General features: G+C 40.2%; 3 protein-coding genes and 1 long non-coding RNA gene across 5 annotated transcripts; 3 read left to right on the top strand and 1 right to left on the bottom strand.

Moving 5' to 3' along the window:
• Positions 1-7997: 7997 nt before the first annotated feature.
• LOC141444715 (uncharacterized) lies at positions 7998-69123 on the top strand. Its single transcript, XM_074110320.1, is given in 18 exon segments — positions 7998-8258; positions 8502-8598; positions 26706-27267; positions 35860-35932; positions 35935-36075; positions 44308-44378; positions 44988-45085; positions 45693-45803; positions 46972-47051; positions 49118-49209; positions 51285-51375; positions 53546-53657; positions 54797-54932; positions 55545-55663; positions 57595-57722; positions 64111-64187; positions 65366-65460; positions 67035-69123. Coding segments are annotated over 16 exon segments (2055 nt in total). The 5' UTR covers positions 7998-8258; positions 8502-8598; positions 26706-26742; the 3' UTR covers positions 67141-69123.
• A 91-nt stretch (positions 69124-69214) lies between these two features.
• LOC141444761 (uncharacterized) lies at positions 69215-70999 on the bottom strand. Its single transcript, XR_012453206.1, has 2 exons — positions 69483-70999; positions 69215-69384 (listed from the first exon to the last, which is right to left on the bottom strand). It is a non-coding gene; the product is annotated as an uncharacterized lncRNA (long non-coding RNA).
• A 693-nt stretch (positions 71000-71692) lies between these two features.
• Positions 71693-100413, top strand: LOC141444713 (uncharacterized). 2 transcript variants are annotated; one of them, XM_074110317.1, is made up of 12 exons: positions 71693-71927; positions 74379-74510; positions 77631-78320; positions 79219-79349; positions 81655-81729; positions 86472-86610; positions 91743-91855; positions 92776-92869; positions 93685-93843; positions 95661-95762; positions 97039-97137; positions 98899-100413. In XM_074110317.1, the coding sequence occupies exons 1-12, from the start codon at positions 71793-71795 to the stop codon at positions 99037-99039; spliced, it is 2010 nt and encodes a 669-aa protein (XP_073966418.1). In that variant the 5' UTR covers positions 71693-71792; the 3' UTR covers positions 99040-100413. The 2 variants fall into 2 exon arrangements, with proteins under 2 accessions (XP_073966418.1, XP_073966417.1); XM_074110316.1 differs by having other exon boundaries at positions 95648-95762.
• A 7005-nt stretch (positions 100414-107418) lies between these two features.
• Positions 107419-113156, top strand: LOC141444505 (zinc finger Y-chromosomal protein 1-like). Its single transcript, XM_074110053.1, has 5 exons — positions 107419-107465; positions 108495-108624; positions 109142-109216; positions 111867-112005; positions 113046-113156. The coding sequence occupies exons 3-5, from the start codon at positions 109146-109148 to the stop codon at positions 113154-113156; spliced, it is 321 nt and encodes a 106-aa protein (XP_073966154.1). The 5' UTR covers positions 107419-107465; positions 108495-108624; positions 109142-109145.
• Positions 113157-113903: the final 747 nt, after the last annotated feature.

Below are 113903 nucleotides of genomic sequence, written 5' to 3'. Positions count from 1 at the left end.
CAATGTTACAACAAATTACACAAGTAACTATAGGTACATTAATCACGCTACTTTTCTGTAACAATGCACAAGTCATGCATGTCTGAAAAATAAAAAATCAGCTGCAGGTAGCTTACGTGGAAGTTTTTTTGACAACGTACATTAAACGCCAGAAATTTACGTTGCAGGAACATCATCGTTATAATGTTTTTAAATGTTTCAATTTAAAGCTTAGGGCAACTTAACATGAATAATGTAACAAAACTAACTTTGCAGCAAAGTTGCATATGTAAATTTCACTAACCATTTGGCGGTAGGTTACTGTAACTTTTAAATATAACATTATATTTCAAAGGTTGCTGCATGATTGCGGTTGGAACTTTCAAAATATTTAACATGCAAAGTTACAACAATATTGCGCAAGTAACTTATAGGTACATTTGTCACGCTAACATTGCAAAAAACATTGCTCAAGTAATGTTCGAAAACGTTACAATTTTAAGTTATGATAGCTTACGTGGAAGTTTTTTTGGCACCGTACATTAAACGCCAGAGTTTCGCGTTGCAGGAACATCATCGTTGTAACGTTTTAAAAAGGTTGCAATTTAAAGCTTAGGGCAACTTAACATGAATAATGTAACAAAACTAACTTTGCAGCAAAGTTGATATGGTTTAAATTTAACTAACATTTGGCGGTTGGTAGGTTACTTGTAACTTTTAATATAACATTATATTTCAAAGGTTGCTGCATGATTGCGGTTGGAACTTTCAAAATATTTAACATGCAAAGTTACAACAATATGCGCAAGTAACTTATAGGTACATTTGTCACGCTACTTTGCAAAAAACATTGCTCAAGTAATGTTCAAAAACGTTACAATTTTAAGTTGTGGTAGCTTACTTGGAAGTTCCTTGCAACGTTGATTAACGACAGAATGTAAGCTGCAGGAACTTTACCGTTGTAACGTTTAAAATGTTTCATTTTAAAGCTTTAGACAACTTAACAGAAGTAATGTAGTAAAAACTAACCTTGTAGCAAGTTCACATATATATTAAGTAAACTATGATGTGAAACGTTACAAAAAACGTTCTATTATAACGTTACGCTTGAAACATTGCAGTAAGATTGCGTTTGCAACTTTCAAATTGTTAAGCATGCAAAGTTACAATAACGTTATAAAAATAACTTACAGTAAGTTTGATATGGCACTTTTAGGCAACATTTATTTTGTAACGTTTTATTTGCAAGGTTGCTGCAAGATGCGGCAACATTGCATATGTGGCATTCAAACTCCTTGATAATGTATGTTTTGGCAACTTTCTGGCAAGGTTCGTTGGCAACGTTGATATTGTGAGCTAGATCAACATTGCAGCGATGTTTCGGTAAGTTTTGTGCTTAGTGGGGTGTAGCCCTTCCTTCCGGAAACTCACACAAACTTAACTATCACCACCACCACACTACGCTGACCCATTCTCAGAGCAACATAACCGTCCATCATGCTACCAGATGTTAGACTAGGTCCTATGTCCTATGCTCCGTTTAATTTAAGATTTTAATTAACGGTCAAATTGTAACACGTTTGTCGGTCGGTCCAAAACACAATTTTAAATAGTTTCATTTCATTTAAAAACATGTGCGTTTCAAATGTTAAATGGGGGGGGGGGGGGGGCAGTTGATATGGAGAATGAGAAATGAATTGTCCGTAAAGTCGAGAACACTGAAGCTTTTCACTTTTACGAGCCTTACATCCACGGCGATTGTAATAACTTTGGCAGCTGTATTTATAACTATGAAACGTATTTTTAACTCAATATAAAATGAAATTCACCGCCACGAAAAGGAAAAAAAAACTAAAGGCGTTTTTCAGCAAAATTTAACTTTTCAATATAGTTGTTCCGGTTTGAATCGAAGTAATATCTATTTAATTTTATTTTTCTCAAAATGTCCGTAAAAGTTGACATTATTCTTTACATATCAGAAGGTGAAGTGCATAGTTTATGGTCAGCGAAAAATTAAAAAGTTAAAACGATTGCAGGCGCGCTAGCTCGACAATAATGAATTAGCGCGCCTGCAATCAGTCACATTTTTTTTAAAGTTAAAAAGGCCATGGCAATATTGGCACAAGTCGTATACATACAGCCAAGTCTAATGGCCGGTATCAGATATTTTGTTGGAACTCCGGACTTTTTCTATTGGGTCTGAAATAGCTTGTGGTGTTTTCGGTGGAAAAATACACCTGCAGTTTATTTTTTAATGAAAGAAGGCGGGAAAGCATAAGAAAAATATTGGAATAAAATTAAATTTTACAATATATTTTGAGAAAAAGTTTATTCTATTTCAAAATTATTCACCATTTTTGAGAAAAGCTTTATATTAGTCTCGGCTGGAATAGCAATTGCTGGCCTCGTATTAGTTAAACGGACTCGCAAGCTCGTCCGTTTAATACTCATACTCAGCCAGCAATTGCCTACTTCCAGGCCACGACAATAATCTACTATTAAATCTTGTATTTTTTTTATTGTATAGATGTTATTTTAATCAACCAGTGACTATTTTGCTAGTTATAACAAAAAAAAGCACTAGACATCTGAGTGAATACCTACCTGCTGAAAAACGCCCTAACCGCAGTTCATCGATTTGACGTAACATAGTAAACACAGAGTACAATGAACTCTTTCAAATTCGCGATAAAAATGACTAAAACAGTGCTAATTGTGAATTAAAAGTGTCTTATACAGTGCCCTTTTGTTGTTTAATTACTATTCTAGTAAATATCCAGCCTTACTTAGTGTTGTTTTAGTGCTTGTTAAAGTGGGCGTGAAATGTCTAAGTTAGGAGCTATTTTTACACATTTCTGTAAGTAAATAAAAGAAAAAAGACCTAGAAGTTGCTTAGAGTTGCTTTAGTCATCTGCGCTGAGCTACTTCAAAGCTTTGTGCAGTTTTGAGGTGCTTTTTGTAAAATTAATGTTCAATATACTGGCTAGAAAAAAAAAAATATCATGTTTAAATCGTAAGTAAAAAAAAATGTTGCCAGCAGTATTGAAATCGCGAACTATTATAAAATTTATTTTTAAACAACTTCCAACTAGTTTACAGGCTGATGGCAAATGAGAAAAATAGAATAATGATTTTCTTGTTACAGAATAATGTTAGGTCCATAATAAAATAATGCAGATGCAACGAAGAAGCATGGAGGCCAGCAGTGACACCAGTTATTGTAAGTTATCCGCTTTTGTTGACTTTTTAAAAATATTTTCTGTTGGCTTAGGATTCGGGTTGTAATATTTGTTTTTATTTTCTCAGATGACCGAGAAGCCTATGATGACTGGGGCAGCAGGTCATCCCTCAGCCAGCAGGAGGAGGTACTCCAATATTGAAATTATTCAAGACAATAGGAATTTCTTGAACTTATTTTACCATTTTTCTTCACTGTAGTTACAAAATATTTTATAATTATCATATTGGAGTGTTAGCGATAATTCTAAGATGCTATACTCAAATGGGCCATTGGGCGCCCTTTTTTCTCGCTTATCTATTCATCATCTTTCGCCGAAATGTCCTTCTGTCACAGCGCGGGCTGTAACAGCGCAGGCTGTAAGAGCCAAAATTTTCAAAGTCATATTACTATATATATAGTAATATGTAACAAATACCAATTTGAGTCATAGTAATTCAAAACGCGTTAGCATTTTGTGCAGTGTTTGTCATAGTTGGGCCTGTGGGATATATTGAGATTCAGATGTACTTTACATGTAGTTTTTGGTTGGTACCTAGCATAGAAACAAAGTAAAAATATTACAGATCATTCTCTTAATTAGTACCTGGGCGACCGAGCTTCGCTCGGGCTAAAACTCAATAACAAGCTTTTTCCCAGAGATAAGACTAAGCTGATTCGGTTTTTCATCCCCGAGAACCAAACTGCATACCAAATTTCATTGAAATCATTTTAACCATTTCTGAAATTCTGATTATCATTATACTGCTTGTTTAAAAGTATTAGATTCGGTGTACTTTATCATGGATGATTGTATAGTTTCCGTGGGATAGTAAAGAAACATATTTTGTAGGTATAAAAGGGAAGGCGGGTAACAGCTAGTAATAAAATAATGTTTAATTATGCAGGCAGTACCTTGATGAGGATTTTCTAATTTTCCCTTATTACATGAAGCGTTCTTTTGGCGTTTGTATTTCGATCTATATAACGTGTGAGTCCGACTCGCACTTGACCGGTTTTATTTCTAGAATGCCCTTAGAGAACGTCAAACTGACACACACCCACACCGCGGCACTTAGCGCGCCAAGATCCAAATGAACGTGGCAAAAAACGAAATTATAATGCAGCTATCTTCTAAAACGTCTCTCATTCGCCAGAATGTTGTAGATGAATTTGTTGACGAGGAGATAACACAAAATCGGTGTCTTATCGCCCTCTTCTGGTAAGTTGCAGAAGCCGTATAGAATACTGTTTTTAAACAAATAAGTTGCGAGAATAAAGAGAATAGAATAGCAGGATTTAGTAGATAAAAGGCTTTTAAAGTACATTGAATTATCTCAGCTTTCAAGGCGACGTGTTAATTTCGTGTCTAATCAATAGATGGCATTGTCGGTTGTCCGCGGGAACTTAGTGCTTTTTGCCGTAAACTATTGAGGCCCAACTCTAAAGCAGAGTTTGAAGTTGCAAGAAAAATCGTGCAATTACATTGCGACGCTCGATTGACCACTACAAACTCGGCTTAAGATTATAAATGTTTCTTGTGAAGGTATTGCTAACGCGGGAAAAGCTGCGGGCTAAAACTAGTGTCACAGTATTAATTTCAGTATATCTGGGTCACAGCTAAATTATAAACTTATTCTTTACAAGTATAAAAAAAGTTGCCCAAACTTTCTTCCATAAACTTTTTCTGAACAAATAAAAAATAATGGCATCATAAATTAATGAGCTACATCAAAGCTATATCGGTTCAGGAAGTCGCATTATTTTTTTTTCCACTCGGCATGCTTCGCGCATCGTCGGCTATTTTCGGCCGTTAGTTTCCTTTGCCTATTTTGAAGTTTAGGGTTGCCACAGTAGAAAATGCATTAATATATAACATCCTAAATAATAAATAAATAATTATTATTTTCGACAGAGGTTTTCGAACCGGTGCTATTGAATTTTTGATGTTCATACAGTGCGTAAAAAATCTAAGGCCGTCTTGCAGGAAAAAAAATCGAAATTTCAGTTCCATACAATGTGACACTACTAAACTGAGCTTAACGCTAACTCGAGATTTACGTGTTTCCAGCAAGTAGCCATTAATGGCGAAATATGTGGCTAAAAACTGAACTGATGCGGTTATCTCGTAAAACTTTCGCTGTTTGTAGCATTTAATTTTGATTTTTAGTTTACTTATGTATTTTGAGATTAAAGCACTAATAATTATAATTAACTATCCGTTACCCGCGACTCTGTCCGCGCAGGATTCGTTTATCGCTATCCCGCGGGAACTATGCGATTTTGCGGGATAAAAACTATCCTATGTCCTTCTACGGGACTCAAATTATCTGTATACCGAATTTCGTCTCAATCAGTTCAGTGGTTTAGACGTGATGAAGTAACAAACGGGATGCAAAAATGAAAATAAAAGGCGTAGAGACGTGATGACCCCGCCGCGCACTGGTGTTGTGGTTTGTGGTGTCACCAGTGCAGTCAGTCATCGCAGGGCGGTTTTTTTTTTATTCTACTGGATGTCAAACGAGCAAATGGTTTCCTGATGGTAAGAGATCACCACCGCCCATAAACATCTGCAGCACCAGGGGTATTGCAGACGCGTTGCCAACCTAGAGGCCTAAGATGGGATACCTCACGTGCCAGTAATTTCACCGGCTGTCTTACTCTCCACGCCGAAACACAACAGTGCAAGCACTGCTGCTTCACGGCAGGATTAGATGGTGGTGCAATCCAGGCGGACCTTGCACAAGGTCCTACCACCTGCAATGTATCGAGTTGTTGGTGCATAGCGACACCACGAACCTGGGACCTCCAGGGGTACACATATACACATACGCTTACAGCCTCATACACAGCTACACACACACACACCATCACTGTTTCGCCTTTGTTGGTCTGTAATGCTCTATTCTAATTTCAAACTATCAGTTCCACGAGACTTCGTCTGAAAATAATTCGCTTATAGCGATCCCGATTTTATAAAAGGGGAAAACGAGCATACGGGTCATCTGATGGGAAGCAATTACCGCCGCCCATGGATACCCACAAGACGAAGTCATCACAGGTGCCTTGACGGCCCTTTCAGAGACTGATAGGCACGTTTTTAAAGATCTCTAGGTTGTGCCGCTCCGGATCAAACAACAAGATGCGATGTCCTTCCCAGGGTGTTAAACTATCTCCGTAACCGTCAAAACGTAGCAAATAGACATAATAACATTCGCATTTATAAAATTAGTTAGGATTAGTAACATCGTTCAATGATTATTTATTTGCACAAACTATTTGACCTGCTACCTCCGTCATGGCCCTTGCCCCCGTTTAAATATAAAGGCGAAACAAAAATGGCGCCCGTATTAAGTATTTAGCTCTCGCTCACTCAATAATTCCGTGGCACGCGTAGCAACCCTGAGGCTTGCGGTACTGATGGAACTCGATCGCTAGTCACGTTTGTTTTGACGCGGACATCAAGCTCGTTCAGCCTCTGCGGACTGCAATAAAGTCTATGTAGGTAAGTAAGACAGGTCGCAGTTTTAATGCTAGATTTAAGGAGCATGTTTCGGCATATAGGAATGAGCATCCGGACAGATCAAATTATGCCAAATATTTGTTAGAATCAAATATTTTTTATTAGACTCGGATTCTTAAAGTGTTACATTATTGCGGCAAAGGGTTTTGTCTAGATTTTCTGGAATGCGTGGAAATAATTAGGTACAACAGTATGGGGGTCTATTATTAATGAACAGGTAAATTTAGTATCTTCTCCCTTACTACGGCGTGGGTCTAATTTCAACAATAACAGTTAGGATTATTAAAACACGCCTTAACAGTAAATAAATAAAAATTCAAGGTAGTTTTATAGGACGATTAAAATTTATTAATATGTTGTGGGTAGTTTCGTTTGAGAAAAAATATAGGTGGGTAGGTACTTAGGGAGTTACAGTGACAAATTAAAACGGTTATTGTGTTTTGTTAGTCTAACATCTGGTAGCATGCATGGTGTACGATTGCGTTGCTCTGAAGATGAGCTCTGGTTGAGTTCGAAACGCGTCGGTATGGTGGTGGTGATAGATGGGTTGTTCTTACAGTGTGGAGGTGGAGGGATTGTATGACCATGCGAATCTTGCATAAACTTAGCTATCATAAGGTCGCGGGTGAGCAAAGAAATTCTTTTAGTTCATTGATATGGACCTCCGCAAAGTAATGCCTGATTCAATAAATTATATAAGAGGTACCTAGTTTAGTTAGAGTTTCGTTCGAGAGAGGTCGGAACACATGGTAGCGCTGTACGCGTAATTTGACAGCTCCTACAAAGTGTTGCCACATAAGATAAAAATACTACATTGTAGGGTAAAACTGAATGTCAGGTATTCAAGAATAAAGAAGAAGTGCATAATCATGCAATTACTTTCAAATGTTGTATGACTATTAAGTATTCTAGTGAAATATTTTTATAAGTTATTAAGGTTTTAGTGATTGACAAAGACTATGAGTAATACGAGCATAATGGGATGAACTAAAATTTCAATTAAAATTGTTTTTGTATAATAATTTTTACTTTATAATGCCTTGTGACGATGCGTAATTTATTTGGCTAAACGAACAAATGGAGCACCGGATGCGGGGAAATTAATTAACCTATCAACAATTTTGATGGATTATTTAATTATATAAATTTATAAATATACGTCGTTAATTCGATATACACAAATAAACATTTGTACCGCTAAATACACATAAATTCACCTCAAAAGGGGGTAAACTATTTTTCTAGCGCTGGCAACCCCTCAAACCGGAATGCGCCACAAGCACAACCGCGCCGCGCCGTCCGCCGCGCAGTTCTACGTCATCAAAACAAATACAACAGTTACAGTGAAAAAACGCCTCAAACGCGCACGTTAATCAAAATAATAAGAAAAACACTCGCGATATGAAAATTAAAAAATAAACGTTTCATTTGTTTTTATAAATGGCCGTTTGGACTTTCCTAAATTTTTGTGGTCCTTATACAGTGCTTTGATATACGTTTGTGACCTAGTTTTATTTGTGCATCGTGTGACGTCATTTGGTGATTTTTACAAGCTTTTGTAAACTATTAGTTACTTAATTAATTTAGTCACTTCGCGAAATTGACAATTGTTAAATTAAAAGTATCTCTATTGATTCCAATTAACTTTCTTTTGGATTCAAATTTTAATTCTGATGATCATCTGTTTCGTAAATTTTTCTTTTGATTTGTAAGTTTTTTGAAGCGTAGTGATTTAAAAAGCTTGTCAAGTAAACACCGTTGTTTTTCAAATTCTGGATGCAGTGAAAGTGGGTGAAGTGCTATGTGAATTTTACGAAGGATCTAGGGTTTTTTTTTAGAATTATTGTAATCACTAACTGATTGTAATTATGTGATTCAGGTAAAATTAAAATATATCACTTAAGTGGTCGTCACTGCATTATTGAGGCGATGAGATGCTGAAACTGAAATAACCATATCATATTCCTTTACTATCTTGTACTATCTAACATTATCCACTTATCAAAAAAATACATGCCCCACTTCTGGGCACAAACCTCACATAACAGGGACTAGAAAATAACCTTCATGCAGGCTTAATGCAAATCACAGATGTTTTATATACTTTCTACTTTGTGGTAGTCCATATCAATGGTCTGTGGTCTATAACCTTGCTTAGAACTCCACAACCAAAGCAAGTTTTCTTTTTAAAACCGTTATTTAACTACACACATGTATTTATTATGTTTGTGTATTGTCTGGAAATCTGCAACCATTATGCAACCAATCCTGGTGTCTGATTGCTGAAATTTGGCATACTTATCATAGTCTGGTGACAATACAATAATCTTGTAGTGGTGGTTGGCATGGATGGGTGTCACCAGGTCTGGTAGGATGGGGGAGGGCTATGTCCATGATGATTTTAATAGTATCGATAGAGGTGTGTATAAGGAATATACGGTATAAAGATCATAATCTAACACAACATTATTCTTGAGAAAAAAAAACAAAAGTGACAAAATTGGTATTATTTTGTAAACCATTCCCATTAGAGAGTCCAAAAATGGTCAGAATATTCGTCATTAAGAGTGTAAATATAATAACTAATAGAATTTCAATAAAGTAGCTTGGTTTGTTTTTTATGACTATATTTGTGATTCTAGTGACCTTTTATCCAGCTAACTCCTTTTTTTTTTGTTGTCAATATCTACATGTCGTATTGATGGAGGAGTTTTAGTCTAGTGCTTAGAATATTATAAGGAAGCGATTTTTACAATAAAAAGTGGTTGCAACAAAATTGGGGTTCATAACACACTATGTGTAGCTCTATTAGCCTAAACAATTTTTTTTTAAAGTATACTTATCATTTTTATCCTTCTGTACCACAGTTAGCAGAAACAGAACCTGTATAGGATCACTTTGTGTTATTTTTCAGAAAATGTGGTGGTAGGTACATATTATATAAAGCTAATATTAATATTGAATTGTGGTGGTACTGATATAACCAAAACAAATCTCTCTCTTTCTTTCTTTCAAATAATTTTTGGTCTGCTACTCCTTGAAAAAGTGAAAACCTTAACCCACTGGATCCCTCGGTCCTCTCTAGAAAACATACTAATTGTAATTTCCCTCATTAAGAAACACATATTAGTTTGATTCTTTGAAGAAATACCAGTTTCGGAAAAATCACCTTCAGCATCCAGGAGGCTAACTCAACGCTATCAAAAGATAGTCATTAAAAAAGGTGTTTCCATACAAATTACTGGGGAATCTGAACCTAGTTCCAGTTTCTCTAGAAACATACAATTTTTGCTATACTTATCCACTCAATTTGCTTTTAGTAACAATAGCTACCTGCCAACAGTCTTATTTTGTTATATGTTATAGCATAACGCACAACCAATAAGAAAAATCTGAGCATCTGAATTTTTGGTGTTTGTATACCTACCTAATGGTTGATTACTGAACCATAAATGTCGCCACATTGCGTACATTTTGGTTAAGGCTGCGTTTTCACCAGAGATGTGCGAGCATGTCAAATTAAAATTCAAAAATTCAAATCATTTTTTCAGTAAATAGGCCGCAATGGGCACTTTTACACGTAATTTTTTAAACTACCAGCGCTTTCGGAAAGACCATCATTGCCAAGAAGAATGCGCCGCAAGAAACTTGTGAAGAAACGTGTGTTGAGAGGAATGTTCTTCATGAACCAATAAAAACCAGGGATGTAACGGATGTGGTTTTATCGTAACCGAAAGAGGAACCAGATGTTTTCAATTTAGTTTATCGGAACCAGAAATGAATCGGAACCGAAAACGGAACCGGAACCAGAATCGGAGCCTGGGTGATAGATACGGACGAGATGTTAAGGGTAGGTCTACTAAACCTGAGGGTCTATCGCGTAACGTTTCTGACACTCGCGATCACAATCAAATTATGGTTTTCGCATACAAAAACTGTCATTAGATTGTGATAGCAAGTGTCAGAATAGTACATTGTGTCTTAAGGGCGGTAAATAAGGAATTACGAACGAGAGTCTATTAGAAGCCCGAAGTCGAAGACTGAGGGCTTTAATGAGTCGATGTTCGTAATTCTAGTACCGCCCGTGCGACATACAATGTTTTTCATCACATTTGCAAGTATAATATTGGCGATACCTTAGGCTGCGCTGTTGGCAGCGCCGCCCTCCCCCCCCCCCTCCCTCAGCATGTGCCTGAGCCGCGTGTGCATGTGGTCCTGCTGCTACACCATGCGCAGCACCATCAGTACGGGCACGGACTCATTTACCGACCTTGGGCTTCATGACAAGAAAATTTGTACGCGCAATGACTCATTTACCGACCACGGGTTTCATAAGAAGCACATTAAGGTAGAGGGTTTTATTTGGGGGTTGCAACCAAGGTAGCCTTCATGTTTTGACACTGTTTACGAGCAAGTATGATGAAAACGTTACATAATTAGCCTTCTGTTTGTCTAAGCATTGACATCCGATATAACTTCCGTTTCAAAAGTAACGGGACCGGAGCCGAAACGGAAGTTCCGACTTGACGGAAACGGAATCGGAGCTCCGTAACATCCCTGATAGAAACGCTTCATTAAACTATCCTCGCACCGCACAGCACAGCTCTAGTGGAAATTGCTGAGTGGAGCAAACAGGTAATGAAGTACCTATTTCTATTGGTTCATGAGAAACACATTCTTCGTAACACATACTCGCGCATCTCTGGTGGAAACGGAGCCTAACGCGAGGCTTTGCTAAGCTAACATTGGATTTTTAAAGATACCTACAAAGTGTGGAGCCCTTATATTAATCAAAAATTTCAAATGCAGTTTGGGACATCTAATAAAGACATTTTGAAATGAGTATTCCGCACAACATAAATGATTAAAACCGTGATAAATTGTCGGGAATTAAAATAAATAAATATATCGGGACAATTCACACCAATTGACCTAGTCCCAAAGTAAGCTTAGCAAGGCTTGTGTTATGGGTACTAAGCAACGGATAAATATAATTATATAGATAGATACATACTTAAATACATATTAAACACCCAAGACCCGAGAACGAACATTCGTATTTTTCATACAAATATCTGCGGGAATCGAACCCGGGACCTCAAACTTCGTAGTCAGGTACTCTAACCACTAGGCCATCTGGTCGTCAATTACATGATAATTTTGTAAAAATCCCAGTATTTTAATTCTACTGCCAGACCCAGGGGCTGCATTGCCTAACACGCAGACCCGTGATCTAATTCACCGTCTCTTTCCATTAATGCACGTGCCTGTACAGTCAACTACAAAAAGATCGATGCGGCCAAAACTATAAAAATATATCTACGCGACTTTAGACTTTACATTTAGGTTGTGTATACATATTATTCTAACTTTGACCATATAGAATCTTTGTAGCTGACTTAACATACGAAGGACTTTTATTCATGACTCCTGAGCCACCCATCGTGGAACTATTTCACAGTAAATGTCATAGTGACATCGCATTAATTAACGACGAAAATCAAATTCAAATATTTTTGTTTGCAATTTTAATCGCAATGACTTGTCCTTTGAAAAGGTTCCATGGTGGCTCATCTATTAAAATCCTTGACCGTACGACAACAAAGCACGCATGTCTGTACAACAAAGCCAACAATACGTGCGTCACCCCTGAACGTACATCAAAGTTTACGGCGGCAGACGAGCAAATTGATCCGCTATACAGGCTGCTCTTCGAATAAAACCTCATCATCATCATCATCATAAAATATCACCGCATCATATTGACAAGTACCCATAATGTGTTACTAACTTTGCTTACTTTGGGACTAGGTCAATAGGTGTCGTCAAGGTGTCCCGTGATATTTATTTATTTATTATTTTATATCAGCCATAGGACACCCACTGGTGAACATAGGCCCCCCATGGACTTCCAGTTGCTTTGGTTGGAAGCGGCCTGCATCCACCGTGAACCCGCGGCTTTAACTAGGTCGTCCGTCCATCTCGTTGGTGGACGTCCTACGTTGCGCATGCCACGCGGCCTCTATTCGAGAACTCATCCCCAACGGCCGTTTTCTGTGCTAGCTATATGACCTGCCCGTTGCCACTTCAAAGAGCTAATTCGCTTGGCTATGTCGGTTACCCTCTTTCTCTACGTATCTCCTGATCTGATTCCATCGATTTTTTGGACATTCCCATAGAAATTTAGTAAAATCCTACCTATCCTGCGAGCACTTCATTCAGCCGTTTTTAGTTTTCTGTAGCATATTTTATACCTACTGAGGAAATGAGTGACAGTCACCATGGAATATTAAGAACACCCATTGGGGACTAAGAATCTGATTTTTTGGCAAAATCACAATTAGTTGATTAATTTGGTAAGCCCCCCAGTAGAATACAGTAATTCCGTAATTAGACCCCTGAAGAACCGCCATACTAGTACAAATCATCTCAAATTCTGTGTCACCATCTCCCGGTCTATTAGCTCGAATATTACAACCGGCACCACCTGCGCGCCGCACCGCGTCAGTGTGTTTCTAGCTTAAAACACTCTCGTAGAACTACGCAAATTACAAGAGGGGGCTTAAAAGTATACCTTGACTAGTTTGTACACGAGGAAGCCTCTGCTGCCTTTATCATGTTTTATTGATGCGGCAAAAGCTGTCTGCGATAGGGTTCTTCCGAGTGTCACAGAACTTGTCAATAGTCAAATAGTTTTCAGACAGACAGTAGTGGATCGCTCGAAGTAAAATTAAAATCACCGGTGTTTTGAAACATCCTGTGTGCGGTGACAATGGCTGGCAGACAAAGCTTTGGCGAGCCCCTTATTTGTATTGACAAGTGACCGGCTTGTTTGAAATTATTTGATCACGAAGTTACAACCCCACTATATCGCTGATCTATCGTCAGATCTATTGTCAAGAAGACAAATATCTAAGGCGTAAAAGGTAATGTGGTGGCCTAGTGGTTTGACCTATCGCCTCTCAAAGAGAAGGTCGTGGGTTCAGACCCCGGCTCGCACCTCTGAGTTTTTCGAAATTCATGTGCGGAATTACATTTGAAATTTACCACGAGCTTTGCGGTGAAGGAAAACATCGTGAGGAAACCTGCACTAACCTGCGAAGCAATTCAATGGTGCGTGTGAAGTTCCCAATCCGCACTGGGCCCGCGTGGGAACTATGGCCCAAGCCCTCTTGTTCTGAAAGGAGGCCTGTGCCCAGCAGTGGGACGTATATAGGCTGGGATGATGAAAAGGTAATGATTATATCATGGACAGGGATATTCGGAAATAATTCTGATTCGCATTGGCGCTCCCTCACTTCAAATACTTGTGATGTATAGATATCCATACTTTACTAATATTATAAAAGCGAAAGTGTGTTTGTGTGTTTGTCCGTCTTTCACGCCGTAACGGAGCGACGGATCGACGTGTTTTTTGGCATAGAGATAGTTTATGGGCCCGAGAGTGACATAGGCTACTTTTATCCCGGAAAAATGCACAGTTCCCGAGGGAACAGCGCGCGATAACCGAAACCACGCGGGCGGAGCCGCGGGCAAAAGCTAGCCGTTTAATAATATATTGTAAATCTGTATACAATAAAATATATACGTCATTGAGTTTCTTGCCGGATTCTTCTCAACAGAGGTTTTTCCGAACCGGTGGTAGTTTTTTTTTACATTCATAAGGTGCTTGTCTATAGCCTAAATTTCATAAAACGTATGTGGGTACTTGGGGAGTTACAGTGACAAGTTAAAACGGTGGTTGTGGTTCGTTAGTCTAACAACTGGTAGCATGGTGTACGGTTGTGTCACTCTGAAGATGAGCTCTGGTTGAGTTCGAAACGCATCAGTGTAGTGTGGTGGTGGTGATAGATGGGTTTGTGTGATTTGTGTGTGTTCTTACAGTGTGGAGGTGGAGGAACTGCATGAACACGCATATTTTGCATAAGCTTAGCTATCGTAAGGTCGCGGGTGAGCAAGGACATTATTTTAGTTCATTGAATAAAGATATTTTGACTTTGACTTTAAACCGATTTAGATGAAATTCGGTATACAGTTAGTTTGGAGTCCCGGGGAAGAACATAGGATAGCTTTTATCCCGGAAAATTATATAGGTTCCGCGGGATAGCTATAGACGAATCCTACGCGGACGGAGTCGCAGGCAACAGCTAGTAACGTCAACATGGGAAAATTAATTGCAAGCAAGGCTCGGATACCGGTTAAATTTCCAAACCGTTATCATGTACTTGGCGCAAAAACCTTTTCATTTTGGTTTTGCTCGCGAAACCGTTATTTTAAAACCGGTTTTTAAGGGAACATTTCCATAAAGTTCTTGTCAGATTAACCAGTTTAGAACAATAAAAACCGGTTTATTCCGGCGCAGGATAAACGTCGCCGCCCGCCGCCGGCCGGCCAGCTGTCACTCGGCGAATAAACCGGTTAAACTATAACGTTCGCGTTCTTATGAACGTTCGGAGTTAAACCGAAATAAACCGGTATTTACCGCTATTTTATAAACCGGTCCCGAGCCTTGATTGCAAGCCATCAAGAACTGCTTTTTTTTTTAAATGAAATGAAATATTTATTTGCTGGAATACGTTTGCATAAGGTCTTACAAGTAGATATCATCAGGAACAGTATTCATTCGATATACAAAATCAACATGCAAATTTAAAATTACAATGATTATGATTTAAAATTCAAAAAGTTCTTAACATTATAGAAGCAGTGATCATGTAGCCATTCAATTTGCCAAAAAAACAGCTATCTACACACCAAATTTCATCTAAATCCGTCCAGCTGATTTATCTTGTCTTGAAGGAGTTACAAACATACTTTCGCATTTATATAATATTAGTAGGAAGGATAAAACCCTTTCATGATGATGATAATGATTAGTTATGCGAGAGCGTCCATTTTTAACCGACTTCAAAAAGGAGGGGTTCTATGTTCGACTGTATTTTTCAATGGCGAAATCTCATTCGGATTCATCTTCCCACGCACTCTTACCAGCTTTATGTGCCGTAATGTTTGATCATAATGTCTTTGATGATTTACGATCGATATAGTCATAAATCAAAGCTGTGTCTCAATTAGCTTGCTCTATCAAAGATTTTGCCAGCAGATGGCGCAATCAATCATCTAGCTAGGCTTATATACATCCCACTGCATGGCACAGGCCTCTTCACAGAATGAGTCTCGGCCGTAGTTCCCACGAAGACCCAGTGCAGATTGGGAACTTTACGGCTGCGGCTCCACTGAGGCGGAGACGAGCGGAGCGGAGGAGACGCGTATGGATCGACCAATCCCTACACGTCTGATGATAACTAATTCGGGAGAAGTTTCCCTGCCGGCCGCGCGGCCGCGTTAGGTATTCGTTTGGGATATTGCTGTCTTTATCGCTTCTGACATAAGCGCTCGCAGCCGTCCCCCCATGCCTTCCGCAACGACGTCCTAATTGTATCGAGATAGCTGTAGGCTTTTCAAGATTTGGGCGGTTGTATTTTGGGTTTTGTTGTCCTCATATTATACGAAAAGTATAGCACAAAAATCAATGATATTTTACAATCAAGATATTCATTATATTTTCCTCTATGCCTGTGGTTTTTCGATTTTTGTAAAAATGCTTTCATCATCATCCCAGCCTATATACGTCCCACTGCTGGGCACAGGCCTCCTCTCAGAACAAGAGGGATTGGCCCATAGTTCCCACGCGGGCCCAGTGCGGATTGGGAACTTCGCACGCACCATTGAATCGCTTCGCAGGTTTGTGCAGGTTTCCTCACGATGTTTTCCTTCACCGCAAAGCTCGTGGTAAATTTCAAATGTTATTCCGCACATGAATTTCGAAAAACTCAGAGGTGCGAGCCGGGGTTCGAACCCACGACCCTCTGCTTGAGAGGCGACAGGTCAAACCACTAGGACATCACGGCTTCTAAAAAAAAAAAATGCTTTATTCGTCTGTAATTCTCGTGCAAAGTTGACATCTTTTTTTTGTCGAATTTTGAGCTCCCGTCATTCTGATATTACACATTTATATGAAAATCTGAAAAACCACAGGCATAGATAATTACGTCTAGTCCATACTTACAAAATTTAATCTATTTCTGTTGCCTAGTTTTCAAATGAGACCGGGACTACGTGTGTATGGAGAATGGAACGAAGAGACTTCTCTTAATTGTACCACGTTAACGAGCACGACTTCCCCCACAAGTAACATTTGGAACCCCCCTGATAAGTTTACAAGACGAGCGCTAGGGTTCGCTTCATATGGCCTTGACGTGACTTGACGTGACGTATTATAATCTAACGGTGACCTCAGTGAGCCGTGTTTAAGAAAGTGAATCACTTACGTGGTTAGAACATTTGCACTGTTATATGTTAATGTCATGTTGGCAAAGTATGTAATCATCATGAAATTGATTGGAAGAAGAGACGAGATTCAGATTTCAGATGCTTTGACTACAATAGAGTGGTTGCCCAGCCCACTACTTTAACCGATACCGGCACGTCCCGGGTAGTTTTTCCCCAATCAGACCTCAACCAGACCGAGTTCCTTGTCGTTTCTTCTCAGTCAGGACTTTAGTCTTTCTGAAACGATGTAGTATAAAAATTTCGATTGCTTGCATAACTCTCCCCTAGCGTCCAAAGTCCGAGGTCGGCTCCATAGAAGCCCTCTTTATGCTATAAAATTCCCACTTCCTGAGCGGCCCGTCTGGCTGCTCGCCCTCTCTCCGGTAAGCTGTAAAAGCTAAAAGCCGTCTGAGGCAAACAGCAACAGTCCGACCGAAAAAAAACATAACTAATAAGTACATTAGTATTTTAAGTCAAGTGCAAAGATATCTTTTTTTAAGGAAACAGGTACCCTGCCGTCGCTTTATGTTTTTGAAATAATCATCTATGTAAGGAAGAACATATGTGATTTTCCCACTAACGTCGATAAGCCAAAGGCTACGAGAAACACAGGGAAGCTTAAAGTTCCATCTTACAGACTGACTAAAACCAAAAAGTCGTTTCTGGGAAATTGCATACGGTTTTATAATAAAATTCCAAAAAATAATATAAATGAAAAACAGATACAAAATTCAGATCTATTGTCAAGAAGACATTAATATCTAAGGCGTATTATAAAGTTAATGATTATATCATGGACAGGGATATTTGGAAATAATTCCGAGCCGCATTAGCGATACCTTCAAATAGCGAGCCTACTGTGTCAAAAATAAAGTTGTGTTAAGTAAATACTTGTGATGTATAGATATCATTTAATAATATTGTAAATCTGTTTTAAAAAAATATACCTCGTTGAGGTTCTTGCCGGACTCTTCTCAACAGAGGTTTTCGAACCGGTGGTAGATTTTTTTTGACATTCATAAGTGCTTGTTATAGCCTAAATTGAATAAACATATTTTGACTTTTTTTGATCGATGCGAATACGGCCAACTCTTGTAACTTTGGCCTTTGTAAGTTAACAGACACGTTCTATTGGCATTATTGTTTTGTGACATGCAAACGATTATGAACTTTAGGGTGGGTACAACCACATATTTGGCTGATGGTTTGGGTTTTGGCTGAATTTGCCAAAAAAAGCGAAAAACTGCGAAGAAACTATTGAGAATAATCCAACTTATTTTGTGCGAGATGTAATGATTTTTAACGCGTCGTCATAGAATGGCATGAAGTCTATATTTAGAACAAAGAGCCTCATTACAGCCAAGGCTTAGTCGGCTAGACTAGATCTCACTTTGTTACATACATACTTACTAGACTAGAGGCTAACTATCGGTCTTGAACATGAAACTACCGAGACTCAATCCTACCAGTCATATTAAAACTAGCCTATTTGCCCGCGACTTCGTCCGCTTGTAATTAGGTTATCGCGCGCTGTTCCCTCGGGAACTGTGCATTTTTCCGGGATAAAAAGTAGCCTATGTCACTCTAAATGCGTCCAGCTGATGTAACATTGCAATCAATAGGCTCAGCGCTATAAAAAAACTACACTTCCAAGTAAAACCTACTGAAATACCAAGTGCTAAAAGACGCGACGTATCTGGTACAGAATTCACACTGGCCGCTGGAAAATCTCCTTTAACACCACCTCGTAACACTTATTATTGCGTGGCAGCCGGTCTAATCGATGTTCTGCTATTTATTTGGGAATAGGATAGGACTCGATTATTGTTTTATTTCACACTTCTTTGTGAAAATGGTATATTTTAACTTTTATATAACCCATATATTTTTAGAATGGGCTAACTATTAGCTTTCATTTGATACCCCACTTGATAGGTTTGAACAAGAAACATTTTTTGAAATTTGCAATTTGGCGCCAAAAATCCGCCATTTTGATTTTTTAAGAATTAAATGTACCCAATGTCACTCGCGTCATTAAGCCGTTGAGTAGTTACGAGAGGACATAGGAATAGATATACATACATACTTACATACGCGTCAAACACAACCCTCCTTCTTCGCAGTCGGGTAAAAAAAACAAACAAACAAACAAGTGCGCGTGTTGCAGCAGCCGCTGAGTCGCGTTGCTCCGAAGACGAAGGGCTACGGATTAGCCCGAAACATGTCGAGCTAAACTCGATTTAAGACGTGAGTTATCCGGGTCATATTTAATAAAAAAAAACAATCATTGACATCTATCATCTATGTATGAGTTGAGCGGGGCGAGTAACCTGTAATCATTGCAGACAAAAGAAAAGTCAACAGCTAAACAAACGTTTAAGAATAAGGCTCGACACAGATATTTCTCCTCTTACCAAACAGCTGACTTCGTGAAATACTGAAACTGAACCCCCACTCGCCTCCCCCCGCGACCTTGACCTCGCAACCGAGACAGGGGGGTAGCTAAGTATACCTAGTAGCTACGTGCGCTTGTATTGACGGTGCCTGATAAAGTCTATTCGTGATGAAGTTTTTTCGTGATAAAGTCATTCGTGAAAAAGTTTTTCGTGATTAAGTAGGTACTGACACGCGGTTAAAATACGGCCTGTAATCGTACTAATTTACAGCCTCTTTCAAAAAAGTTAGAGCCTCCTTGAAGGCTCCTTGAAGGCCCGATGCTAAAAAACATGATTCATAAACGTCTGTTAGCGCTAATCAGTCGATCAAGGCTCTGCTAAAGTTAGAGGACCGTAGACCCTCCTTTCTCCCTGCTAAGTCACAAAATGGCCGCGAATTTATTTTCAGGAATTTGTATTTAAAAATCCTCTAAATTAGGTATTTATAACTGCTACTTTACTAACAATAAATATGAAAAAAAAAAATAGGATGATTAACATAATTAGGGCTTTTTGCACACATAAACATGCGGATCGGAAAATGGCGGGAAAACAAACATCTCGCTTTTTATTTTTTTCCCTTTTTTCCTGCTAATTTGCTGTCACTGCTGTCAATTTTTTTTTTAATTATCTATGAGGCCATTTTTTGTCTTTGATTTCTCAAGGTGGCCAACATAACGCGTCTAATCCGTCTATCAGCAGCTCAACAACTAGCTGACTGCTAGCAAGCGTTATGAATCTTACTTCCTGACAGCCGTCTAACAAGCTTAATCTGTCATCTCCCAGGATAACAGGATCAAAGGAATTTGGCACAAATTTGTGCCTCTGGGAGAGGACAGGTTAATCAGTCTTCTAAGTAACAGACCGATCAAACCTCAATTAAGGATTTTTTATGAATAAGGCTGTTAGTGTTTTTATTTTATTTTATTTGAAAGCAAGTTTTCTAGCGATGGTTCTTAGACATGTTTTTATACGAACAAAGATCTAAAAACAATTACTTTCAACTTAGTGCAACACGGGCTTCGATCAACAATACAATTTGAATATAATTTATAAAATATTGATATTGTAGCCTATGTCACTCTCTGGCCCATAAACCATCTCTATGCCAAAAATTACGTTTCGTCGTGAAAGACAGACAAACATACAAACACACTAACACACACACTTACGCATTTATAATATTAGTATGTTGTTTTTCGACGCATGCGGTCGGATCATTTGATTGAACTAGAAAAGAGCTGTGGCTTTAAACGGCTAAAAAGGGGCTACAAGAATTGCCTAGGGGCTTCGACAATTGACATGGCTATTCCGGCCCTGGATGGGGACGTTCTCTCCGCCCATTTATTGGACCACAACCACCCCCTAGGGGGGAACGTGAAGATTTTATTAACTTGTGGAGGGGGGGTAATCAGGCCCCATTCATGGATAAACTTCCATGGTTAGTGATAGATCGGAGACGTACTTACGCACCGTTTACTTTGGTACCGTACCGTCAGCCAAATTAGTGGGTCAAGTCAAAAGTCAAAATATGTTTATTCAATTTGAGCTATAACAAGCACTTATGAATGTCAAAAAAAAACTACCACCGGTTCGGAAAAACCTCTGTTGAGAATAATCCGGCAAGAAACTCAACGAGGTATATTTTTTTAAACAGATTTACAATATTATTAAATGATATGTATACATCACAAGTATTTAACACAACTTTATTTTTAACGCAGTAGGTTCGCTATTTGAAGGGATCGCTAATGCGGATCGGAATTATTTCCAAATATCCCTGTCCTGTCCATGATATAATCATTAACTTTATAATACGCCTTAGATATTAATGTCTTCTTGACAATAGATCTGACTGAATTTTGTATCTGTTTCATTTATAATATTTTTTGGTATTTTATTATAAAAACGTATGCAATTTCCCAGAAACGACTTTTTGGTTTTAGCCAGTCTGTAAAATGAAACTTTAAGCTTCCCTGTGTTTCTAGTAGCCTTTGGCTTATCGACGTTAGTGGGAAAATCACATATGTTCTTCCTTTCATACATGATTATTTCAAAAACATAAAGCGACGGCAGGGTTAGGATACCTGTTTCCTTAAAAAAATTAAACAAGTTCCTAAAGTGGCGTAGCGTTGTTGGGCGGGGGTAGGGTTGCCAGATACATGCATTTCATTCCGGGACAATTCGAGGGTTACAAATTGGGTCGTTAAATATCAATACTAGCACAAAACCAGCTATTTTCTTCAAATTGACAAAATCGTTACAATTGGTCGTTTTAAAAAAGTGAGCCCAGATTTTGTCATTTGGCAAGTCTTTTGGAAGGACCTCAAAAACAGTTCTCGGGCCTGTGCATTCTGTATACAGGCCGGCAATGTTAACCGCAGCTTCGATTTTTAATATGGAAGGCAATGCTGCAGGGCTACTCCGAAACTCGAAACTCGAAGTTCGTGTCGTGCGGTCCCTCTCGCACTCGTATTAAATAGTGTAAGTGTCAGAGGGACCGCACGACACGAACTTCGAGTTCCGAGTTTCGTAGTAGCCCTGCTGCTCTCGTAGTCGAAATCCGGGACATTAAAGTGTAATTCCTGGACACGGGACCAGGCACGTAATTCCGGGACAATCCCGGATGTCCCGGCCATCTGGCAACCCTAGCTTGGCTGCCCCGGGCGGCAAAACACCATAAAAATTTAATGGTATGTGTGAAGTTCCCAATCCGCACTGGGCCCGCGTGGGAGCTACGGCCCAAGTGGTCTCATTCTGAGAGGAGGACTGTGCCCAGCAGTGAGACGTTTATAGGCTGGAATGATGATTGATGATAATACCATATAAAACAAAAATAGTCGCACATACGTTAATAGCATTACGTACGTACCTATAATATGATATCCAATCATAATAACGTCAAATGTTCTGTTTACCACGAAGTTAATCGGGTCATAAACAGATATCAAACATCGGCGAAGCTGTTAAGTCTTACGTCACAGGGTAGAAGGTCGCTCGGTAGAGGCTCAAGCCTGCAGGGCTACTACGAAACTCGAAGTTCGTGTCGTACCGTCCCTATCGCTCTCGTATTAAATAGTATAAGTGTCAGGGGACCGCACGACACGAACTTCGAAATTCGTGTTTCGTAGTAGCCCTGCTGGCCCTATTGTAAAGTGCAAAATTTGAACTTCGTATCTTGCCGTCCCGCTGACGTTAATGTTATTTTATACAAGAGTGAGAGGGACGGCACGATACCAACTTCGAATTTCGTAGTAGCCCCGCTGACTGTCCAGCCTGTAAAACTAGAGACGACATGGCCTTTGAGAAGTCCGCCTAGGCTGTTTCCGCCAGAGCTGTGCGAGGGTGCGTTGCAAGGAATTTGTTCGCTTCATTTACCTATCCACCATCTTGCTCGCTAATCCTGCCGTGAAGCAGCAGTGCTTGCACTGTTGTGTTTCGGCGTGGAGAGTAAGACAGCCGGTGAAATTACTGGCACTTGAGGTATCCCATCTTAGGCCTCTAGGTTGGCAACGCGTCTGCAATACCCCTGGTGTTGCAAGATGTTTATGGGCGGTGGTGATCTGTTACCATCAGGAGACCGACTTGCTCGTTTGCTAACCAGTCGAATAAAAAAAAATTACCTATCCTCGCACAGCAGCTCCGCTCAGCAGTGGAAACAGCTGAGCGATGCGAGGTTAGATAAATGAAGGTGTTTCTATTGGTTCATGAAAAACATTCCTCGGAACACATCTTCGCACATCTCTGGTAGAAACGGAGGCTAACGGGCTGCTGGGTGTCCAATAATTTCTAATAATCTCACTGTCGAACTAATTAGATCTATTATGACACTGGCTTATTACTGCCATCGACATCTACCGGGTATGGCCTGTAACACAGACAAATAATTAAAACATAGATATCGTACAGTCAACGTCATAAATAAGTGATCATTTCTGTACCAAGTCGCTTTCAGTCGTTACACAATTTCGTATAGCTTTTCAAACATGACGTTAAAGTTAAGAGGTACAAAAGTGATCACTTATTTATGACGTTGACTGTACTCGTCAAACTGAACAACATTAGTTCAGCGACTTTTAAAAATAATTAGTTTTTTAAAGTTTTTATTTTATTTATTTTTCTTTATTGAGGAAACAAACAGCAATACAATCATACATGAAGCTAGTATACATGCAGGTAAATCATGAGCCAGTAAAGTTTTCACTGATATGACTACACTTATTAGGAAAATATTATGCACAAAGTAAACAAAGTAGGTAAGTTAAACAACAAACGAAAGGAATGATGACAATATCTAATACGGTTTCACGGGATACCCGTAAAAGTAACAAATTTGGAGTTGAAATAAAAAATACGAAAAGACTCCAAAAAACCAATCATAACAATATACATATATTTTTTTTTTCCAATCATGACAATCATGAGTTTAATTCAAGAAGCAATGTAAAGCAAAATGTCTGATATTTGTAGCGTGACAGGCGACGTCAGTTGGGTTCTAGGATGGCGTACATTGAATTTACGATTAAGTTTGTTAGAAAAAAAAAAAAAAGTTTAGTTTTTATTTTAATTAAGTGGGGCCATGATGATCCAAATACCGGTGTACTCGTATAGTATGGAGCCTCTGTTTTTTAATATTATCCCCGGTTCTGGGCCACACACTGTATGTACCTTGCATTGATAATGTCAATGATTTCGCCCGGAATGGCCCGACAAGGGCCCGACGTTGGGCCATCATTAGAAACATAGACAGCTTGCGCGATGCGTCGTGACTTAACGTTCGTTTTCTACTTTCTCTTTCACTCGTATCAGTCGTGACAAACGATGTCTTTAATTGACAATCTAATATTGGGTTACCTAATGATTCGCGACTATTTTTAGGCAGATTATTGATTGGCAGACAACGTTTCGCCGAGTAACGGTACGCCGATGAATTTGTACGCAGATGTATTGTTTCGCAGACTAACGTTTCGTAACTCAACCTTTAGCAGACTATTTACTTGGCATATGAGTCAGTAAGCGGAACAACTATTCACAGAAATTCGTTTAGCCTATTAATCACTACACATTTTGCACATTTGGTCGAACAACCTTTCGGTTTTGTAACGGTTGAACTATTATTCAGTGCGCATATCAACTTTTCGCATCTTTTCGTTTCGCATGGGGAATGGCATTCAATACCGCGAATATGTGTGGATTACACTATGGCCTTATTGGCATTTATACACGTCGTGCTGACCGCGCATTCTTTATTATTTTTTTATATACCCTCACAAGTTTCAAAAGTATAACGCAAGTAATAAACGTATTTTTGACCATCATTTGTATTTGTTTAACTCCAATGAGTTTAAACAAACCAAGTCGCGATGCTAGCAGTTTGGTTCTGGCACTTCGCCGGCCGCTACCGCGGCACGCTCGCTTCGCTCGCTCGGCTCGTGCGTTGTTAGTCGCAATTCTACCTAACACTCCTCCTCGCTGACGCTCGTCGTCGCACCTAACTTCATTTTGATAAAAGCTAGTATATTTATATAGTCAACTCAGTAAAATCCTACCTGTCGTTTGGCCGATTTTATCTACGCAGATTACGAAACAAAAATCGACTGAACATTAAATCTACTTAACAATATGAATGCCATGTGATAACTCTGCTTATCGTGTCTCGGCGAACAGTTGTTCGGTTAACTGAAACAATTACGAACAAACAATCTACTAAACGTAAATCTGCTTATCGCTATTCTTCTACCGACTACTCGGCGAAACGAATAATAGGCGTAACGAAATTATACAAACGTTGCTCGGCCAAAAGAAAAATCTGCCATAGTTGTCTGCGAAACGAAACTCTGCGTAATGAAACTCGGCAAAACGACAGGTCACCCTAATATTGATTGACGTACTTTGTCGGCGAAAACAATAAAATTAGTCAATTAATGGCATTTCAGCATTTCATAGCTTTTTTAGATATTCGTAGAAGCCCCCCGAGGCCCCCCGCTAGTCTTACAATGCCCCAGACTCACCAAGTGCTCAACTAAATTACTTAATTAATTCCAGAACTCGCAGTCGCGTAATTCCGCTTAAAACTTGTGGGAACGAGATACTTTGCTAAGTATCCGGACTTGTCGTGGCTTCTGTTTGTGTTTGCATTAAGGTGCGGCCACATGCAGTCGCTCGTCGCTCGTTTGCAGCGATAACTCTGGTCACGTGACCCCATTTTGAATGTGATTTTGAATTTCCCGCGGCATGTCCGCGACTCAAAAAAGTAGCGTCAAGTCGCCGCGTCGAGCAGCAGCGACAAGATGGCTTCTTGCATAAATGATCTCGGCCGTGGAAGCTGCTTTCTTAATCTCACTTAGATTCAGATGGCCTAGTGGTTAGAGAGCCTGACTACGAAGCTTGAGGTCCAGGGTTCGATTTCCGTGTCGGGGCAGATATTTGTATGAAAAATACGTATGTTTGTTCTCGGGTCTTGGGTGTTAATATGTATTTAAGTATGTATCTATCTATATAATTATATTTATCCGTTGCATAGTACCCATAACACAAGCTTTGCTAAGCTTACTTTGGGACTAGGTCAATTGGTGTGAATTGTCCTGTGATATTTATTTTTTTATTTATTTAGACAAATAAAAGAAATTGGAGTGAATGAAAAAAAAACAGTGTTGTTGCCGAAATTAAAGAGGTTTTTTTTCCAACGATAAAGCTCAAAATTTTCAGCTTTATCGCTATGTGTCACGTGACCAGATTTTACGTTGGAAACGAGCGTTGAGCGATTTCATGTGGCCGCGCCTTTACGCTGCTGCAAAGTTACGTAACGTTGCGTTTCCACCAGCGATATGAGAGATTGCGTTGCGAGGAATGTGTTTGTCATGAACCAATAGAAACGTCTCATTTAACTATCCTCGCTCCGCTCAGCTGTTTCCACTAGAGCTGTGCTGAGTGAGGATTAGAGATGGGCCGAACATGGGTTTCACCGAATACAAATATTCGGCTGAATACGAATATTCGGTAAACCTGCCGAATATAAAACGAATATTCGGCCCATCCCTAGTGAGCATAGGTAAATGAAGCATTTCTTTTTGCAAAACAGAAAGATTTAATTTATTTTTCTACGACTTGCAGCTTCCGATGATTGAGAAGCATGTGTACATAAGTCTTTATTTCAATAAAATACAACTAACCTTCGTAAAATTCACACCACCAACTTACTTAACCAATCTCAAAACAGGCTAAAATGTGACCAACATCTTTAAAAAGTGCCAAAAATGACGCTAAACCCGACTGGGATGCAAACTGAACCACCGCGTTCTACAGCATACTATTATGCCGACATCGAACGCTTAAAACGCAAGAACCAGAACGGAACACCTCACATCCCTGATGAGGAAGCCAGAAACCCGGACGAGCTTAGCGAATACGTCGAGTCCAATGAAGTCGTCAACGAAGGCGCGAAAGTTGAAGTGCCGCCATTAAGGGATCGACAATATAGTCTACCTGAATATACTACCCCGGAAGCATGCAGAGTGCCAGAGGAAACGTATTCCACTGCTGGTACGTTCCCCATGCCGGAGCCGAAGGAAAAAGAACCGCTGCTAGCCGAATTAGAGCTGGTGGGAAGGTTGCCCTTGAATCAGTTGGAATCCAACAGTGGGGTGAGGAGAAGTAGGAGCTGGTATCTGTGCTGTCCCAATGTGCCTGATGAAGAAGTGTCCAGGGAGTCGTCCTGGAGATATTCCAGTTTGCGGCCAGTGACTGCGCCACCTATCGGTCGAAATGGAATGAGCTTTGTGGTAGGAGTTCACATTTTTCTTCACGATTTTTATACTAATTTTTTAATGCGTTAAATATAAATCTACATCAAGTCTCCAATATTCTTTTCGAACTTTCCGTAATTTGATAGTGATAGATACCCGTCTGTAGGTATGATCAGCTATGCGCAAGTGCAAACTAGTACCATGCACCCACACATAGGCTCAATGTCAAAGATACTTCAACACAATCAAGGGCGATGCCCACTCGTGGGTTGCGACACTTTACCATAACAGTTTTTATAGTTATCCGTCCTCATTCTGCAAACAGTCAACTTGTATGTAAGGCTCCATTTATTGGAGCATGCTGCCACAGAATCAAAAACAGCTATCGAATACTTCCTGACAAAGAATATTTTTAAAGCTAGTCTTATTTTCAATAATTACAATGGAAATTGTGACGAATTTTTAAATTAATAAGGTTTTTTTTTTTTTTTTTTTTTTTTTTTTTTAAACAGTATAGGCTTGCGTTTGGCCACAATCACGCCTGATGGAAAGCGAGGATGAGGCCTACGATGGAGCACGCTTGCCTAGTAAATGCTCATTCACCCTAGACTTGAAGGCGGCCAAATTGTAGTGTTCAGGAAACACAGTCGCAGGCAGGGAATTCCACTCTTTTGCTGTGCGATTGATGAAGAAGAGCGAAAACGCTTTGTGCGGATTTTTGAATACTGACAACGTTAGGGTGGAGACCCCGCCTACTTCTGGTCGACCTGTGGAAGAAAGGAGCAGGTGGAATAAGGTCGTGCAATTCCGAAGCACATTCTCCGAAATGTAGCCTGTAGAATACCGACAGGGAAGCCACTCTTCTGCGATGACGAAGGCTCTGACGACAAAAATCCGCATCGCAGGTGACGCCGATGAGCCTCTTCGCTCGCTGTTCTACCGAATCCAAAGCAGCTAGCTGATATTCAGCAGAACCGTCCCAAAGGTGGCAGCAATACTCCATGCAGGATCGGACTTGGGCTCGGTAAAGACCAATGAGCTGGTCCGTAGTGAAGTATCGCCTAACCTTGGATAGGATACCAAGCTTTTTCGCAGCGGTTTTTGCCAAGGATTCGATGTAACTCCCAAAGTTCAGTTTAGCTGAGAGTTCTAAACCAAGGAGCTGAAGGTGGTCAGATATTGGTACAGGCAGACCTCGAAAGGTTGGAGTTAGATTAAATGCACTACGTTTTGCCGAAAATAAACACGCCTGGGTTTTAGAGGCATTGAAACCGACTAAATTGGCTTCGCCCCAATCGGACACTGCCTGAAGAGTTCGGTTCAAATTACCTATCATAGCCTCTCTGAGAACGTTGGTATCCGAACCACTCGCTGGAGCATCGGACAAATATCTTTCCGACACTGTGCTGTCATCGGCATATCCAAAAATACCGGGATATACCAACAGGTCATTTATGTGCAGCAAGAAAAGAGTGGCAGAAAGCACTGATCCCTGAGAACACCAGCATTAATGTCCATAGGATCGGACGAACAGCCATCGATCACAACCCTAAAGACCTACCCCGCAGGAAGTCAGCTATCCAGGTGCACAAGCCAGCAGGAATCCATAAGAAGGGAGTTTACCCACAAGACCATCGTGCCAAACCCTGTCGAAAGCCTTCGAGACGTCCAGAGAGACAGCAAGAGCCTCTCCGTGCTTCTCAATGGCCTGTCCCAAAATGTGTTGCGTAAATTAGAAGGTCACCAGTGGATCTACCCCGACGAAAACCATATTGATGGTCACTAAGGAGATCACTGGCTTCCAGGTACGCAAGGAGACGGTTGTTTAATACACGCTCCATGGTCTTGCAGAGAATAGAGGTGATAGCAATTGGTCTATAATCGGCAGGGTTGGCACGACTACCTTTCTTCGGTACGGGCTGGACATTCGCAACCTTCCAGGACTCGGGGACTCTACCTTGGTTCAGAGAGAGGCGATACAGGCGTGTTAGGTTCGTTTCCATCTCAATGCAAGTGGTCGCTAAATCGCCTCTACCTGGATGTTATTAAGGGTTAAATTTATAGGGCATGATAACAAAAAAAGATCTAGATACCACAGGAGACCGAAGAGCTGGCAGTTTCCTCGCTCAACGCATCAGTCTTGCGATCCAGCGGGGAAATGCTGCCAGCATGGTCCATTTTTAGATTTATTATAGTTTTAGTTTATTTAATTTTATTGTACCTAATATACCTTTTTTATAGTTGGACCTGTATTGTTCTGGAAATAAAGTACTACTTATACCTGGGTAAATATACAGCGTAAATAAAAAAATCTTACAAGTAAACGCAAAAGCAGTTATATTGAGCAATGAGCAAGCAAAAACAGACCTTAAGGGATCCCATGCCCTTTGGTAGGCTGGTGAAGTACTCAGCACTTACGTGGATATCGTGCGGGTCGCGGCGAATGTAAACAAGAACACTGTTTAACAGTTTATTTTAAAGCGACGTTTACACACAGATGAAAAGTCAAGCACAGTCTTAGAAGGAGAAAATGGAAGAGATAGGAACAAGCACAGCGATTGATATTAGGCGCATACGTAATTAAAAAAGCGGATCGTAAGCGAAAGCGGCGGAGCAGAGCGACATGCGTCTCGCGTCGTATCATCAAGCTCACTGTCCGGCGGCGGTCGCGCACACGCAACTCCGGAGGAGGCGAGCGCGCTAACCGGTTATGCCGTGACGTAGGCGGTTGCAATGCGGATTCCTAACTACTAATAAAAACGGTGCGCTTGTCCGCTTCAACATACAAAATATATATTATAAAGTTTATATAATGCAAAGTGACATTTATGATTTAACGTAAATGAATGCATTATGCAATTTTAAATTATTATTAGTATTATTACATTATTATTATTATTAGATTAACATTATTATATTTGTTTTATTATTAACATTATTTAATTAGATTATTAAGACTAGATTATTAAGTTAGTATTAAGATTAAGTTAATATGATTTATAATTAAGATTAGATTATTATGATTGGTTTTATTATTTGTAATTATTTATAATACTTTATTTGATTGTACTATTATAAACATGCTAATGTAAATTTTCGTAATTATTTACCATTAATAACATTCAGTAATAAATTATAATGTACTAAATTTAACTATTTTAAATTAAGATTTAGTGACATACACTGAATGCACGCCACATCACCCCCTTCCAGAGACCATCATGGGCGATAATAGTTGGGAAACCGGACAACGCGGCCTGATCGCGTCCGCCTGATGTCATTATCTCCGGTTCCAGTTGTAGATGTGGTGGTGTTTGCTGGAACTGGTGGCGTTGATGAAGTGTTTGTGACGTTTTTTGTGTTGTGAGTGTGTGTTTGTGTATCCGGTTGAGTACTAGTGGTGTGTGTGTCATGCAGTATGTAAGCCGGCTTTAAGCGATCTACAGATACTGTCATTTCCTTACCATTGACTGATAACCGATACACCTTGGGATCTCTCTTCAAAACTTTATGTGGGCCAGTGTATGCTGGCTTTAACGACCCACCGACTGTGTCGTCCCTAAGGAAAACATGAGTTGCTGTTGCCAGGTCTTTGAAGACGAAAGTTGGCCGTCGTCCCACGTGGCGAGTACCTGGTACTGGTTTCAGATTCCCAGCGAACATACGAAGTCGGGACAGGTAATCTGTGACATCCGTGGTGGCGTGAGTGTCGTGGTCGAAGAAATCACCGGGCAACCTAAGCGTCTCACCGTATACCAATTCTGCCGCAGAGGCCTGAAGGTCTTCCTTGTATGCGGCTCTGATTCCTAGTAGGACTAGAGGGAGAGCTTCAACCCAACTACTGTCGGCGTGGCACTTTATGGCTGCCTTCAGCTGCCTGTGGAAACGTTCCACGAGTCCGTTGCAGGCAGGATGATACGCAGTAGTGCGCTTGCGCCGAAATCCTACTAGCCTTGCCAGCTGCTGGAATAGCGTTGACTCAAATTGCTGACCTCTGTCGGTGACAATGTCGATTGGGCATCCAAAACGAGCAATCCAACCATGTAACAGCGCTTTAGCGACGGTCTCGGCTGATATGTCTTGTAGTGGTACTGCTTCAGGCCAACGTGTGAAACGGTCGATGGCTGTGAGGCAGTACTTGAACCCTTGACAAGGTGGTAGTGGTCCTATGAGGTCGATATGGATGTTGAGGAATCTGGTATGCGGTAGCTTGAATGAGCTTAAGGGTGATGAGACGTGACGAGTGACCTTAGAGCGCTGGCAAGCCAGACAACTACGGGTCCATTCTCGACAGTCTTTGCGTACCCCTGGCCAAACGTACCTCTCCGCAACCAACCTGGCAGTGGCGTTTGCTCCTGGATGGCTTAGGGAGTGAAGGGTCTCGCAAATCTGCTGCCTGAGCTCCTTAGGTACATAAGGTCTTACCTTACCCTCTCTCTCGTCGCAGTAAAGGTCGACACTAGTTCCGGGCACATTCACTTTCTTCAGGCACAGTGAGCTGCTAGTGTTCAAAAGAAGGCGTAGTTCAGAGTCGGTATTCTGTGCCGTAGCTAACTTACTGTAGTCGACAGGCTGCGTGATTTCCTCGACTCGTGACAGAGTGTCAGCTACGACATTGTCTTTGCCTGAGATGTGCCTGATGTCCGTCGTGAATTGTGACACGAAATCTAAGTGTCGAAACTGCCTTGGGGAACAGTTATCCTTACGAGAGCTATATGCGAAGCATAAAGGTTTATGGTCGGTATAGACAATGAAGTCTCGTGCTTCTACCATGTGCCTAAAGTACTTTATAGCTTCGTATATGGCTAAAAGTTCCCTGTCGTATGGAGAGTACTTACGCTGTGGTGGCGTCAGTTTTCGCGAGAAAAATGAGAGAGGCTCCCAGGCGCCGTCCTTCAGTTGCTGCAGCACAGCGCCCATAGCCACGTCTGATGCATCAGTGACTATGCACAATTTTGCCTGAGCGTCAGGGTGAGCCAGTAGTGCCGCATCGCACAAACCTGTCTTGCACCTTTCGAAGGCAACGCGTTCTACTTGGGTAAAGTTGACTGGGTGAGAACCTTTAAAAGAGCCTGTGAGTAGGGAATTCAGGGGAGCCTGGTGTACAGCTGCGTTAGGGATGAACCGTCTGTAAAAATTAAGCATACCCAAGAATCTCCTGAGTTCTCTCACGTTCCTCGGCGTTGGAAAGTCCTGGATGGCTGCTACCTTTTCAGGCAGTGGTTTGGTACCGTTTGCAGATATACGGTATCCTAAAAAAGTTACCTCTTCCACTCCAAAGTGGCACTTGGAGGTGTTGATCACCATCCCATACTCCTGCAACCTGGTGAACAGTCGCCGTAAATGTGATTCATGCGTCTGGTGGTCCTTTGAAAAGACCAAGAAATCGTCAAGGTAACTGTAACAGAAATCCAGTCCCCGCAGCATCTCATCCACGAAGCGCTGGAATGTCTGCCCGGCGTTACGAAGTCCGAACGTCATGAACGGGAATTCGTAGAGCCCGAAGGGCGTTGTAATGGCGGTTTTCGGGATATCTTCGGGGCTGACGGGGATCTGATTGTAGGCCTTGACGAGATCTATGGTTGAAAAGACGGTGCAACCAGTTATGCTGTGCGAGAAATCCTGGATATGACGAATCGGATATTTATCCGGAATGGTTCTCGCATTTAGCAACCTGTAGTCACCGCACGGTCTCCAACCGTTATCCTTTTTAAGGGCCAGATGTAAGGGAGATGCCCAAGGTGACTCGGAGGGTCTGGCTATGCCACTCGAAAGCATAGAGGCAAACTCCTCTTTTGCTACCTTTAATTTATCGGGTGCCAGTCGTCTTGGTTTACTAGATACGGGCGGGCCGGGTGTGGTGCGAATGTGGTGTACTGTTGAGTGCTTAGGTGTACGATGTATGCTAGATGGGCGAGTGATGTCAGGGTATTCGCGTAGTATGTTGTGATATGTAGACTCACCAGTTACAACCTTTACCGAAGAAATGACATCAGACGGCTGCGTAGGCAAAGCAGGGGCGGTGAGCCTTGTATTGTTGTCGGTAAGGCGATGGTTCCTGCAATCAACTAAAAGATTATAATGGGCAAGAAAATCTACACCTATTATTGCCCTGGTGACATCCGCTACAACAAATCGCCAAGCATAGTCGCGGCGCAACCCTATGTTAAGAACTAAGTGTGCATACCCGTAAGTATTAATATTTGTACCGTTAGCTGCACACAAAGTATAATTGGTTTTATTTCGCCGTTCTTTTAATAAATTACGGGGAAACACACACAAATCACTTCCGGTATCTACTAAAAATTGTATTTTAGATTTAGTGTCCATTACAAATAAGCGACCGGAATTCGGACAGCCGCCAGTCGCCATCATCGACTGCCCTATGCATTTCCCGCTGTATAGTCACACGGTTTCACACAGCACCGCGCCTGGCTTCCAAACTTGTGATGGTACCAGCAGGTGGGAAATTTGCGGTAGTTGGAGTTTGACCTCGTTGAGTTCTGGCGGTGTCGGCTCCGGCTTCGGCTTCGGTTACTCTTCTGCGGTCGTGACTGGCGGGGCTCCCGGGACATTCTGTCCATTCTGGTGGTCAAAGCCTCCATCTGCTTGCTGAGTGCCGCGATCTGGAAGACCAGCGGGTCCGTTGGAGGGGCTACAGCTGGTTGTACCGCTGCGACTTGTGGAGCAGAAGCAATGGCATCATGAACCTTGTCCGCCAATTCCGCCAATTCTTCCAAGGTACACTTGGTTTGTGACGCGAGGATGACCTGGATGTTCTGGGGAAGCCTGTTGGTCCACATCGTACGCATCAGATCTTCAGGTACCCCAGGACCGGCTAAATGCTGCATGCGACGAAGCAACTGGGAAGGTTTCCTGTCCCCCAACTCCTCGTGAGACAAGAGCTGCTGAATATCTCGCTCCCGTGTGGCTGATAAACGTTTCACCAGCTCGTTTTTGAGCTTGCCGTATTTATTCGTAGCTGGTGGGTTCGTTATTATGTCCTCTACTTCTGACGCATATTGAGGATCCAGCTGGGCCATGGTGTAATAAAATTTGGTAGTGTCCGAAGTAATATTGGACAGCATAAATTGGGCTTCCAGCTGGGCAAACCATAGTGCTGGTTTTTCTTTGTAGAATGGGGGTATCCGCACACCTACTCTACACAACTCTGCGGCATTCTGCGCAGCGCCATCATTTGTCCCTTGTTCAGATGCTTCCTTGGCTTCCATATCGTCGTGCACAGTTCGGGGTCACCAATTTGGTAGGCTGGTGAAGTACTCAGCACTTACGTGGATATCGTGCGGGTCGCGGCGAATGTAAACAAGAACACTGTTTAACAGTTTATTTTAAAGCGACGTTTACACACAGATGAAAAGTCAAGCACAGTCTTAGAAGGAGAAAATGGAAGAGATAGGAACAAGCACAGCGATTGATATTAGGCGCATACGTAATTAAAAAAGCGGATCGTAAGCGAAAGCGGCGGAGCAGAGCGACATGCGTCTCGCGTCGTATCATCAAGCTCACTGTCCGGCGGCGGTCGCGCACACGCAACTCCGGAGGAGGCGAGCGCGCTAACCGGTTATGCCGTGACGTAGGCGGTTGCAATGCGGATTCCTAACTACTAATAAAAACGGTGCGCTTGTCCGCTTCAACATACAAAATATATATTATAAAGTTTATATAATGCAAAGTGACATTTATGATTTAACGTAAATGAATGCATTATGCAATTTTAAATTATTATTAGTATTATTACATTATTATTATTATTATTAGATTAACATTATTATATTTGTTTTATTATTAACATTATTTAATTAGATTATTAAGTTAGTATTAAGATTAAATTAATATGATTTATAATTAAGATTAGATTATTATGATTGATTTTATTATTTGTAATTATTTATAATACTTTATTTGATTGTACTATTATAAACATGCTAATGTAAATTTTCGTAATTATTTGCCATTACTAACATTCAGTAATAAATTATAATGCACTAAATTTAACTATTTTAAATTAAGATTTAGTGACATACACTGAATGCACGCCACACCCCAATGACTTTTCGATCTGATCTTTTGATCTTTTTTGTAGCTTATTATATTACCAACAACGGCTTTAAGAAGTATAATATCCCATATTTACTTCAAAGTTCATTGTCTTCGAGATATTTGGCATCAAAGTTGAACAATTTTAGGCCAAAAAACTGGTTTTCTGGCCATAACTTTTGTGTTTATTAGTTTCAAATGAAAACCCTAGACACGTTTTTAGAGACTTCATAGACGAACCCAAATATGTAGATTTCGAATATGTTAGATCTTTCACGTCAATAGAGATACGAAAGTTTTTTTAGACAATATTTAAAAAAAACGTACAAAATAAAGTATTTATTTTTTTCAAAATCCGGTAGACAAAAATGGAGATAAAAGATTGAAGAACCGATAGCTGTTTGACTTATAATTCTATCTGTAGTGCAAAAGTAGGAGATACGATTTAAAACTTGTCAAAAATCGATGAAAACCTCGGGTAGCCTCTTAAGGTGGTGAACCTTTTCGTTACGCGACGGTATTACTTTAGTCGCTGAAGTGGAAAAATATCCTAGATTAATCTTGTTGCAGGTGACGACACAAAGCAGCGGCGCGCACGACGCCGCGTCCCTCCGCTGCGAGCGCGACGCCTTGGCGCGTGCGCTGGCGCGGAGCGCGCGCGTGCGGCCGCCGCGGCGCGCGCGCACGATGCCCGGCTGGCCGAGCTGCATGGGGTCATCGCTGAGCTGGTCAGGAGGAGGGCGGCGGACAAACAGGCGAGGGCTATACCGGAGGAGGAAGGGTCTGGTGAGTGCCGCATATTGATGAAACTTGTTAGATCAATTTACCAGAATCGATATTTCCTTGTAGCGAAATTTCCAATTATGGTTTTTTACTAAAGCTTATTTTCACAGTAGCATTTTTTCCCCAATTTGAGTTGACACAGACACACTGTGTCGACGGAGCTCCGCTTGCGCGGAGCTCCTACTTCTATGTTTTTTTGGCCTTTCGGGCGGGCCGAAGCAAACTTAACGGTTTACTAATGTTTCGGCAAAAATTATTAAGCAAATTATTAGCTATTTATCCCATATTTTTATTTAGGCGAAATGTTATTTCCCAACTCAACATTTCTCACTGATATCATTTCCCAACTAATCATTTGATAAATTATTATTATGCAAATTATTATATGAGATTTTTTAAGATGTCATTTATTTTTTTGGTCAAATGTATTGATTGGCATAAGTAGGTAGGTACATACCTTAAGAGTCCGCAGCAAGTAGCGCTCAACTCCGCGTTGAGATCACGCGCTAACGCTTTAAAATGTTGTTGTTTCACTAGAGTAAGACAGGGCGCTAGAAAGAAAGCAAGAGCGCGCTAGCGGAAGGCGGAGCTAGAGACATGTCACAGTAACAATATTGCAGTAAAATATCTTCATACAATGGTGAAATTATTGCAGTATCTAAGTAGAATATAACAGTAGAACATCTCCAGACCAAGATTATAATATATACAGCGCGGGAGGGCAGCTACCGGCTAGGATATTATTTGGCGTTCCAAAAACGTAAATGTACATTACACTACACATTACGCTGTAAAACTTTTTTACTGCCCATGGTGAGTACACAATTTTACGTCTTCACCTTGCCAGAAAGTGGGTTTTACCATACGCATAGCGGGCGGTAAAACTCACATTATGGCCAGGTGTGGCGTAATAGTACATTATGTCTTAAGGGCGGTTAATAAGAAATTACGAACGAGAGTATTAGAAGCTCAAAGTCAAAGACTGAGGACTAGGTCGATGTTCATAATTATAGTACCGCCCGTGCGACTTACAATGTTTTCATCACATTTGCGAGTAAAATTGTATATGTGTAAAAGAAAAATATTATTGTTACAAAAATTGCCGATACCGCTGGTGCAGTTCTTGGCAGCGCCAGCTACCAGCCGCCCTCCGCCTCCCGCAGCATGTGCCTGACATGCGTGCACGAGGTCCTCCTGCTAGTCGTGCAGAACCTGCGCGCGCAGCAGTATTAGTACGCGCAACAACTCATAACGCCAAAAAAAGGCCCTTAGGTTTTATTAAGGACTGCAACCAAGTTAGCCTGCAGCTTACGACACTGTTTACGAGCAAGTGTGATGAAATAGTATATTGTACAACAAAAGCATAAAACGAGCAATTTTACCCGAGACGTTCATATAGCCACCCGAGCCACGGCGAGGGTGGATAGAAACGTCGAGGGGAAAATGGGCTCAATGCTAGAGTTTTACACTCTGCTTTTCACTTCGCTTGCGAAGAAATGAAATAGCAATAGTAAAAATAAATGTTCACTTATTTTGTACCTTTTATTTTTCATGCTTTACTATATTAGTTTTATTGATTTATTTTCATCGATTTGATTGATTTTTAGGTGTAAAAAATAAAAAAATATGTAGAAACTCTTTTGTTTGTGGTTTCACACCTTGATTGCCTTGACCTTAGACGAAGATTCTACTTTATGCACTAGAGCATAAAAAGTTATTGTATGTTGCCTAGATGCAGCATGAACACGCACTTTACGAGCATGAGAAGTGAAATAGTCGATTGTACAACAAGAGCATAAAACGAGCCATTTTACGACGTTTACGATTTTAAGACGTTCGTTCCGGTACGGCGAGGGTGGATAGACACGTCGAGGGAAAAATGGGTTTAATGCTCGAGTTTTACACTGCTTTTTACTTCGATTAATTCGAGGAAATAGCAACAGTGGAAACAATGGTTCACTTACTATGTTTCTTTTATTTTTCATGAATTACTATATACATAATTCTATTTTTTTATTTTATTGATTTATTTTGATTGATTTGGTTAATTTTTAGTTTTATATAAATAAATAAAAAAGTTAAAAACTTTCTGTTTGTGGCTGGTTGACACCTGATTAGCTTGGTCTTAGACAAAGATTTTATTTTATGCACTAGAGCATAAAAAGTCATTTTATGTCGCTTAATCTCAGCATAAAAACGAACTTTACGAGCATGAGAAGTGAAAAGTATAATATCTATAGACTACAACATCAACTTGATTGGACACATTGAAGATTGGGTGTATTGAATAAAATAAAAAAAGTCATACAATATTGTGTTTATTTTTTAATACATACAAGTATGAAAATTCGCTTATTTTTAAGAACTCTCTCGTATCGGTAACTTTCTAGGTAGACGCGGATCTATAATTTCAGGTAGTATGCATTCCATGTAAAATTTTCTCAATTTATTTAATATGCTCTCCCAGAATCCTGTATCCTTTTCGATTTTTTCGAATAATATGCCTTTTGGAGTCCACACCACGAAGATACAGTATCTTTTTTTTGTAATATTTAACTGACCTTGTACTTGATAAAAGTAGTTGTGATTTTGCTTCAGTTTTATTTTCTGAGGATCACTTTCGTCCAACACACAGAAAGTAATTTTTTTCTTTAAAATAGCTTCTGTTGGCGTCATATTTGCCGCCGAAGCTGGGCATTTGATCTCCACAATTGTTTCTTCGTCTATGACTCCGTCGGGACTCGCGCCTAAATACTGGTGTTCCTCGAGGATGTATAACCCACAAGGTGATACTTGCACTCCTAGTGCAGCTTCAGTCTCTTTTAAAGCGATGGGCTCATTCTCATTGCCGTATCTAGTAGCATCGCTACCTTTAAAATTGCTATATAAGAGTGTTTTTATAATATTTTTACACGACGTGGCAGCTCTTCTCTTACATATTTGACCAAACACTGACGCAGTAAGGCGTATTTTTCGTTGTTTGATCCATTCAGGGTTCGTTGCCTGCCCAACGGTATCTTTTTGGATATTTTCAAGTTCTATTTTACTTTTTGAAAAGTCTGCTAAGAGTGCTTGTTTTCTTTTTCGTAGTGCTCAACTTCCATATCTGGTTCTTTTTCGATATCACCGTAATGTTCATCGGGTCCTGCGATACGTTTTCTTCGTTTTGATTTTTTGTCTTGGCTTGATTTTCTTTTCGCCTTTTCTGCCTGCCTCTTCTCATACTTCTGCGTGTAAGTCCCCAGTTCTTCATTTTTTGTTAATACTTTACTCATGGTTGCTACAAGACTCCCGGTGTTTCTTTTTGTAGCAGCTGCGTAGCAACGGGACTCATAAGATCCACGAAGGGAGTAATTTATTCGTTTGCCTCCTATAAATTTTGCGATTAGTGCATTAAACTGCTCAACAATATTGTTTGTTTGCCCCATAAGGAGACTTTCGGCATTGTTTAAAATAGGACTTATAGCGGTGTATATGTCATACCACAAGCCACAATCTTTCATTTGGCCTATGAAGTTTTCTTCGCCTGGTTTCGGGCCATTACAAAATATGTTTTGCAGTTGGCATGCTCACCAAAAACGTGGCAAGGCCCGTTTCGTAGGTCTTTTTTTAATTCATTTACTTTCTCAGTAAAAGTTTTCCCTTCCATTTTCGAAGAAAAGTCTATTGCTCCTTTAATTGCCTTTCGTAGTCGCAATATGTTATCATTTAGGCATTTCCTCATGATAATAGGGACAGGTCCTTGTTTATTTTCAGTTTTTTTTGTCAAATTTCTCAATTTAGTGCAATAATTTCGTAATAAATGATTACTGCATTCTATTTTGTGTATAGCAGTGGAGTGGCCATATGGCAATGCTTCGTTTAAAGCACTCATGACACTGCTATCGCCATCACCAATAAGTTTGGTGTATTTCAAGCCATGCATATTTATGCTGCATTTAAAACCTTCTACTACACCGTCGGCTTCCATTGCTGTGGAGCTACCAGACCAGTTTTTAAAACATTTATGTTTCTTGACCTCAATCTTTTTATTACTTGCAACAGCGCATACAGAGCAATAAGAATTCCGTATTCCTAAAAAGAGAACCTTTTTAGTTTCATACCCAATAATGCACGCTACCCCGGATAATGAATTATAATTGCTGGTACGATATGATCTTTTTCCCCACGATGCGTCCGCTACTACTGTGATGTAGGGAACGCCATCAGCGTCTACGTTTCCTTTTTCAATTGCCATTTGTTTTTCTTCGAGTCCTGCCTCAAACATGCTCTTCAAAGAGATATCTTTTAAAACATCCCCAAGCAACAAATTCTCTTTCCCAAATGTTTTCTCCGCTATACATGGCATATCTAAATGAGCGCAAAGCTCATCTAATTGGGAAAAGCCACTACCCGAACATACGACTGCTTGAACAACATTTTTATTAATTTTAGACTCTAGTTTTTCATTATTAAATGCTTCTTTTTTGCCACACATTTTGCATTTGAAAAGAAAAGTTGACTGGAATCCGATTCTCGACTCCTTCACAAAATCCATATCTTTAAAGCTGCAATTAAATGGACTATGATCCACAGCCTTCATTTGTTCAAATAAATATTGAACATTGAAAATTCGTCGACCTGTCATTTTACGTACGACTTCCTCATTGCTATCATGATCAAGTTCAATTTGTAATGATGGTGTCGAGGACGGAGTACTCGGACTCAAATTTCTGAAAGGAAAAAAAAAGTTACGTTATATTTATACCATGCAAGGTTAAATCAGAGTATACGGTGAAATAAAAATATTTGATACTGCATTATGAGGCGTACACTACTACAGAAAACTTCTAACGCCGGTGACGCTATGCAAAAAATACGTTTCGATTTTCGGTGCCATATTGTGCGCGCGACTACATTTTTAATACAAGCTTTTTGCTGACTGTACTTGCATTTTCATCCAAACTACTTTTCCGTACCAAATGTGGAAGAAGTGGGTCAAATTCAACTCGCAAGATTTTACCTGCACATACATTCATAGGTACATACATTGCAACTATTGCAAGGTAAAAGCTTGTAAAAATAATAATAAAAACACCAACCTGCTAAAATTTTGAAATTGAGGCGGAGGATCGGTATTGTTATCACTATCAGACTGCTCACTGGCATGCTCTCCGGTGCCAAGCGTACTGCACATGTAAAAAATACATACATAGTGAAATGACGTCAGTCGCCATTAGTCAAAGTAATAACAGAGACTACCAGAGGTAATACTTCGTTCGTAATACCTTACTTATCGCCCTTAATGAACAATGGGATATTATAGTGCTATGACCTGTATAAGTGAAATAACAGAAGTGCGGTGTACATCGATCAAGATAATAAACTGAAATCATCTTTAATAGCCGTGTCAATATAGGTACGAGTAGGTACTAGTCTCAGTGCAGTTGCAGTCAAGAGCGAAAATAAAACTACAAGTGAAAAACGTAAGTAGCTGTGAAATAAGTTTTTGGTAAAAAAAAAAATCTGTTCAAGCTTTTTTTTTTGCTGACTGTACTTTTTGTCGACTTTACTAGCATTGTTACCTATTAAACTACATCATACGAAATTTCAAGTCGATGCCATTAACCGTTGAAGAATTCCGTCCTGCGGAGACGATCCTGGCCGGACTACCAGGATGTCAGCTACCAGATTATTGTATTGTCACGCAATTCACATAAGTATACCAAATTTCAAGTCAATTCGACCACTGAAACTGAGTCAAATTCAACTCGCAGGATTTGAGCCTCACATACATACATACGAGTACATAGGTACATACATTGCAAGTTAAATAAAAGATTGTAAACTAGTAAAAATAATAATAAAAACACTAACCTGCTTAAATTTAGAGGTTGAGGTGGAGGATCGGTATTGTTATCACTATCAGACTGCTCACTGGCATGCTCTCCGGTGCCAAGCGTACTGCACATGTGAAAAATACATACATGGTGAAATGACGTCAGTCGCCATTAGTCAAAGTAATAACAGAGACTACCAGAGGTAATACTTCGTTCGTAATACCTTACTTACCGCCCTAATACACAATGTGCTATTACAGTGCTATGACCTGTATAAGTGAAATAACAAGTTTGTGTGGTGTACCTACGTCGTACAAAAATAATAAATAAAGGTACGAGTACGAAAATTCATTTTTAATACAAGCTTTTTTGCTGACTGTACTTTTTGTCGACTTTACTAGCATTGTTACCCAAACTACATTTATTTTGTACCTATACCAAAAACAAGTCGATAACATTGTAACAGTTGAAGAGTTCCGTCCTTCGGAGACGATTCTGGCCGGACTACCAGGATGTCAGCTACCAGATTATTGTATTGTCACGCAATTTACATAATTATGCAAAATTTCAAGTCAATCCGACTGCTAGAAGTTGGTCGAATGCAAGATTTGATTACAGACAAATATCGGGACAGGTGAAACTAAATAAAAGCTTGTAATAGAGGACAAGGAAGAAAAATCTTACGCTACTGTCCTAGTTATAACTTACCTATTAGGATTAATGTTTTCTTTTTATGACGAGCCGGTCCTTTTTTTTCCTACGAGCCGATAACCATAATCTTGTCTTCGATGATCTTTTCACTTCTGGAAACAAGAACATTAATAATTATTTTTTATGGGAGCGCCATAGTTCGCATAGGTACTCTTTTCTCTTTTCTAGTAAAACCATAATTATTTTTTGTCCAAATCATCGTTTGTCAGTATGCGAGCCGATATATGGACCCATTTTTATAAGTACTTGGTAATATTGACTAAAATGCATCTAGGTAGGTACTTACCCTGTTTATCCATTTTTGTAACATAAAAATGCAAAGTCCATATAAGAAAGCCAAGGTCGTCGAACAGTATGTGCACACACACCACCAGTATCACCAAGAAATATCAAATCCGTTATCAGTCCAAGTCGTAAGTAGTTAGATCGCGTTTATGATACGAAGAGAATTCACCAAAATAATATTACGTAACTCTCGCGCACAGCTGACGAGTCACTACTAACGAGCGACGCACGCACACGCAGGGCCAGCGTAAACCAAGGACAAAGGGCGGCGCGTACCGCCCTCCCCCGTACCGTTCCCCGCGCTAGAGTGATTCGCTGCAGATTCGCATAAAAAATGTATAGTTTTTTTACTGATTTTCGTAGTTTCGTTCTCATTTGAAAACCACAAAATCATTTCGGAAAAATGCTTTTTCTTATGAAACTACATAGTTTAGTCGATGCCGGAAATAGGTTTTGACTTCAATCTGAACTATATTTTGGCCGTAGTATTTAACCGAACTGCACAGGGTTTTTGGCTCTTAAAATGCAAAACTTGTACTCGTTCTATTTTCTTTGTAATACCATTTCAAGAGTCATAAACTAATTTCAGGCCTAGATATGCCTTATCTCATTGTATTTACAAAAAATCATGATGATGCTACTTGTTATTTTAAAATAAGGACGTAACTACGATTTGTATGGAGAATCAAGCTTGCTGCGGACTCTTAACTTAGCAACATATTGGCTGCAATTAAAAAAAAACCTAACATCGAAGGCTAAGGCGGGAGCTTACCGTGTTGTGAAAAACGCTTATTTCGAGGATTAAAGACTCGAACCCTAAAGACTCTCGAAGTTTAACGACTCGAAGGCCGCAAAGACGGTTTCTTGCATCCATGCGCATAAAATAAGCCAATTTAATCCTCAAATATAGTCGAGTCTTTAAGACTCTGGAGTCTTAAGAGTTCGAGTCTTTAAGCTTCGAGTCTTCGCTCCCGCCTTCGCCTTCTGAACTTAAACTATCTAAGTCGCTTTTGCTCCGAACCGTCTTGCTCGCTCGCTTCGCTCGCTTGCACAAATTTTAAAGTAAAACTTTGCAATATTAAAATTGGGCAAAATGTTATTTGACAATTTGTTATTTGTCTTAGCCAATCATTTGCTACCTAATTATTTGCCACATAAAAGTGTGATGAAGTAAAATTTTGCAATATAAAAACGTTGCGAAATAAGAAAAAGGCGTAGTAAAGTTATACCAACGATTGGTTTGCCAAATGAAACTTCGGCGAAAGATTGGTTGCTAAGTGAAATTTGGCGAAGCATATTTCGCCGAAAAGGCAGTACATCAAACTTAACATAACCTAAATCAACCTATGATTCGGAGTCGCAATTTTGAAAATAAGCTTCAGTTAAAAACCATACTAACCATATAATTTGGCTGTTCCAGACGAATGTGAATCCACAACGCAGCCGGCGGGTGAACTGGAAAACGACGCTGACCGGTCTAGGACTGATCAGGTATTGAGTTGCTCCAATACTGCTTTTGAAATAGTACATTGTGTCTTAAGGGCGGTAAATAAGACTGAGGGCTTTAATGAGTCTATGTTCGTAATTCTAGTACCGCCCGTGTGACATGCAATGTTTTTCATCACATTTGCGAGTAAAATTTTATATTTGTAAAAGAAATAAATAAAATTCTTCCAAATTGTTATTTTTAATTAAGTGTGACCATGATGATCCAATTACCCGTGACCTATAGAGCCTCTGTTTTTGATATTATCGTTACCGCCTTATTTTTAACCCCCGACGCAAAAAGAGGGGTGTTATAAGTTTGACCGCTATGTGTGTCTGTCTGTCTGTCTGTGGCACCGTAGCTCTTAAACGGGTGGACCGATTTGCATGCGGTTTTTTTTATTTGAAAGCAAGTTTCATCAAAATCTATGCAGCCGTTTTTGAGATGTTGAACTTTGAAGCGACAAAGTCGGGGGTTTTCCAACTTTATTGGGTAGGTTATCTGGTCCCACTTTTTACGAATTGGCTGTAGATTTTATCGTTTTCGATTATTTGTTAGAGTTCCTGTATTTCTACCAGGGGTGTAACGCTACAGCAGTATAAAATTGGTTCCAGAACGACAGTTCTTCGATCGTGAGCCCGGCCGAGCTGCCGACTCCTCAGGAGCCGAAGGTGGAGCCGGCGCCCGACTTCCAGCACGAGGTCAAAGTCAGGTAACACCTACCACGCACAAAATTAATTATTTTACTAGATTTTGCCCGCGGCTTCGGCATTTGCATGTGCATTTTTCCGAGATAAAAAGTAGCCTATGTCACTCTCGGGCCCATAAACTATTTCTATGCCAAAAATCACGTCGATCCGTCGCTCCGTTTCGACGTGAAAGACGGACAAACATACAAACACACATACTTTCGCATTTATAATATATGGTGTAAGAATTTACGATAAATAGCGCTTGTGGGTTTAATTCGTCAAAACATTATTAACATTACAATTATGACTTGCGAAATCATTTATATCGTTTACCTTTACTTGCCCGAATTTCATTTGCCCGAATTTCACTTGCCATACCAACGTTTGCCATAAAATATATAGAACCGCGCTGTTTTCAGGATTTTTTTAAATCTCATCATATAGAATGCAGTAGGTTAGGTTAGGTTAGTTTAATATCAACTCCGAAGAAATTACTATTTCAGTAATAAATAACTTTATGGCAAATGAAAATTCTAGGAAGCTATACATTCGGGCATATGAAATTCGGGCAAACGATAGAGAACCCATTTATATAGTACGTCAAATGCGGATTATATACTATTGCAGGTTAGAGAAACCGCTGGAGCTGAGTGCGAGCGAGACGCACCCGGCAGACAACTGCGACACCAGCCTGGACTTGTCGGCGCGGGACTCCGAACTATGCCTCAGCACGGCCAGGTCAGCTCTGGACTGTACTTCTGAATGCATGTTCATTTTCATCACACTTGCTCGTAAACAGTGTCGTAACATGCAGGCTACCTTGGTTGCAACCCCCCAAATAAAACCCTCGACCTTAATGTGCTTGTCATGAAACCCGTGGTCGGTAATGAGTTTGTTTCTGCATGGCGTGCTGGTCGGACAATCTGGGGGGGGGGGGGAGGAGCTGGCACTGCCAAGAGCGTAGTCAGTGGTATTGGCATGATGAAAACCATTGTATGTCGCACGGGCGGTACTAGAATTACGAACATCGACTCATTAGAGCCCTCAGTCTTCGACTCCGGGCTTCTAATAGACTCTCGTTCGTAATACCTTATTTACCGCCCTTAAGACACAATGTACTATTAAGCCCAGCACACACCGACGGCGGGCCAGCGGCAACGGGCGGTGTTTGCATCGCGCTGCTCTGACACGAGCAGCCTCTTGTCAAAGGATGCCGGGAGCGAGGGACTTTACACATCCCCTTGCTATATTTATTACTAGCGTGTACTCGCCGCTTCGCACGCGTAAATCATTAAATACAGCAGTTGAATTAAAATTCCGGGATTTTATTAAATTCTCGTGGGAATTCCCTAAAATTACATCGTAGTTTTCATTGATCTTAAATTAAAAACAATCATATCAAATTTCATGACTCTAAGCCCAGCGGTTGTTATTTCGAGATTTTATCCCTATCCCGTGGGAATATCGGGATAAAAAGTAGCCTATGTGTTATTCCAGATGTCCATCTATCTACATATACCAAATTTCATGACTCTAAGCCCAGCAGTTATTAGTTCGAGATTTTATCCCTATCCCGTGGGAACATCGGGATAAAAAGTAGCGTGTGTTATTTCAGACGTCCAGCTACCTACATACCAAATTTCATGACTAAGCCCAGCGGTTGTTATTTAGAGATTTTATCCCTATCCCGTGGGAATATCGGGATAAAAAGTATCCCATGTTTTAATCCAGGTTATAAACTAACTTTTTGCCAAATTTCATCCAAATCCGTTCAGCCGTTTCAGCGTGAAGAAGTAACAAACATACTCACTCACTCACTCACAAACTTTCACATTTATAATATTAGTAGGATTGTACCTCCACCAGCAGCAGCAGCAGCTATACTTCGTGTGTTTTCATTCTTCAGGTGCTGTCAATCCGTCCGGCACAGCAGCTGTGAGAGGCACCACGGCTCTGCTGAAGGCAGGGTGTATACTGCTGAGACAGGTAAATAAAACGGTTGGACTCGCGCGCTGACGGTTCCTTGCGTCTCTGAAATAAACAGTTCCGTTTCGTTTATTTATTGCATATCATGATTGGTTTTTTGGAGTCTTTTTGTATTTTTTATTTCAACTCCAAATTTGTTACTTTTACGGGTATCCCGTGAAACCATATCGAAAATACAAACTGAGACATGGATGCACAGAAAAACTAGGAAAAGAGACCAGCGCTGGGAATCGAACCCAGGTCCTCAGCAATCCGTGCTGCGTGCTATAACCCCTACACCACCGCTGGACAGGAATCTAGACACGAATTTTTCCTATGCATACATATCTCAGGTTGCTTATTTCTACTACGCTACTTATGCAGCAGCACTAGCGCCATCTATGTTCCGCTCTCATCGAGAGACGTCACACTCTTTCGGAACCAACCGCTCACCCAGACAAGAGATGTCGCTACTAAGCAATCAAATTATGATTGGTTTTTTGGAGTCGTTTTGTATTTTTTATTTCAACTCCAAATTTGTTACTTTTACGGGTATCCCGCTAGTGCTGCTGCATAAGTAGCGTAGTAGAAATAAGCAACCTGAGATATGTATGCATAGGAAAAATTCGTGTCTAGATTCCTGTCCAGCGGTGGTGTAGGGGTTATAGCACGCAGCACGGATTGCTGAGGACCTGGGTTCGATTCCCAGCGCTGGTCTCTTTTTCTGGTTTTTCTGTGCATCCATGTCTCAGTTTGTATTTTCGATATTGCATATCATACAAACATGGATGGAATTATAAATAGGCAGGTATATTCTGCAGGTGGTAGGACCTTGTGCAAGGTCCGCCCGGATTGCTACCACCATCTTGCTCGCTAATCCTGTCGTGAAGCAGCAGTGCTTGCACTGTTGTCTTTCGGCGTGGAGAGTAAGACAGCCGGTGAAATTACTGGCACTTGAGGTATCCCATCTTAGGCCTCTTGGTTGGCAACGCGTCTGCAATACCCCTGGTGTTGCAGATGTTTATGGGCGGTGGTGGTTTTACCATCGGGAGATCCACTTGCTCGTTCGCCATCCAGTCGAATATGAGGTAGGTTGTTGAAGTGGCAATGAGCAGGCCATATAGCGCGGAGAACAGATGGCGGTTGGCGCCGAAAGGTTCTCGAGTGGAGACCGCGCGGTAAGCGCAGCGTAGGACGTCCACCAACGAGATGGACGGCTGACCTGGTTAAAGCCGCGGGTTCACGGTGGATGCAGGCCGCTGCCAACTGAAGCAACTGGAGGTATATGGGGAAGACCTATTTCCAACAATTTACTAGTTTCAGTGGTAGTAAGAATTTAATCGCAGTTGTAACCGATTGCAATGGAACTGCAATTGTGTGGGCAGGCCTCGGCAGTTTTTTTTTTTTTTATTAAGATTTAAGATTTAAGATTGATTTATGTGCCAACATGAACAATACAGGATAGGCACACAGAATACAAATAAACAATAAACTAATATAAAATGCGTTTGCCAGTCCCTTGCACTGTGTGGCAAAAGGAACAGGCTCAGCTTATGCTGCGCTTGCTCAGAAGCTGCCAACGCTGGTTTCCAGCCTGCCCCCGCTGACTCAGGCTAGCTAGAATGGCTTACATAGCAGGTAGATTGGCACGCAAAGTAATAAAAAATGAAGAATTAAATAAAATAAAAAACAATAAAAACTAAAATATCAACACATAAGGATTAGGAAGGATTAGGTGGCAAACGAGCAAGTGGGTCTCCTGATGATAAGAAATCACCACCGCCCACAAACATGTGCAACACCAGGGTTTTTGCAGATGCGTTGCCAACCTAGAGGCCTAAGATGGTATGCCTCAAGTGCCAGTAATTTCACCGGCTGTCTTACTCTCCACGCCGAAACACAATAGTGCAAGCACTGCTGCTTCACGGCAGGATTAGCGAGCAAGATGGTGGTAGCAATCCGGGCGGACCTTGCACAAGGTCCTGCCACCTGCATAGCGATCCAGGCGGACCGTTACGTTCCAGTTGGATCGCAGTACCTCTGTACTGATCCTAAAGCTGGTTAAAGCATTTTGTCTATGGTTCCAGGACGCTGCGACTCTCGCCAGGCCAAGATCGCGTCGCGCGTGCGTCTCCGGAAGACTGAGGACAGCGATCACAACCACAGCAGCAATGATGAGGTATGAACATCATCATCATCAGAGAGCGGATTTGAAGTAGCGATTACAAGTTTAAGATGTCAAAAAGGTGCGTAATAAATAGGATCACTTATATTTGAGCTGTATAAAACTCCTTTTCTCAAAAATGTCCGTAAAAGTTGACATTATTCTTTACATATCAGAAGGTGAAGTGCATAGTTTATGGTCAGCGAAAAATTTTAAAGTTGGCCATGGAAATGTTGGCACAAGTCGTATACAGCCTAGTCTAATGGCCGGTATCAGATATTTTGTTGGAACTCCGGACTTTTTCTATTGGGTCCGAAAAAGCTTGTGGTGTTTTCGGTGGGAAAATACACCTGCAGTTTATTTTTAATGAAAAAAGGCGAGAAAGCATAAGAAATATATATTTTGAGAAAAAGTTTATTCTATTTCAGAATTATTCGCCATTTTTGAGAAAAGCTTTATATTAGTCTCGGCTGGAATAGCAATTGCTGGCTTCGTATTAGTTAAACGGACTCGCAAGCTTGTCCGTTTAATACTCATACTCAGCCAGCAATTGCCTACTTCCAGGCCACGACAATAATCTACTATTAATAAGAATAGAATATTTTTCTTTACATAATTTAATTATCTATAAGATTGCATTGCGGTAAGTAAATAAGTAAGTAATAAAATAACTGTAAGGCAATTAAACAACATGATATCTAATGAATATCTATCTAACCTCTAATCGCACTAGTCATATCCACATTAAACTTGTAATCGCTACTTCAAATCCGCTCTCTAATCATCATCATCATCAGCATCGTCATCATCTTGACGACCGGGTAGCCAAGAGGTCAAAAAACAAAAACTACTTTAGGTAGTGCCACTAGAGTTTTTGTGCAATCAGTTCTTTTTGTAGCTGTGTGTGTAATCATTCACTTCAGCTCTCATGGCACTATCTATACTTCTGGTAAAAAAGTCTGGGCACAGATCTTTCAGAATGAGAGGGCTTTGGCCGTAGTTCCCGCGCGGGCCCGGTGCGGATTGGGAACTTCATACACACCCACATTTCCTCGCAGATGTCCAAACCTTCGCAGGTTTCTTTAAGATTGCACTTAGCGCCATTTTTGATGTTCAGTTGGTGGTGTCTTTTTACGACGTTCGCTACGCTCACATCGTAACTCACGCCACTCGCCTTTTTTACCCGTTATACAACTGTTGCATAAAATACTATACTATTTAAAGTTTGCAGCTTTTATAGACCCGTGTTTTGCTGGCCATACATCATTCTTCCTATCGTCCAATCGGGCAGGCATAATCCAAACTGCAGTTGGTCCATATACACCACACACAATCAGTTTGAACTGTCCTGTGATGTTGGAGGAGAACGGGGTGAACAGAAACACACGAAGGTTGGGTAAATTCTGTCTGTATGAGTATCATCATCATCATCCTAGCCAATATACGTCCCACTGCTGGGCACAGGTCTCCTCTCAGAACAAGAGGACTTGGGCCATAGTTCCCACGCGGGCCCAGTGCGGATTGGGAACTTTACACGCACCATTGAATTGCTTCGCAGGTTTGTGCAGGTTTCCTCACGATGTTTTCCTTCACCACTTCACTGTATGAGTATATTATAGGTTTAACATATGAGTTATAATGATGGGTGGTCTTCACGTCGATGGTGTCGAATGATAATCTCAGGTTATATCCCTTATATGGTAGACTTTCCTCCGTATATGGTATTAATCTGATATTTGAATATGATACTTTATTTTGATGTTATGCGTAGGCCCGCTTTGTTCGGAAAAAAAGGGAGGACAAAAGTTTTCGAAAGACAAAACTGTCTCAAAACGCAGACATTCATTGCCCCTTACCGCATAATTGCCATAATTAATTTCAGGTAATGCAAAACACTACTCACCCAAAAAACTATGAGATTTGACATTTCGGAGACCTCACGCTACACTAGCGCCTCTAGCGGCGAATTCATACGCGATAGCCCTCATTGGTAGCGATGCCGATTGGACGATAGGAAGGGTGGTGTGTGGCCAGCATTCGGCAGATTATTAAAAATTTGAGTCAAATAATCTCCGATGCTTTACTTGCAGACGTGGTGCGTGGAAGCGGCCGAGAGACTGGCGCTGGATGTGTGCGCACAGGCAGATTTAAGGGAGGCGCTCGTGGCGGCCAGCAACGACGGTCAGTTGCCTGCTTACGTTATTGGGAGGGTGCGAAGTACTAGGTGGGGGTAACGAAATCTATCGCAGCGCTCATGGTGGCCAAAAGAAGAAATAATCTAGGCTCTGTCATCTGTCATACTCATATGCATCTGTCATTAACAATGCAATTTGTATAGACTTTATATAACCAGGGGGGTGTCACTACGCCATTCCGCCGCCGAGCTACAAGTACATACCGGGCCTCCCCAACGTTGAGGCGATTCAGTGGTTGCCGCGCACTGACCCGTGGCGCACGCGCGCGCCTCTTACGCAGTACGACTCGCTTTACGTCGGAAACGCGTGTCAAAAAAATACTGCATTGCAGCCGATTGTCGGAACATACATACGTGTGTATAACAACAAAAAAACATAAGTGTATACGTGTGTAAAAAAAGACGGACTGTAAATAAAATGAATTTGCATGTTAACATTACCTATTTATCGCGTTATTTTATTACGTATTAACCTGTTGAAGAATAAAGCAATAAGATTCTGCATTTTACCACAGTAACGTACGTTAAAATGTGAAAAGTTGTAGTAGGTATATTTTTTTTATCCAAAATGATTTCCATCAAAAATTGCCTATTGCGTATTTCTTTTCAATCCGTTCCATATGGGTATCAAGTGAGAGGGCTTGAAAAATAGAATTTTGACACAAAAAAAACAAATACAATGTGGCTGCCATCACAAAAGTAACGTTAAGCAATATGAACCTAATCGTCTGTACCTTAGTTCATACGCAGTAAATTTCATTTAATTTAATTGTGAATTTTGTGCAACTATGCTCAAAAGACATCTGATGATGATGACATTTCTAACCTTCACTAGTGTATTCCGGGAGTAGCAACAAGTAGCAACCCTAGCACTACACGTGCCGCGTTCGAATGAATACGAATTATGCGATAGACAGAGAAGCATAAAGTAGGCACGATTCTTATGCCTAAACGTCACTTTTGTACTATTACTTATTCTGTGATATAACTACCTAATTTTAGTAATAGATGTTTGTGTATGATGCGAGCTTGAATTATATAATTTTACTATTATTCAAAGAAACCAATAAGATAGCTTTATCTTTTCGTTTTACAGTAAAAGTACAACTAAACATGAAGTAAACAAACCCTGACATAACGAAAATAAAACACACTTTTTGAATAAATTTTACTTACCTCATTTAATTTTAATGACCAAAAATGAATTCACAACCTTTTGTCCACCCAAATCACGGTATCACAGTAATTTTGTATTTAAAAATAATACGTTATAGGTTTGATTTTGGTCACAATGTCGCGATGAAATTTCAAAACGTCAGAGCATCAGAGCCAAAGAAGTTGCGGACGCTAGGTGGCGCTGATATCGTGCACAGAGCCAATATAGGGGGTTTGGCAATCGGATGTAAGGGTTTGAAGGGATGATAGTTAAGGTCATTCTGGACATTTTTGACCACATTTATTATTATTCTAAGTTTCACGGTTTTTTGGATATTGTCATTTTTTTTAAATCACTCCGTTGGCCATTTTTTTTATTTAACACCCTGATTAGCCTGAGTTTTTAAGTGTTTTTTCTTCGCAACACCTTGGTTCTTCAAATAAATTCAAATAATTGCCCACTGATGCTAGACTGATAAAAAAACCTGTGATAAAGGTGCGACCAAACCGCTGCTTAAAATACGCCAACGGTGCGGAATCGCAGTGACTTGCCGTAAACGTCACGACTTTTGTTCGGTACAGACCTGAAGTTGACGACACGTCACTGCGATTCCGTATTTTAAGCAGCGTTGTGGAGAGCATGCGATAAAAACGGTGCGCATACGGTGCGTCACTGCGATTCCGTGCTGTTACCGTTTTGTAAGCAGCGGTTTGGTCGCGCCTTAATTTTGTAATTTTGCGTGACTAAAAAAAAAAGAAAGTAACAGCGATTTTTCGCGTGCAAATTGCTTAATAACCTTCTTATATTTACGGGCTTTCTAATTAATGTGCCATTTAAAAAAGTAAACTAAAAAATTTAATAAAAATTAAGATATTTCATGGATATTTCCAATAAAAGAGGCCTCGATTCCGGCGTCGGGCTTCTTATAGACTCTCGTTAGTAATCCCTTTCTTACGCCCCTTAATACACAATGTACTATAGTATTATTTGTGGTGACGCAGGGTGTGCGTTGTCGGCGTCCCTGGCAGCGTGGCGCGCGCGGTGCGCCCGCCTCGAGGGGGACTGTCGCGTGCTGCAGTGCGCGCTCACCCGCGCGGCGGATACGGCGCACAGGTACGGACGACGCGGGGGGCGGGGGGCAAGAGATGCGCCCGGCGAGAGGGGGACTGTCGCGTGCTGCAGTGCGCGCTCACCCGCGCGGCGGATACGGCGCACAGGTACGGACGACGCGGGGGGCGGGGGCAAGAGATGCGCCCGGCGAGAGGGGACTGTCGCGTGCTGCAGTGCGCGCTCACCCGCGCGGCGGATACGGCGCACAGGTACGGACGACGCGGGGGGCGGGGGGCAAGAGATGCGCCCGGCGAGAGGGGGACTGTCGCGTGCTGCAGTGCGCGCTCACCCGCGCGGCGGATACGGCGCACAGGTACGGACGACGCGGGGGGCGGGGGGCAAGAGATGCGCCCGGGGAGGGGGACTGTCGCGTGCTGCAGTGCGCGCTCACCCGCGCGGCGGATACGGCGCACAGGTACGGACGACGCGGGGGGCGGGGGGCAAGAGATGCGCCCGGCGAGAGGGGGACTGTCGCGTGCTGCAGTGCGCGCTCACCCGCGCGGCGGATACGGCGCACAGGTACGGACGACGCGGGGGGCGGGGGGCAAGAGATGCGCCGGGGAGAGGGGACTGTCGCGTGCTGCAGTGCGCGCTCACCCGCGCGGCGGATACGGCGCACAGGTACGGACGACGCGGGGGCGTGGGGCAAGAGATGCGCCCGGCGAGAGGGGGGTCGGGACGCTCCTGAGCGTTAAGGTGCGGTCACACCCTAGTCGCTCGAAGTTCGTTTCCAGAGATAAATCTGGTCACGTGATCAGTTTTACACTGCTTTTGACTTCGATGGCGAAGGAATGAAATATCAAACGTGAAAACAACTGTTCACTTACTACGTGTATGTACCTTTTATTGTTCATGCTATATAATTATATATATTTTTTGTTTTATTGATGTATTTTGATTGATTTTTAGTTGTATATAAATAAAAAATAAATAAAATAATAATATATAGAAACTTGTTTGTTTGTGGCTGTTTACATCTGATTGCCTTGGTCTTGGACGAAGATTTTACTTTATGCACTAGAGAATAAATAGTCATTTTATGTCGCCTAGATCCAGCATAAACACGAACTTTACCAGCATGAGAACTGAAATATATGTTTGTCCTTTCTGATAGTGGTTCAAATTATAATTGTGTTATTCAGATTGTCGTGCGCGTGCGCGGTGCAGGAGTCCGCCATGGTGTGCGTGTGCGTGGCGCTGCGGGCCGCCGACCGCGCGCTCGAGACGTACGACGTGCTGCTCGCTCTGGCCGAGACAGCGCACGGCACGCACGATGAGGTACATGCTGGACCTACTTTACTTTCATCGAGTAGCTATGTTTCATTTTCTCACACACAAATCACACAAACCCATCTATCACCAACACCACGCTACACTGACGCGTTTCGAACTCAACCAGAGCTCATCTTCAGAGTGACACAACCGTACACCATGCTACCAGTTGTTAGACTAACGAACCACAACCACCGTTTTAAATTGTCACTGTAACTCCCCAAGTACCCACATATATTTTATCAAACAAAACAAAACTACCCACAAATTATTAATAAATTTTAACCGTCCTTCAAAACTACCTTGATTTTTATTTATTTACTGTCAAGGCATGTTTTATTAACTACCATTGCTGAAATTAGATCCAAGCCGTAGCAAGGGAGATGAAACTAAATTTACCTGCTCATTAAAAATAGACCCAATACTGTTGTATCTAATTATTATTATTATTATTTTGCATAAGCTTAGCTATCGTAAGGTCGCGGGTGAGCAGGGAAATTCTTTTAGTTCATTTAAATTGAAAACATCTGGTGCCGCTTTCGGTTCTGATAAAACCACATCCGTTACGTTTCTGGTGTAAAGCTCAAGCAAAGTCAAATGTTTAACTTTGTATCCCAGCGGCAGTCGGCGGAGCTGGTCGCCAAGCAACTCCTGGCCCGGCTGGACGCGGAGCAGACCCTCGCCAGCATCGGGGAGCCGCTGCTGTCGCCCGGACCCTGGCTGCAGCATGACACGCAGTGAGTTGGACGCTAGGGGCGGCAGGGAGATTGCTCAGTTAACTTCCTTTCTTCCTTATGTGTGTGCTTATTTTTGATGACATCTAGGGTTAGACGGTGATTGCATTATTTATTTATTATTTCTTGTTTTTCTTTTGCAAAATGTAGTAGGTTTTAATTCGAGCAAATATGGCTACCCTACTTGCAACAAATACACACGAAGAACAATAAAGAAACCTGGATAGTTTGAAAAATATATATACCAATGTTTACGTGACCATGTGGGGAGGGGGGTAGGATTTTGCTGACTCACCCACATGGGGAAGGCCGGGGCCTTCGGAGTCATTCAAGTATTACGTAAGCAGAATTTTAGTCATTTTTATTTTAGCTTGTTGACGTCAGTGATAGGGTTTGTAAGTAATATTGATAATTAAGATGCGCAGACTACGAATAAATAATAAGTCAGGAATTGCAACTGTGTTAGAAAAATGGCCTGGCGTGTCCTAGCATCACATGCGCAAATCAATCGCTGCTTTTTTTCTGAATTTGAACAAATTCAAAAAATTCAAAATTCAAATGATTTATTCAGTAAATAGGCCGCAATGGGCACTTTTACACGTCATTTTTTTAAACTACCAGCGCTTTCGGAAAGACCATCATTGCCAAGAAGAATGCGCCGCAAGAAACTTGGCAGAAAGTCATTTTTTCATAAATATATAATTACAAATAAAATACTTAAAAACTATATTATACAATTAAAGAAAAAAAAATACAAAAAATAATAATAAAAGAAATACAGGGATGTATGGGGTCCCTTAGTTACAATACTAACCACCAATACCAACCATTCAACAAGCACGTCTGTTTGCAACCTCGAAAATGATTCGCATTTGAATCATAAATAGAGAGCGGATTGGAAGTAGCGATTACAAGTTTAATATGGATATGACTAGTGCGATTGGTTAGATAGATAGATTTTATTTATTAAATATCATGTTGTTTATTGGTCTTACAGTTATCTTATTACTTACAATCTTATAGATAATTAAATTCAATAAACTTATTCTTGCAACAAAGTCTATGTAAAGAAAAATATTTTATTCTAATTAAAGGAGTTTTATGCAGCTCAAACATAATAGATCCTATTATACAATAACTACTTACTTGTACTAGTCTTATCCATATTAAACTTGTAATCGCTACTTCAAATCCGCTCTCTAATCTTAAGTAGTTTTTGTTTAAAGTTTGGCCACTTTTTGTGTGGAATTTGTTCTGGGTTACACTTCCTGACTTATTATTAATTTATTCGTAGTGTGCCGCGCGTTTTGTTCCAAACAGCAAGTCTAGTGCCGGAAGTTACACAGATGTCAATGGTATCGCCGGATATCCGGTATCCGGGCAAACAACAATCCGTTGCATCTCTACTGTTGATGATAAGGGGCTGTTTCACCATCCATTGATTAGTGTTAACTGACGGTTAAATGTGATGCCGTCTCTATTTATTTTATAATTCTTATATTTGTCATGATTTATATATATATATATATATATATATATATATATATATATATAATATATATATATATTTTTTTTTTTTTTTTTTTTTTTTTCCCGCAATAATTACGCGTTCGGTTACGTGGGTGCACACTCACCGGGGTTCAGCTGAAAACCAGCGCTGCAGCTCTGGTTACAGGGCTACGGCACATGCTGAGCTGAGTCCTTTTGGCATCACACTACAGCACAATATCTCTTATTTTCCTCTCTTCTCCTATTTATGTTTTTACTGTGTTTTTGTTGTGATGTAGTGTGTTTTTCTTGTCAATAAATGTTGTGAGTTTGAGTTTGAGTTTGATTTGTTTTGTTGGAATAGACGGAGACGGCATCACATTTAACCGTCTGTTAAGACTGATCAATGGATGGTGAAACCGCCCTTAAAAGTTGTATTGTCCCAGGGCGCGTGCAGAGAGCGAGTGGACGGCGGAGTGCGAGTCTCGCCTGCGGGAGCACGCGGCGCGCCTCAAGAGCGACACCGTGGCGCTCCGGAACCAGGGACACGCGCCTGCGCTGTTCTCCTACCACGGTAACACCATTAGAGAGACAGAGAGGGCACATTCGATACACAGGGAAAAGTACGGCGAACGAACAAGCGGGTTAACTGATGGATAATGATCACCAGTGCACATGAGTAAGGTCAAGGACCTTGTTTAATCCATACTTAATATTATAAATGCCAAAGTGTGTTTGTGTGTTTGTCAGTCTTTCACGCCGTAACGCAGCGACGGATCGACGTGATTTTTGGCATAGAGATAGTTTATGGGCCCGAGAGTGACATAGGCTACTTTTTATCCCGGAAAAATGCACAGTTCCCAATCTGTAGCGTTCTTTTAACCTTTTCGCCGCCACGTCAATTATAAAAGACATAGGTACGCTAGGCTCCCATATTGCAACGCCTAAAATTGAACCTTAACACAATTGAACGAAGGTTGCTTTTGCATTGAAGTAATGGACGTTTATATAGGTCGTCGGCGTGGAACCTGCGGTGCGTATATATGAGTCGTTGGCGTCGATAAGGTTAAACTATTTAGGGTGACACTATTTACCGGCACGTACAATACCGACATGGAAATACCGACACGATATTTTGTGACACCAGTTTGTATGGGCGTGTACACGAAACATCGGGCTGGTATTTCCATGTCGGTATTATCCGTGCCGGTAAATAGTTTCAACGTCTTTTGACAGCTGTCATTCGGCTGTCAGCCGCCATCTTTGCTCTCTCTGCTCCTTAACTATTGCACTGTATTGTGTCGGTTGTGGACTTTTGCACCGTCCGCCTGTTCTTGTGCTGGCTAACACACGTGTATAGGTTAGAATCGCATTTTCTATCGCGTTTACACCCTCAAATCGAACTGAGTTTCTAAATTTTCTGTTGGTGGTGGTTTATAAGTGCTAGGTAAGTGTTTGTGTCAGTCCCGTGATGTCGAGTGTAGGGGATGACGAGCCGCCCGACAGGGGCGGGACTCCTCTGCCCCCAAACTTTTCCGCAGACCTCAATTACGTCCCCCGTGCTACCGTAAAGCCAGGTAGCAAGCGCCCCGCTAATATCCCTTCCGAACCCGATGATGTTAGCAAAAAAACTACGTCGCCAAGCGCCTCTAAACAACACACGTTTGTTCGACCAGGATTCGAGAATGGATCGGACCTAAAGTACTCGGAAAGTGACTCAGGCCCATTCGTAGTGCAGGTTTCATGTGAAATTCAAAACTCGCCCTCACATGTACGCGGTCTTAAAATGGCTCAGACAATTTACAATAGCAAAGTGTCAGGGATAAAGGAGATGAAAAGTGCAGGGAAAAATAAATTAAATATCTATTTTACCTCCGCCCGGGAAGCAAATTTATTCATTGAAAATCCCGTAATAGCTCAACACAACCTAGTAGCAGCAATCCCGAGGTTCCAGGTATCACGCATGGGTGTGGTGCGACAAATTCCATTAGAATGGACTTTGGAAGAGCTAATTGATGCCATTGAATGTCCATCTGGAACAGGTACTGTTATAAAAGCCAGGCGTTTAAATAAAAAAAAGCACATTGATGGTAAACCATCTTGGGACCCAACCCCTACAGTTGTATTAACTTTTCTAGGCCAAAACCTCCCAGAAAAAATATATGTATACAGCATGTCAATTCCAGTTGACAATTACAAGCTCCCTACAATTCAATGCCACAAATGCTGTCGATTTGGCCATGTCAAAGACCAGTGCCGTTCAAACCCAAGGTGTGCCAAATGCGCCCAGAATCATGCAACATCAGATTGTACAGTTCCTGATTCGGATGTGACTTGCCTCTACTGCTCTGGTCCCCACACTGCCACAGACAACAGATGCCCTGAATTCTCCCGGCAAAAGTCAATAAAAACAGTTATGTCGATTGAAAATATAGGTTATGTAGAAGCTGCTAGGAGATTCCGTCCTGTCCGTACTTCATATGCGGACAAAGCCAGACAAAATTTTTCGCCAGACTTCCAACAGACCCCTCACTCCCAAATTGTAGACTCTCAAAGCCCTCCTGGCTCTCCCACTCAGTCATACAAAAAAACGGTCTACATTGAGCGCCGTCCTAGACCCCCCCCCAGCAAATCCTATGATGCACAGGCTCACCAGGCTTTTACATATACTCCAAAATCATCTCTCCCTAACGGCTGTGCTCTGGGATACCATGATAGTCCGGTCCCAAATGACAATTTGGCAGAATTGATCACCAAAATGCTGATAAATCTTCTATCGAAATTCTCGGATATAATACCGTACACTGTTCTAGAAACCCTCCAGGGTCACATAAGCACTGCTATAAGTAAAATTATTCAAGACGGCCAATCACAACCTAATACAATGGAATGCTAGAAACATCAAAAATAAAAAACATGAACTAGCATACCTAATAAACAGGTATAACCCAATCATCTTTGCTATCTCGGAGACCTGGTTGAGGCCTGGAGCTCTCTTCAGAGTTACTGGCTACAGCTGTCTTCGAGATGACCGAGATGATGGTTGGGCAGGTAGTGCCCTTTTAGTAAGAAGGAATTTTCCTTTTTCCCAACTCCCTATTCCTCCTCACTCTCCCGGTTTAAATGTTGTGGCAGTTCGTGCACACAACATTACCATTGTCTCGGTCTACATTCCACATCCAGCTCCCGCCCTTCTGCAAGAACTAACCACTATCCTATCCTCACTTCCCGCCCCATTTATTGTACAGGGTGATTTCAACTGTCGTCACACCATGTGGGGCTCCCATTGTTGTGACCCAGTCTCCACCTACATTCTAGACCTTGCTGATGTAATTAATCTGTGTTTTTTAAATGATGGAACTCCTACCCGCAGAACATCTCCTTTACAAAATCCAAGTGTCCCTGATTTAACTCTCGCATCTCCAAATTTAGTCCATTCCTTATCATGGTCAGTAACTTCCAACTCCCTTGGAAGCGACCACCTCCCTATTGTAATAACGTTATGCAACTCCTCCATCCCCACCCCCCCTAAGCAAGACCCCCTTCTAAAATATAGGCTGCCTGGTGCAGACTGGAGCAAATTTCGAGAAATTTTGAATGATAATATCAGGAATATCCCACCTGTCACTAAGGACAACTTCTTGATCATCTATTCAAACTTTATAGTAGCACTCACATCCGCTGCCGATGATTCCATTCCACTTAAAAACTCTGCCAGGGAGAAAGTCCCCTCCCCGGCCTGGTGGGATGCGGAATGCACAGCTGCCATCAAGGAACGGAAGAAGGCCGAGACTCTCTTTGCAGCAGACCTATCTATAGAGAGGTACCTTGATTTCCAACGCATTTCAGCTCGCACTAAAAGACTACTTAGCAACAAAAAGAAACAGGGATGGCGGTCCTTTTGTGAATCTCTATCCCCTAGGACTCCTTCAACCTTAGTTTGGAGGAAAATTAAGGCGTTCCGATGCTCGCAGAGTGACAACAATGTTAGCTCCAACTCTGTCTCTTGGCTTGACGACTTTGTGGCGAAACTGGCTCCTCCCTTTGTCCCATCCCAGGATGGCATCGGGAAGTACTCTTCCTCTTCATCTCCATCTGACAGAATGAGTGAGCCTTTTAGCTATGAAGAACTATGTTGCGCCCTTGACCACCTTCAAGACTCCGCTCCAGGTTTAGATGGCATCCCATACTCTTTCTTAACCCAATCTCCCAATAGTGCCAAACAGCTATTCCTCCAAATTTTAAATGAAATTTACTTGTCAGGGAAGGTACCGGAGGAGTGGAAAGTTCAAATTGTAATCCCTCTTTTAAAGGCAAACAAGGATCCCGCTGATCCGAATTCCCACAGGCCTATTGCTCTCTCCTGCGTACCTGCCAAAATTATGGAGCATCTGATTAAAAACAGACTGGAATGGTTCGTAGAAACCTTCAACAAATTGTCCAGTACTCAATTTGGGTTCCGAAAGGGTATGGGAACCATGGATAGCCTAAGTGTATTTACTTCGGACGTCAGAATCGCTTTTTCCCGTGGTGAGCATGTGGTTGGCGTTTTCTTGGATGTTAAAGCAGCTTATGATAATGTAGATCTTCCCTTACTCAGGCAGAAAATGCTCAATCTGAGTATTCCGGCGAGGACCATTAACATCATAAGCAATTTGCTTATGGGTCGCTCTATCCTTGTCCGCTGTAATGGAGTGCTAACCTCACCCTACTTCGTGTGGAAGGGACTTCCACAAGGTTCAGTCCTTAGCCCTCTCCTTTACAGTTTATATACTGCTGATCTCGACACCTCTGTCAATTGCTTCTGCAAAATACTCCAATATGCGGATGACATAGCTCTATACACGTCTTCAAAATCGGTAACCGAAGCTTCTAATTCCCTGAACTCTGCTCTTTACTACTTGGACACGTGGCTCGGCGATCACGGCCTCTCTCTGTCTCCAGACAAAAGCAGTGTCGTCGTTTTCACCCGTAAAAGGGCCGTGCCTGAAACAAACATCCAGGTTAACGATCATCCTATTGCGAACCAGGAGAAAGTAAAATTTTTGGGAATAATTTTAGACTCGAAACTGACGGGAATCGACCACCTCAATTACGTCAGCCAAAAAGCAGAAAAAAACATAAACATCCTGCGTGCGTTATCTGGAGTCAGGTGGGGCTCTCACCCGTACAGCCAGAAGCTACTCTACAACGCCATCATTAGGAGCCACTTTGACTACGGATGCTTCCTTCTGGAGCCCTGTAGCAAATTGGCGCTGTCTAAATTGGATAAGATTCAGGCTAGATGCCTGAGGATAATCACGGGCGCAATGAAATCCTCTCCAACTAAAGCCCTGCAAGTGGAATGTTTGGATCCTCCTTATCACCTCCGAAGACAATACCTAGCTGATCGTTTTTTGTCCAAAACCCTTCAGACATCCTCCCATCCCCTACTTCCTATAATAGAGTCCCTCACACAGTATGTCTCCACCTCACCTTATTGGACCCATAAAGTGAAGCCACTCCTAGTTAACAGCTTCCAAAAAATACAAGCCCTTCCTGTTTCACTCTTCCAAAACTATAGAAACCCCCTATTTGAAACAGACTATGATAGCCTAATTTTCCAACCAACTGTCCTTCTCAGCCTCGGCATTCATAAAAAACAACCTAATGCTGACAGTTTCTTCAATAGGGTGATAGGAGAAAACTGGTCTGACTATCTTATCATATTTACCGATGCTTCAAGACTATCAGAAGGCGGCCCTGTGGGTGCTGCTGTGTGGATACCAAAATATAAAATAATTTTAAATTTTAAGCTTCCTCCTGGCAATTCTGTATTTTCTGGTGAAGCAGTGGCCTTGCTTGAAGCCATTCTTTTTGCCCACTCACATAAAATCTCAAAATCGCTCATACTCACAGACTCCTTAAGCTGCTTGCAGGACATTGTCAAGCGGCCATTCCATGCTAAAGACAACTTCTGCATTACTTTACTAATTAAAGAAATCCTACACAAATCTCACCTCGAAAGCCTAGATATAGTACTGGCCTGGATCCCTGGTCACTGTGGCATAAAAGGCAACGAGACTGCGGATATGTGTGCTAAAGAGGCCATCGAATTAGGCTGTGATAAGTATAAGAAGTGCTTCCCACGCGACGTAAGAGCTCTCGCATTACCACAAATGCGTGATACATGGAACTCCTGCTGGCAAACTACTCGAATTTGTGTTGGTAAACATTACGGGAAACTCCAACCTGATCTGCCCACAAAGCCGTGGTTCTTTAAAACAAAATCGATTCCCAAAAATATCACATCCACTATCATTCGCCTTCGTCTCGGACATGTATGCACACCAGTCTTCCTCGCCAAAATACGGGTTCGAGACCACTCCATATGTGAATGCGGCATGGACGAGGGCACCCTCGAACACATGTTCTTCCATTGCTCCAAAATTGTTACCCCCCTATATGACCTCCTCCCTCCTGATATCCCTCGCCCTATCAATTTAAATTTCCTCCTTGCGATAGCGCACACTCCTCTTATAACTGTATTATGTAAATTTATAAAAATTAACAAACTATTTTTGTAGGTAGTTTAACAAAATTTATGTTTGTGTTGTCTTATTCTAGATTCTCATCCGAGTACCGCACGCCGAAGCTACCGTACAACGGCTAACCGATAGTGTCTTTTCCAACCTCGACATTGGCGGAATCATCGATAGTATCGATGGAGCTATACTTCTAAGAATTGAATTGAATTGTGTCGGTTGTGAAATAAAAGATCTAAAAAGTATAAAAACAACAGTTTTTATTAAAATACCAAACAGTAATGACTTTTTCTTTTTTTATAGCACGCCACAAAACAGTACAAAAAATTTATAAGACACATAAATTCAGGGTAGACAACAGGCGGTCTTATCGCTTAAAAGACTACCAGACACACACACATTCTCTATAGTCATAAATAAGTAATGTTTCTTTTTTAGATGTTGAAGAAGACGAATTACCAAAGTCGGTGGGCAGCGCCAGCATGGCTGAAATGGAGGCGGCTGTGATGATGCAGGTAGGTGTTACTGCAGTGCTCTTTAACTTGTACACGGGGTCCCCGAAGGGGTCGCGAAATCTCTTTCGGAAGTATAGGGTGATTTCGGGGTTGAGAAGCAAAAAATGATCATTTAACATAGTTTCATCAAAGGATCACAATAAGGTACGACTAAAGGTTGCCTTAGTTTCGTCAGCAACAACAAAAAAAACACAAATTGGAATAATTGGAAATTATGGTCATCCTACTTTGTTTTCACGTTGATTGACTTTTATGTTATGTGACATTATTACTTATAATTTATTAAGTACTCTAGTAAAGACGGTTAGTTTTCAAAGAAGTTGGAGTTTTAAAAGTAGAGTAACCTTAATTTTAAGTTAAAAACATTTTTATTGAAATAATAAAATAACTGGTCCTTTGACTGATTCCCTGTGTACTTATTTAGCTGACTTTTTTGTTATTTATTTAAATTTGTGTAACTTTACATGTTTTTTTTTATTAACTAAATAATTATGTAAAGGCTGATCAGAATTATAAAAAACCTCGTCATATTGCGGAAAACCAATAGAACTAATTTCTTGCACTGGTAACACTTAATTCAAATGTCATCTGTCTATTGCTGTCAAAGTTTAACGTTGTTTGCGCGTGGTATTTTAAAGTGTTATTTTGACAAATTAAATTAATGTAGATCGTTCATCCACCATTACGTCTCATATTTCGTTTTCTAGATTTTTTTTACCGTACAACGGCAAAACCTACTAGACACTGGCAAAATTGTCCTCCAATGGACAGAGCCATATTTTTCTAAAAAAACAACAAAGTGTTATTTTGTGTTTTTGTGCGTTTAAATGCAGAAGATTATCCATAGCCTTGGAAGGAAAGTAATTCACAATGTATAAAAGTATTTGTCATAGAAAAAGTCTGAAGAATTAGAAAATACTCCCTTAAATAACATCACCGACACCGTTGTCAATATGACTGGTAGGTACCGTATAGTAAGAGTAAAGAATGTTGCAATATAAAACGTAGAAGTGCTGCCCTCGCGTCCGGGTTTATAAATTTCAATTGTTATTAAATAACTATAAGACATCAGTGTAATTAAAGCTGAACAGTTAACATCGCAATCAGTTACTGAATTACATGATACAGGTATTGATTAGCCTCTATAAGGTTGGTGTTATGTGGCGTGTTGTTCCCAGGAAGTGCTGGCGGCGCGCGAGGCGGCGGCGGCGCGGCGGCGGCGGCGGGCGCGGGCGGCACGCAGCGCCCGCCCGACCAGGGGCCCCCGCTCAAGGTACGTGCTCTATGGAACGAAGCTGTATTTACTTGTGCAAAGGTTTCCACCAGAGATGTCGCGAGGAATGTGTTAGTTCTGAACCAATGAGGGCTATCGTTTTTTGTCTTTGTAGATGGCGCCACTGTTGCGTGAGGTTTTTAAGTGGCTTTCAAAGTCTGTTATTACGGGCGTGAAAACAAAGTTTAGATTAAAATCATATTTAAAACCCCTTTAAACCGTGCCATAAAAATATCGAGCAACCACAGTGTTGCGTAGTCCCGTTTTGTTCGGAAAAATAGGGAGGACAAAAGTTTCCGAAAGTCAAAACTGTCTCAAAACACAGACATTTATTGCCCCGTAACGCATATTTGCCATAATTAATTTCAGGTATTGTAAAATATTCACAAAATTATTCTAATTATAAACCCAAAAACTAAGAGATTTGACATTTCGGAGACCTCACGCTACACTAGCACCTCGAGCGGCGAATTCATGCGCGATAGCCCTCATAGCAACGCTTTATTTACCTATCCTCGCACAGCACATCTCTGGTGGTCGTTCTTTTGAGAAAATAAAATGTTGAGCGGAGCGAGGCGAGGGGCGAGGTAGGTAGGGAGGTTTTTTTTTATCTCTGTGTATCTGTTTTCTGTATCGCTTACTATGTCTGGTGTACAATAAAGAGTCTTTGTATTGTATTGTATTGTAAATGAAGCACATTCCTCGCATCGCATCCTCGCACATCTTTCGTGTAAATGCAGCCTTAGTATTTTATATTTTTGGGTTTCGTTGTCCTCATATTGTACGAAAAATATAGCACAGAAGTCAATGATATTCATTATATTTTAATAATAATAATAAATCTTTATTTCGCATAAGTAAGGATTAGGTACAGACATGTTCATGCTAAGATGAAAGAAAAATAATAAATTAAAAGTAAAATACTAATGCGAAAAAGGAGTCCACTCAGCACTTGTCGGGTCACTAAAGGTGGTTTTCTATGCCTAAGGTTTTTTAGATTTTTTGTAAAAATGCTTTATTAGTCTGTAATTCTCGTGCAAAGTTGACATCTTTTTTTGGCGACTTTTGTGCTCCTGTAATTCTGATATTACACATTTATATGAAAATCTGAAAAACCACAGGCGTTGATAATTACGTCTAGCTTTCCGGTGGCGAATGCACTAGTCCCAAAACGCACTATTAGTCAATACACTCTAATTTCGAAAGCCCCTCTTCTCATAAGAAACTAGGCCCAAAACACCATATTTCCAAAAAGGCTCATTCTCGATTTACACGAGAACCATTGAGAACTAGTCCCAAAATACACCTTTCCCAAAATACCCCAAATTGTGTTCACCTGTAGGTGGCGTAATACTTCATTCTCATAATGCATAGTTCTCAAAACACTCTAGTTCCAAAATAACCTAATTTTTTTTCTTTTATTTTCGAATGACTCTTTGAAATTGCTTTCAAAATTTCATCCATACTTACAAAATTTCATCTATTTCTGTTGCCTAGTTTTCAAATGAGACCGGGACTACGTTTGTATGGAGAATGGAACGAAGAGACTTCTCTTAATTATTATTTGTTTTCAGAGCGAGTCGACGCGCAGCCGCCGCCGGCGCGAGCGGCACTGGCTGGAGACGCAGGCCTCCGAGACGGACCTTTAACACATATCTAATCCACATACACACTATATAACGTTAGTATGTTGATGCGGTAATCAATGGAAATGCGGGGTTTAGTACCCCTTCTTGTGTGATAACAGGAAACGCCTTGTTTATTTGTGCAAGCTGTTACAAAAAACAATACGGTATTCGACAACGACTCAATTTGCCAAATCGCTTATATTATTATGAAAATATAGAGATACAGACTATGTTTTGCGAAGTAAAAGTACTTCGGTTTAAAAATGAATTTATAGTGATTTTTTGAAAATCTATGTCTGTGCAGTATGGCGCTACTCGCGTGTGTCCTCACGTGCTGTTTCTTTCTCTGTCTAATCTTGAATTTCAAATCTTTATATTATAACTCTACATAAAGGTAGCTTGAATTTTTTTTTTTCGTTCTTATACCACGCATTGACATGCTTTAAATTATAATAGTACATTGTGTCTTAAGGGCGGTAAATAAGGAATTACGAACGAGAGTCTATTAGAAACTTTAATGAGTCGATGTTCGTAATTCTAGTACCGCCCGTGCGACATACAATGTTTTTCATCACATTTGCGAGTAAAATTTTATATTTTCAAAAGAAAAAATATAATTCTTCCAAATATTGGTGATATCTTAGGCAGCGCTCTTGGCAGCTTGGCAAAATAGTTCAATACCGTATGGGCATTAATTAAAATGCAAGATGATTCTATTCTGGAGAAGAGAAAAATATCCTGGAAAAATTCTGCGACACTGCATCGCGATCTATTAATACCCACGTCCAAAAAAAAAAGAGTTAAAAACTACCACGCTTAGTAGTAATTTTGCGTGTGGTGGCAACGTTGAAATATAAACGTCAAATTTGAATGATGCATGTGAATGGAGCTATCAATTATCTTCATATCGTAGGTCATTAAAAATGACTTTTTAATACAAATACGTCTTACCTAAATAAATATATTTGACATCTTAAAAACATCACAATTAGAAGTAGTACAAATTAAAGTCTGCGAGACTAAAATCATTGTAAAAATCATATCCCAAATATTAACTATTTCTGTACTAATGCTCGTAGCTTTGTCTTTATATTCCGAACATTTTGAAGGAAAACATATAAAACCATGTTTAACAGCATGATAGCTTCATAAATCCTAAATTTGAAATTTTGTAGGTCTAAATAAAACTCTCTAAAACGTAAACGTTGTAATGAGAAAAAAATATATTTATACCACCACTTTAAAAAATAAAAAACGGAAAAAGAAATCTAGTTTTTTTTCCGTAACTAAGATGTTGAATGACGTAAAGTACTTGAATGAAAGCAAAAGTCGAGAGAAAGCCAGTTTGTACAATAATCGCAAAATATCAGAAAATTGCATTTAACCACTGTCAGTCTAACGTAGTTGTTCATAAGAGTCATATTGTATAATCACGCGAAAAAAACAGATTTGTGAAAAAATAGGCTTGAATAATAAAACTATATTGTATACCAGTGTGTATGTACAAGCCCTACTATTTTGAAAGAAAACTAAAAGTTATTTGATACCAACACAAAAATAACTTAAAACACAGTAAAACACCTGAAATGGTTTTGTAGAGCGTAATATTACTAAAATAAGAATAAAGCCCCATTGACTTGTAAGAAAGATCGTGCAAGTTGTATTACATTGCGGCGCGATTGATCACGTCAATATCGTTTACTGTACAGTCTGACGATGTAAAGCAATTTTCACGATATTTATTGCAGATTTAAACTGGGCTTTAAAGTAATGTCAAAGGCTCGTTACCCTGTGTCATAAGCAGGATCAGCAATAGCCTATTCACTCTGGCCTTGAATAGCCTTAATAACAAGTGTTTGTTTATGACATCACGGGCAGTGAGTGTTTGACATCAGTGTATTAACAAAGTATCTCCAAAAGAATGGTGTCATATAATTATATTTTTGATCAATTAAATGTAGTTATGTATAGAGTACTAATGTAAAAATCTTCCTTCTACTTATATAGGTGTATTTTTTTAGATTTAAAATCAGATCGTAGGAGCTTACTGAAAATAAGACGAACAGTTCTAAAATTATGACACATCTGCAAACACTCAAGGTATAACAGTTCTTTTTTTATTCGTCACTTAGTAGCCTATATTTGTAGTTTTCACATGATGAGCTATGATACAACAAAATATATGATCGAATAACCATAAAGAGGTTAACTTTATTTGTTTGTATGCGGTATATTATCTGAAACTAATTCTGGAAGAGATCCCTTTTTTTTTTCAAAAACCAACCGGTGATGGACCCTTACCCTACCGGTGGTAGTTTTTTTTTTGACATTCATAAGTGCTTGTTATAGCCTGGATTGAATAAGGATATTTTGACTTTGACTTTGACTTATCACCTGAGGAAAAGTGTAAATGAGGTCAAAGGTGTATCTCAATGGTTCAGTAGCAGGATTGCTATTAACTGTTATACTGGTTTTTTATCCCACTAATATTATAAATGCGATAGTTTGTAAGTCTTTTAGTTTGTTTGTTTGTTAATTCACCAAGTCTAAACCGTTGAACTGATTTACATGAAATTCGGTATACATATAGTTTGATTCCCGGGGAAGGACGTTGGATAGTTTCATCCAGGAAAATTGCAAGTTCCCGCGGGATAGCGATAGAGGTTAACCTCGTAAGGCCCAACGTCCTAAATTTAAGACATATGTCAAAGCTAATGTCAAACTGCATTAATTGACATTAAGCTTCAAATTCTAATGATCAAAATTGGACGTCGGCCTTACGAGGATAAACGAATTCTCCGCGGACGGAGTCGCAGGCAACAGCTAGTTGGTAAATTAATGTGAGTTACTTTTTGAGTGTAAACTTTATCCGGCACGCAGAAGTCGCGAGCAACTCGTGTTATTAAATTTTTAGTGAGCTCCTAGCATATTTCAACGTTACTAATTACTAGTATGTTACTAACAAAAAAGGCTTGCTTTACATATTATTGTCTATATCGTTAAAAGTTATAGCTTCATATTATAAATTATTAACGTATTGGAATAAAAAAATATATAAATAATACCGCGTATAAAAGTGACATTTGACGTTGAGATACCGCTATTCTGACAAAAAATTAAAACGGAAAAATAAGAAACTTAATTTTTTTTCTACGAATTTTTTGTTGTTCGATGATTTTGTGTAATAAATATAATAGTTCCGTTCCAAATAGAGTGACCCACTCATTTAATTCCTATATGTTTTTGCAAATTTTATGCATGTCTTTAGAAATAAGCATATAACATTTACAAAACAAATAATTAATCTTATTTCCAATGAATGAAGTTTTAAGTGTCACTTTTATACACTGGTGTTATAATATCGGCCATTGTAATTACATTTGTGTCTATTTTATATCCAATTGAAGAAAAGATTTTTGTAAATGTTGCAGCCAATGACATTATCAATATAAACTTGATTTTGGTATTTATCTTTATTTATTCAGGAAACACTATCATTTTAATGCAGAAAAGCAACTTTCACTATGTTCTTAATATAATAACAAATAGCTCACGAAACGCAAAATAATTGCATTGTGCATCTTACCACAATTTTTTTTTATTAGACACGCCAACAGTACATGAACAAGACATTAAATTTTATGTGAATTATAAAGTTATAGCCCCCACTCATGCACTAATAACAGGCATGCAACAGCATTGATCATGTTTGGGGAAATACACTAAAAATATATTAGATCTTATGAAGCTTCTCTTCTTAACAATTGGAAATAAAATAATGCAAATATAATAAACCGTTAAGCTTGAGGCATCTGTAAATGTGTGCAAATGTATAAATGTAATTAGTGTGTACAGTAAGGTCGGTGCTAGCCCGTCAGTGCGCGAGACGTTATCAGAATAAATGCTATTACCTTATTTATTATGTTTTACTACCCAACATCTACCCTTTGTATGAAGTCCCTTTTGTTGTTATGACTGCGGATAAGTGAGGAAAAATCGTCGTGTATAGCCGAGAGATGCGGGTTCGAATTCCGCCCAGTGCACCCGCACTTCGCACTATGCAGTGCCGGTTTTAGCACTTCCAGCGCCCTGGGCGAGATTTCTACGAAGCCCCCAACTTTTGGGAATTTTCTAGAAAGTATAGGCTTCAGGCGCTCCTTTAAATCCGGCGCCCTGGACCCTATAAAGAAATAGAAATGGTTTAGCTTCTTACGCCTGTCCAGTCAAATTTGAAATTATAATATGAGTCGTGATCTGTGATAGAAGGCTACACACGCCGCTATTGGATAAAAAAACTAAATCGACACTGCAAATGAACTGGAAACTATTACACGTAGTATAATTTGGGCTAAGTGCATTTTCTAAAACCGTCCAATTATTGATTTAAAAAAAAACGAAAACTATTGGTAGTTTTTTTATTTAATTGCTGACAACATCCTTATTTGGAAACGTCACTTTGACAACAAGGTACGTTTAAGCAGGCACTTTTACTCTTAAAAATTGTCGTTGTGGCATTGTAATCATTATTGCAGCTGGATAGAGTTTAAAATCATTTGGAAAATTTTAATGTGTACTTAACTCCATTAGCATATACCATAGTTTTTCGTAAAGTAATTCTGCTTCAGCTGCAATTATTTACGTTTTTCCTTCATTGATTTTATTAAAATGGGTTTCTTGAGTTAAAAGTGTTAAAGCGCGTGCAATATGGCATCTATTAAGCTAGAATTGGGGGCGGAGGAGCTGCTCGCTTGCCGGATATGTTTGGCTACAGACACTACATTGTTCGGTATTCATGATTACAGATTGGATGAGATTTATGTCGAAGTGTTAGGAACAACGGTCAGTAATTTTACATTTCTTTATATAGTACTAGGCTTCGCACGTGTAAACCATTAAATCGGCAGTTGAATTGAAATTCCCGGATTATACTCAATTTCTATGGAAATTCCTAAAGATTACATTTATTTTATCCGGATCCCGTAGGAATATCAGCATAAAAAGTATTCTGTGTTATTTCAGACGTCCAGCTATCTAAATACTAAATTTCATCCAAATCCGCCCTGCTGATTTACTGTGAAGGAATAACAAATACACTCACAGTTACAAACTTTTGATTTTATAATATTACTAGCTTTTGCCCGCGACTTCGTCCGCGTGGAATAGTATCTTTGGAAAGTATTTAATTTATTTAGGGTACCTAATCTGCCAATAATAGCACATAGAAACTTCTACGGTTTACTGAAAATAACCTATTTTAATACATTGCTTTATATCTAAACTAAATTTTTTTGTTTCTTTGGTAAAATATAAGTATTCTACCCTACCAACACAAAAGGACTAATTCTTCATAGTGAGCTCTTGACATCTTACGTCCTGTATTGTAAGTTAGGAGGGTAGATTATAATTAAGACGGCATTCTTACTAAGCATTGCTACACATATTTCTATACTTATAGTAAATTTGTTTGGAATTCCTTACGAACTTTCATCCCCATATTTTCAAGTAGGTATGAAAAATGTCGAAATTTGAAAAGAGCCGGAACAAATGTTTTTTAGGGTTCCGTACCTCAAAAGGAAAAAATTGAACTCTTATAGGATGACTTTGCTGTCCGTCCATCCGTCTGTCTGTCAAGACCCTTTATCCCGTAAATGTGCGGAGTATTTATCGAGTTCAAATTAAAACCCTAAACTTAAAAAAAGTTATAGGGTACTTTCGGCTGTCCTAGAAACTTGAAATTTTGTATAAAGGAAGCTCTTATAGCAAATTTTATTCCCTTTATAGCAAAATAAGTAAGAAAAATCTGAAAATCATAATTGTTCATGTCTGACTATATATGTTAATAAGCCATGTAAAATGACCCCACATTGCGTACATTTTGCTTATGAGCTTGGCTCTGCTAACACTTGATATTCATAAATACCTATGCACGGAACCCTTGACGCGCGAGTTCGAGTCGATTTTAACCGGTTTTAAGAAGAAGAATTTAAAAAACGCTCGAACAATTATTTATCTCTTATCACGTGCCCAAATACCAAGTTTCATAAAGAAACATCGATTTATCTTCGATAATGACGACCTTCCATATGAGCTTTCATCCCTATTTCATCCCCTCACAGGTCGAATTTTCAAAAAAGCTAAAAGACATACCGACTTATTTCTTATTAAGTGCCTAAATGCCAAGTTTCATGGTTTTATTTCCAACAGCGACGAACTTCCACCATATAAACTTTCACCCCCTATTTCAACCCCTTAAAGCCTTTTTTTCGCGATAAAAGATAGCCTATGTTCTTTCCCATGGTCTATTCTATCTCTGTACCCAATTTCATCCAAATCGGTTCAGCGGTTTTTGCGTGAAAGCGTAACAGACAGACAGACAGACAGACAGAGTTACTTTCGCATTTATAATATTAGTATGGATTAGCCTGTATCAATATCTGCCACAACTTGCGGCTACAAAAGAATGGAGAAAACTATTTTCCTATATTGTATAATATAATTTGGCTCAAAAGACGTACCATCCAAGAACTGAAGACATGCTTCTAGTTTCTATGTATTGTCTTGTATAAAGAAAGAAAGAAAGAAAGAAAATACATTTATTCACAACACAAGACACAACAATAGTATTAAGTACAAATAGACAACACGTAGGAAAGTATGAGTAATTGCGCCTCGCTGGAGGGCACACTCTGAAACGCGAGTAACTGGAACAGCACATCTGATCATAGTCCTTTGTTCGGACTGACAGCAGATTACTGGAAAAAAAAATTGTATACCATTTGGGTAGATATGAAGTTGAGAAAGAAAGCAGTCAATAGTATCGTACCAGCATAGTGTGTGATAGTTTCAGATAATTAAGTTTTTATATCTGTTTATTTAAACCCTCTCATTCCAAGAGGAGGCCTGTGCCCCAGCAGTGGGACGTTTATAAGTTGTGATGATGATTCAGTGGCGGCCTTACCCGTTGCAAGGCTCCGTGCGGCAGGTCTTTGCAAGGCCCTTTGTCCTTCGTGAAAAGTATGTGATGCGAAAATAGTAAAAAAAAAATGCTTGGGTTGTTGCGTGAGGCCCCGGGCGACCTGTTGGCCACACCCTAAGGCCACTGATGATGATGATGTTTTTATATGCAGATAAAATGTTATCGCATCTGCGTAGTGCAGCCTTTCTCAAAGTGGACGCTGGAGGCCTAGAGGGGGGCGGTAAGGGGCCTACAAAATAACTGAAATAAGTTTGGGAACCTCTGGCGTAGTGTGTGACGCTTTACACCGAGCACTGTTGGCCTGTTGTCGGCAGTTGTCAGTGTGGGACGGGCTGCCGCAGCACGTGTGCAGCTTCTGCCGCGCGCTGCTGCTGAAGAGTCTGCAGCTGCGGCGCCGCTGCCGGACTGCCGAGACGCTGCTCAAGCAGTCGCTGCACACACACTACGTATGTTACAAATAAAAACGACCCTTTGTTTCGCATATTAAGCCAATTTGAATTAGGAATATTAATTTATGCAGAATAATATAGACCCAAATTAAATTCAGATTAAAATTATTAGTAAAAGAACTAGGGTCGGTGAAGGCAGAAACCAATGGGGATCAACAAAAAATCACGTTTGTCGTATGGGAGCCCTTCTTAAATATTTATTTTATTCTGTTTTTAGTATTTGTTGTTGTAGCGGCCACAGTTATAAATAATCTGTCAAAATTTCAACTGTCTAACTATCACGGTTCATGAGATACAGCCTGGCGACAGACGGACAGATGGATGGACAGCAAAGTCTTAGTAATAGGGTTAATAGGGTGCTTGAGCTTTAGGGTTCCCCTGCAGACCTTAATGGGAGAATTATTTATTTTTAAATTTATGACGGTGGAAGTAGGGCATGGATACCGGTATTCGGTATTACCGAAAAACCGGGATACCGGTCATTTTTTCCCCTTTTTTAATACCGGTATTAAATATCTACAAAACCGGTTTTTCGGTATTTTGACTTTGTGTTTAAAATAGTAATAATCGACTTTAATTTCAAACAAGCAAGCACTTTTAATAACTTTTGTCTTCAGACTTATGGCTTTTGAAGTTACTTACCTCTTAATCTACTTTCAAATTTAAAATTTACCGCGCACAAGTTTGCTTTGTTTATTTGTAGTGTAAGCTTTCTCGAAGTTGGACCTACCTAACTGGACCGTTTGTCCCAGGTATACATAGCCGTCAACAACTTCGAGCGCAGAGCCCCCGACTATTGCGGGAGTTGGGACAACATGGACATTAGTTAGACATGACTTTCGTCTTGCCCATGTTCATTTTTAGGCCAACTCGGTCGGAAACTGCTGAGGTCTGCGAGCATAGCACTGAGGTCCTCAATGGTCTCAGCCATGACTACAATATCGTCGGCGAATCGAAGGCGAGTGAAGTACCCGCCATTCATGTTGATGCCTCGTCCTTTCCAGTCCAGAACCTTAAAAGCATCCTCCAATGCAGCGGTGAACAGTTTCGGAGAGATCACATCTCCTTGTCTGACTCCCCGCTGCAGAGGAATAGGCTTCGTGCTCTGGTCATTTAGTCGGACGGACATAGTGGCGTTTTTGTACAGACACTTCAACACTTCGATATACCGGTAGTCAAGTTGGCACCGCTGGAGAGCCTGCAACACTCGTAGTCCACAAATGCAAGGCAAAGGGGGAGGTTATACCCTTCGGTCTTCTGTATAACCTGCCGCAACGTACATGTGGTCTACGATACTATAGCCTTTTCGGAAGCCGGCTTGTTAGGGAGGCTGGAAATCGTGAAACCTGCTTGCGAGACGATTTGTGATGACCCTGGAAAACAGCTTGTAAACATGGCTCAGAAGTGAGATGGGTCTATAATTCTTCAGCAATGTGTTATCACCTTTTTTGAAGATGAGCACCACCACTGTCTTCTGTTCCATGCTTTCGGCGTTCTCCCTTGGTGGAGGACGGAACTAAACGGCGTCTGGCGGTCCTTAAGGACTGGTTTACCACCCTCCTTCAGGAGTTCGGCTGTAATTTCATCGTCACTCGGGGCTTTGTCATTCTTAAGCTGTTTGAGGGCCATACTAATCTCGTACAGGCTGACGTCCGGGATGTCTTCGTGATAGTGTCGGGTTAATCTAGCGCTCGGGTCTTTAGCTAGATTTTCGACGGGTGTTCGGGTTGTCGTGTCGCTATCCATAAATCCTCTCGACTTCCCCCAACAGCTCAGGTTTGGATGAAATGATTCTGCCGAATGATTCTGCCGTCGTCGGTCTTCAACTTCATTAACCGGCTTTGACTAACAGACAGATCCCTGGTAAACACCTTAGAGCCTCTGTTACGCTTAATAGCCTCTTCAATGCTTTTGGTATTAAATCGGCGTACATCGCGCTTCAGAGACTTTGAGATCTGCCTGCCTATTGAACTGCCGATACCGACAAGCGTCACCAGAGGACTGTAGCAGCATCTCACGCCTCACCTCCATGAGCCTAAGGCCAGAGCGCGAGAGCCTATTGGTTATAGTACGGCGGGTTTTGAAGAAGTTAGACCCGACCGTATGGACAGCTTCCACAAACCCGTCGTTGTAATCGTCCACGTCGCCACACAGGCATTCGAAACGGTTTTGAAGTTTGAGCTGAAAGCTCTCGGGGTTTTGGAGCTGAGCAGGTTCCGGGCGGAGCGTAGATTTCATCAGTACCTTCAAAACCTTTCAAGCTTGAACTGGATATTTAATGAGCCTCGTACAAGCAAAAGATATTATGCGAAAATTTGGTTGGGAACTAATAATCGGCGAAACAATTTTCACCGAAAAATTAGAGAAACCCATATTAGTATTAGTTAACAATTAACAACTTCAGTTTTTTATTTTAATACTTGCTCATTAAAAGGGAAGTTTATTAAATCTTGCTTTTCATTTATATTGGTTATATTTCAACAAAACAACAGACTTATACAGAAAGAAAGAAAAATAAGGGGAAAATACGGAAAATACCGAAAAAATACCGAAATACCGGGATACCGGTTTTCAAAATTTGAATACCGGAATAATACCGGTATCGCCATCAAACCCAATACCGCATAGCCCTAGGTGGAAGCATTCTACACTTCGACTGAACGTAGATATAGTTTAGATATAGTTAGTGTTTAGTATTGTAACTAAGGGACCCCATACATCCCTGTATTTTTATTATTATTATTTTTTGTATTTTTTTTTCTTTAATTCTATAATATAGTTTTTAAGTATTTAAAAAAAAAAAGACTATAGAAAACAAACTCGTACAAGTTTTTTTTTTATTTGTTCAAATACATCTTTATTTATCTTTGTTGTATCTGTAGACGAGCTGTCGGTAGGCCTCCAACAAGATGGAGCGACGGCCTGTTTAAGATCGCGGGATCGCGTTGGATGCGGTAAGCACAAGACCGGTCTGAGTGGAGAGTCTTGGGGAGGCCTATGTCCAGCAGTGGACGTCTTTCGGCTGACATGATGATGATGATGATGATCTTTATTGTTTGATAAACGGAGTTGTGTAAGAATACATAAATAATTCAATTCCATTTCTATTTTTTACAGATAACTACAGATTACATACGAACCATAGATAGAGTTTCCAACAAGCTATCCCTCCGACTTACAATCACCAAGATTGACAGAGACACTGATGACAAAACTGACACTTTCGATAAAATTGACACTTTCGATAAAATTGACACTTTCGATAAAACTGACACATTTCATAAGACAGACACTTTGGACAAACTTGGCGCGATTGACATTGACAAACTTGACATTGACAGCGACAATGACTCACAGCTTTTATCAGAATTTTGCGAACCAGAAATTTATGTCAATGATGTCAAATTCGCAGAAGTAATCGCAACTGACATTGACATCAAATGCGAACCTATGACTCTACGCAAAAGATCGAAAAGTGTCAAGAAGGTGAAAAGAAAAAAAGAGGTGAAAAGCAAAAAACTAGAAAGTAAAAGAATTAAGAACGAAGAAGACATTAAAGAGAGTAAGAAATATACGAGGAAAAAGAAAGGGTTCAAATGGTTCTTTAGTACAGAAGAAGATTATATTAAGTTCGAGAATAAATACAACATTAGAGTGGTGAAGTTGAATGAGGAGGAGCAAAGGAGAGAGATGGAGTGTCGGAAAGAGACAGATAACTACAGGCACGCCCATGTGCGTTGCGAGAAGTGCTGCAAGGGTTTCCTCTCGATGATCACTTTTGAGAATCACAACAAGATACATGAGCCGGTAAGGTTTCACCTTGTTTAATGAATAAATATCTGGGTGACCGAGCTCCGCTCGTGCTAAACTTCGGTACCAAGCGTTTTCCCAGAGTTAAGACCAAGCTAGATCGATTTGTCATCCCCGATAACCCCTACATACCAAATTTCATCGAAATCATTGGAGCCGTTTCCGAGATCCCTTAAATATGTATATACAAGAATTGCTCCTTTAATCTGTCATCTCCCAGGATAACAGGATCAAAGGAATTTGGGCACAAATTTGTGCCTCTGGGAGAGGACAGGTTAAAGGTATTAGATAGATAGATTGATGAACTGAAAACAATTAATTTGCTCATTCGCTACCTTACGATAACTACATAAGTCTATGCAACAAACGCGTGTTCATGCACCTCCGCTGTAACACACACATCGCATAAACCTAACTATCACCCACTACACTGACGCGTTTCGAACTCAACCAGTGTTCATCATCAGAGCAACAACCGCTCACCATGCTACCAGATATTAAACTAACGAACCAAAACAAATATGTTATAGAAAATACCCAATTAGCCACTGTTGACGACGCGCTCACACGGACCTACCCTTTTTTATTTAATGTTATTTTTTCCAAATTTGAGGGTGAATTTTCTTCATTCACTGTTAGAGGTCGATTGCTATGACCTGTCAGTCTGCACGCATCTCGCGACTAGATCGCATGTCTTTTCTGTATCAAATTAGTGTTAAAAGGTTCTATGTGTACTCATTAAAACTGTGCATATTAAAATAAACAGCGTGTTCGTTTTGACAAGGTGTGTTTTTACTGAAGAGAACCCAGTTGCCTACAGCCACTTTATTTATAATATTATAGTAGGATAAGCCTGGATTACACTGTAGCTTTTCATTGCCTGTCTAATGCACAGAGCACGGGTGCGAACGAGTGCGCGCTATGCTTCTCTCGCTACAAGTTCCCGACGCATCTCCGCCAGCACATGGTGGAGAGTCACTCCCACAAGTACATCTGCAAGATCTGCGACCAGGTCATACGGAGGCGGTGAGTGGAATAGATAACACATCAGAAATGAACATAACACATCGTACCATCACTAATAATACCAACACTTATACAACCTTTGAGCAACGCGGGCTTCCTACGGAAGGGAGTAGCCATTCGCCGCATTCCCCTCTGTCAAAGTACAAGCCCAACTGGGCATACGAAATTTATAAAACAAGGCGCGCTCGGATTTCGAACTAGACCGAATCGAGTCGCGCGAGTGAACGCTGCAGTGCTAAAAATGGCGAATTGTTCAGTTTTCTGCTGTAAAAAGAGACTGGAACATCGAGCTTGCAAAAAGATTTACATTTCACATTTGAGTAAATTGTTATCGTATTGTTGCTATTTTAGTTATTTATGTGGCTGGTGCATAATGAGAGGCATTAAAGTACGAGTGTGGTTTTATGAAACGAGCCGAAGGCTAGTTTCATAATAAGATCACACGAGTATTTTAATGCCTAAATATGTATAGCCGCATACATAACTTTATCTACATGCATATCATAAGTTTTCTATAATATGTTCAGATATGGCCTGTATTTTGACTTTGACTTTGACTTTGAATAATAATTATTATCTGGGCCAATCAACTATTTTACTGACACTTTGGGCGTCTCCTGAGTTACCAAAATTGTCTCTGGCGTTACCAAAAAATCGTACTTCCAACAAGATATTTCACGGTTAATAGGTTGAACTTACGTAGGATGATATGTATTCATGTACACCATCTATTAAATTACAGAAAAACATGTTTAGTTACAAAAATCTGCAATTGTTTGAAAATGACCGCGGACAGATTAGTGTCGGTAAAAAAGTTGATTAGCCCATCTACATGCATGTCATAAGTTTTCTACAATATGTACAGATATGCATTGTTAAAAAAAGTATTACCTATACTTTAATGTAAACATTAAGATGCACTGTACTTTAATGTGAACATTAAGATGCACCCGCAGATACCAGGTTTTAATAAAGGCCATTTGATAGTCATTTCTGAACATATAATAGGGAAGTTATGATATGCATGTAGATAAAATTACATTTAAACAACAAAGTCGTAGATTATTGTCCGATTCGTTTACCAACATCGAGTCCGCTATTCCGTACAAATTTCGGATCGGTCAAGCGATAAATCCGACTTTTCGCCGATGAACAACTTACTGATGTTACTGTCAATGTGTGAGTTTTGAGTCATCTGCACACGAATTATTAGTGTATTGTTGGATTATTTATGCGTTAACGTCGTCATTACAGTCAGTTGGCAGTTTTGTTTTTGCATGTAAGTGTGCGGAACTGCACTTGTGTGCACATTTCCCCCCGCAACAAACGCCAGAACTATTTTAAAGGTAATCTACCGCTAAGGCTGCTCCCTTCCGGTAGGAAGCCCGCGTTGCTCTAAGGACACAACACATCATAACTCAACAGATCATAGCATAAAAAACAATTGCAGGTGGTAGGACCTTGTGCAAAGTCCGCCCGGATTGCTACCACCATCTTGCTCGCTAATCCTGCCGTGAAGTAGCAGTGCTTGCACTGTTGTGTTTCGGCGTGAGAGTAAGACAGCCGGTGAAATTACTGCACTTGAGGTATCCCATCTTAGGCGTCTAGCGTTGGCAACGCATCTGCAATCCCCTGGTGTTGCAGCTGTCTATGAGCGGTGGTGATCTATTACCAACAGGAGAGCCACTTGCTCGTTTGCGATCCAGTCGAATAAAAAAAAATTACAATAAAATTCCAAAAAATTTAATTGATCAAACAGATACAAAATGTTAAAATATTGTCAAGAATACATTAATATTTCAGGCGTATTATTTAGTCTGTCAAAAAAGAGAAGAAATACCTTGTGCAAAGTCCGCCTGGATTGCTACCACCATCTTGCTCGCTAATCCTGCCGTGTTGCAGCAGTGCTTGCACTGTTTGTGTTCGGCGTGGAGAGTAAGACAGCTGGTGAAATTACTTGGCACTTGAGGTATCCCATCTTAGGGCCTCTAGTTGCAAAGCATCAGCAATCCCCTGTTGCAGGCTATGAGCGGTGGTGATCTCTGACCATCAGGAGACCCACTTGCTCGTTTGCCATCCAGTTGAATAAAAAAAAACATAATAGGTTCAAAATGCATATTAACGGAAAACCTTTTAATTATTTCGAAAATACAAACTGAGACATGATGCACAGAAAAACCAGAAAAAGAGACCAGCGCTGGGAATCGAACCCAGGTCCTCAGCAATCCGTGCTGCGTGCTAAACCCTACACCACCGCTGGACAGGAATTTAGACACGATTAATAAGTAAACGTTGTATGTTCCAGGAGCGCAGCTATGCTGCACTCGGCGTTCCACGCGGGACGGACGTTCGAGTGCAAATACTGCGGCAGGACCTTCAAGTTAGTGTATTCTGAACATAGACTCCCATGACATTCAGACATACTGAAATAAAATGGATAATTCACTAGTAAGAAAGAAAGAATTATTGGCTCCATAATCACACCTAAAACTAAGACTAGAACTAGCACTAAAACTATGTTACTAGGTGACACGGCAGGATACCAAAAAGGGTCTCCACTCAGCATGTGTTGCCGCACATTATACAATACAATACAATAACTTTTTAAAATGAACTAAAATAATTTCCTTGCTCACCGCGACCTTACGATACTAAGCTTATGCAAAATATGCGTGTTCATGGCAGTTCCTCCACCTCCGCACTGTAAGAACACACACCAAATCACACAAAACCCATCCATCACCACCACCACACTACACTGACGCGTTTCGAACTCAAAACAGAGCTCATCTTCAGAGTGACACAACCGTAACCATGCTACCAGTTGTTAGACAACCAGTTGTTAATATTTTAGTTCATTGATTGGACCTCCGCAAAAGTAACGCCTGATTTAATAAAAAATTTTTTTCTCCAAGATAAAATAACATTTAATATTCATTCGACTAAATAAGGTATATTATGTACAATAAAATTAAATAAACTAAAATTATATTAAATCTAAAAATGGACCCTGCGGCATGGTACCAAAGATGCTGGCAGCATTTCCCCGCTGGATCGCAAGACTGATGCGTTGAGCGAGGAAACTGCCAGCTCTTCGGTCTCCTGTGGTATCTCTGAGTCTCTTGATAGATCTTTGAAGAGACTCTGAGCGCCAGGGCCCCACGGACCAAGGGTCTCGACGCCGAAAGGTACAAAATCATATTCAGCACCGAGACCACTATATTTTCCTGCTTTGGCAGTTTCCGCCATTTCTGCTGCTGCTGCTGCCCTTATTGATGTTCGGTGGAGATGAGACGGGGCCAGTGTGTCAACACAAGTTGCATCCCACACTAGCACACGTCCCATACTCCACGGAATCAGCGACATTCCGTCCGGTCTCTTGCCGTCATTTCTAGATATGCCTGTTGGCTCTAAAATAGCCGGCACATTGACCGTAGCAAGAGACCGACGGATAATATCATTAAGGGCAGCATGTCTTGAGAAACGACCCGCACTTCTCTGGCAGGAAGACCGTGATGCCCAAGCCGGTCCACGTCGTTTCCGCAGGGACACCGATGTGGGGCGCAGACCGGGACCCGAGGCGTAGGCATACCGACAGTCGCAGGGTATTGGGTTCTAGGAAGGTGCCCAAGTTTCGGGAGGGGAGCGCGTGGAGCCAGTAACCAGCTTCTCTCGTGCCTGCAGCTAATAATCTGGCTCGTCCAGCAGTGCAGGATTCGCGGAGTAGAGATTCTTGGGACAATTTAGATATAGTGTCGTCCCAGCTCCGTTGCGATTTTGGATTTTCCGGAAAATTTTGACTGGGGCAAGCAATTGACCAAGCGTTTTTGGCGTCTTCCAAGTCCGAGATCTCATAGTTTGTGCGTAGGATTTTGCCTATGAGACTGATCGAGCTATGGACTGACGACAAAAAGGCTGGTAACGCGACATCCGAAATTTTGCGGATCCCTAAACCACCGTACCGAATGGGGAGGGATCCTTGGGTCCACGACTGCTCGCTAAGTTGACAATTAAAGATAGCTTCCAAATTAGTTTTGAGCAGATTATCCATTTGTGATAAGAGATTTTGATATTTCCAGAGAGGGAGCAGCGTAGCACGTAAGTTAATTTAGGAACGAAAAGGCAAAATTTAATGACAGACAATGCGTAATGTGGGCTAATTTCAAGAAGGCGATGAGAAAGATTTTCGAATTTAGATTTGCAATTTTGAATATATCCGGGAAAGCTGTCTTCAAAAATGGGGATCCTAGGAGGCAAAGCGTATTCTTATCAAGTATTTTAATGTTTGGTGCAAGTTGGTTGAATTTTAGTTTCAGGTTGTCGACATTTGTGTTGGAATTTGGAATATATAGTTCACATTTGTTGAAATTAAGTTCAAGACCAATAGATTTGAATTTGTCAATTATTAAAGAAAGGTCGGATAGTACAGAGTCTGCATCACCTCCTAAGGTCCCGTCATCCAAATACCATACATTAAATTTTGATGTCAAATTTTGAATTATTGGATTTATTGCCAAGCTGAAAATTGCAGGCCCCAGGGGATCACCTTGCTGACAGCCGACTTCGGATGACAACTCGTTTGAACGGTACATCAACTTTGTTGGATCTGCATAGCAGTGAAGGAGATAATTGTAAATTTCGGGAATGTTCGATTTAATTTCGGAGAGCAAGGCGTCCCTATTTACCGAATTGAAGGCGTTTTTCACATCAATTTTGAGCAACACTTCACACTGGCCGTCACTAAGGTAGGTCCGAAGGGCATGTACAGCGGCCTCGCAGCCTCCTTGGACTCCGAATCCTAACTGAACCGGTTCAAACAGTTTTTGTAATTTTGGTAAGACGTATCGAACTGCAATTTTAGAGGCCAGTCGACGAAGTGTTGCGCCCACAGCGATAGGCCTTACTCCTCCGTCTTTCTTCGTTAAAGCGATTAGATTTGCGCCATATAACACGGGTATGATATCTGGGTGGATGTTGCCCAAGTACATGAAATTTATTAAGTTGGTGATACAGGAAATGAGTCGTTCACCTGCGTCTCCCACGGACGGGGACGTCAGGTCTTTTAAATGTTGAGGAGTAAGGCCATCTAACCCCGCAGCAGAGCCCGTTTTAAATGAATGAATAGCGCTTACAACATCGGTGTTTTTGATCTGTAGGCACGACTGGGTTGCTGTAGGTGGGTCCAAAAAGTAGGGAGTTGCTGGGCCGGGTGGGTGCTTGGTTTGTAGGGCCGAAAGGGTGTCAGGGTTATCTGGCGATAGCACGTCACTAGAAAAAAGAAGGCGGGCGGCGCCTTTTAGATCTCCGTCACCAATTTTGTTTTCAATGGATTTGATGCGATTGTAGGTTGATGTCTGCCGAGCATGTGTAATCGGAGGGATGGAACTGAGTGAGCAGTTATTCTTAATTTTTTGCGTTAAAGATAGGTTCTGATCATCGTTTTTAGCGTGAAGGATAACGAAAGGAAAAAAGAAGAGATTATGCCAGTCTTTTGGCGAATTGGATTCATAGCATTTTTGTATAAGGTCGGCGAGGTGGGTTGCGACGGAGATTCTGGCCCCGCGGGGAATTCGTTTTACAACCTGAACGTTGTTTTTTAAAAGGCTAAGATGGATGTGAATCGGATGGGTAGAATGTAAGGGCAGTGAATTACTTAAGTATAGAGGGGAGGCGTCTTGACTGAGGCAGGTGCGATGAGATTTGGCCTTGTGAATGTTTAAGCCTCTACTGGTTTGAAATGATTTTGAACATAAGTGGCATGGGTGGTTATTTGTTAATGTGCTATTACCAGATTGGGTCGCGGCCTGCATAAAAAGAATATTCAATTAAAACTTACCTACAACAACAATTTATCAATAAATTATTCAATAACTTTTTATTGCACACCAATACAGTAAACAGTACAGAGAACACAAGTATATACATAGAGATTTTCTAAGGTAAGCAATAGGCGGCCTTATCGCTTCAGAGCGATCTCTTCCAGGCAACCTTTACAATGGACAGAAATAAGGAATACATTTTAGCAGGTGGTGCAATTTACAGTAGATTAGAGCTGTATCAAGAATACATAAAACTAACACATACAATACACATACACAACAAATCTAAACAGATAGATAGGTAGATAGATACCATAACAACACATAAACTAACTATAACATTCATACGCAAGATGACAGGTAGTGCTCCCTAAGCATAGACTTAAAGATAGGCAAGGACTTTGCGCGCCTCAAGTCCAAGTAACCTAGAGTTCCACAACCGAGTGGCCTGGACAGTGTAAGAATAAACATAGAATTTAGAGTTTGAAAGTGGAGCAACGAGTGGAGCATTATGTGCAGCAACGCTGGTTTTCTGTGGAGCCCAAGCGTTAAATACCTAAACATGTATGCATGAGCCAGTACCTTTGCCCCAGTCAGACGGAGAAAAAATAAAAAAAAAATAAAAATTAAAACCATAGACAAGGGGGAAGTGACCTGGCTCAGTGTAAAAGATAATACAAATACTGTTAGTAAATGTTTATACACACGAATAAATGTTTATTAACGGTTTTTAAATGAAATAAAAGTCCATCCCGAATAATTATTGCAGTAGACACATTAACTTATAACTTAAGAACAGTTCTATCAGACCACAATTTTAATTTTCATTATTTTTTAATGGAATAATTGAGAAAAACTAACAAAATTGCAACATTGCCAGCTCAGCAGGTATAAACGCTCTTTAATATCTATTTAATTTTAGTGACTACTATATTGAATGAATAAACTAAAACTAATTAATGTCTTTATGGCAAATCACATGAAGGTATGAATGAATTATAGGTAGCGCCACCAGAGTTGAGGTTATGGGCACCGTCCATTTCTTTCATTCTCCTTTTATGCAGTTCTTTTTCGTATCTGTTTGTGTTATCATTCACTTAAACTTTAGTGGCACTACGTACTACGTATATTAGGTCGTACCTTTCGGGTTGCCAAATACTCGGTCGTGCATTAACTACACCCAGATACTACATTAACCCCTTGTTTCACCATCCATTATTACATTTATTTGAAGGATAAATGTGATGCCTATCAGTGCGTGTGTGAAACAGCCACTAAGCCCCCCCCCCGCCCCTGCCCGCAGGAAGTCGTCGACCCGCTACACGCACATGCGCATCCAGCACCCCGGGGAGAACGCGTCGGGCGGCGCCTGCGACGTCTGCGGGGAGACCTTCACCGGCGCGCTCGGCCTCCAACAGCACAAGACGCGGAAACACAACAAGGTAGGTGCCGAGTTGATGCTCAGCAAAGGGTATACTACAGTGGTGGCCATATAATTAAGAACGATTTGAAGTTCCAGATTATTTTTAACTAAATCATGTCATGTGTAGTCGTGGGTCCTTCTTAGAAGTAACTAGTTACGTTATGAAATAGCCACATGAATAGAGCAAACGGGATTTAGAATAAAAATAAAATTACTGTCATTTTTTTACAAATTTTGTTTTTATTATCTTTAGTAACAAATTCAAATAGTAATGAAGCTGGACAAATAATTAAGAACGATTCTTTAACTGTTCGAAAGTTTTTTTATTTGAAACTTAGATTAACTAAATCACACTAACGTGAAGTTTGTACAGAAAAAAAAGCAATGTAATACATTTTAACTAAAATTAATAGTTAGTAGCATGTCCACGGCTTTTTATTACTGCCTTACACCGGCGAGGCATTGAATCTATCAATTTTTGACATTTCGCAAGAGAGATAGAGTTCCATTCTTCTAAGAATACGTCATACAGTTCTCTTAAATTGCCACACTGTCGATTTGAAACTTTTTTCTTGACTTCGCACCAAAGATGCTCTATTGGGTTAAGATCGGGGCTGTTGGCTGGCCAATCTAAGACAGAAACTGATTGCGATGTGAGAGTATGCTTGGGATCATTGTCGTGCTGGAATGTCCAAATAACCGGAAGCACGCCTTCAGCATATGGTAACATTGTTTCTAACAGTATGTTTTTGTATTGAAATTGATCCATGTTTCGTTCTATCAGCCTAACAGGTCCAACACCATGTCCAGAAAACATCCCCAAATTTTTACATTTCCCCCGTCATGCTTTAAAGTTACTTTTGTGTACTTTGGGTCGAATGCTTTATTTGGAGGCCGTTTTACATATCGTTTGCCATCAGAACATACCCTATTTATTTTTGTCTCGTCAGAAAAAATAACGTTTTTCCACTGTCTGACTGTCCAGTTTACATATCTTCTTGCAAATGCAAGCCGGGCTTGCCTATGACACCGTTTCAACATAGGCACCTTCCTTGCTATCCTTCCGTGCAACTTTTCTTCTACCAAACGCATTCGAATACTGCGTGCCAAGATTGCTGAAGGGTTGTTTTCGCCAAAATATTCTTTTCTCAACTCATTAGACCCTTTAAAAGAATTTTGTTTTGCCAAACGAACGATATTTCGATTATCTCGACGAGATGACTTTCTTTGTCTAGGTACACGCGGAACATTTGAAGTAGTGTGATACGTAGCAAAATGCTTTATGGCGTGGAAAACCATAGTTTTTGAACATTGCAGATGATCGGCTATGTGTTTATACGACCAATTCTTGTCGCGAAGTTTTAGTATTACTTTTCTTGTAGATTTATCACAACTTTTATTTTCCCCGTTGTTTTTATATGAAGCAATCGCCTTAAAGACTTTTGCGGCACTAAATGGCGCCAAAATTATTCAAATAATAACCTAAAACCACAAAGCGGCGGTCCGTTCTCTATTTAAATTTGAATAAAAAATAAACTATTCAGCGTTCTTAATTATATGACCAGCCAGTAAGTAGTAATACTAGGTTTAGATGTAATATATAAAGTTTATCTATTTATTTTTTAGCCAATTATATGTATAAATGAATTTACCGCTAGTAAGGAAAAGTTTTACGATACCGAGAGAATTACAAAAATATACATGCAGTTAGTAACACTTGTCAGTTTGAAAAAATCTTCTCTATAAAAAATCGTTCTTAATTATATGACCACAACTGTATATGTAGTGCCACGAGAGTTGAGCTGAATGATTATGTTTGTCACTAAGACCAATGACTTACCCCCTTATTCATAAAACTTAACAAGCCTGTTAACTAACAAATGCTTTGTCCCTTTCTAACAAATACAAATGTCGAAGTGACAGATAAGGACAAACGAATTTTAGCGGAAGAAAGAATGTTGACGTCTCTCGATGAGAGCGAAACATAGATGTCGCTAGTGCTGCTGCATAAGTAGCGTAGTAGAAATAAGCAACCTGAGATATGTTTGCATAGGAAAAATTCGTGTCTAAATTCCTGTCCAGCGGTGGTGTAGGGGTTATAGCACGCAGCACGGATTGCTGAGGACCTGGGTTCGATTCCCAGCGCTGGTCTCTTTTTCTGGTTTTTCTGTGCATCCATGTCTCAGTTTGTATTTTCGATATGGTTTCACGGGATACCCGTAAAAGTAACAAATTTGGAGTTGAAATAAAAAATACAAAAAGACTCCAAATAACCAATCAGAATTTTAGCGGCATTTTAACTAAAATAGGTTTGATTGTCGTTTATGAATAAGGGGGTTATTTGTTACTTAGACCAGCTGCTTTTGGGACGAAATTATATTAACCGATCGTTATTATTAATATCACTGGAGCGGAGCGAGGCAGCGGAGCGGAGCAAGGGGGTAATACGGAGCGGAGTTGCGACTGTTTTTCCAATGAGGGCTATCGTTTTTTGTCTCACTAGATGGCGCACTGTTGCGTGAGGTTTTTAAGTGTGGCTTTCAAAGTCTGTTATTACGGGCGTTAAAACAAAGTTTAGATTAAAATCATATTTACTACATCTTAAAACCGTACCATAAAAATATCGAGCATGCCACTAAGGTCCGACCGAGACTGCTTTTTTATACTCGGCCGAGACCGAGACCGAGACACAAAAAATAAGTGCTTTTTTCTACATTATCATTTTTTTATCTAAAAAAAACCGGCCAAGAGCGTGTTGGACACGCCCAAGATAGGGTTCCGTAGCCATTTCGAAAAAATCAAGTAATATTTTTCTAAGAATTTACTTGTGTACAGAATCTTCCAAATTTAGGTATATTTTATACCTTAGGCTGCTATTTACTCTTAAACTACTAATAGCTCTCAAGCAATCTTAGCCGTTATAATTTTCCCTGTAAATTTGATATCGTTACTATACTTAGTGCCAAAAGTCCTAGTACTAAAATTAGACATTGTAATAAGAACCACGGCACGCGTCATCGTGAATGACTCTACTTTTACCATCCTGAATTTTTAAAATTTTTCCACCCAACAGTTAAAATTTTAAGTTGAATATTTCGCAAACAGATCTGAATCGAAAAATCGTCCTGGCGACCCCGCAATGGTTTTAAAATACCTATCCAACCGTACCTCACACTAGAGCATCTAATATCGGACGTTTTTTGCAATACCGGTATTTTTCGATACCAAAATTCAAATACCGGTATTCCGGTATTTCGGTATTTTTTCGATATTCGTATTATTAAAGTAAAATTAATGAGTTTCCCACTTCCAAAACCTTTCCAGTTCCGACAATCTTAAGTACGAGTAGGTACCTAAGATTATTTGAAAGATGTCTAAAATTATTTCAAATTACAATGAACAAACACTAAGTAAAGTATTTTTATACAAATTACGAAATACTTCGTATGATGATACGTACGTACACTTACTCCGTACTTCGTACGTTTGTTATTGTCTAAATGAGACGAGATTCATGTGTAACATAGGTATATTATTTTATTCCTGCGAATATAATATTTCTTTATCCCTAGAAAAAACATTTAGATTGCTTTAATATAACTATATTTACTTTTTAAAAAGCAATAATAAAAAAAATGTGTAAACTAAAACGCGACGCCATGCTACGCTACCTGACGCGTGTTAGTACAATCAATCCCACACATTTACTATGGCCAGGTGCAGATATAAGACACGCCACGGAATGACACGCGGTTTTCTCATAGGCATCGTTCGTAATCTTTATAAAAAGTAGATTCTAATTTAATTTATTGTAAATAATAATATTAATTAAATAAGTATTCATGAATTTGTGACTTTTGCGACTTTTGAGAGTGTTGAGACTGTAATACTCTGTTTAAAAACAAAATAAATGGTATTTTAGAGATAAATATCGAAATTATCGAAATACCGGTATTATACAATGTCAATACCGGTTTTGCCAATATCGGGATTTTGCTCCGATATTCCGGTTTTTCGGTATTATCGAATACCGGTATTCATGCTCTACCTCACACTATAGTGATAGTCGAGAAAAAAAAATCACCCCCACTTTACGTCTATGGGATGGGGTACCCTAAAAAAATATTTTTTTATTTAACCACTGTCAGCGTGACTAATATGTAAGTATATTCATGCCAAATTACAGCTCTCTAGTACTAACGGTCTCTGAGCTTAGCCGCGGACAAACAGACGGACAGACATGGCAAAATTATAAGGATTCCTAGTTGACTATGGAACCCAAAAAATACTCGTTATGAATGAAAAAAAAAAGAGTTTTATTATGGATTAATTAAACGTACCACCGGTCCTACAAACAAACTTAATTATCACGTAAATCAAACTACAGTATTACCAATAATAATCGTTATCGAAAAGAAAAGAACGAGGTGTCGCTTGTTACTCTAGTAAGCAAGTAGGTACCATACACGCGAGCCCGGGCGGGGCGACCAATCAAAATCCCAAAGAAAGCTCATGCCACCGCGCTCACCGCGGTAAACCGCGCGCCAATATTTAAATTCAGTGCCGTCGCGGAGTCTCGGTCGCGGCGAGAATCTCGGCTGTTTTGGGCCGAGACCGAGATCTCGGCCCGATTTTTGGCCGAGATTTGTCGAAACCGAGACCGAGACCGAGATCTCGGTCGGACCTCACATGCCACAGTGTTGCATAGTCCCCGTTTTGTTCGGAAAAAAGGAAGGACAAAGGTTTCCGAAATACAAAACTGTCTCAAAACACAGACATTAATTGCCCCGGAACGCATAATTTCCATAATTAATTTCAGGTAATGCAAAATATTCACAAAATTATTCTAATTCCAAATAAACCCGCGTAGCTCACCCAAAAACTATGAGATTTGACATTTCGGAGATCTCACGCTACACTAGCGCCTCTAGCGGCGAATTCATACGCGATAGCCCTCATTTCATTAAAATTGCTCAAAAATATTTCTAATAGGCTAATTAGCGCTATCGTCTGGTCCGTTTGAAACTTGAACTTGTGCGTCACGTTTGTGATTGGTTGAACTAAATGAGCCAATCGCAAGCAAGGCTGTAACGTCAAACGGACCTGTGTACTAACGCCATCTAGCGATATTTCAAGAAACTGTGATTGCAGCCAGCGATTCCAGAACTCAAGTGCGGCGTTTGCGGCGTGCAGTTTGAAAGCTTGGACGCCGTAGCGAGACACACGGACAGGACGCCCGGCAACGTCTGTGATCCCACACTCAGGTAACAAGGGTTATAGCTAACCTGGAAACTGTAAGTAACAGAATCTTCTAAAAATATGCCCACGAAAATAATACGGAATATACGCTCGAATAAGTCCTTAACAAATGCTTTGTCCCTTTCTAACAAATACAAATGTCGGAGTGACAGATAAGGACAAACGAATTTTAGCGGCATTTTAACTAAAATAGGTTTGATTGTCGTTTATGAATAAGGGGTAAGTGTCTAGATTCCTGTCCAGCGGTGGTGTAGGGGTTATGCTAGCACGGATTGCTGAGGACCTGGGTTCGATTCCCAGCGCTGGTCTCTTTTCCTGGTTTTTCTGTGCATCCATGTCTCAGTTTGTATTTTCGATATGGTTTCACGGGATACCCGTAAAAGTAACAAATTTGGAGTTGAAATAAAAAATACAAAATGACTCCAAAAAACCAATCATAAAAGCTAGTACATTTATATCACTATGTGGCGCCTTGCGGCATATGAATTTGTTTGGATGCTTTCATGCAGCATGCCTTAAAAATAATTTAATAATTCACTTAAGTACTGATCAGGAATTTCTGGATATACCTCAAAACTATCCTGTAGAACCCTATAGGATTGGTTAGATTAGTTGTGTAACAATCCTGAATTATAATACTCAAAGAATCTCCGTATAAAACAGTTGAGAAAAATATTTTCGGAAGCGAAAATATAAATCCCATTTATTTACTATCCCGTGGCCATTTCGAACAATCTCTTCTTATTGTTCCTCTATGACACTCAAGGTATATTTGCGCCACAAGTCTTTAACTTCAATTCAATTTAAATTCAATTTTTAAGGAATAATCGAGAAAAACTAACAAAAATGCAACGTTGCCAGCTCAGCAGGTATAATACTCTCTCTCTCTCTCTCTCTCTTAATATTACTGTATTGTTGGTGTCAGTGCGTGCGCGCAGTGCGGGGAGGCGTTCACTAGCGAGCAGCAGCTGGCGGCGCACCGCGCGAATCATGCCACCAACACCTACAAGTGCGACGACGTAAGTCACTCCTTTTATAACCGACGTAAGTCACTCCTTTTATAACCGACGTAAGTCACTCCTTTTATAACCGACGTAAGTCACTCCTTTTATAACCGACGTAAGTCACTCCTTTTATAACCGACGTAAGTCACTCCTTTTATAACCGACGTAAGTCACTCCTTTTATAACCGACGTAAGTCACTCCTTTTATAACCGACGTAAGTCACTCCTTTTATAACCGACGTAAGTCACTCCTTTTATAACCGACGGAAGTCACTCCTATTATAACCGACGTAAGTCACTCTTTTTATACGGTATTTGGCTATTTTTAGTAACAACTACAAAGCTGTTATTTGGCATGAATATACATATCAGTCACGCCGACAAAGTGGTAAAATAAAAATAATAAAACTAAATTTTTTTAGGGTACCTCACATAGACGTAAAGTGGGGGTGATTTTTTTTCTTGGCTAACCCTATAGTGTGGGGTGTCATTGGATAGGTATTTAAAATCCCGTTTGCGAAATATTCAACTTGAAAGTGCAAATTTTCATTAAAGTCGAGCGTCTCCCCCCCCCCCTCTAAAATGTAAACTGGGTGGAAAAAATTTAAAAAATTCAGGATGGTAGTTAATATATCAAATTTACAAGGAAAATTATAACGGATAAATGTTTAATAAATTAATTTCAGCAATTTTCATAGCAATACGTGTGACAACGGGGGAGGGGATGCTAAAATGGTCAAAATTCCACATCTTCACACATCTTTGGTGGAAGCTCAACGCAGCCTTAAACGAAGTGATGCTAAACCCTGGCACTTGGCCATTTATTTCAGTGCAACCAGCCGTTTGCCAGCAAGTGTTCGCTCAGCACGCATATAGACCGCGTGCACCTCAAGATAAAGCCGCGGTACAAGCTTATATACAAGTACAGTGCGACGCGCCGCGCCAAGCTGGACGAGTACATGTGCGAAACCTGCGGGAAGGGGTATACGGTAAGACCACAGACATACAAACACAATGTGGGTGGGATGAGTATCTGTGACAGATTAGTTTTTTTTTTATAGAGAGTGCCCTTTAACAGGAGCAAACAATGAGGGCTATCGCGTATGAATTCGCCACTAGAGGCGCTAGTGTAGCGTGAGGTCTCCGAAATGTCAAATCTCATAGTTTTTGGGTGAGCTACGCGGGTTTATTTATAATTAGAATAATTTTGTGAATATTTTGCAATATCTGAAATTAATTATGGCAAATATGCGTTCCGGGGCAATGAATGTTTGTGTTTTGAGACAGTTTTGTCTTTCGGAAACCTTTGTCCTCCCTTTTTTCCGAACAAAACGGGGACTATGCAACACTGTGGCATGCTCGATATTTTTATGGTACGGTTTTAAGGTGTATTAAATATGATTTTAATCTAAACTTTGTTATCACGCCCGTAATAACAGACTTTGAAAGCCATACTTAAAAACCTCACGCAACAGTGCGCCATCTAGTGAGACAAAAAACGATAGCCCTCATTAAAATATATATCGTACTCTTCATACTGAACGACGTTAGTACAGCAACTTTTAAAAATAATTAGTTAAGGGGCTGTTTCACCATCCATTGATTAGCGTTAACCGACGGTTAAATGTGATGCCGTCTCCGTCTATTCGAACAAAACAAATAGAGACGGCATCACACCTAACCGCCAGTTAACACTAATCAATGGATCGTGAAACAGCCCCTAAATGACATTGTAACGGATAACTCACGTCTTAAACCGAGTTTAGCTCGACATGTTCCGGGCTATTTCGTAGCCCTTTTTCTCAGGAGCACGCGACTCGGCGGCTGCCGCAACACGCACACTACGCGCCACTCACATGTCGAGCTAAACTCGGTTTAAGACGTGAGTTATCCGTTACAATGTAATTTAATATGAGTGAGTCTCACGTTAGTTAATTAGTTACTCTATTTATATTACAATATTATTATACCTATTACAGGTGGTAGGACCTTGTGCAAGGTCCGCCCAGATTGCTACCACCATCTTGCTCGCTAATCCTGCCGTGAAGCAGCAGTGCTTGCACTGTTGTGTTTCGGCGTGGAGAGTAAGACAGCCGGTGAAATTACTCGCACTTGAGGTATCCCATCTTAGGCCTCTAGGTTGGCAACGCATCTGCAATGCCCCTGGTGTTGCAGATGTTTATGGGCGGTGGTGATCGCTTACCATCAGGAGAGCCACTTGCTCGTTTGCCATCCAGTCGAATAAAAAAATTACAATAAAAATGTAATTTATCAAACAGATACAAAATGTTAAAATATTGTCAAGAATACATTAATATCTAAGGCGTATTATATAGTCTGTCAAAAAAGAGAAGAAATTAAAAAGTGGCAACACTGTAGTGTCATCCCTTTCAAACCCTGTCAAACCAAAAAGGGAGGACACTACAGTGTTGCCACTTTTTAATTTCTTCTCTTTTTTGACAGACTATAAAATTATCATGGACAGGGATATTTGAAAATTAATCCGAGCCGCATAGGCGATCACTAATTCCGAATAGCGAATACTCTGTGTGAAAAATATAGTTGTGCTAAATACTTGTAATCTTAGAACAAAATTGTAAATCTGTTAAAAAATATATATACGTCGTTTTCAGCATAGAAAAAAAAATCCGATTGTAATTTGAATTTATAGTGTTTTTTTTAATGTATATCTATATTCTATATCAGTTTCTTTCCGATTTTTTTTCTCTATGCAAGCAATTATGGCGCTGGTCAGTTAGGTTATCAAAAAATTGAAATAATGATTAAAATTAGTATACATTGGCAGAGCTTCGCGAATCTGAAGACCCATCAGCTGCGGCACACAGGCGAGCGGCCGTTCAAATGCGCGCAATGCCCCAAGAGCTTCCTCACCGCCGCGCAGGCCAAGGTATATAAGCGTCCACAGCGGTAACGGCAACGTCAAACTCTACTCATCCACGAATTGCTTTTTCCGGGCCGCGGCAATAATGTACTATTAATTTTAGTCAGATACAGATTGCAGTATCATCATGATTGGTGTATTTTGTATTTTCGATATGGTTTTACGGATGACCGTAAAAGTAACAAATTTGGAGTTGAAATAAAAAATACAAAAATACTCCAAATAACCAATAATAGTTTGATTGCTTAGTAGCGACATCTCTTGTCTGGGTGAGCGGTTAGTTCCGAAAGGGTGTTACGTATCTCGATGAGAGCGAGACATAGATGTCGCTAGTGCTGCTGCTTACGTTTTTTTTCGTGTCTGTACTCCTGTCCAGTGGTAGTGTAGGGGTATGGCACGCAGCACGGAATGCTGAGGACCTGGGTTCGATTCCCAGCGCTGGTCTCTTTTTCTGGTTTTTCTGTGCATCCATGTCTCAGTTTGTATTTTCGATGCAGTATCATCGACGCTATGTGTTATTGGCTAGTTCCGGACGTCCAGCTGTCTACACATAAATTTAAAGCGGTGTGAAGCGCGTTCCCAAAAATCACACCACAGTCCTTATCAACATTGCATTATAAACGAATCCCGCGGGATATTGGGATACAAAGTAAAGTAATTTCGTCGTAAGTAACAAACATAAGACAAACATTCAAACTTTTTACAAGCTTTTCTTTAGCTTGTCCTGTGTTTATTTTTTTTATGTTTATTTGTTTGGGTCAAATCTTGGAAACTAAATTTGACCCACTTCCAGCGGTCCGATAGACTTTAAATTTGCGATACTTATATTAATTTGGAGACAATACAATAATCTGATACTGACATCTTGGTGGTCCACTCAGGATCGTCTCCGCAGGATTGAACTCCTCAATGGTTTATAGTACCGACTTGAAATTTGGTATGGATATGCAGTTTAGATGACAATGCAAGTACAGTCAACAAAAAGTGTAGTCAGCAAAAAAGCTTGTATTAAAAATGAAATTATAAATAATCTAATACCTCTAAACGAGCAATTCTTGTGTATATATAAATATATTTCGGGGATCTCGAAAACGGCTCCAACGATTTCGATGACATTTGGTATGACCCCTACATTCGGGGATGAAAAATCGATCTAACTTGGTCTTATCTCTGGGAAAAGGATTACCGAGTTTTAGTCCGATCAAAGCTCGGTCGCCCAGGTACTACTCGTAATATTAGTAGGATTCAAATAAAGGATTGATTGATTGTTGCGTATGCGCAGGGCCACTCGGAGCGCGTGCACGCGGCCGTCAAGAAGTACCAGTGCGCGCAGTGCCCCAAGACCTTCCTCGACAAGAGTTCCGTCTACAAACACAAAGTGGTGAGCATTGCCGTATCTATAGTAGATTGTACAACAAGAGCATAAAACGAGCCATTTTACCCGAGACGTTCATTATAGCTACCCGAGCCGGTACGGCGAGGGTGGATAGACACGTCGAGGTGAAAATGGGTTTAATGCTCGAGTTTTACACTCTGCTTTTCACTTCTATGGCGAGGAAATGAAATAGAAACAATTGTTCACTTACTATGTACCTTTAATAGTTCACGCATAAGATTTATTAATCGATTTTGATTGATTTTTAGTTTTATACAAATTAAAAATTATTTTGAACATGAAACTACCGTGAGACTCACTCATATTAAATATAATGACCCGGATAACTCACGTCTTAAATCGAGTTTAGCTCGACATGTTTCGGGCTAATCCGTAGCCCTTCGTCTTCGGAGCAACGCGACTCAGCGGCTGCTGCAACACGCCGCCGCTCTGCTCGCGCGAGTACCCGACGAAACTGACACCGGCAAACAAAAAAAAAAAAAAAAAATATTTGGATATTTATTTGTTTATGGCTGTTTACACCTGATTGCCTTGGTCTTAGACGAAGATTTTACTTTATGCACTAGAGCATAAAAAGTCATTTTATGTCGCCTAGATCCAGCATAAACACGAACTTTACGAGCATGAGAAGTGAAAAGATTATTTATCAGAGGGGGCCTGGCCTGTGTTTTACTTGAAGATATCAGTATTATATAATTTTTAATGGGTAGCCCAACATCCTGGGGCACGGCCCACCCGGCCCCCCCTCTATATGCGCCTATGGTGGTGAATGGTGGGGAGCGACACGGAGACAAGCGAAGTGCCATCGCATCAGCTTATCTGAACCGTGCCGATAGGATTTGAGGGGTGCACATAGGCTACCGTAAATTAGTGACATATTAGATTAAAATCAGGTATACCGGGTGTGGCATACTCCTCAAACTGAACAACATTAGTTCAACGACTTTTAAAAATAATTAGTTTTTAATTTTTATTACACTTAAGTTTATTCGAAGAAGCAATGTAAAGCAAAATGCTTGATGTTTGTAGCGTGACAGGCGACGTCAGTTGTGTTCTAGGATGGCGTACATTGATAGCAGTATTTAATTTGTATGAAAAAAGGAAAATTCAAAGACTCCATTATTTTTAAAAGTCGCTTAACTAATGTTGTTCAGATTGACGAGGACGATCTATGTTTTAATTTTTTGCTCGTAATCGTTACAGGCCACACCCGGTATAAGCTAGTATTAAGGGTGATTCCTGTAAAGAAATCAATGGCTCGGCCCAATGGTTTTAATGAGGGCTATCGTTTTTTGTCTCACTAGATGGCGCACTGTTGCGTGAGGTTTTTAAGTATGGCTTTCAAAGTCTGTTATTACGGGCGTGAAAACAAAGTTTAGATTAAAATCATATTTAATACCCCTTAAAACCGTACCATAAAATATCGAGCATGCCACAGTGTTGCATAGTCCCCGTTTTGTTCGGAAAAAAGGGAGGACAAAGGTTTCCGAAAGACAAAACTGTCTTTAAACTCAGACATTCTTTGCCCCGGAACGCATATTTGCTATAATTAATTCCAGATATTGCAACATATTCACAAAATTATTCTAATTATAAATAAACCCGCGTAGCTCACCCAAAAACTATGAGATTTGACATTTCGGAGACCTCACGCTACACTAGCGCCTCTAGTGGCGAATTCATACGCGATAGCCCTCATTACAAGCTTTTATTTTTTTAATTTATGATTTTGGTGTTGTCGGCCAGGTGCACACGGGGGAGAAGCCCTACCAATGCCAGATCTGTCACAAGGCGTTCACGCAGTCCGGCTCGCTGTCCACGCACGTCAAATACGTCCACATGAAGGTCAAGCCTCCGCCGCGCCGCCGACGGAACCACAACGTCTAAGCTGTAACGTCATGCTGGCGCCAAGGGGCCAAGGATGACCATTTTTAGCCCCCCCAACCCCCCCCCCCCCCAACATTGTCACAAGTATTGCCAAAGTAGCGCCACCAGAGTTGGGTTCACGCACACAAGAACATGACGTGTAATGACAGCGGGATTTTGACATTTACTAATTTATTTCATTCATTCTCCTTTTGTGCAATGAGTTCTTTTTTTAGCTGCGTGTGTAATCATTCACTTCAACTCACAGGGAAATTGCAATTGTAGCGGGGCGTCCTCGTGGAATGGAGTAGAAGAAAAGGGCAGGTTCCAGGGCAATAAAGCGTATAATCATCCAATACACACACGAGCATAAACACACCACATTTAGAGTTTAGGGTACAAAGAATATTATATAATATTAAACAGAAAACAGAGTTTAAGAAAAAGCGAGCGTCACACACGAAATTGTAAGCTTAGCGTCTAGCAGTTCTCGGAAGAAAAGCATGGCGCGTCCCCAGAGACAAGATATCAGAGTGGGGAGAAAATAAATTATTCTATTGGCTAAAACGCGCGGGCACGCGAACGGTTCGAGCGCGGCGAGAGCGGGCAACATAACCGTCGCTCGTGCAGTCCCTAGCTGAGCCGTCAGATGGCGCTACACAATGATTTTGTTCCTGTGTTTCATCGCCTCCCCCACCCCTAAATGTGGGACGTACTTTATAGATGATCCCCACTGTCTGTCACGGAATACCTCTACAGTACATGGTGCGGGTGATACTGATGCAACGTTTCGTTTTGCTCAAAAAAAGTTGCTGCGGTCTACATATACGGAATTATGATTCAGATCTTAAATTATTAGTTTTATCGGCTCAAGTAATAATAATAATAAAAGATATTTATTTAATAGTTTGCTTACAAATTCTACATAGGTACATATCAAATAAGTCTCGACACATTGACTCTCTAGTTTTGTGATATTGACAGCTGTCAGCCGCACCATGCTACCTACAATGAAAGTACTGTAGTTGCTTGGAAATGGGCAAGCTAGCAAACGGCGTGTGTGTTACTAGTGCTTGAACAGTGACAAATTATTTAATTTAAGTTTATAGCTTTTGTATAAAGAATAATTGCATTGGAAATATGGTAAATCCGTCATGGGATGGTACATCCTTTTGAAATGTAGGTACATGACTTTACAGTGAAATAAATAATATTGTTACAATCTCGAATATAAAAAATAAAGTAGGTATACATTTTTGTTCTATGAAATATTAGATTAATAAAATAGTTCAATTTATCCTATGATATTTGTAAATATGTAACGTGTACAGTAAATATTGTTTTGTTTAGTATTTAAACCTGTGTAAATAGCTTATATTAAACTATTTATGTCTGTTTGACTGTTTTACTTCCCCTTTTACGCTGGATTCCTGAAAAGCTTGCAATAAAAAAAAATGTCCTACGAAGTTTAGTTCCAAAGAAAAAAGTTCAACTAATTCTACAACATGTAGGGGCTGTTTCACCACCCCTTGATTAATTCTGTTTGACGGATAAATTTCATCCCGTCTCCGTCTATTCGAAAAAAACAAACAGGCGGCATCACATTTATCCGTAAAATTTAATCAGTGGATGGTGAAACAGAGGGTTAAAGTACTAAGGATCACTTTACTAAAAAATCTACTATATTGGTAGAAAGCTCTAAAACTGACAACATAATTCTGCTCTTGACGCAGCTAGTTGACTTCCTTTTTCAAAAAATGCAATATTATATACGTAACGCCTTATTAGAACGTAATAGAGTGCATTTTAGAATCGCATTTAACAGAGTACGGTAATACAATAATAGCCAAACTCGCACCACCAAACATCAACTGTCAAGTTTGTTGAGCGTACTTATAGAAATCCAATAAGATTGTAATTTATTAATTTATTTTAATTTTATAAAATAAGAGTATAATGTATTCATTTAATTATTTGTAAATAAACAAAATGACTACGATAAAGCTAGAAATAGACGCTGAAGAGCTGCTAGCATGCCGTATATGTCTTGCGACCGACATAAAATTGAACGGTATACATGAACATCATCTAGACGAAGCGTTTTCAGACCTCATGGGGACCCCAGTAAGTATATTTTATTCTAAAACTACAGATAAATATATAAACTAAAGAATTCAGTGTAATTTTTTCCTGGTTCAAGTGTTTTTTTATCATTTTTTAGCTATGTAATTTGGTGTTGTTACTGATCAATATTTCGTCAATATAACGTCATGGTTAAGAAACAGTTCATAGCGTAGATTTTGAAATTTTAATTAGTCTTTTATAAAAAAGAAAAATTTACGCATGTTAGTCTTTATTCTAATAGGTACTAGAAATACTTCATATTTAATTATAATGTCTAAATAATTCAAAAGGCTATGAATTATAATTTTAAAGAACAAAAACAATATAAGATATCTTAGCTAAATAAATTACAAAACATATTCTTTAATTTGAGGGGAGAGTTTACCATATTGACAGGATGAACATTAGGGCAGAAGTACCGTTTGTGGCCATTTATTGGTTAAATATATGTTTGAAATAAATTTACAGTAATAAATCATTATAAACTTTATTTGTTTCAGTAGAAACTGTTGAAAACTCACTAAACATCTCTATACCTGTTTTCTGTACTGCTTACTGTGTTGTTGTGCAATGAAGAGTTATTGTATTGTATTGTAATCATATTATTTTAATACTTCAAATGTCAACTGGCCAAAAACGGGACTTCTGCCCTAAATGTTTGACAGTTGCGAAACCCATGAACATTTTGTATGGGATATTTTTTTTTTCTTTTATTTAAGTTTTTCGTCAATTTTTCAATGTTTTTAATATCTATTATCCTATTTCTGACAAAGAGAAATCCGAAAACAAAAATAAATAAAAATTGGTCCAGCCATTCTTGCGTTATGAATGTGTATATATATATACATGTGTGTCAGTCTATAAGGTATTTATTATATGGGCCTTGTTTTTCGAAATAAATTAATTGTTATTAGGTACTGTTTAAAGATACCTGGTATTCAAAAATAATTTAAGTCATAAACTTTCATTATATATTATTCCAGTTGTCTGTTGGCGATGGTCCTGCCCCAGCACGTGTGCGAGGCTGCTCGGCGGCGCTGCGGCAGGCGCGGGCGCTGCGCGTGCGCTGTCGCCGCGCGCACGACCTGCTCACCAAGTCGCTGTCGCACCAACACTATGTCAGTTCACTTAAACTACTTACACAGAGGGTGACATATTTAGATCGGTCTGTATGGAACAGTCTGAAACCTTAAGACATACGAAGATCTGTTCTGATGAGCCATGTCATCGATTTTAGTAACAAGAAACACATATTCATACATTTATGCGGATGCGGAAAGCACAAGACCGGTCTGAGTGGAGAGCCTTTGGGGAAGGCCTATGTCCAGCAGTGGTTGTCTTTAAAATCGACATGGTTCCTAAGAACCACTAAGAACAGATCAAAGTCAAAGTCAAAATATCTTTATTCAATTTAGGCTATAACAAGCACTTATGAATGTCAAAAAAAATCTACCACCGGTTCGGAAAAACCTGTGCTGAGAAGAATCCGGCAAGAAACTCAACGATCTTCGTATGTCTTATAGTTTCAGACTTTCCCATATGGACCAATCTAAATGAGCCACCCTGTATATTTTGGTTCATTTATTCAAGCGTCAATCAACTATTTATTGTATGTTATTCTGTCTCGTAACTCAGGAGACATCAGAAAAGAACACTTTGTTAGAAAAAATGTTTGCAACGTATACTATTACCATGAAATAGAAGATAATTTGTGAAGGTATTGCCTAAAAACTTTCACAACTAACTTTTAGTGGATTTGTACCCCATAAAATGATACTTTTAGTAAGTAACTCAGGAATCATTACTGCAGCAAAAAGCTACACTAAAAACTTGATAAATATGCAATGAGGGCTACCGTTTTCGCGCTCACCAGTTGGCGCCACTGTAGACAAAGGTCCTGCCTGAAGTAGAGTGGTTAGTTTGTTATTTATTACGGGAGTGAAAACAAAATGTACATTTTAATTAAATACCTTAAAACCGTGCCATAAAAATATCGAGCATGCCACAGTGTTGCGTAGTCCCGTTTTGTTCGGAAAAAAGGTAGGACAAAGGTTTCCAAAAGACAATACTGTCACAAAACACAAACATTCATTGCCCCGTACCGTAAGACATAAATTTGTCATAATTCATCAGGACAGATGGAATGCTCTTGTTTCGGAGGCCAAGACCCTCTTTGGGTCCCTGGCCTGAGCCAAATTAGTTTTTAGTTTTAATTAGTTTATTGCAAAATATTCATAAAATTATTCCAATCTAATCCATACTTCCATACTTTAATATTATAAATGCGAAAGTGTGTGTGTGTGTGTGTATGTCTTTCACGTCGAAACGGAGCGACGGATCGACGTGATTTGTGGCACAGAGATAGTTTATGGGCCAGAGAGTGACATAGGCTACTTTTATCCCGGAAAGATATAAATATTCCCGCGTAACTCACCCAAAAACAGCTTACTGACATTTCATATTTCGGAGACCTCTCGCTACACTAGCGCCTCTAGCGGCGAATTCATATGCGATAGCCCTAATTGCAATTAAGTCCTTGCTTGCTTCAGATCACAACAGACACAATCCGCTCGCTGGACCGCACATCCCTCCAAGAGAAAGATATCACTGACATTCCAGACATCGCAGACATTGTAGACACCGGAGACATCTACCCAAAAAGCCTTGACTACCTGGACCATTCCAACGACAGCTCCCAACTCCTATCGACCCTCTGTCAACCCGACAGCGATGTAGAAATGACAGATGTCAAAGACCCAAACTATATTGATATACCGGTTGTTGAAATGGATGATTTGGATGACATTGATGTGAAGTTATCGGAGTTGAAAGCTAAGTTAGAGGGTAAGATTAAGAAAGAGAAGGGGACTCGGAGGAAAAGGGTGAAGAAAGAGAAGGTGAGGAAGCGGAGGAAAGAGACGGAGGATGTTAAGGAAGTTAAGGTGAGTGAGATGGATATTAACGTATACTTTGCAATACTATCTTTACCATAAGGCAGGGTTACTCAAAGTGTGGTACGCGAACCCCTAGGGGTTCGCTATTCGACGGTAGGGGTTCGCGACAAGGTTTACGTGACTCCAAAACTGCCAGGCTGCAAGACTAGCAAGATGATAAGATTGGTTTTTGGAGTCTTTTTGTATTTTTATTTCAACTCCAAATTTGTTCCTTATTTGTTTGTTATTTGTTGTTGTTTGTTTCAGTTTGTATTTTCGTTGGCAAGATTCTTACCTATTTTTGTTAAAATTCTTACCTATTTTTGTTACCTTTTATTGAAATAAATAATATACATTATACTATGATGATGATTGAAATAAAACAGTCAATTTTATTACTTTCTTGGGGGGGGGGGAGGTAGGGGTTCGCCATCGTCTAGAAACTTTAACAGGGTACGTGGAGCCATAAGTTTGAGAAACCCTGCTATAAGGCATACACGTTCGTGTCCAGGCCCCCAGCCCATGTAAGGAACTAGGCCAACACAGAACCTTGTCATTGTGGCATTTTACGTCATCCAATAAGCATTTATCTATTTATTTATTAAGGATCACCAACAGATAATACATCATACAAAAACATAAATATCGAGTAGAAGACATTCCAGGTAGATGTTTATCTAATTATAGTTAACCACAACTAACTTCTGTGTCAATGAACATGCAAAAAAAAAAAATACATGTGCTATAAGTAATAGCATTGCTATAGACAAACCAAGATTATTTACTATGGCAAGGTTCTAAGTGGCCTAGAAATCGAATTGGCTAAAAGTTGAGGGCTCCTTTAGCAGCCTACTTACAGAATAACCAAACATAATTTTTTTAATAGTAATTGAGCTGTCTGACATGTTTCGACCCAATCTGTGGTCCATCATCAAGGATATCACTTTTAAGGAGGAAAAGCCGTCCGTGGAGTGGTGGCGAAGAAGAAGACGCCGTACAAAGAAAAAGAAGGGATTCAAGAGGTATTTCATGTGCGACGAGGACTACGCCCAGTTTGAAGAGAGGTATAATATTGAGGTGAGGGGTTCGTTTTTCTTTACATCTGTATCTTTAAAACGAGAGGGCTTAAGCTCATAAAACCCACTTTTGCAAAATGTACATTTTAACGGGAAACAATAATGTACCAATCGGAATGTATTTATTTATTATTATTTATTTTTATTTAACTGTATGGGAAACGAGCAAGTGGTCTCCCGATGGTAAGAGATCACCACCACCCATAAACATCTGCAACACCAGGGGTATTGCAGATGCGTTGCCAACCTAGAGGCCTAAGATGGGATACCTCAAGTGCCAGTAATTTCACCGGCGGTCTTACTCTCCACGCCGAAACACAACAGTGCAAGCACCGTTGCTTCACGGCAGGATTTGCGAGCAAGATGGTGGTAGCAATCCGGACGGACCTTGCACAAGCACGCGGCAAGCATGTACGCGGAATAATGTGCGACATGATAATCGGAAGCATTATTGCTTCCGATTATCATGCCGTACATTATCATGGTCGCGCATTATCAGGGCGTACAAAATATTGCGCGCGCTGTAATGTACGTAGTGATAATCCGAATCCAATCGATTCGAATGAATGGACATTTTTCGCCGCGGATCGAGCGAGCGAGATCGATATAGTCGGAGCAGAACCGACCCGGCCGGGTTAGGTTGAAGTGCGGTTGCCCTTCGTTAGGTATTGTTTTTATTTCAATCACGGAATAAGACATAATGCTTCGGATTATCACGTCGTACATTATTGCGCGTACATTATTGGTTCCCTGCTAGTTCGGTACGGGGTGGTAATGCACGGCATGATAATTCGTGCACATAAGCACGAATTATCAGGCTGTGCCTTATTTATGCGTGGATTAACAAGTCGTACATTAACTACAACCCATTTTAACATTACCTAAAGAGAAGGCTTTTGCAGGTGGTAGGACCTTGTGCAAGGTCCGCCCGGATTGCTACCACCATCTTGCTCGCTAATCCTGCCGTGAAGCAGCAGTGCTTGCATTGTTGTGTTTCGGCGTGGAGAGTAAGACAGCCGGTGAAATTACTGGCACTTGAGGTATCCCATCTTAGGCCTCTAGGTTGGCAACGCATCTGCAATACCCCTGGTGTTGCAGATGTTTATGGGCGGTGGTGATCTCTTACCATCAGGAGACCCACTTGCTCGTTTGCCATCCAGTCGTATAAAAAAAAAAAAAAAAGAGAATTTAGCATGAGGTTTACGCTGAAGGAATCGTGAGGAAACTTGTGCACACTATATCGATTGTTAAACTCTCGATGCGACCTTCCCTACGCTGTCTGATAAGTAGTACAAACACGTACGTTTTCGAGACAATACGATTGGAAAGAATGGTTCACCACATCTGTACTTTAGTAAACTATACTTGGTTTGGATAGGTATTTTACTAAATGTAAACACAAAAAGTTGGAAAACCTCCGACTTTGCCACTTTAAAGTTCAATATCTCAAAAACGGCTGAACCGATTTTGATAAAACATGTCTAAGAACCATCGCTAGAAAAACTGCTTTCAATTAAAAAAAAACATTCAAATCGGTCTACCCGTTTCAGAGCTACGGTGCCACAGACAGACAGACAGACACACATAGCGGTCAAACTTATAACACCCCTCTCTTTGCGTCGGGGGTTAAAAACAACGTCAATTGGTGTCTTAAATATTGAAATTCCCCCATTAAACTATCTAAACATTTACATTTCTGTATTGAAATACACTAGTCTTAGTTTGTATACCAATATTTGCAATGATAGATTTTATTTTATTTTTTTTTATTCGACTGGATGGCAAACGAGCAAGTGGGTCTCCTGATGGTAAGAGATCACCACCGCCCATAAACATCTGCAACGCCAGGGGTATTGCAGACGCGTTGCCAACCTAGAGGCCTAAGATGGAATACCTCAGGTGCCAGTAATTTCACCGGCTGTCTTACTCTCCACGCCAAAACACAACAGTGCAAGCACTGCTGCTTCACGGCAGGATTAGCGAGCAAGATGGTGGTAGCAATCCGGGCGGACCCTGCACAAGGTCCTACCACCTGCAAAGATAAGTAAAATGTCTAAAAACCTTGAATGTACCAAATCTTGCAGCTGAAGTTTGTTTACATTTAGTTAAATATTTATCGAGACCAAGTTTATTCCCCCTCTTCTGTTGATCACAATTTCTAGGTGGTGCGATTGTCAGAGGAGGAGCAACAGAGAGAGATGGAGGCGCGGAAGGAGTCGGAGAACTATTTGCACGCCCTCGTGCGCTGCGAGAAGTGCTTCAAAGGGTCCTCTCCATGTTCACCTACGAGAACCATATCAAGGTTCACGACCCGGTCAGTACCATACGAGTGTGGCGATATTTTTAACCCCCGACGCAAAAAGAGGGGTGCTAGTTTCACCGCTTTGTGTGTCTGTCTGTGGCACCGTAGCTCTTAAACAGGTGAGCCGATTTGAATGCGGTTTTTTTATTTGGAAGAAAGTTTTCTAGCGATGGTTCTTAGACATGTTTCATCAAAATCGGTTCAGCCGTTTTTGAGATATTGCACTTTGAAGTGACAAAGTCGGGGGTTTTCCATCTTTTCGTTGATTAGGTTAGTTGACAAAATCTTTTTTAGCCGACTTAAAAAAAAGGGAAGTCGGTCATAAAACAATGTAACTAAGCCGTATTTGGGCTTCATGGAATCTTTGTGAGATGTACTTTGGCAACAATTCACTAAAAAGTAAGATAAATAGTAAATTTTAATAAAAAAGTAATACCAACTCCAAAAAAAAATTTACAATAAATCATGTCTAAGATCCATCGCTAGAAAACCAGCTTTTAAATAAAAAAAACCGCATTCAAAACGGTCCACCCGTTTAAGAGCTACGGTGCCACAGACAGACACACAGACACACAAAGCGGTCAAACTTATAACACCCCTCTTTTCCATCGGGGGTTAAAAATAGAACCAACTACAAAAAACTTGGTAATATTTTTCTACTAGTTTGAAGTCGGTGCCTCAGCACGAGCCAGCAGGAGTGGAACTATAGTCGTCTACCTCACATACATACTACATATTGGTCTTCAATCACTCTTGCTGAGGCACCGACTTCGAGCTATTAGAAAATTATTTTCAAGTTTTTTGTAGTCAGCTCTGTTTTTGTTTAAAAAAAATCTGATAGTAATCTGAAAGTTTTTACTAAAGATATTTTCACTGTAGCGTTTTTCCCAATTTGAATCGACACAAACAGTGTCGACAGAGCTCCGGTAAGGCGGAGCTCCTACTTCGATATGTTTTTCACTTCAGGCCTCTAATCGTTGCTAATATTTCTCACGAGCGTAGCGAGGGTTGCAAATGTACATTTAAAGTTTTTTTTGTCAGGCTCTGGGCCCGAACGAGTGTCCTCTGTGCCAGTGCCGCTTCAAGTGGCCCAACAAGTGCGCACGCACCTCATCGAGTGTCACCAACTGAAGTACGTCTGCAAGGAGTGCAAGTTGGTCATCCGGGGCAGGTCAGCTTCCTGACACAAAAAAAAAACAAAAAAAAGTTATAAATAAATAAATATCATGGGACACTTGACACCAATTGACCTAGTCCCAAACTAAGCAAAGCATGTACTATGGACACTAGGCAACGGATAAACATACTCATATAGATAAATACATATTAAACATCCAAGACCCTATAACAAACATTCGTATTAGTAATACAAATATCTGCCCCGGCCGGGGATTGACCCCGGGACCTCAAGCTTCGTAGTCAGGTTCTCTAACCACTCGGTCATCCGGTCCCGGGTTCGATTCCCGGCCGGGGCAGATATTTGGATGTATACGACTGTTTTTGGGTCTTGGATGTTTAATACGTATTTAAGTATGCATTTATCTATATGAGTATGTTTATCCGTTGCCTAGTATCCATAGTACAAGCTTTGCTTAGTTTGGGACTAGGTCAATTGGTGTCAAGTGTCCCATGATATTATTATTATGTAAGGTTTATTCTTTCATTCTTGCAATAATTTTGTTCATCAGATACATGGCGGTGATGCACGCGCAGTTCCACGCCGGGAAGACGTGGGAGTGCAAGCACTGCCCGCTCACCTTCAAGTGAGTACCAGCGAACGAAAGGTTCGTCGCACGGACAGACAGACACACATAAAGGCCACGTTACTGTGCGCCATGAGATACAGAGTTCGTCTCCATCAAAAATTCCGGAGCGCCCAAGGTGTTCAAAAATATCGATACAGAACTCTAATACCTTAATAATAGAGTGCATGTGCCACAGATATATATTACACTAGATTAACGCAAACACCTCAATCGGTATGAAAACCAACCGTGTCACTTTTTATATCTACTGTGACGTCTTAAGACCGAATTAGCGATGTGAATTCCCCGATGTCCGCGCAAAATCGAGTCTAATGCGCAGCCCGCCCGCGCCGTGGGGCTCGAGACAGTCACTAGTCATGATAAGTCAGTTAGCGGCCTTTATCGACGTTTGGTCGGGGTTCGGACACGCGAAGTAGATGTATTTGCGGAATCTAGTGTAATCTATGGTACTATTCAATGGAAAAATCAATTGTGTAAACAAATGTGGTGACTGACATTGACACTTGACTGACGACTGGCTGACTGACTGACTGACGTTGGCTCTAGTGATGTGAAAGCTCTTTAAGATACTTCAATCAGCAGTAAATAATTATTTTGAATTTACTCATATTTCATTATTATTGTTTTCCCTAAGTTTAATTTTAAAAATGGCGAATCACGTATTCTCTTAGTCCTGTTCAAGAGTCATTCACAATGTTTCCATGTCCCTTTAAACATAAAATGTTTAATAGCATTTTCACGAAGTTTTAGAATTAGGTATATCTTCAAATATATATACCTAACGTTTTTTCCATACAAACTTACACTCCCCTTTATACCCCTTTAAGGGTAGAATTTTTAAAATGGTGAAACATGTATATCCACTTATATTATTTGACGTATATTTTCCCAAGGTTTATGATGGAGTATTTTAGAATTGAAAGGGTCAGTTAAAATATGGATTAATTTAGAATTTTTTGCTGCTTAAGTAGCGTAGTAGAAAAAGGCAACCTGAGATATGTGTGCACAGGAGAAATTTGTATCTTGACTCCTGTCCAACGGTGGTGTAGGGTTATAGTACGCAGTACGATTGCTGAGGACCTAGGTTCGATTCCCAGCGCTGGTCTCTTTTCTGGTTTTCTGTGCATCCATGTCTCAGTTTGTATTTTCGATATAATTTAGAAGAGGCATTTTTAAATTTACATAAGACAGGGAAATGAGAGTAGACACAGGAAGTGATTCAAAATGATTGTTTGTCCAACAATGGACTCCACAGTAAATATGATAAGTACTAGTAAATAGAAATCTACATAATTTCTACTATAATACTCTTTTATCGTCCAACTAGTGTTTACCCACGGCTTCGCACACGTAAATCATTAGTCCAACAGCTGAAATACCGGGATTTTTAAAAATTGCCGTGGGATTCCCGAAAATTAAATCGTTGTTTTCATTGACATTACATTAAAAACAATCATGGTAAAATTTCATGACTCTAAGCCCAGCGGTTATTAGTTCGAAATTTTATCCCTATCTCGTGGGAATATCGAAATAAAAAGTAGGCTATGTTTTATTCCAGATGTCAAACTATCTATATACCAATTTTCATGACAAAGCTGAGCGGTTGTCATTTCAAGATTTATCCCTATCCCATGGAATATCGGGATAAAAAGTATCCTATGTTATCTAACTTTCCAGCCGTTTCAGCGTGAAGAAGTAACGAACATATTCACTCACTCACTCACAAACTTTCACATTTATAATATTAGTAGGATTAGTAGGATAGTAGGATAGGATTAGAACCTTTATAAACCTTCATTAAATAGTGTAACTTAACACAAATAATTAATATCTACGAATAAATTAATTTGCAGAGCCAGCCCATAATTATCGTAGGTAAGGTTGGTTCAGTCAAATAATTAATTTTGTTGGTACAGCACTAAATTTCCAGAGACTAGACCGACCATAGACCAACTTCGGTGAGGAAAAATTATCATGTCAATTTGACAAATATAACGGATTTTCGTCTTCCATTTAATTCTATAAAATAAACATATTTACACGATTATTTTAATGATAAAATGATTGTTAAAAACAGTGCTGAGCTCATTGAGATGTGAATATGATCGGATTGGCGTTCAAATGTAAGTAACTACGGAGTAATCGTGAAAAAATGCTTTGTTTACACAATTGATTTTTCCATTGAATAGTATTATATATCTGTGGCATGTGCCGATATTTTTGATGACGATGCGACTGTACAAGTATCTTAAAGTTGTCAATGGTATTTTTTTTTTTGTACAATTTAAAGTATACTTATACAAACATAAAATCAACTTTTTAATCTAGGTTTTTGCTACAGTTTACGTCTCCTGGGTCACCTATTAAAAGTGTCATTTTATGGGGTACAAATCCATTAAAAGTTAGGAGTTGTGACAGTTTTAAGGCAATGCTTTCACGGCTCATCTAAAAAGCATGCTAATAAATAAAATTTTGATTTATTTTTGTAACAAAGTGTATTACTGATGTCTCCTGTTACAGAACAGAATAACAATACTAAAAAGTTGATTGACTCATTTTTAAGTACGTAACATTTTTTTTTAATTCATTCATATTTAGCTAAAGAAACTTTTTTTTATTTAACATTAAAAAACTTATTTCATTTCAGAAAACAGTCAACATTTTACACGCACCTCCGCATCAACCACTCGACAGAGAACGCGCTCGGCGGCACCTGCGACATCTGCGGGGAAACGTTCACCGGCGCCATGGGTCTACGCATGCACAAGACTCAGACGCACAATAAGGTGACTCAGACACGCTATGGGGCTTAAACACGCTGTTTGGTGACTCAGACACGATATGGGGCTTAAACACGCTGTTTGGTGACTCAGACACGATATGGGGCTTAAACACGCTGTTTGGTGACTCAGACACGTTATACAGTGACTCAGACACGTTATACAGTGACTCAGATACGCTAAACTACGACTCAGATACGCTACACGGCTACATGGTGACTCAGACATACTATACCTTGACTTGGTCGCGCTATGCGGTAACTCAGACATACTATACCTTGACTTGGTCGCGCTATGCGGTAACTCAGACACACTATACGGTGACTCAGACACGCTATGCGGTGACTCAGACACACTATACGGTGACTCAGACACGCTATGCGGTGACTCAGACACGCTATGCGGTGGTAGACTTTTTTTTACATTCATAAGAGCCACGCAATACGGTGACGCGGAGACGCTACGGGACTTGGACACGCACAGAACAGAGCGCTTATGTGTGGCAACACATGTTGAGTTTAGGCCGTTTTTGGTGTCCTGTCGTGTCACCACGTTCTTAACTTAGTTTTATGGTTTTATAGTCTTATTAGTAATAAGCCCCCCCCCCCCTCTAAAGGCGAATTCATACGCCATCCAGTCGGTGGCACCTTTTAATAATCAATTCACTATGATTTCCTTGACCAAAGTATGAGATGACAACACGACATTAGTAGCACAACGTTTCCACCCTTGGTCATGATTCAATTTGTTCGACTGCACACGCCTCTGGAAACGGACGTGAGCTTCTATGGGCGTGTACATGTAAAACAGGGTCGGTACTATCCGGGCCGGTAAAGAGTGGCACCCGTTCAAAGTCAAAGTCAAAATATCTTTATTTAATTTAGGCTATAACAAGCACTTATGAATGTCAAAAAAAAATCTACCACCGGTTCGAAAAACTTCTGCTGAGAAAGAATCCGGCAAGAAACTCAACAAGGTATATTTTTTTTTAAACAGATTTACAATATTATTAAATGATTACGTTAATTTACATTTATTTTTTCTAGAAAGAAATAAAGGCGTTGAAATGCCTGATATGCAAGATACAGTTTGAGAACAAGGACGCGCTGGACCGCCACTACCTGCCCGACAACGACTGCGATCCTAAACTGAGGTAAAAATACTGTTTTATCGAAAAAAAAAACGGAAAGGCGTTGTGGTTTTTTTTTCTTTATTATTTTGTTAAATAACAGAATACATTGTTTAAAGAAATTATCTGCCAAACAGTCTGCATGTCAGTTTGACATACGCCTCTTAGTCTGCGCTTACACCAGAGATGTGCGAGGAATGTGTTTTTTTTTTTTTTTTCATTAAAAGCATTTATACCTACTGAGTTGGCAACGTTGCATTTTTATTAGTTTTTTCTCGATTAATCCATAAACAAAACACTTAGAAAGCCTTGAACAAGAAAAGTTGCACTTTGCTCCCTCTCGGGCAGGGAGGAAAAGTTACTTTTCTGAAGGAGAGGTGTGAAAAATAAATATCACGTGACACCAATCGACCTAGTCCCAAACTAAGCAAAGCTTGTACTGTGGATACTAGGCAACGGATATAAACATACTTATACAGATAAATACATACTTAGATACATATTGAACATCCAAGACCCGAGAACAAACATTCGTATTATTCATACAACTATCCTTGCCTTCCCGGCCGGGAATCGAACCCGGGACCTCAAGCTTCGTAGTCAGGTTCTCTAACCACTTGCCATCCGGTCGTCATCAATAACTCTAACCCCCTGTTTCACCACCAATTGATTAATTTAACTGACGGATAAATGTGATGCCGTCTCTGTTTGTTTTGTTCGAATAGACGGAGACGGCATCACAATCCGTCAGTTAAAATTAATCAATGGGTGCTGA

The sequence above is a fragment of the Choristoneura fumiferana genome, chromosome 30, assembly GCF_025370935.1.
Source record: "Choristoneura fumiferana chromosome 30, NRCan_CFum_1, whole genome shotgun sequence".
In the NCBI taxonomy this organism is placed as follows: Eukaryota; Metazoa; Arthropoda; class Insecta; order Lepidoptera; family Tortricidae; genus Choristoneura; species Choristoneura fumiferana.
This window is presented reverse-complemented; position numbering and strand designations above follow the sequence as displayed.

Bases quoted from the DNA above. Each gene is read 5' to 3' on its own strand.
- LOC141444505 (XM_074110053.1), top strand. From the start codon at position 109,146: ATGGCGGTGATGCACGCGCAGTTCCACGCCGGGAAGACGTGGGAGTGC. The intron at 109,217-111,866 runs GTGAGTACCAGC...ATTTCATTTCAG, and splicing joins CACTGCCCGCTCACCTTCAA to AAAACAGTCAACATTTTACA. The intron at 112,006-113,045 runs GTGACTCAGACA...TATTTTTTCTAG, and splicing joins AGACTCAGACGCACAATAAG to AAAGAAATAAAGGCGTTGAA.
- LOC141444713 (XM_074110316.1), top strand. From the start codon at position 71,793: ATGGCATCTATTAAGCTAGAATTGGGGGCGGAGGAGCTGCTCGCTTGC. The intron at 91,856-92,775 runs GTAACAAGGGTT...TGTTGGTGTCAG, and splicing joins GTCTGTGATCCCACACTCAG to TGCGTGCGCGCAGTGCGGGG. The intron at 97,138-98,898 runs GTGAGCATTGCC...GTTGTCGGCCAG, and splicing joins CCGTCTACAAACACAAAGTG to GTGCACACGGGGGAGAAGCC.